The sequence below is a fragment of the Amborella trichopoda genome, chromosome 2 (assembly GCF_054954075.1).
Source record: "Amborella trichopoda isolate Santa Cruz 75 chromosome 2, AtrichopodaSantaCruz75HAP2 v2.0, whole genome shotgun sequence".
Classification (NCBI taxonomy): Eukaryota; Viridiplantae; Streptophyta; class Magnoliopsida; order Amborellales; family Amborellaceae; genus Amborella; species Amborella trichopoda.
In genome coordinates this window covers 9,083,127-9,227,305 of record NC_142337.1, presented here as the reverse complement: position 1 = coordinate 9,227,305, position 144,179 = coordinate 9,083,127, and the positions used below count along the sequence as shown (strand labels likewise).

The 144,179-nt window shown below is 35.0% G+C and overlaps 6 protein-coding genes, 2 long non-coding RNA genes and 1 pseudogene across 43 annotated transcripts in view; 5 read left to right on the top strand and 4 right to left on the bottom strand.

Moving 5' to 3' along the window:
- Positions 1 to 793, bottom strand: part of LOC148783084 (uncharacterized) — a 6,957-nt gene extending 6,164 nt beyond the window's left edge. The window contains exon 1 of the long non-coding RNA XR_016049077.1: positions 691 to 793. This is a non-coding gene — a long non-coding RNA (uncharacterized LOC148783084). The remainder of the gene's footprint in view (positions 1 to 690) is intronic.
- Positions 794 to 1,677: 884 nt separating this feature from the next.
- LOC148783083 (rac-like GTP-binding protein ARAC3 pseudogene) lies at positions 1,678 to 2,371 on the top strand (annotated as a pseudogene).
- Positions 2,372 to 13,313: 10,942 nt separating this feature from the next.
- Positions 13,314 to 30,992, top strand: LOC18443297 (Telomerase activating protein Est1). Of its 8 annotated transcripts, none has more exons than XM_088857876.1 (7): positions 13,314 to 13,456; positions 20,127 to 20,245; positions 24,934 to 25,020; positions 25,163 to 25,750; positions 25,964 to 26,024; positions 27,602 to 27,810; positions 28,572 to 30,992. In XM_088857876.1, exons 4-7 carry the CDS (start codon positions 25,650 to 25,652, stop codon positions 30,538 to 30,540), a joined length of 2,340 nt encoding a protein of 779 aa, XP_088714002.1. In that variant the 5' UTR covers positions 13,314 to 13,456; positions 20,127 to 20,245; positions 24,934 to 25,020; positions 25,163 to 25,649; the 3' UTR covers positions 30,541 to 30,992. The 8 variants fall into 8 exon arrangements, with proteins under 8 accessions (XP_088714002.1, XP_088713999.1, XP_088713996.1 ...); XM_088857873.1 differs by having other exon boundaries at positions 25,961 to 26,024; XM_088857870.1 differs by having other exon boundaries at positions 25,902 to 26,024.
- Positions 30,993 to 45,151: 14,159 nt separating this feature from the next.
- Positions 45,152 to 75,588, top strand: LOC18443294 (mitochondrial inner membrane protein OXA1). 6 transcript variants are annotated; one of them, XM_088857868.1, is made up of 10 exons: positions 45,152 to 45,384; positions 45,697 to 45,834; positions 53,410 to 53,500; positions 62,615 to 62,659; positions 62,783 to 62,841; positions 63,326 to 63,401; positions 63,564 to 63,695; positions 70,687 to 70,794; positions 72,456 to 72,510; positions 72,847 to 73,516. In XM_088857868.1, exons 2-10 carry the CDS (start codon positions 45,779 to 45,781, stop codon positions 73,095 to 73,097), a joined length of 873 nt encoding a protein of 290 aa, XP_088713994.1. In that variant the 5' UTR covers positions 45,152 to 45,384; positions 45,697 to 45,778; the 3' UTR covers positions 73,098 to 73,516. The 6 variants fall into 6 exon arrangements, 5 of the variants coding, with proteins under 5 accessions (XP_088713994.1, XP_088713993.1, XP_088713992.1 ...); XM_088857867.1 differs by having other exon boundaries at positions 45,230 to 45,597; XM_088857866.1 differs by lacking the exons at positions 45,152 to 45,384; positions 45,697 to 45,834 and adding exons at positions 47,192 to 47,796; positions 74,822 to 75,588 and having other exon boundaries at positions 72,847 to 73,129.
- On the bottom strand, positions 45,335 to 46,950 carry LOC110008002 (uncharacterized). Of its 2 annotated transcripts, XR_002282406.2 has the most exons (3): positions 46,725 to 46,948; positions 46,604 to 46,638; positions 45,335 to 45,855 (listed from the first exon to the last, which is right to left on the bottom strand). It is a non-coding gene; the product is annotated as an uncharacterized LOC110008002 (long non-coding RNA). The 2 variants fall into 2 exon arrangements; XR_002282407.2 differs by lacking the exon at positions 46,604 to 46,638 and having other exon boundaries at positions 46,725 to 46,950.
- A 3,129-nt stretch (positions 75,589 to 78,717) lies between the features above and the next one.
- LOC18443293 (serine/threonine-protein kinase AFC1) lies at positions 78,718 to 91,137 on the bottom strand. Of its 18 annotated transcripts, none has more exons than XM_088857856.1 (13): positions 90,980 to 91,137; positions 90,658 to 90,772; positions 86,360 to 90,426; positions 85,793 to 85,946; positions 85,591 to 85,642; positions 85,286 to 85,400; positions 84,998 to 85,086; positions 80,759 to 80,906; positions 80,545 to 80,609; positions 80,329 to 80,426; positions 80,092 to 80,197; positions 79,533 to 79,739; positions 78,718 to 79,260 (listed from the first exon to the last, which is right to left on the bottom strand). In XM_088857856.1, exons 4-12 carry the CDS (start codon positions 85,846 to 85,848, stop codon positions 79,608 to 79,610), a joined length of 861 nt encoding a protein of 286 aa, XP_088713982.1. In that variant the 5' UTR covers positions 85,849 to 85,946; positions 86,360 to 90,426; positions 90,658 to 90,772; positions 90,980 to 91,137; the 3' UTR covers positions 78,718 to 79,260; positions 79,533 to 79,607. The 18 variants fall into 18 exon arrangements, with proteins under 18 accessions (XP_088713982.1, XP_088713986.1, XP_088713985.1 ...); XM_088857860.1 differs by having other exon boundaries at positions 80,545 to 80,630; positions 80,759 to 80,948; positions 90,400 to 90,426; XM_088857859.1 differs by having other exon boundaries at positions 80,759 to 80,948; positions 90,400 to 90,426.
- A 7,710-nt stretch (positions 91,138 to 98,847) lies between these two features.
- On the bottom strand, positions 98,848 to 100,493 carry LOC18443292 (uncharacterized). Its single transcript, XM_020672932.2, has 2 exons — positions 99,907 to 100,493; positions 98,848 to 99,159 (listed from the first exon to the last, which is right to left on the bottom strand). Exon 1 carries the CDS (start codon positions 100,442 to 100,444, stop codon positions 99,908 to 99,910), a length of 537 nt encoding a protein of 178 aa, XP_020528591.2. The 5' UTR covers positions 100,445 to 100,493; the 3' UTR covers positions 98,848 to 99,159; position 99,907.
- A 27,250-nt stretch (positions 100,494 to 127,743) lies between these two features.
- Positions 127,744 to 130,037, top strand: LOC148783082 (uncharacterized). The gene is made up of 4 exons (XM_088857849.1): positions 127,744 to 128,710; positions 128,796 to 128,923; positions 129,010 to 129,085; positions 129,175 to 130,037. The coding sequence occupies exons 1-4, from the start codon at positions 128,134 to 128,136 to the stop codon at positions 129,915 to 129,917; spliced, it is 1,524 nt and encodes a 507-aa protein (XP_088713975.1). The 5' UTR covers positions 127,744 to 128,133; the 3' UTR covers positions 129,918 to 130,037.
- A 12,606-nt stretch (positions 130,038 to 142,643) lies between these two features.
- LOC18443291 (semialdehyde dehydrogenase family protein) overlaps positions 142,644 to 144,179 on the top strand; it is a 17,548-nt gene continuing 16,012 nt past the window's right edge. For all 6 annotated transcript variants that reach the window (XR_016049070.1, XR_016049069.1, XM_088857848.1 and 3 more), the window contains exons 1-2: positions 142,644 to 142,939; positions 143,066 to 143,151. Coding sequence is in view for 2 of the 6 variants with exons in the window: in XM_020672784.2 (XP_020528443.1) it covers positions 142,676 to 142,939; positions 143,066 to 143,151 (350 nt within the window). In the remaining 4 variants the exon portion in view is untranslated. The remainder of the gene's footprint in view (positions 142,940 to 143,065; positions 143,152 to 144,179) is intronic.

Genomic DNA, 144,179 nt, shown 5'->3' with positions numbered 1-144,179 from the left:
CTAGGTGCATCCAAACCCTAATCTAGACCTAAGAGAAAGCCTAAGTGAAATCTCTAGCAATTATCTTCAAAACTCTAATTTTATATTCGAATTTTATTCAAAATCTAAAACCCTAATATATAAATGCCCTAGGTACTTTCAAATTCAAAGAAAGCTTTAGGGTAGAAGATGAACGTACTTCAACTCCCATCCTAATCCGGGCCACCAACTCTAAGCGCTGGGGCAGAGGGCCTAAATTCAAGTAAGTCTTTCTTTTCTTTAATTTTGTTAAATTTATTGTCCTTTATTTATTTTTCCTGATTTTTTGGGTTTTTTTGTGGATTTTATGTGATTTCAAGCTGGATCTCTTAGCTCAAAGAATCCTGATCTTTTGAAATCAAGATTGTTACTGAATTGTAGTTTGAAGGACCTCATGAATCTCTATCGAATTTAATTTTAACAATTTTGAGCGTAAATTGGGGAGTTTTTATCTGATATCTCTTCATATTTGTGATGCAAATAGTGATTATTCTTTAAATAAAGATCCTAACCAACTATAAATTCGCAGAGACATCGTGGAAAAGAAATGGAATGACATTCAATGATAAATAATATAATATAATCAAAATAAAAAATAACACAAGATAAACACAAAAAAATATACATGATAAACACAATATAATGCTAATAAAAGACTTAAAATTAATATACCTTTTTATTCTCCTACAATGCCCTAACATATTTTGTCCTCCAATGTAGTTATGAAGCTTTCAAGTTCGTAAAACAAGATGCTCCTATTTTTCTCTAGTTTTCGAATTTATGCTAAAAAAATTAGTTGAAAATCCTGTAGAGAGATATGCTTAAAAGGCTTTTATAGAATAAGAAAATGAAAAAATAAAAACTTATCACAATACAAGTATGATATTCCAAAGTCTTGTCATATTAAAAGCATGTGATTCCAAATTAAGAGTCAAAGATGTGAAAATGTTTGTCAAGTTCATATGCTCTATGCACTAATAAATTTAAGTTGTGTGTTAGTATGATTGCTATTTGCATCATATTTTGCTAAAGTAAAAAATGTAAGTGCAGGGTGAAAACAAGGGAAAATATCTCCATGGACTCGATTTTCAACTTTCATTTCTCTATGGACCTAAAGTTGCAAAATCTATCTTACTACATAGAAGTTCACACTATTATATCTCCTAACCCCTCTAATCATATTTTATTAATTTTTTTGAACCAAACAAACCTAAAAAATATGTGGTTTCTAAACCCCTCTCTCTCTTAACGTGATTTCCTTTCTCTCTCCCCCATCAACCTCCCAAACCCCTCTCTCTCTCCATCTCCTTCCTCACCTGCTTGCCGAAAAACTTCACCTCCCCCAGTACCTACTCACCGGAAAACTATACCCTCCCTTGCTACTCTATCCCAAATTTTGGTCGGAAAACTCCTTGGTACTCTACCCCAAAAGAAAACTATACCCTCCCCTGCTTCCTCTCTCCTATACACTACTCTCTCTCTCTCTCTCTCTCTCTCTCTCTCGATTGGAGAGCCGCACGTCTGAAGCATCTTGCTCTTGCTCTGTTCCACAGGCCCTTCATCCCTTTAAATCTCTACCCCAAACTTCATCCCTTCAAATCGCTACCCCAAACTTCACCGGAAGCATTTTGGTCTGAATCTTGACCGGAATCGTGAATACCCACTGTTTTTTATAACTTTAGTGCGAATGTTGTTGTGGATGGGAACACTGTGAACCTTGGATTGTTGGATACGACTGGTCAGGAGGATTACAACAGGTTAAGACCTTTGAGCTATCGAGGAGCATATGTGTTTCTTATCAGCAAAGCTAGCTACTAAAATGTTGCAAAGAAGTGGATTCCTGAACTTAAGCATTATGCTCTTGATGTTCCGATAATTCTGGTTGGGACAAAGCTTGATCTTCGAGATGACAAGCAGTTCTTTATAGATCACCCAAGTACAGTGCCCAAAGAGTGGTGTTCCAAGACGCAACATAATATGATTGGAGCTCCTGCACACATAGAGTGCAGTTCCAAGACGCAACATAATGTGAAGGTAGTTTTCGATGCATCCATCAAGGTGGTTCTCCAGCCGCCAAAGCAGAAGAAGAAAAAGAAGAGCAAGGCACAAAAGGGTTGTTCCATCTTGTGATTCTAGCGAGAGAAAAGGGCCACCGATCCACAAAAAAAAAAAGAGTTTGAACCACGTAAGGTGAGAGAGTTAAAAAAAGATGTCTTTTATAATTTGTTTGGGCTAAACGTTGGGATAAAAATAAATAAAGTTATTTGGGGGTTAGAAGATAGGTTTTGAAATTTTGGATTTAAGAAGAAATGAAAGTTGAAAATGGGATCCATAGAGATATTTTTCCTAAAAACAATAGTCAAAATTAACAAGCCCTAACATTTTTTTTTAGGGTAGACGTTCCACCACACTGATCCAACTTTTAAAACATTGGTTACTAATATTCATCACTATGAAACTTATGATTTATTGCTACTGTAACCATGTCCTGTACAGCCTGCAACAACATTACATAACAATACCAAAAGATGCGAAACATTCAACTTCTGCACTATGTTACTACACTATAAACAATTGAAAATGATTGGATGTTACTATGTAATTGTAATATAGTGAAATCATATATAAGGTTAATTTGGTCTAAACCAAAATACACATTCTACATAAAACCTATTAGGTCAACCAAATGTGTCCTCTCATTCCTCTCTCTCTACATCTCTCTATACCATATCAAAGGAGATCCAACTCTTCTCCATCTCCAAGTCTACCTCTTGGAACTACGAATCATCAATTATCCTTTCTATGATTGTAGAGATTCATAGAAATTTGAAGGATTTTTTTTTTTTCGTTATCAACTTGATCTTGGGGCCCCTAGCAACACACATGCATGAACCATCTCGTAGAGTAAGTGTCTGGATAGCCCAAAGTCTTGATAGTTAGCTCTAGGTCTTCCGGTCGAAAAACATCGATGAAGACATATAGGTGCACTATTACATGGTGGAGATTGTAATTTTTCATAAATTTTCAATTTGTCACTCAATGATGGAATTTTGCTTATTTCTTTTTTTTAAAGATCGATGAATCAAATGAATATACAAATTATTGACGCGCACAATGAAAAGGAGACAAGATAGTGATATCCAATATTAAGAAGTTGTACTAAGTTTGATCGCACTTAGGAAAGAAGATATAATTTCTTTGAATATTTGATGGACGGTGAAAGGGCATGGAGAAAATAGAGATCCATTAATAAGAAATTTCATTATTATTTTCTAATATGTTGATTCATGCATACGTTATTAATAATGCTCACCAACACATGTCATGTGATTAGGGGACACCTTCCACTCATATGGAGATAAGAAGAAAGGAAGACGAAGACCTAGCCGACCCCATTGTAATTAGAAAGGTTTTCTACTCCTGCCGGAGTGGAATGTCCATTTATTCCTTCGGGTGAAATCTCATCTAGAAGTAGTATTAGGATGTTAATTTTTTGGGATATAATCTCTTCAATCAATAGATTAGCCTCAATAAAACAATTTCTAATTGTATCCTCTATGTACTTAAAAATAAGAATATTTCAAAATAGAACAGAGACCATTCAATTTTTAGATTGTGAGATCTGTGTTAAAAAACTTAAATTTCAAACTTCTTGTTTTTTTTTAGAATAGTCATCTAGCAACTCTTAAGTTGATCCCAAAATTTCAAATTATGAAAATACTCTTAAGTAGGTGTTCTGAACGAGGGAGTAGAAGTAAACTATGATGCTAAGGGAGCATAGTAGAAGTGCTCAAAGACGTATATTCTCCTCTATGTAATTATGGTATCAAATAAACTCCTAGGTTCATGAAAAGTCCATGAACCCCATCTAAGTTAAAAAAAAAAGGACATGTAGCCCTATTTATACTGTTTTTATTGTTCAAGTTATAGCATTTATCATTTTCATTTTTAATGATGCCCTCATGCAAACACCTAGAAAATCTCCCCCATGTTTCTTTCTCTTCCTTAGTTGTTAACCTTGTCAATAGGACATCCCAACCACCTAATTCTAGATCTAATGGCTACCTTCATTATTAATTTCTTGCACAAAGTAAACCGTTCATTGTAATACAATGACATTCATTTTGCATGCATCATCACATGATAAGGAGAATAATTTCATGTTATTGTGTCCTTGTAAATATGTCGATAGTAGGCAAGTATATTAGTTTAGGGATTCGGGTTACCCTTTTACCGTCTCTAGTTTTAGGGTGTGTTTGATTGGTGGAAGATGTGACTTCCAAAACCGCATCTTCTGCCAATTTTTGGTGTGGCAGCTTCTTTGGGGGCCAATGAGAACGACCACATCCGGGATATAACACTTCTTGCAGCTTGAAAAATTGCATAGCGCCTCCCATTTTCAAACACAAGTGGTACAGTTGGTGGAAGGCACAGCTTCCCAATCAAACACGCCCTTAATTACCGATGAAAGTTCCACTCCAGCGCCCCTCTTGGAGTGAATGTTTCCCTGTTGTCCCCTCAACTTAGTGTTTGAATTGTGAACTCGAGCCGAGCACACAGCCCAGTACCTCAGCTCTAGTCTGAGGAACTCGGCCAAGTGGGGCTAAGTTCTAGCCAAGCCAAGAAGTGCTATAAAAAAAAATCTAAAACAATGGAAAAAATATGTTTAAAGAAAAATTAAACAAAACACAGCTAAATGTGGTTTAAAAAGTTGTGAAAAAATCAATTTGTGACAAGCGATATTTTAGAAATAATTCAAAAAAAAAGGAAAAATGTAAAAATAAGTAGTCATTGCCAAATCACTTTCCAATCCAACACTACATCAAATTCTCTCTCACGCACATTTGATTGCAGGGATCCCAATTTCCCCTAGACTCATCTGGAATATTTCTTTTACAAGTTCTTGGCCATGAACTTTTGTCACCTTGAAGGCATATTGTAACAATTAGTAATGGCGATAGAGACAAATTTGTAGCAGGTGTGCATTTGATTTGACAGTAGGAGAGCGAGAGAGACAACAAAGGCATCAATTCTAACTCTGTGACAGTTTTGTGCTTGTGTGTAAAAAGATTGGAAGGGGATTTGTGTGTGGGAATCTTGTGCTAGTGTGTAGAGACTTAAATAAGCCAGTTTAGAGAGAGATAGGGGTGTTACAAAGAGAATCTTTTGCAAAGAAACTTAAATTTTGAGAACCCAAAAATTTATAGGCTCTAAAAAGGGCAACATGCACATTTGATCTATCAATGATTTTATGCAACTGTTGTATAGTAATATGATGTAATAATTTTTAAAAAAACATCTTATGACTATTTGTTTGATCCAAATTTTGAAATATACACTCTTTTCATCCTAATGAACAATCATAAAAAAAGAAAAAAATCGAAAACAAAACCTAAAAAGTATTTTTTTAGCCCAATTAACATAAGCTGTTCATTTTGATGAGATGTTTAGATCTAGGCCTTAGAAGGATTTTTTCATTTTCAATTTTTTTGGATGGCTTTATTACCAAAACAATGTTAAAAAAGAAAAAAAAGATTTTGAGTTTATAAAGGCTAAGATCTTAAAATTCACAAAATGAATGGTCTATATTCGTTTTTGGAAGGGACTCATTTTGACCATATCTAGAGTTTAAATTGAACTTTTTTTTTTTTTTGAGATTGATTATTGAGATGAAGAGTGTGTGTGAAAACTTTGGGATCATACAAATCCCAGTTTTTTAGAAATGTCGTTGCAATATACTATAATACAATCATTGCATTGGATCATTGCTGCTAAGTAAAACCCTAGCTAAGAGTACTTTAGGACCCTAAATTTTAAATATGTGACGTACTCGTCCTAACAACTAACCTAAAAGAGAAAGGAAAAATATTATTTTCGGTCCGTTATATGTCTTCAAGAATTATTGAAGGGGTTAAAGGATCCCAATCCTAGATTAGAGGGTTTACATTGTAATTTTTCATTTTTGCTTAAGTACTTATTCAAAAAAAATATTTAGAAATAATCAAATATACTCTGCATAGAGTTTGGAACCCTCAACAAAAATGCGAATTTCATTAATTTTACTCACCCTGAACAAGCACAGGTACTCCCATAATTTAATTGAGGCTTCTTAGGTGGGTAAAATTATTAAAATGCCCTTTGTTTATTTGAGAGCTCACAACCTTGAATGGGGTATTTGGGCATTCATAAACTTTTAAGGAGGTACATGAGGGAGATGAAAATTTAAAAATAAATCATTCAATGAATGTTTTGACCCCCAATGATTTTATATGTAGTTTTGACCCTTTAGATGTATTTATTTTTTCAAAGATATAAAAATATCAATAAAAAAGTAAAACCGATAAAAAGATTAATGAGGTTGTTAAATCAAGTGTTTCCCAAGGGGGTTATTTTACAAAAGTATTCCCACTTAAATGCATCCTCAGCCATTTTGTCAAAAATATCCAAAATACCTTATTTGATATTCAAAACCTAGAAGCAAGAGTATTTTTATCATTTGGCTTTACGACAACCAAACACTCCAGGTCGATATAGAACATGTTTTTCACATTGAGATTAATTATTTCGGATTTGAATGCAAAACAAGAGGCCATTTGGATCATTTAAGTTGAGTCAAATAACAACACTATTCTTACTTGTTTTAGGTTTCAAACCCAACCATATGATTTTTATCAAAATTTATTGTTTGGGCAGTGGAAGGTTCCCACTTGAGTGAAAGGATATTCATAACCAACTACTACCCATGTTAATTTAACTACCTCAATAAATTTTTTTTGGGGGGTACATTATTGATCTTTTCCAAAAAATATATTAAATGCACACTTTAAATATAACTGGAAAAAAAAATCATGCCTCAAAAACAAAATTCTTACCACTTTAATTTAAAGTGGAACCTGAAATACCCCCTCAACTCTGAATGTGACAAGGTGGAGAGAGACAGCACTATAGGATGCACTTATGAAGAGAATCTTTAGCCAATTAAATTCAAATCTAGAATTGACTAGTAAAGATAATATATTGTCTCATTGCTTTAATTAGGGTGGTCCATAAAGGAGGCTCAACTTTGAAAGTAGGTCACAAAAAGTATTACCATTAAATGAAATCAATGCAGCAGCCTATCCCCTAATCCAAACCTAGTTTGTACAAATTGAGATTCCACTAACAAAGACGGGTGAAGTTTTTGCTTTGGGACTTAGCTTTATGACTTTGGAAACAAAAAATGGTAGTCTATTGTACGCAATCTTAGAAAGATCAAATCCCTTTCTTGAGGGCGTCCACATTCCAAAATAATATGGTGTTTGAGAGGGCTTCCAAATTGACCGCTCGAGTTGTGTTGGTAGCACCCAAACATCCTAATCACTGTAATGTAGTATTCATTAAAAAAAAAAACCGTTTTTTTCTCTAAATTAAAAAAAAAAAAATGAAATTTAAAGGGAAAAAAATGGATCACTAACACTTTGAAAAAATAAAAATTCTCACTAAATTACAAAAAAAAACCTGTTTTTCTCACTAAATTACAAAAAAAAAAAAATGAAATTTAAAGGGAAAAAATAGATCACTGACACTTTGAAAAAATAAAAAAAAGGGTTGGGACCTGTTTTTCCCACTAAATTACACAAAAAAAAAAATGAAATTTAAAGGGAAAAAATGGATCATTGACCCTTTGAAAAAATAAAAAAACGAGTGGGGGTTTGTTTTTCCCACTAAATTACACACACAAAAAAAAAAAAAAAAAAATTAAAGGGAAAAAATGGATTCCGGACTAAAAAACCTTCGAAGTCCATTTTTTCCTTGAAAAAATGATTTGATCTAAGGACGGATCTAAGGCCGGTTAGTCCATATCAGATATTTTGATAGCACTCAAGATAGAGCATGAGCTTAAGATGAGAAATTTGATTTCTCAAATATCCATATTTTTTTTTAATATATATTTTGAGGAAAGCAAGAAATTAAGCTATGGCCAGGCCACACCAAACACTTATCCAAAAATAGATTTAGTGGTCAAGGTACATTTGACACCCGAACCAAAACACCATGTACGAGGGTTTATGGACAATCTCATTTAGGGTTTCAAGATATTAAAATCAATTTGTTTTTTATTTAAGAAATATCACAAGGCGAATCAAAGATGAGCTGAAAATTTTTAGATATAAAAGTCTCATTAAGGTATTTTGGGCAAGACCAAATATATAATTTGGTCCTGCTGAACCACTATATCAAACATCCCAGCAACATTTTTGTTGTTCTTTGGTGTCAAACTATTTTAGAGTACAGCTTATAGTAGGAAAAAATTTATGTGAGGTTGAAACCTTAAAATGTAGAATTAAGATCGCTCCTCAAAAATCCATCAAAAAAGGTTGTTTTGATGTATGAATATGAAAAAGAAAAGATTTCGAGATCCAAAAATAATGCATCTTGCAATACTTTATTTGAACCATCCATTTTCAAGATTTCCATATGTTTATGACCTACTTGATTTGAATTATTTTTTAAGCTTAAAATTCTATAATTAGTGTTAAAAATAGATTTTCATGCCATTTTTAAAAATAATTATACCAAAATTCCATCTAATGATATAATTTGGAGGTACGCCTTACTTTGATCCTTTAAAGTTGCAAACTTATGCAAACCACACCTTGTTTTTTTTTTTTTGGAACATCAACTGCGAACCACTCAATCCCAAGCCCGATTATTTGTCATGAAGACATATGGCCCATGCTCGGTATACCTTATACTAATGGTGGCATACTTAAACTTTCAAAAACAAAAAAGCAGACACTACTGGTTGCATACTGTACAATTTAATTTTTTGAAAAAATTGTTATTATCATCATAGTTTTTTTTCAACTATTTGGAATCAAGTTACACAAATCTTAATCGGCCATTATGTATTATCAAAAGCCATACAGGCACCATATCTTTTCTCTTTACTTCCAACCAATTTAATTTTTGAAAAAAAAAAGTCGACATAGAATACGGTCGGAGTCTTAAGGGCAATCCTGCTCCGCTTATAAACTTACGCACGCCACATGCAACTCGTGAAGACGAGCAAGAAATAAGTTTTTTTTTTTTTCTCTCTCGAACATGAAAAATAACACTTGAAAGGAACAGGACTCCTATGTAAACTGACGTGGATAAAAATAATGAAAAGGCATACTAATGTTGCTGATTAGACAGAATGAGAGACTCTTCCTCTTCATTGGAGTAAAATATACATCAGCCTGTCTTCAATGAAGGAAAAAGCATCTCTTTTAAGAAAACAAAGCCTCTTGTACATATGAGTCGGCCTATCGTTTCGGTCTAATATTTTGAGTTCCACTTTAGAATAATATTTTGAGATCCACTTTAGAATAATTAGACCTGTTTTTCAAAAATATCTGTATTTTAAAAATAATTAAATTTTAAAATTTCAAGTAATTAGACCTAATTCTCTATAAATCAAATTAATTATAGAGAAAGTATATAATGAGACCATTTACAAGGTGATCACAAATAATCTTGATCATTGAATGTGAAATTGAGTGGCTTTATTTATTTCATTGACCCAGCTCAAATTTCAAAAAAAATTGTTTCAAATTTTGTGACACACCCAAGCTATCAGATTTCATATCAGGTAGTTATAAGTAATGGTGACCTCCCTATACCAAGGTAAATGTTCTTATCGTATTCAATCCCTTATATATTCAATCTTATGGTGTTATTTTTTCTACAAACACATAAATTACGCATGAGATTCTTTGTCCTTTCTAAAATACTTCTAAATAGGCTTTTACCTAAGAGAGGAGCATATAATATTTCATGCTCGTTACTTATTTATTTGCACCCATATTAGTGAGTCCAAAACTCCCCTATCTTTTTGTCTCACTTGTGATCCCCTTTCACAAGAAGGACAAGGAGCTAAGAAATACGTCACTTTGTGATCCCCATCTCCTTTTCAATATCTTTTTTTTGGTTTTTTTACAAAGAGTACTCCTTTTCAATGTCTCTGTCACTGTAAACTACTCCCATTGCCATCGTCTATACGTGTTTCTATATCATGGTCCAGTGGTTCAAATCTGCTCTAAAATTTTCTTTTTTTAAAAAAAAATTATATACGGTTGCAACCTGTAGAAAAAAGATACACCTAAAAAAATCCGTCGCAAAAAGTTGTCCCGATGATAAAAAAAGGGTACAATTTATATGCTTTCCTTACCTTAAGGTATAGAAGTTCTATCTTCTTTTTACTATCCAGCTGTTCAATTTTGATCAAGAGAGCCACTCATCGTTTGATTTTAGATTCGACGTCTCAAAGTATTTTATTTTTAATTTTGTTTATAGAAATTGTATGAATATAAAATTTGGTACTTCTCATTGGGATGTATCTATAAAAAATATTAAAAATAATTTTTCGATAAAATATAATAACCAAAATACCCATTGAAACTTTTAGGGGTATTTTGATCATTTTATTTTATTGAAAATATTTTTTTATATTTTTCGCTGGTGTGAGTTTAATAGAGGAATAGACGTACAAAATGGTGTCAAAATAGTTTATAGAAAAATAAATAAAAATAAAATAGTGTAGAGATGTGATTTTATGATTGGGGCAATCATAGCCCTCCATTCAGAATAGACGGTTGGATAAGGGGGAGAATAGAACTTCTATACTATAGGGGAAGTATAGAAAGCTTTCCCTAAAAAAAACCCTCTAATTAGTTATCTAGATCTTGAGATGTAGAGATATGAAAAAGAATATTTTAAAGTAAAAAAAAAGTACATCTTGTAATGCATTATCCAAACCGTCAATTTTTAGTATTTGAATCTATCTGCATATCTTCTCAATCTGAATCATTTTTTTAGTTTTAAATTTCATAACTAAACATGTAGTAGTTTTTTAAGTTATAATTGAACTTTTTGACACCCAAATTACATTTTTTTATGAGCTTTGAGGGTGAGTGTTACTTAAATTATTAATTGTTTAAGGTTGGCACCTACTTAGGGGTGACAATGGATCCGAGGGGTAGACTCAATCCAGGCCCCGGATATAGGTCCAATTTGGATTGGGTCCCGGTTGGTAATATTTTTTGGGTCTCAATATATAAAATATATTTAAATACTGTTAAACACATAGATATTTTAATTTTTAGGTCGAATCTGATTCAGCCTGGGTTTGAGTTATCATTTTTTGGGGTCCTAAGGCGGACCCGGACCCACCCGATCCGACTGGTTGCCACCCCTACTCCTACTATGTACCACACCCATTTCAAAAAGAATCTTTCTATTTTTCTTTTCATTATTTACTTTACTAGTAACATCTACATTTCTCCCACTCAAATTTCTCAAAACTCCTTTCGAAAATATTATATGGGAAAAGTTTATATAGAGACGATGCTCTAAACAATAAACTTGGAGCCTACCTCAAAATTTTCATCATAAGATGTTGTTTTGATGCCCAAATATCCTCAAATTGATTATCTCGACATCAAGATGCATGGACATGATAAAAAAAATGGATTTCAAGTTTTGAAAATAGTGTATTGTAATACGTTTTTGGACCGTCAATTTTCAAGATTTTTAAGTTTCATAGATATGTCAATCTATATCATTTTTATAACTTTAAACTTTATAAATAAAGATGGAAATATATTTGAAAGTTCATAAAGATTTCCGGTATTGAAACCGCATTTCTCGACATCATTTGAAAGTAGGCTCTAATTTGATTGTTTAGAGCGAGCCTAGGCTCTATACAAACCGCATCCTATGCAATATATGTTATTACTTGCCCAAATTGAAGCGGTGGCGCAAGGGCATCCAAGTTTCACCGAAAATATGGACCGAAATTTGGGAATTTTGCCGAAACTTTGAAAACATTGGAAACGATTTAATGATGAGCGATGATGAGAATGCCGATAGCCTTTGTCTTCACTTCGACATGACGATTCACAATGGCCGCGTAAAAATCAATAGGCGGCAGTTCCTACTAAAATACCCCAAACTCATGAGGTAATAACGAAAATACCCCTTACTTATGTGGCATTTCTTGTCAACAAAATACGACCAACATCCCAACCATTTTGACATTTCCCAACTTTGTCCACTTTTGGCCCCATTCTTTTTCATTGTTTTTTAAGAGGGACAAATGACAGGTGGTGTAAAGTACTAACATACACAACCTTTCCCAACATAGTGTAAAGGCATGAACTACACATTTTGTGTTTGATGCATTTCCCCTATGGCACGAATGTGAAGTTTCACATGTGCAAACGCTTTAAAGAAACATGCCTTCTACATATCTTGGGTCATGAGCTCATTGCATTTTTTTTTGTTGGTAGTTTCTATAATCGAGATATTGTGTTTTAATCGTAGTTTTTATTATTGAGATATTCAATGAGACTGTTTACTTTTTATATATATGTAAAAAAAAATAAAAAATCAAAGTCGTCAACTGAGAAGCACGAAATCTTGTCCTCTGCATAAAGTCAGAAGAAAATTTCTCCTCAAATTTGAATGTAGTCAATGATAGGCCCTCCACTAGGGACAGATATTATATGAGATGATTTGGAGTGCATTTCAACTTATTATACGAGGGATAAACAATCTTGTTGCATACTTTTCTATAAATGTTTTGATTTTTCCAAATATTTGGCTTTCACAAAATCCAAAATACTTTTTGAAATCTATCAAAATGTTTGATTTTTAGCTACATACTAATGAAATTTCCCAAACATCTTAAGTTGTATTCAAGTAAAAAAAGCGTTTATACAAGCTATAGCTTTATTTCACTATTTTTTTAGTTAGACAATGCAGATTTCACATAGCTTTTAAGACAATATCAAATATGCATTGTCCAACTTAATAGACTTTAAAGAAGTCAAAATGACTTCTACATATAAATTTACCACTTTATATAAACGACACCCAAAAAATTTATTTGTCAACCTTCTTCAATGATGATTGTGTCAAAAGGTTATTTAAATTTCAAAAATTGCTCAAGCTTTTTCTACACAAAAAAAAACTTCTGAATGCATACTGCATGGTATACACACACTGTGGGAGCATCCATCATTGTTCTTACAACGATGAGTTCATACGTACATAAATAAAATGGAAGCTCGGGCCATATAGGACTTAACTGCCATTTAAGAAAAGTTTAAAATTTTTGATTGACCCTCCCCATTCGAGGGGCCTGTGGTAATTTTCCTATGAGTAAGATATTTCTGAATTTTAGAGAGAGAGAGACGATATTTCTAAAAATTTAGAGAGAGAGGCCATTTCTAAAATTTAGAGAGAGAAATTGAGAGTTCTGGCCTCAAGTCGTGCCTCATAAAGAGAGAGAGAGAGAGAGAGAGAGAGAGAGAGTTGCTCTTTTTTGTTCAGAAAACCATGAAGCTGGATTGTTTTGAGAAGAGGTGACATTTTAAAAAGGAATAGTAAGGGAAATTTGAGTTCTCTTTGGACGGTATGTTTTTTCTTGGGCTTATTGTAACTGTGTTTTTTTCTTTGCTCTGTTGTGCTTATTCTGTACTCTCCATCATCAAGGGGTTTGTGGGTTCATTTTTCTTTTCATGTTGGGGGGTTTGGGTTTTGCTAATCTATGTGATTTATGCCATTTCTCTTGATGGAATCTTCGGTTTTCTCATGTTTTACAGTTCAGTGGATGTTGCTGTAATAAATTGTCCAAATTTCTCTCTATCTCTCTCTCTCTCTCTCTCTCTCTCTCTCTTTTGGGTTGTTTCTCTTATTAGAGGTTGTTTTAGAATCAATATATGAAGGAGCTTAAATTACACAACTGTTTTAGTCCTGTTGTATTTGTGCCTCTGGATCCAGAACTATGCTTGATTTAGGAAATTCACATTCACCAGGTTTTCTATTGGCTTCCGTGATTATGAAAACCAGCATAGGAAATTCACATTCACCAGGTTTTCTATTGGTTTCTGTGATTATGAAACCACTTGTTAAAGTAGACATTACACACTTGTTGATAGGTTCTCTAAGTTCTAAGAGGCTGAATCCACCAAAGTTGTTCTTGTTAGGGTTTATGGACCACATTATGGCCATCAACTTAGTATAACTTGTGCATACTATTAAGGAGGTTGACACAAGTCTCAGTTCCTTAACTGCTTGTTGTTAAGTGTATCAGTTTTTTGTATTAGAATAAGCTTCATTTCTTTTCGATGTTTTCGTTGCTGATTGGAATCTTTTGTCGATATTAGCCTGGAATATGGCATTCATTTTCAAGCTTCCTTTGCTATGGTTATCATCTTTAAGTGCGTGTTTGTTTTGTGGAAAGGGGGCTGCCAAAGACTCCTCTTCCACACACTTTGGAAGCTCAGTGGCTTCCACAAAATACTTCAGATTGACGATGTTTCAGAAGCAGCTGGAAGCAGTGGCTTCGAAAAGAACTTTGTGGGAAGTGCTACAGGACGCTTCCACAAAACAAACACACCTTAAATGTTGTGGTTTAAGGCTCTGACATGTAAAACTGTGAGAATTTCTTGTCAGTCATGAACTCTTTTCATATGAAATCGAGCATATACCAAATGACTGAAAACTGTTCTAGCTTAAATTTGTGGGCTCAGCTAACAGATCTACATGACTACATCTTGTTTTAATTTTACTTATAGTTACAAAATCATTATTATTTTAGAAGCTTGAGCTTGCTTACGCCGACAGGCGAGAGCCTGCTAGCGCTTGGTAAATCGTTACTTCGCTATTGGTCACCCGGTGATAGCTAGCTTATGCCAAGCCGCCTTGCCTATAGGCGCAAGCAAGCTAACATAGATAGGCTAGCTACCTAATAGGATAGAAAGCATGCTGAGCCCCTCATCAAAAAGAAGGATGGAAAGATTGTGGTCTCCTTATCACTCTTCCGTCATTGATCCCAACCCTGTCGTGGAAGACTCTAGGGGCTTCTGTGTTCAATAGGTATACCCCTTCCTTCGGCTGCTGAAGCGGGAGTTTGGATTGGGTCGACTCGGAATGTGGGCACTGTAGGTGCTGCATGACTGGGATCTCTTGCGAGCTACTGATATTGGAACGGCAGTGACTCTGTGCCAGTCGCTCCGAATCCGGGTTCAACCAAGGAAGGAATGAGGCCATAATGACGACGTGGTACAGGAAGCGCTCCGAGCAAGTAATGGAAGGATCAAGACCCGGCAAATATTTTCAACTCTTCCTCTGACAAGAACCGCTTATGTGTTCCTCCCTCACAAGGCACGGGGAAAGTGTGAACCACAAGTCGATTCCTCTCCTTCCTTATACACCCGCTCCTTTATTCGTTTCCCCCAATCCAAAGAAGGCATGAGCAAAATTCACGGTCAAGACGAGCCATATCAAAGACAAGTTCTACCAAGGCCATCTCCCGCATGAACCCAAGCTTGAAAAGCTCCTAATGCTCTGTTTGCATTAGCTCCTCCCTTCTTGCTTATTCCATATCACTACTGCCTGCCCTTGAATCACCCAGGAAGAAAAGCCTCGTTATAAAAGCCCATACCATAAGTAGTACAGAAGTACCAAACAAAACAACTGAAGCCTGCATCCCTGGTTCCCAGTTCCTATCTTCAGGTTGAGGGTCTAACCTTGAGTCAATAGGGTCAACTACACAAAAGTCTCAGTGAACTCTATAGAAAGAAGGTGGAACGGGCATTTTGTTCAACAACTAAACCTCCTACAACAACTACACCAAAGACAAGGCCTTTAGTGAACAACAGTGGGCGGGGCCGCTTTCAATGAACTATAGAAGCTATCAATCAGTGGGCTGGTAGTTCATAAACTCCAACCACACCAAAGGCTTTAAGTGAACTATAGAAGCGAACAATGGGCCCATTCAAGTACCAAAGGCGACCAAGTGAACATGCTGTTTGCCTAACTAAGTAGCGCATACTGTTATACTGTGCCCGGCTGTTCAGCGAACATATAGGCGCCCTCCTTCTCTGTACGTTTCTTTGATTGACTAATCACGACCCGTAGTTCGATTTATACGATACGAACTCTTTGGTTGGATCGGACTGGAAACCTCCTAGAGTTCTGGGAAATATATTTTTCTCCATGGTATTGGATTTTGTAATTTTTAGAAAATTAAGATTATGCTTGAGTGGTACAACTTACAATAAAAATATAAGTTAATAAATTATAAAAAAGGTGACTTATAGAAAATAAGCTATTTAGAGCTGTAAATTCGGAAAATTAAGGTTTTTTTGTTCTTTTTTTTTCTTGCTTATCTGGATTTCTCTTTCTTTTAATTTTTTATTTTTTAAAAGCAATTCCTAAGAATTTCCTTATTAATAATAACTATGAAAAATTCTTGATAGATTACTTTCTCAAGATTCAAGAATTCACATATGATATTCCTCAATAATAAACTGACAGATGTAAAACTAATAATTTTATGGAAAATTGTTTCATGGGGGCTGGATTGCATTCTTACATATGCGGTCCAGAAAGTGTAAAGCATCCATCTTAAAGATGGATGCAAGTAGGTGTTCCATCTTAAAAACAATGGAAACTAACGGTCCAAATGTTTTCTTACTAGAAATATTATTTCTAGATTTTAAAATTTATTTATTTATTTTTCATATTCATGATCTCCATTTTAGAGATTACATGTCCTTAAAAATTAAGTATTAAAATCCATCTCGAAAATAGATTTATTCAGACGCCCGCATTTCTACATATGCAGGCTTGGCCGCATAGAAACTAGGTCCTAATTTTATGCACTAGCACAATTTCTTATAACATATTGGCAATCCACCTAATCTCGCTGGAACATGTGAGACATTTCTAGTGATATCATAAACTTGCAATTTTTCATGATGCATGTTGGTCTTCTAAATTAATAATGTCTAGTTTTGTGGTGGTCAAAGTTAGATTCTTTGCTAGAAAGTGTACATGTTTTGTCAAATTGGAGATGTGCTCCGCTATCGAAAAAAATGCATACGAGCTTACCATCTCCAGTAGAATGCTTCATATTTGAAACAAGAGTCGTATCAATTATCGATTGTCTTGAAAAGTGCCCCCACGAGTTGAATCCTCGTGGTGGTGCTGGAGACAAAGGTGAATCTCCTATTGAAATTTGGAAATGGTGTAATTGTAGGATTTTCAGCAACAAGTTTGTCTAGTTCTGAGTAGGTTACGAAATTGTTTAGATATTATGTGATTTAAAAATTTTCATGGTCTTCAATGGAACTAGGATGGATGATCTTATCATGCTATCAGATATCAGGGGATTTTAATAAGGCCTTTAGAGCCCCACGTTGTTCAACTATGGAATAAGCCATGAACTAGGTCTATCAAGCTCTTCTCAGAAAGAAATTGTTTCAGTAATGAAGGTCCAGCTGGTATATGAGATATTTGCAGTTTCAAGTTCAAGCTAGATGACATCCTAGGTGCCTTGAAACCTATTTAGAGTGTTACTCCGGTAGTGGAAGTTGGGCGTTATCTGTTAGGCTCAGGTGATTTTTAGATCTTGGGTTACTCCTTGATGCTTCTAGGGATCAATAGTGGCTGAAGGAGGCTCATTTAATAGTATTTGTTGGGCATTACGTGCTTGGAGGATTGCTTTTTTTTGCATTAGATCACTGAGATTTGTGAGTGTTTGGTGATTTCTTTCTTCAATGTCACTCATGAGTCCAATCATGAGGGGACTCTCGAACCAAGAATGGAGTTTCCCATGAAGATTTGATGTTGGCGAACTCCTCTCTCCTGTCTTTTTTTTTTTTTTTGGGGTTTGTTAGCAGTGTTTCAAAAAGCGGACCGCCCAGCGCTTGGGCGGCTGCTAGGCAAATCTAGGGGCTTGGGTACATTGCCCAGGCCTAGCCGCTCAAAAAAAGCGGAGGTTCTTGGGCGCCCCGTCTAGGCGCCCAGGAAATCGCCTAGGCGGCCGCCCAAAGGCGGAAAATGCTTTTGGTGGGGGCTATTGTTTTCCATTTTTTTTATACTAAGGGACCGAAAATGGGGGTTTGGGGTTCATTTGAAACCTAAAACTCGTTAGAGTCCATTTTAGAGAGAGAAATCCCCCATAAAACTAGTTTTGGTGATTTCTTTAGGATCGAAGGGTTTCTCAAAGTTATGAGAAATTGATCAAAACATCACCCATTGATATTAGATTTAATTTTTTATGTTTTATAAATCTGTTGAAGGGTTTTTTAGAAGATTTTGATTCTTTAGAAGCATCTATAAGGTGGAAGTTTGGAGAATGAGCAATCAAAGTAAGTGATTTTTTTTTTGCTTGTATAAGTTGTATTATTTTGAGATACTTTCTTTGGGATCTAATAGGAGTGGTGATCCCGTTTGGAAATATGGCTACAACCCAGATCCTAATGATAAAAATTGTGTAAGATGCAAGTTTCGTGAGATGGATACAAAAAGGGACATAAATCGATTCAAGAAACATCTTACCGGTATTGGGGGGGATGTTGTTCCATGTAAAAAGATTCCTGATATTGTTAAAGAGGAAATAACCAATTTTTTTAGTATGGTAAAAATGAAAAAAGATGAGAGATTTGCCTCCATATCAGAGATTAGGTCTGGGGTTCGGGTCAATTATGATGATGATGATAGTGATGAGGATGGGATTGGGGAGGGATGTCAAGAGGTAGAACAATCCATTATTAGGTGGAAGGAAGAGAGAGTTGTAATTGCTTCTGGTTCTGGGAGTAAGAAGCCTCGGGGCAGAGGCCGTATGGATAGTTTTTTGCCTTGGCCTGACCCTGAGGTTGCAGGAGAGAAAACAAAGAAGCAAACTGCCATTGAAAATAGAATGAAGAAGGAAGAGAGAGATAGAACTGCCTATTATGTTGCTACATGATTTTATGAGGCGGGCATTCCTTTCAATACCGCTTGCCTAAGCAGCTTCTATGTTGTGAGAGGCAATTGGCCAATTTGGGCCTGGCATGAAACCCCCAACCCCATATGAGCTTTCAGAGCCTCTTTTGAAAAAAGCGGTGAGTGTCACGAAGGAAGCTATAGAAGTTAAGAAGGATGCATGGGTTCAGTATGGGGTTTCTATTATGACTGATGCTTGGAGTGATAGGAAGAGAAGAAGTCAGATGAATTTGTTTGTGAATTGTCCTTTAGGGACTGTTTTTTTGAGGTCTATTGATGCTTCTGATCATATTCATGGTGCCCATTACATATTTCAAGTTATAGAGAAGGGAATCAAGGGGGTTGAGGAGCATCTTGTTATACTGGTTATCACAAACAATGTTACTCCTAATGTTGCTGTAGCTAATTTGTTGTGCATATCTTATCCTAGAATATTTTGGACACCATATGCACTACATTGTATAGACCTCATGCTTGAGGCTCTTGGTGGTTTGACTGAGATATCATGTGCAGTGAAGAAGGCAAAGTCAGTTACAAATTTCATTTATGGCCACCATCTCGCCCTCAGCATGATGCGTAAATTACAAAGAAGAAAGAGATTGTAAGGTCTGGGGTCACGAGATTTGTGACCTGGTACTTATGCCTAGATATATACATTCGAGGAGAGTGCAATTGAGGCAGATGTTTACCTCGGATAACTGAAGAGCATGCAAGTGGTCCAAGGATCAGGTTGGGAAGAAGGTGAGAGATATTATCCTTTTTAAGGCTTTTTGAAGAGGGGTGAAGGGCGCTCTTTAGGTATTTTTTCTTCTCGTCAAAGTCCTTCGGATGGTTGATAGTGACAAGGTTTCTATGGGCTACATATATGAGGCAATGGTGAAATGCAAAAGAGAGAGAGCTCAAAATTTTGATGATGATGAGAACCGCTACAAGCCTGTTTGGGAGATTATTGATGAGAAGTGGGATAGGTAGCTACATCGGCCATTGCATGCAGCTGGTTATTATTTGAACCCAATTTTTTTTAATGTTGACAAGGATATACACACAAATGACACAATTATGACTGGATTTAATAAGTGTGTAGATGTTCTAGTCCCTAATCCTGATATCCAGGATATTAAATACGCTTATGAGCTGATAAATTACAAGTACTTATTAAAGCCTTTTGGGAGTCCAATGGCGACGAGGCAAAGGAACAAAATTGATCCCGATAGTAATAATATTCTTAAGTTCATCAAGTTCAAGTAATCAAGTTTCATTTTTATAATTCTATTACTCATTTATGATTTTATTCTATATCTTTGCAGCCAATTGGTGGAGCCAACATGGGTGTAGTTCTCCAAATTTACAAAAGTTGGCCATTTGGATCTTAAACCTAACCACTTCCTCATCCGGTTGTGAGCGCAATTCGAGTACTTTTGAAGGGGTAAGGCCATAAGGGTAATTTGTATAATTATATTAATAATACATGAACCATAGATTTTAATTAGTTTTATTTGAATTTTGTTAGATTCATACAAAGAGAAAGAACATGATTGAATCAAAGAGGCTCAATGATCTAGTCTATGTCAAGTATAATCAATTCTTGAAGGACATGTTTGCTAAGAGAGATAAGAGAGACCCGATCAGATAAAAAAATATGGACAATGCTATGGAGTGGTTAGTTGATGATGATAAGGTCGAGGGGCATGAAAGATTGAAATGGGACATGGTCATGGATGCTTCAGGGACATCATCTAACCCTCTTAGGGCCACTAGATCTTCTGCATAGAGGACGAGGGTGGAGGAAGAAGAGGCAGATTCAGAAGAGGCAGAGGACGATGACCAATATGTCGAGGAGGGTGACGACTCCGATGGCGATGAATATGATGCAAATGCAACTGACCCTACTTTTTCTGATGATGAATGTTGAATAATGATTAAACTTTGAACATTGATTGAACTATTGAAGATTCTTTTGCTTCTTCAAGTATTAATTTCGTTTTTGTTTTCTTCCTCTTGGTTGTGTATTGTGGTCTTGTGGATAGTGGATTTGTAGTTTCACTGTTCTGGTATTTGGTAACTTTGGTTTGGTAATTTGGTTGGTAAATTTTAAGTTTTAGTTGGATATGGACGGACTTCTGGTTATGCTTATGGAGTGTGTGCTAATATGTAGTATACTTTGAATTCTGATGTGCCTTAAATACTTAATGTTTATATTTTATACAATATATAATTGTAGAATCTTTTTTGTATTCAACTGGGCCGCCCAGGTTTTGGGTGCCCACTTAGGCATTAGGCGGCCTAAACCCCCCAGGCCGCCTAGGACCCACCTAGCAATTCTGAAACTATGTTTGTTAGTTTTTTTGATAATTAAGGTTAATGATTGTTTCTCTAAAAACTTATACAAGCATCATCATCATCGTCAAAGCCTTTTCCCAAGCTACACGATTCTTGATCCGCCATTCTGCTCTACTAAGGGCCATAAGTCCCCATGTCTTTTCTCACTACTTCTAATCATATATCTTTTTGGGCCTACCTCATGTCCTTTTCTAGCCTTTCACTTGAACTAACTCGCATCTCCTAACAGGCGCTGTAATGAGTCTGTGCCACACTTGGCCAGCCCACCTAAGTCTACTTTTTCTCATCTTATCGCCTACTAGTGCCAGACCTAAATTTTTCCGAGTGTATTCATTTTGATTTCTATCCCTTCTTGTCTTGCCACTCATCCATCTCAACATCCTCATCTCCGCTACACTTATTTTATTAGTATATTGTTTTTTGACCGCCCAATATTCCACTCCATAAAGCAAAGTGGGCCTCACAACTGTCATATAAAACTTTCCCTTCAGCTTTATTAGTATGCGGCGATCAAATAAAATTTTGGTTGCACATCTCCACTTTGCCCACCTAGCTCTAATTCTATGTGTGATATCTTCCCCAATCTCTCCATTTTCCTAGATTATCGACCCAAAATATTGAAAGTACGCTCTTTTTAGTATTTTCTAACTGCCAATATTAACTACTTCCTCATCTCTACTCCTATTATTATTAAACTTACATCCTATATACCTTTCTCTTAGTTCGACTAATTTTAAAACCTTTAGACTCTAGAGCATCCCTTCAAAGTCTTAACTTTATGTTGACACCATTTGAGTCTCTTCGATCAAAACCATGTCAGCTGCGAACAACATGCACCACGGTACCTCATCTTGTAGGTGCTTAATTAAGTCGTTCATAACTAAGACAAAGAGCTGTGGGCTCAATCCTAACCCCTAATATAAACCTATTGTCACTAAAAACTCACTCGTCTCTCCAGTAGTTGTTCATATACTAGTTTGCGCTCCATCGTACTTATCTCTCACCAAGTCGATGTTTCCAACACCCATCAAATCAAATATCGAGGTACTCTATTATAAGCTTTCTCTAGATCAATAAAGACCATGTTGAGGTCTTTTCCCTTCGCCCTAAACTTCTTAATCAGATGCCTAAGTAGGAAAATAACCTCGCTTGTGGGCCTCTTTAGTATAAAACTGAATTTGTTTTTTGATAAACTCGTTTCATGCCTTAGTCTTTTACTCAATCACTCTCTCCCCGAGCTGCATAATGTGGCTCATAAGTTTGATCCCTCGATAGTTTGCACATTTCTGTTTGCCTCTTTTGTTTTTGCAAAAAGGTACCACAATACTTTTCATTCGTTCATCTGGCATTTTCTTTGTTCTCAACACCTTGTTGAACAGCTTGGTTAGCCAGTCATTGTCAATCTCCCCCATACACTTCCGAACCTCTATCGGGATAGCATCTGGTCCTAAAGCCTTTCCTATCTTCATCATTTGCAAAGCTTCTTTCACTTCCGATATCTTAATCTTACGAATGTATCTATGACATCCGCTCTCATTTATGCTAATGGTTCTTCTATTGCTACGTTCCCATTGTGTTTGCCATTTAATAATTTTTGAAAATAAACTCTCCACCTTTTGTTGACATCTTCATCCTTCACCTTGACCTTTTGATCCTCACTCTTAATTCATTTAATATGATCTAGATCGCTACATTTTTTCTCTCATTTTTTGCTAATTTGAAGACATTTTTTTTACCTTTTTTTGTTACTAGTTTACTTTATAGATTATCATATGCTTTAAATTTAGCTTTACTTACTATTTGTTTAGCTTTTTTCTTAGCATTTTTATATTTTTCTAAGTTTTGATCATTTCTATTACACTGCCAAGTTTTATAACATGATCGCTTTTTTGCTAATGGCCTTTTAAACCTCATTATTCCACGACCAAGTTTTCTTTTCAGAATTTCTTTTTCCTAGAGTCTCTTAAAACTTCTTTTGCCACTTTCTTAATACAATCAGCAATCTCATTCCACATAACATTGACCTCATGATCAGAGTTCCATGTTCCTTTTTTAATTAATTTATCCCTAAATAAGTCTATTTTTTCATTTTTTAAATTCCACCACCTAGTTCTTGGACACCTATTTATTTCATATGTTCTCTTCCATGTTTTTTTACAGATGTCCATAACCACGAGCGTATGTTGGGTAGTCAAACTCTCTCTTGGAATAACCTTGCAGTCTTTACTGAAAACTTATACAAACACTTAGCAAAAATAGCAGCCCACTTGTTGTGCACCTTCTACATCAAAAAATGTGGGCACACTAGCCTTGTACTTATCTAAAATGGGTTAGAAACCTCAATTATACAAAAGTACCAAAAAACAAAAAACACCACACGAACGGATTACACAGGTACAACAAAAACCAAAAACAGTGGCACCAATGCTCCCCTTTTCCATTTTATTAATCTATATCCATCTTGTTGGGTGGCATTCTATTTAAATTGATGCATGAATATTCAAAACCCGGTGTTGCATTAATACAAGTACATGTGTTAGTGTAAGACATATGTAGGGAGTGTCACATTCCTCATGCCATGAAGAAGAGAATTTGGTGACATGACTATATTATGAAGGGACAACCAAATCCACCAATATGTTACTAATTGCTTGTCATGATGAGTAGCGAAATAAAATTTATTGTACCATATTTGGATGAATCTGTAGATATATTCAGAGTTTCATAGATAATTTCAAGTTCACATGTGTATTTTCAAAATAAAAAAGATCATCTTCTGAAATGATGTCATAGATAATTTCAAGTTCACATGTGTATTTTCAAAATAAAAAAGATTATCTTCTGAAATGATGTAATCAATGGTTAGTAAATAAGAAGAATAATCCAGAGGAATTTGGGTGAGTAGGTGTGTCGACACATCCAACACCGGTACAGAATGCAAATAGAAGAATCCGTGTAAAATAGTATAAAATGTAACGAAACCTTTTTTAATAAAAAAAAGTTGCTTGTGAAATATGGTTTATCTCACATTATCATTGTGTTTGGATGTGAAGTATTGGTTAACTTTTGAAAATTAGTTGGGTTAATTACTAAACTCGGTGAGAGTCACGACATGGAGAAAGGGGCTGCTCCATCATCTTTTTATGAGGATCAGGAATTTTGTGCTATGATTTTGTGTTTTATCTCATGTACTTTGTAATGAGCGGTGATTGTAAACCTCTTTAATAGGACCATGCTCTGGAACTAATTCTAAGTTCATGTTATAGTAATAGATTCTGTGGTGTCCCCAACCCCCAAATAACTTGCCAAAATAAGTACTAATTAATTTATATCACTAAATAATTGAGTGTTTTATGTTAAGAAATATGGCTCATAATTTGGCTTGTTTTAAAATTGTTTGGTTGTGTTTTTCTACTTTATTCGTTACTGTTATCTTCAATTCTCTTGTGATACACATATTTTGGATATTTAGTTCTACTGAACCATCTAGTTATACTGAACCTGAGGTTTCTTGAAATAAATTTGGCTGGCAGTTCTTTACATGTTGAATTTTGTACTTTTGTCGAATCCACATCAGTTTCTCAATTTCTATTCTTGTCCATTTGCAAACTTTAAACATAACATTTTATCATTAAGAGTGACACACCTTAATGTCCAAATTTAAGTACATTGTACTATACTTGTGTATGTGTGGGTGTTTGTGTGTGTAAAGCTATCCTACTACATTAGAGAGTAATTGCTGATATGAAGTTGTCTTTAATGTCTTGGATATAGGGGTGACTTCCTGTGGACTAGATCATCAGCTCAAGGATGCAAAGCACTCAGATTGATAAGGCAGATGCCTACCGATGCTTTGCAGAGGTGGGTTTCACTTCCTTCAATAGTAGTACACACACTGGACAAAGGTTCCCTAATTATGTGGCTTCCATTAGGAATTGCTAGGACTAATCTCCATGGCTCTTAATAATTATTTCTCTTCCCTAACTATCCACCTTTCTTTTAGGCTGTCAAAGCAGAGAAAAAGTTGTGGACTATGATACACTTGAAGGGTCCGTTGGACCCTGAGCTTCAAGAACTGCACCGAAAGATACGTATCAGTTATGAGGGTACAATTCTCAAAGACCATGAATTTGCTGCCATTAAAGATGTTGAGCATGCCCTTTGGAGGCTGCACTATAAGCAAATAGAAGAAATTCGTAACAGAATCCAGGCAAGTACTTCTCATGCAGAGTGTATGAACCCTTTGAACTCCCAAGGTTCAACTGATGAGCTTCTGGATGGGTTCAAAAATTTCTTGTCAGAAGCCATGGAATCTTACGAGAAACTGATCCTGAAACTTGGGGAAAGTATTGGGTTCACAAAGAATTTTTTAATGTTTGGCAAGGCTAACTTTTACAGTCGGAAGGAGTCAGCTGATACTCAAAGGTATCGATTATCTTGTCATCGATGCTTGATTTATCTTGGTGATCTAGCTCGCTATAGAGAACTTTATGGAAATCCGGATATCCAAAATCACAACTGGTCGGTGGCAGCCTGCTACTATTCACGTGCTGCAGTTCTCTGGCCAGCTAGTGGAAACCCACATAATCAGGTAAAAAAAATTTCTTCCCTTATTTTTTGGGGAAATAATTTCTTTCCATTGTTATATTCCACTTTCTAAGTTCTTCAGATAAACGCACTTTCCTTCTTTTTTTTTCTTTTGATATGAAGGATTTTCAGTGTCCGATATTATTTCTTTACAGTTGGCTGTTTTAGCTACGTATGTCAGTGATGAGCTCCTAACCCTATATCACTGTGTCAGAAGTCTGGCAGTTGAATCACCTTTTCTTAATGCATGGGATAACCTCATGTTGTTGTTTGAGAAGGTATGGATTAGACTCTTGTTTTCTTTTTCTACTTCATTCACTGTGCATCTCTGTTATTAATCGTGTTGCCGTTCTCCACTTTTATTATTATTAGCTCGTTGCTATATGTCTTAACATTTCTCTTATTTCAATATCTGAAGGGAAAGTGTTCCATATGTAAATGGCCTATGGTACATTGTGCTCCAGGGCTACACCCTCCACCCATTCTTGCTGATGGATGGTTGGAGATTAATTGGAGTAGGGCCACTTGGAAATCCGCAGGGCCCTGGAATCCACCTAGGCCAGTTTATCATCAACCATCCTTTAGTGGGAATGAGTGGTGGTTATCACTTTGGCTTTCCATGTATCATAGTCTATTAATCAGTTGGACTAAGGTCTACTTTCCCATACTTGATGAATTAATGCTTTGCAGTGCTGTACTCAGCATGCTTATGCTACAGATAATCCATATTCCGAGATTGTAGAATAATATATCATATGCACAAGCGAGTTCATTAAGAAAAGAAAGTTCCTCTATGCACTATTCTTTTTTTGAAATGATGGTTAACTGTATTGTATTGAAACTAAAAAACAAGATTACAAAGGGAGTACTCACCCATGTACAGGGTACATGTACAGCTCACAAAAAATAGGATTATCCTAGTGCTATACAAAAAGGAGAATGGTCTTTACACTAAGCAGGCCACCAAATGATAATCCATAGCCCACAAAGCAAGAAAGGTGGGCAGCAAGCAAAAGACACACAATGAATCAAATAATTATGTTGTGCATATGACAGTTTTTTCATTAGTTGCAATAAATTTTCTGATGAGAAATAATATGAATATGCCATATTCATCACTTATATTTTTAATATCGTACTTTGTGGGATGAAGGGGGTGGGCAAATGTATATGGGGTGGGTGTAAAGCAACACAATGTGGAATAAGAAATGCTTACAAAGTACTTCTTAGGATTTGGATTTTGGTCTTGGGCTTATTGGTGTGTTGACAATTGCAACACCATGTCCCATGTTCAAATCCTATGGCTGAACCCCCACCCCGCCAAAAAAAAGGGGGGAAGAAAGGCTAACTATATGTGATCACATAAGCTAGCATTTTATATCATTCTTTCACGTACATCTATCTCAGGTTAAGATAAATCATTCAAGAATTTGACTTTCCGGGGTGCTTATATTCATACTGAGGAGAGCAGGTGATTGCATAAATAATAAATGACACCGTGGAACACGGTGATTGCTTTTAAGGCCAACTTAAGAATTTGATACATCAAACCAAAGTTAGTAAGGTTCTTACAAATGCTGAAAGTCTTGATTGATAAAATTAGTCCGGAATTTATTTGATTTCATCCAGTAGTCTACATATCAGAAAGGGGAAAAATATTGTATCCTCTGACCTCTATAATGGACTTGTTCTTTAAGCCTGATAGGCTCGCACTTTTTTCTCTGGCTAATTTTAAAGAGTATAACGCATCTCAGCAATGAGGTCTTGCTGTATCTTCTCTTTTTCTCAATATGGAAAGTAGGAACTAGGACCTGTAATTGTATTGACTCATGTTATTTCATTGATATTGTCACAGAATAGCCTACCACGTTCACAGGACTATACTGTCAAGGAGATAGCTCTCAGACACTTGAAATCATCTGAAATGGAGAAAGTATATGATAAATCACGAGGCAATATACTTGAAGCAGTTAGAGATAATTTGGAATTTAACAAATACAAGCCAAAGACTATTTTCTGGAGTCGTTTTGTTCTAATGACGAGCATAATCTTCACAAAAGCAGGGTAAATATCATTTGAGATTATTTAGTAGTTCTTTTGCATTGAAAGCTATTGACCTGACATGTATTTTTTCAGTTCGAGGTAGGACCTTGCAATCATAGTTGTTGTATTGAAAATCTTTAGCAGGATTACGTTGCAATTTCATACTATATCTATTCATTTATTGATCTTTCTGCAAAGAACAGAAAAACAAAACAATTATGTTTGCGTCTTCATCTATAGCTGCACTTAGTTGTGTGCATATGTATCCATTGTATTTTCATGCTTGGTTAATCTAGGTTTCGTTACTTTACTTTTTTTGTTGGCTTGCTTTTTTTTTTTTTTTTTGGGTTTGTCGACTCATAATTGGTATTTCTTCCTTGCCATGGCTGAATCAAAAATTTCTTAGTAAAAGTGCTACATAGGCTTTAGGTGCTATGCTGTATGAGGCTATCAATTTTTATTATGTTTCATCTTTTTGGTTCTTCTCATGCATGGTGTAATTGTGTGGTAGTCATTGAGGGTCGGTGGACATTACCAACTTCATCGCCCCTTCATCTATTAAAAAAAAAATGTTCTGGCAACTAGATCATCATTAAGGAATATTGCATTTCGTTACGTAAATATCTGGTAAAGTAACTGAGAAACCTCACATGACGAATATACAAATTCAAACATAACAAAAGTGGTGCTGAATTAGTTACTACAGCTGTTCTTGCTGATGGCTTGGTAATGAAATCTGCTAACCAATCTTCTGTCTTTGCATATCTGTCCATGTCTGACAGGTTGGAGGAATTTCACAATGTATGTGCCTCAACTCTAAGTGCATTGGAAAGTTTGCTCTCACTTAACGATGAACAGTTGACAGTGGCGCTTAAGTCAGAAGGCCATGTACAAATTGAAGCAGCTAAAAGCAGTTCTTTCCGACCTCTGCAGATTGTATGTGTACTCATCTTCACTTTGCATCACGTGGGTCAAAGTCCCAAATCACATGGACATGATGAAAACATACTTCAGCCAACTCTTATGACATCAGCATGTCATGCTGCTTTCGGATGCATGGCTCGCATCATCCATAGATGTGTGGCTTATGATGCCATGCACAAGAGCCCCCTGTTGCCTGCTATCTTGGTCTTCTTAGAGTGGTTAGTGTGCAAGCCCAACATGGAAACAATGAATGAGGCCGACCCGGAATGTTCAGGTGCAGTCCATTACTTCTTTTCATGCTTAGTGGCTCTTCTTAACAAGATTAGTTGCCCTAAAGATGGGGTTGAAGACCCTTTGGTTAACTCTCGAACTTCCAAGCGTGTTGCATTATGGGAAGACTGTGAGCTTTATGGCTTTTTGCCTCTTAAGCTTAATTTTGAGTCACTAGATTTCTCGAAATTTGTGTGGGTGGAAGTTGAGGGTCATGAAAATGAGGTTCTACTTACCCAAAAAAATGAAAATGAGGTTTGGAAGAGTCGTATTCTCACTGCTGCGTTAAAGATTGTTGATACAACAGATAGAAACCCAAAGTATATTCATTATGATGGGTCAAAAAATATTTTTTATACAGATGAATCAGTGAGAACAAACAGGGACGAGTTAGTGAGAGATACTAGAGATTTGGGTCCTCTTCACACATCAGAAAACAAAGTGAAGAAACATGAGAGTTATTCTGCAACTGGGAAAACCAATGCCCTCGAGAACTCTATCCACGGAGAAGAAGAGGATGAAGTGATAGTTTTCAAGCCTGCAGCAAGGAATGAGAACCCATCTTCATTGGGTGTTCCCTATCCTCCATGCTGGGACAATGAGGGGACAAATGAAGCTGATAACTACCTGGGTTCTTCTGATTTGGCTGATTCTAAGCAACACGAGTCTTTCAGGTTCGAAGTACTCGATGCCGAGGGTTCTGTTAGCTTACCATTTACTCACACTACTGTTCCTTTGTCCTCAGAAGAAGGGGAGTCACATGGACCACGGCTTGAACAAACAGAAACTTTGAGGCCATATGGATGTGGTGCCCCTTCTCTTCGCACTTGGGCTCTTCCAATAGACAAAAAGGGGGGCCCTTCAGGAGACCAAGCTGTACCAATTTCAAGTAAAAGTTGTTGGGTAAGTGAGGACATCTGTTCTACCAACTTAGCCAGGCTTTCGATGCATGAAGACCCTTGGACCTCACCATTTCTGGCCCACAAAACTGGTGCTGATGATTTCTATTGTTCATCTGAAGTTCTTAATTATCATCCATCTCCATACTCAGCTCCACTTCCTTCTGCGCCGATGTTACCAATGGCCGATACCAATGCTTCTATTAGTAGGGATTTTGATTCACCTTATGCCAGATATCAAGATAGTTTCCCTTTGGACCATAGGGAACCGATAACATTTCCAATGCTTTGGGACTCGAAATACCAGGGAGAAATGGCCAGATATGGCAATATACCAACAGTCAATCAACCATATGGTTATACCCCTTATTCAACCCCTTCTAATGAGACATTAGGGAATCTTCATGCTTCAAGGTTGGGTACTTACGATGTTTGGGTGAACCCTTCAGATTCTACAGAAGGTCGTTACCCTAATTCATTGTTTCCACATGGTAGGAGAGGGGGCTTTTTTGATGGGAATCAGGCATTGGACCCTTATCCATACGCCTATGGTGGTGGATTGGACCAAAGGTCTCAACATCAATTGGTATTACAGTACCTTAAAGAACAAGAATGGCACCAGTCACAACAGCCACCTCATTTGAGGGGTCACACTTAAGTGGGTCTTCACATTGTACATATGACTAAGCTTGTAAGATTTCCGGCTTTTTCATTGTATACATAGAGGTGCATCCTCTATTTGTTTAGGGAAAATATACCACAGCCAAGTGGACTATGATATATGGTACTCCAAGGCTTCATCTACCTTCTATTGCTGCTGATGGATGGTTGTAGATTATTAGAAGGGAACCCACCAATTTGGTTGCAGTCACCATCTCTCAGTCGGAATGGATGGTGAATACAGCCTTGGATGCCACATGCAATTTTAGTCCATGGGACCACGTTATGTTTTTCCTAGAGAATTGAAGATCTTTGTTGTTAGTTTTATGTGTATTTCCTGGGTCTATCTGTAAATTTGTAGATTGGAGTTCACTTTGTTTTAGCCAGAGCCTGGGCTGTAATATTCTATCATGAGCTTGCATGTAATGGAATGAGAATGTTGCCTTTAAATTAGTGTATACATACATGTGAATGTTTTAATTAGTTAGGATGTTGACACCATGGGATCGATCTACATTGTCATTGTAATATAAATATGCATTACAACAGTGTGGGTGGTGTTTGGATTGGGATAATGTTGTTAAAAAACTCCATTTCCTTCATGTTGGACAAGGATTATGTTAAAAGTTGGAGGGGCACAGAAAAGCTTGTACTGAATCAACTCTTTATTCCACGTCAAAAGGGATTCCCAAAAGAGAGTTATATTAGCCAAGGATTATCATATGGTCTATGCGATCTTGTATGAAACATATCATGTAGAGTGAAGCTTGCTTTGTACTTGTTTTGCCCAACCCAGTCTTGGTTTTGGTATGCAGTTTTGCACTTTTTAGTATTCATGATAAATTTTGAAGTTCTTGTTATCTGGTTTTGCTCTTTTTTTGGAGTTTAACACCATCGAGTTTTGGAAACAAACGTGCAGTTTCCTTCTTTGGCACGCCCCTTTTGCCACCTCTTTGATGGTTTCAGTGTGTTGAAAGCTACAAACTAGAGATTTCTCTGAAAACGCATTCACACAATAGGATGGGGTGCTTGATTGCTGCACAAAAGCATATTCACACATATTAGGATTAGGTGCGTGATTGTGGCATCAAGTTAACGGTGTAGGTTTTATTTGGTTTGGTTATAGATGCCCTGAACTTTGGGTTTTCTCTGGGATGGTACAATATCATCATCCGAGCTTTATCACAGATTATCACAACTATTTGGGGTTGATTATAAGAATCATGTTTCGTCATTTTGTACTATTAAGACCCATACTTTCAGTTAGACTGTAAGTCATTATATTTCTTCTCAACTAGTGTTGTATTAGGTTTACACCTTTATCTTATCACTTATTAGAGCAACCCATAAGCCCCTTAGGATTCATTTTAGATTCTATTTTTTTTTTACTTGTCCAATCATCCTTCTCAACATTCTCATATTAGCTACACTAATTTTATGATATGTTATTTCTTGACTGCCCAACATCCCATTCCCATAAATCATGGCTAGCTTCGTCCTGTAGAACTTCTTTTTTAGTTTCATTTGTATACAGTGATTATATAAAACTCTAGATGTATATCTCCACTTCGTCCATCTAGCTTTAATTTTATGTACAACATCTTTTTCAATATCTCCATTATTTTGGATTATCGACCCAAGATATAAAAAATAATATTTTTTAGGAATTTCTTGGCCATCAAAGTTTTCTAGTTCTTCATTTCTATAGCTATTATTGGTAAACTTGCGTTCCACATATTTTGCTTTAGTCTAGTTAATTTAAAACATTTAGATTCTAAAGCATCCCTCCAAAGTTCTAACTTTGTGTTGACAAAATCTCTAATCTCACTAATTAAAACTTTGTCATCCGCAAACGATGTACACCATGATACCTCATCCAAAACAAAGAGGTATGGGATTGTATACTATGCGACTGTTTATTTCAAGTATAAGGTGGTCACGATCAATCCTAGTAACTAAATGTTGAAATCAAGCAACTAGAGGAATAATGCTGAAAAAATGAAAAAAAAAAGAAAAAAATCTTTTCAAGTGTAGTTAGTAGCACACTCATGTTAGAATTCGTGGGAGCATAGAATAGAGAATGAAGAGAACTTAATGACCACGTAACTTGGTCTCTATCTTCTAGATACCTAACCTTATCAAGAAATATATACATCTATATCCATAATGATGGATATATCTCAACACTCCCCCTCAAACTCAAGATGTTTTGTGGTCGTCAAGAAACAACATTTCTTGGGCTCTCTACTTTCTTCTAAAGACTTTCTTTCTCTAAGATATTCCAAGAAACAACCTTTTTTTTTATCTCTACTTTCTTCTCTAAAGATCTCTTTCTTCATAGGCTTCTCTCTTTTCAGAGGTTTTTTTCTTTCTAGAGGCTTTCTCTCGCTAAAAGAAAATGATTTTCTTTCTCTCTCTTCGGAACATCAAAATGATTTTCTTTCTCTCTCTTCGGAACATCCGAATAACGAAAAACTCGACGATCATCACACATGATAGAGCAACGGAAAACTCCATCATCAAACAAGATCAAAGAACGGAAAACTTGATCATCAACCAGGATCGAGAAATTCGATCATCTTCATCTCTTCATCTGGAGACAAAACTCTTGATCATCGACTTCAATCGAGAAATTCGATCATCTTCATCTTCCTCCATACTCTGGAATCAATATGACCATAACTTCCCTTCCCTTTGCATAGTAGTTGGACTGAGCCAGAATCTCTGGATTTTTTTTAGCGGTTACATTAGAGATGTTGACTTCATCTCAACCCATACATTAAAACATCTCATCCAATCTCATCCATTAGAGATGTTGACTTCATCTTTTTTTTTTTTTTTTTGTTCTTCTCTACTTCATTTTTTTTTCGTTTTCTTTTTTTTACTTTCACCACCACCACTCATCATTTGCTTCTTCAGGCCACTCCTTGAAGGGGGGCCGCCATACTGCTCCCCATTTTTAGGGCCAACTCCACTCTTTCTGTATACTTTGCACAACGCATATGAATCCTGTGCTTTGTTACCCAATCAGTGCGCTCCCCTCTTGGTGATCTGCCCATGTGATATATCAATCTTTCTTCATGCCCAGAGTGCGGGAGTTTGAACAAATACACCGATCCTTTCCTGTTGCTTTCCAATACGCAGCTTGAGTTGCCCCCTTTGTTCGAACTCCTTTTGGGTATTTCCTAATCTTTTGGACTGAAGAAATACCACTCTCTATCTCTGCTCTGTAACAGAGATACATCAGGAAGATCCCATGGCTCGCATTTATAGAGATCAATATCTGCAATCACATCAAGTTGAACAGGGAGACCGCATAGTCTCCTGTTCAGACAGTAAAGGACAAGCTCCTCATCTATGGGGTGGAATTGAAAACCAAGTGGCAAAGAAACAGGACCCATCTCGAACTGATAAAAAATTCCGCCAATTTGAAGAATGATTCACGGACTAGAATAAATCGTAAACCCCAAAAAGCCATAAATCGCTAAGCGGGATCACAAGAAATATGCCCAAAAAGGAACCCCCCAAACAACCAATCAAATTGAGGAAAGAATCACGGACTAGAATATGTTTCTCTCTCCCCTAAAGGACCTCAGACACCATCGCCTTCTCGCTCTATGCTTTCTTGCTCTTCACCTCTAGGTTGTTTTACTTGATACCACGATTTGAGAAACCGGAATTAAAGACGGAATGTTTGAGAGAAGAAATACCAAAAGCTCGATGCTTGAGAGACAAAATACCAAATCGTGAACCTTGCACCATGTTAGAATTCGTGGGAGCATAGAATAAAGAATGGAGCGAACACAATATCGTGGGAGCGTATAATAGAGAATGGAGAGAACACAACATTCATCGTGGGAGCATAGAATAGAGAATGGAGAGAACACAACATAAACACAACATTTATGTGATTCAAACGGAAGTCTAACGTCTACGAATCCAAAACCCAACTGCCTACATATTTATTATTTTGGATAATTCTTTACATCAAGAAGTACCTCTATATATAGAAGACAATCACACAATTAAAAGATATAATTATATATAGAAGACATTCAGACAATTAGAAGATATAATTGTAATATGATAACTTGATGTCTAAATAACTTGGTCTCTATCTTCTAGATACCTAACCTTATCAAGAGATATATACATATACATCCATAATGATGTATATCAATATGAACCCAAAAAATCCATACAAATCATCCCATTTTACATCTAAGGTATTCTTAATGTAGGATTTTCTTTTTGGAGCCGATTTTTATGAGTCCCCCGACTCATACTATTTTCATGTGGTCTCCCTTGAACACTCATTATTTGTATTGATCTTGGATCCAAATTTGTAGTGATCCATGATCTACACTATGATGGTCATGGATACAAAAAATAAATATGTGAGAAACTGTATTTATGTATCTTTGGGACTTAAGCCCCCATATAATTTCCACAAACTATAATAAAATGAAAATTTAAAACATTTTTATTATAATATTTTCCTATCCATATAGGAATCTTTAGTTGTGAATGTTCATCTTAAAGATGGATGTTTGTGATTGTCGGGGCAAGTGAGTATGTCGACTCACAAAACACTTTTTTTTCTTTTTATTTTGAAATATTTCCATCTAGGATTTGTTTAGTTTGGGATTTGTTTAGGTATATTATCCTCTCAATATGGCAAAGCTCTCTTTGATTACAAATTATTATGTTTTGGTATGTGTGTGAGAGAGAGAGAGTGGAGAAAGAGAGCATACATAGAAGGGATTGCCTGTAAAGAGACCATTTATCTTTTATACATGGAGGTCACAATCATTCTTTATCTTTTAAATTTTAAAATAGTGGTTGTAAGAGTGTCATTGAATAGACAGATTGTCTCTAAAAAAATTTCTCGAACTTCATGACTCACTCCAAGCCATCCAATTTGACATCTAATGAGTGGGAATGCTTGTGACCTCATGTACAAAAGATAAATGGTCTATTTGTAGACAATCCCTACATAGAAATAAAAAATAAGACTCAGCCAGTGATTATTTACATGATGCTAGTTTAGTCTATACATTTTTTTAAAATTTCAATTCAAAATTTTATTGAATACATTTTAAAGGTTGGGAATTGAAAAAAGATCGTACTTATAAAACAGAGTCCAACTAAAAAATCTAGAGTAATTAACATAAAAATCTATTTTATTATGAGAATTAAAAATAATTTCAATATTTTCATATTTTACATCATGGTGCTTTTTTGAGAAGTCAGTCTAGCATTTGAAGTATTAAATTGATGAATCTATAATAATTTGTGCTTAGCACTAAAAGTGTTGGAGTAAGTTGTTTTGCCAAAAATTGGTCTACAATTTGGAGTTGGAGTGCCTAACCCCTTTCGGGGAGAAGGAGAGAGAAGGTGGTTTGACACTCCAAGAGCTTTACAGACATTATTATATAGAAGGCAATCTCGTCTTTCAAGCGCCTTCTCAAAAAAAAAATGGATGCAATTTGTACTTCATGTATCAAAACAAGGGTTATAAATACATGTAACTAACAAAAAAAAAAGGTCGCCAATGTAAAATATGAAGATATTGGGATTATTTTTAAGGGAAAATATCTCCATACCCCATATTTTTAGGTTTTATTTCACAATAGACCCAAGGTTTTAAAAGATATCTTAGAGCATAAAAATTATAGATTTCATTTCTTCTAACCCCCTGAGCTAATTTAAACCTGGTTAAACAAATCTAAAAGACATGCATTTTCTAAAAGCCATCCTCTCAAACTTCTATCTTTCTCTCTCTCCACACCCTTCTCTCTCTCTCCATCTTTCTCCTCACTCACTCTCTTCCCGTTCTCTCTCAATGTTTCCCATCTCTCTCCCTTCACTCTCTCTCCTCACATTCTCTCTGCATGTTTTCTATCTCTCCTTCCATTTTCTTTCTTCATGTTTTCCATCTCTCTCCTCCTATTTTCTCTCTCCATGTTTCCCATCTCTCTCTCCTCCCAAATACACAGTATACAGTCTCCCCTCTCTCTCCTCCCAAATACAATACACAATATAAATAGAGATGCCCCAGTCTTTTTCTCTCTCCTCCTGTTCTCTCTATGTTTCCCATCTCTCTCCTCCCAAATACACATTATACAGACAGATGCCCTAGTCCTTCTCTGTGGCGTGAAAAAAACCCAATTCCCACAATTCTTAGATGTGCCAATACCTCTCTCTTTAACCCAGTTCCTATTTGCCTGCAGAGAGGGATATTTTTCAAGATTCACCGCTCTTTCTCTGTCTTGTGGAAAAGGAGCCCAATTATCATTTGAATTAAGAGAAAAAGATTTCAACACCTCTCTCAAGTAGTAATTGGTAAATAATTAACTTATCTTAGGGTATATATGTGAAGAGAAAGAAATGATTGGATTGGATTTCAGAGAGGTGAGAAGTTATCGAAGGAGAAAGAGAGGTGTTTGGAAAAATATGGGAGGAGAGAGAAAGTAAGATATAGGAAGAGCGAGAAAGAGATAAGTTTTGGGTATATAAGTGAAGAGAGAGAAAGAGATAAGTTTTGGATATATAAGTGAAGAGAGAGAAAGAATTGGGTTTAGAAAGAGCATGTCTTTCTCATATTTGTTTAGGTTAAAATATATATTTAAAGTGGTCAAGGGGTTGGAAGATATCTTTTGAAACCTTGGGTTTATCAAGAAATGAAATGTAAAAGTAGGAATATGGAGATATTTTCCCTATTTTTAAATTTCAACCATAGAATAGGCCTTTTTTTGTTACTATGTTGAAGAATTCAAATTCTCAAATTGAATATTGCAATAATTTTTAGTAAAAATAAGGAAATAACTTTTTTTTAGCATTTAAGATTATTTGTTTTAATTTAAAATAAGTAAACTTAATGGAAAAATAATTTATAATTTGATTAGTTCCTTTTGTGCATCCCACAAGCCTACTATTGGATTTTACAAAGGACTTGTATATTATGACAATGATCGCACAATCACTTTTAGCCATTAGATTTAAACTCTAATAGACGAAAATGTGCCACAACATTCAAAAAATTTTATTTGGGACTTTGTACCCAAACAATGGCGCATCCTCAACCACCCGATCTCAAATCTAACCAGCAATGATGATTGTAACCTCTTTTTATAAAAAAAAAATAGTTTCATTGTATACATTTTTTTTACAATATAGTGAAGATCATTTAGATATCCAGGCTTTTATATTATGACTTTGGCCATCCATCATTAGAGGGGAAATGTTCCCCTTTTGTAATTAAAAAGGAAAATAGAAAGATACTGTATTGAGTATAATCTAATGGGCGCTAAATACCGATATGTTCTCCCCTGCTATCTTGTAATTTGTCTTTAAAATTGTGAAGTTTGAGACATTGGAATAAATGGAAACAACAGAGGTGATTCACAAAGCATGAAAACCAATTAAGAGAAAAAGAGAGATAAAAAGGTATGCCAAAAAACCAATAGAGAGAGGAAGAAGAGAGATAAAATACTATTTTTTGCTTATGCTTCAAGATTAAAAAAGTTGTTATATACCGTATCAACCTTATACTGTAGAAGTAAGGTGTACCTCAAAAATCCACCAAAACAGAATGTTCTGACACTGCAAAACTCTCTTATCAATCATTTTCATATCGAGATGTATAGATATGAAAAAAATTGATTTCAAGATTTGAAAATAATTCACCTTATAATGCATTATTTGGACGTTTCATTTCTCAAGATTTTCAAGTGTCTATAAATCTACTTGATCTGCACTATTATTAGACCTTTAAATTTCAAGATTAGGAAGGAAAATAGTTTCTTAGGCTATCATGAAATTTTTTGACTCGCCAGTTTTCCGAGTACAATGTGTAGACTCAATAAATGCATAAACACCCCAACTTGTTTAGATGATTAACCTTAAACAAAACTTTTCGTGTTATTTCGGGTTAAATTCCAAGGCTCCTCATGTCCCTTGTTGATTATATTCACACCTCAACTAATCGAGGGAAAAACATCTCTATTTAATTGATTACAAATGGCAAGAGTACTCTTCTTTAGTAATAATAATAGGGCTATAACTGCTTTAGAAAAGGGGCTAGGGTTGTGGTGGTATATCCCCACACCCAGTTACCACATTGTGGTATCCATTCCTGCAGTTGATACCCCCAAGTAACACTTTCAATATGTAACTCCCTAATCTATTGGAAAAAAACAGATAGGGCTTGTCTTCCCCACTGGATTACCCAAAAAAATAACATGTAGGGCCCATCTTCCCTACTAAATTACCCAAAAAAAGAACAGGTAGGGCATGTCTTCCCCACTGAATTACCTAAAAAAAGAATAGGTAGGGCATGTTTTTCCCATTGAATTACCCAAAAAAAGAACAGGTAGGGCCTGTTTGCCCCACTGAATTACCCAAAAAAATGACTATGACTGCTTTCAAGTAGGGCATGTCTTCCCCACTGAATTACCCGAAAAAAAGAATAGGTATGGCCTGTTTTTCCAACTGAATTACCCAAAAAAACAATAGGTAGGGCCTATTTTCTCCACTGAATTACCCAAAAAAAGGACTATGACTGCAATGGAATTTTGGCGATTTCGGAGAGAAGGGCAATTTGTCCGTAGGAAAACAAGCATATTATATATTTAATCCTTCATAAAATATACTAATAAAAAATTCCTGAAGAGTAATTTTGCTTTTCTAAATTAACTAAAAAATAATTATTATTTATATTTTATAAAATATTATTAAAAATAGTTATTATTTATAGCCCTTAAAGAGTTATGTTAGGGTGCTTACAATATGGAGTAATTTATCATTGCACTCAACAAAATTTGGACACTTATACCTTTGTTTTGTACAAAGAGCTTTTTCTTTGTAAGGATATTTTTAATCATTAGAGGGGTGTGATGTCATCTACATCGGGTGTGATGTCATCTACATAGGGTGTGATGTCACCCACATCGAGTATTAAATGCCACTATATACGAAAACGCAATGAATAATAGTTAAAACTTTCTTTTTAACAATGGAGTACTTTTGCTGAGCAGGACTCCAAGTTTTAGAAGTAAATCTAACTAGTTGTTCTTTGTCAAGGATTTTTATTTAAGGATCTTTTCTAATTCTTACTCAAAGGCATATGTTTCTTCTATTTTAAAAGCATCAGAATTGGATAAGGTTAAGCACGGTAATTCCTTACCTTTTAATTTTATTTTCCTAACAGCCTTTGTATGATCCTCCCTCCATTCATGAGGATTCTTTTTAAGTAGTTGAAATACAGGTTTTGCATCAAAGGCAAGATTTTTATAAAAAATCAGAGATGTAGTTTAAGCACCCTAAAAACCTTTGTAATTCTTTTTCATCTTTTAAAACATCGGGAAATTTTTCAGTAAATTGTATAGCTCTTTCAATTGGCATAATACTCCCTTTGTAGATATTATGACCAAAGAACCTATAATTGGTTTGAAAAGAGTAATCTTTCTTGCATAAACTACCAAACCTGAATTTTTCACCGTTTTACAAAGATATTTAAATGCTTCTAGTGTTGTTCTAAAGAGTTAAAAAAAATATGCACATTATCAATATAAACAATCAAGAATTTTGTGTAGGGATTAAAAATATCATTCATGATGTTCTGAAATTCAAAAGGGCATTTTTTAATCGAAATGGCATAATATTTCACTCGTAATGCCTTAAAATGACGTTAAAAACAATTTTATTCTTATCATTTTCAGTAATCTGGATTTACCAATACACAGATGTTAGATCAAATTTTGAAAATATACAAGCATAAGTCAATCTGTCGAGAATATCATTTTTGTTGAGGATATGATATGTAATCCATCTTAGAGCCTTATTTAAAAGCTTATAGTTTGTAACTAGTCTTGGTGCTCCTCTTTCAATTTTAGAGGCTTTCTCCATATAGAAAGTTGAGCGGCTCTAGGAGGAACAGCTTTTTCTTGTAAGCTTTTTATTAAGCAGATATTGAATCTTAGTCTTATGGATTTCAAGGAGTTTATTATTCATTGGAATGGGCCTAGATTTTGTGGGAATCAATCGCTCAAGGAGTCTACTATTTATTTGAATGGGCCTAGATTTTGTGGGAATCAACCGCTCATTGAAATCAGGTTCATGAGGTAGTTCGACAATATGTTGCTTCCTATTCTAGAAAGCATTAGGAATATCAAAACATATTTTTCTTTCTAAAGTATTTCTAAACACACTTATCTCCTGCTGAGTTTTAGGGGGATTGAATCGTTTCTTCGATCATCTTGTACTTAATCTCCTCTTTTAGAGAAAATATAAACTTTTCTTTAGTAATAATCTTATTTTTGATATTATTAATCTCATGTATCTTAGGCTTCTCAATAAAATTAAATCTAACTTGATGTCCTTTTATCTGGGATTCAATCTCAGTCTCATCCAGTTTAACAATCGGATACAACATATTTAAAAATGGTGATTCAAAAATCACAGGCTGACTTAAACCATAATAAATGATATAATAAAACATGCTATGTTATTGCAAACAGCAACATCAAACAACTTATAATTAATTAACATTTTGCTATTATCAATTGTATTTAGAACCTGAATAGTTTTGCTAAAGTATTTAGTAGGAACTAGATCCTCATTTATACAATTCAGATATGCACCAGAGTCTATGAGGGCAGTGGTTTGAAAACTATTTCTTTAATAACCGCTAGAAATAAATCATCTTTGCGTGATAACTTTGTCTACAAAGTTAACATATTTTAAATCTTTTAATTGAGTTTTTTCAACTGCATCCTCTTGTTGATAAAGCCTCTCCTTCTTCTTCTAAGTGAGGAAGAATATCATCTATTTGAGAAGCTTTAAGCTGTTGGCAATCGTTCATTAAGCTATCAAAATCATTTTCAACATCCAATTGTTCTTTTCCTTTGAAAGGAGAGGTAATAACTAATTTTAAGACTTGGAATTTGATTTTAAGAGTCATAAGTTCATTTTGAACATCATTCAACTCATGCTTTAGTTCTGGAATAGAGGGTTATCTTGTATCCTGATTTTTATCTTGGACCATTCTCATAATTTCTAGAAAACTATAATATTCTCTGATAGGAACAAGAGAAGGCTCAGGAGTAGATGCATTTTTTATTATATTAATATACTAACATTGGACTAAGGCTTCCTTCTTAACTTTAAAGTAACTGATTTTATCAATCAATTCAATAATTAATTTTTCTTCCTTTGAGAAAGTATTTACACTCAATCTATTCATATCAATGATGACTTACAATAGCAAGGATCATTTGAATATCACCATCATTTGAATCGGATTCCGAACTTGAAAGAATTAATTCTTCATTTTCAATCTCTCTTATTAGCATCTCCTTTTATATATATATATATATATATATATATATACTACAAAACACCTATAGGTGAAAATGAATACTGATTTCACCTACTCTCATCGCCATCCGAACTTCATCGCACGGTCACAATTGTTCGGTAGTATTTCAATTTTCATTTTTTTATTAATCGGAATGATCTAAAATTTGGAGCACGTGTACGAGCCGCACCTAATTAAAATATTCAAAAAATAATGCGTAAAATATAAATTGATCAAAATACCCCCGTAAATATTTGGAGGTATTTTGACCAATTTATATTTTACGAATTATTTTTTACATATTTTTATTAGATGCGTCTCACTAAGTTGTAAACACGCTCCAAATTTCAAGTAATTTGGATTTGTAGAAAAAAAATGAAAAATGAAATACTACTAGATAACCGAGACCGTGAGATGAAGTTTGGATGGTGATGAAAGTAGGCGAAATCATTGTTCATTTTTGCCTATAGGCGTTCGGAAGAGTTTTCCATATATATATATATATATATATATATATAAACCTTTCCGAACACTTGGTACCTATAATGAATAGTAATATAGGTAAAATCTCAATCGTCAGATCTTCATCATGTGGTTCAGAATGAATATCACTATATGAATTTTAATATTTTTTCTAGAAATCAGATCATAATGAAATTTTAGACGTGTATACTACTAAAAAAACATGGCGTACAATTTAAAAATATTTTCCAAAATATAAAATGACCGAAATACCTATAAAAAATGACGAGAGTAATTTGGTCATTTTAAATTATTGAAAATAATTTTTTATATTTTTAGATGGTGCGCAATAGTATTAGGTATATACATTCAAAATTTCATCTTCGTTAGATTTATAAAAAAAATTAAAATTAAAAGAGTGATATGTATTTTGAACTACTTGATAAAAATCCGACGGTTGAGATTCCACCTATAATATTATTCATTATAGCTGTCTCTAATTGATCATCTCGACATCGAGATGTATAAATATGGAAAAAAAATATTTTGAGTTCAAGAAATAGTACGTCTTGCAACACATTATCTAAATTGTTCATTTTCAAGATTTTCATATATTTATAAATCTACTTGATTTTAACCATTTTTAGAGTTTTAAATTTTATAATTAGATATAAAAATAGATTTTCATATAATCCTAAGAATTTTTTACATTAAAATTACATGTCATGATCAAATTTGGAGGTGCGCTTTAATTGGATTGTTTAAGGTTGCAACCTTATTGAAACTACACCATATATATATATATATATATATATACCATGTTTAGGTGGTTTTCCCTTTTTACTTTTGCTCCATCTTCCATTTTCCAGTAACAAAGCCAAGGTTTGAGAAAACAGAGCGGTGATCTAGATCAAGCACTTCAAAAGTCATGTGAGATATGTGGATCAATTATATCGGAAGGATTAATGCGTTTTGGCCCAAAAAAATGCAAAAAATATTAAAATATTTTTAAATAGTATTTTTTGAGTTTCTAAATTTTTTGGGAGTGATGCATTATGCATTTTTATTATTTTGTGAAAATACATGAATATTGAGTCATTGTTTTTCTGTCTGGATGTCCGTTAGTCATCCATTCATATTACCGAAAAAATAATTGAATACAAGATAAAAAATACTACAATATTAAAAGAAAAAAATAACATTATAAGAAAAAAGAATAAAATTCTAAAACCGACACTTTTCCCTTGAAATTTGTAAAGTCACGAGATAATTTTGAAGATAATTAAAAGTAGAAAAAAATACTTGTTCCCACACCATGTGTGTCTAGAGTCCATATTCATCAAAAGACCTAATTTTATTTATCAAAATAAGTTTTTTTTTTTAAAAAAATCTATTTCTCAAAAACCCCTAAATTTGAGTAACATTTCGAGCAAAAATCGACTAACAATCTTCTGTAGATCCAGAAAATCAACACACATATTACGTAAAAGCTTCAATTCACTTTCAAACGCAAAAAATTGCAGCAAAAATGATTCAATTTTGAATATTAAATTGATAAAATGATAGATGTTCATAACCCTAGACTTTTCATCACAAGCGAGCAAGAAAACATTTGTAGAAAGAAAACTAAATAATGCATAAATTTATCTAATTTATTTGAGAGAAGAAGCTTTGGTGATAAAAAACCACAACTCAATTTGATCCAAAACGAGCTTTAAATTTATTGGGATATTCAATTTTGGATCGAAGTCATGTTTTTCAGCAGCAATGTTTTGAGCAAAAATCAGTCTATAATCTTAGATAGATCGAACAAATCACCACACATATTAGGTAAAGGCTTTGATTCTCTTTCAAATACATCGTATTTCAACAAAAAAAAGGGTTGATATTAAAAATTAAAATCGATAAAATGACGGATTTTTTTAGAACCCTAAACTTTTCATCCCATGTGAGCAAGAAAATATTCATAGAAAAAATTACTAAATGATAAATAAATTTACCTAATTTATTTGAGAGAAGAAATCTTGATGATAAAAAACCACAACTCAATTTGATCCAAGACGAGCTATAAATCGATCGGAATCTTCAATTTTGAATAAGGGTCATGTTTTTTAGCAGTAACGTTTTAAGCAAAAATCGACCCACAATCTTCGGTAGATAGAACAAATCAACACGTATATTATGTAAAAGCTTCGGGTCTTTTTGAAGCACACCAAATTGCAAAAAAAATGATAGGATATTGATAATTAAATCGATAAAATGACAAATTTCAGAAGCCATGAAAAAACAGCACAATTGATTTAAATTTTTACTTCTTTTTTTTTTGTGAATGTTGGATTCCCAAAACCTGTTTTGTAGCTATATTATATTGATTTCAATCATTAATTTATCAAAAAATGCTAAAATATGCCAAAAAAGACTATAGAAAAGCCTGAAAAAAGCATCAACCCGTAACCCAAATGTGTATTATTGTCTCAACGTTTTGATTCGGCAGTTAGTAGAATCCACGATCTAGGTAGGGGATCGGGTGATTTCGGATATATTTGAAGATCCAAATCGTCTAGTTAAAAATTCGAGCTGGATGAAACGACTCTAATCCCGATCGTCGAATTTTTAAACCTTGGCCAAACGGGGAAGCATAAAAATGCTTCCCCTACATTATAGAAGTTCTATCTTTTCCCAACTTTTTAACCATCGATTTAAAATGGATGGTTGAAAATCATTCACCCAAGTTGTCGTACGAAACTCGGCACGGGCTCAATTGGTAACCCAAAGACCAATAGCCCGTAGTAGAGAGAGAAAGTTTAATGGAGAAGAGAGAAGACACGCGAAACAGATAAACCAATGAGAGAGAAAGAGAGTACGCATAGGTAAAAGTGGAAGAGAGGGGGCTTCTTGGAGGAGAGAGTGAGCATCCAATGCAGACAAATTAGTGATATAGAAAGAGAGAGCATGCAGTAGAGAAACCAAATTGAAAAAGCCTCGTTTGTTGATGAAGCAATAGAGAGGTCCTAGTCTCAGGTACCCTTTGTTTTTTTCAGTAGAAAACCAGGTCTAAAGAGAGAAAATTCACGGGAACAAAAAGCGTTAATAATGAAAATGGAGTTTCAAAGGGTGTCCCCCTCGTAATCACTTATTCAATCTCCATGAATGCAAGGGTCTTAGTTTGGGCTCTAGACCAGTTCTTGTTTGGGCCTAAAGACATCAGGATCATAACCCAAGCTTCTCTCTTAGGTCCGCTCCGTTATGGTTTTCTGGTCTTTTCCCCGCTTGAGGGGTCTTTTTCTCTCTTAACACACCCCTTTTTCTCATTACTTTTTTTTTTTTTTGCAGCTTTCGGGTGGTGCAAAGGAGCCTAACAGCAGGATAAAACTCCTTTGGCTTTACCACAAATGGCACCTTCTTATTTCTTACGATGGGACCACACGTAGCGAAGTCTTCATATTGTTTTGCTCAGCTTCGGGCTCTATTGTGGGAATTTCTACGTCGGACCTGCATAAGTTGCAAAATAGTGATTAGTTGATGTATTATTTCAAATTCACGAGATAATATGGAAGTATAACAATATTACATTATAATTGTAAGCATTGTTATAATTTTACTCTTGAGTTCGCAAAGAAGAGTTTGATTAAATAATTCATTGAGATAAACAACCATCATTCAATTAAAAAAAAAGCCAATTTAAAGGGGTGCCCTGTTTTTTCTTTATCTTTTCCTTTTTATTTTATAATTAGTATATAACCGGCATCATCAATAGCAATAGATGGAAAGGCTATCGATATGTGATCATTTATGCTACAAATCATGCACCATATTCTCCAATGCACAATTCCAAAAACAAAAATACTTTCATATTGTATAGATGATGGACATGGATAGTGCACAAGGAAACAGAGAGACAACTGAGCCAAAGTACAAAATATAAAGAAGAATTTAACAAATGAAAATATGATGGCACCAAGCTTTCAAAAGTTACAGTATACTTGGAACGCAAATAAATCATGAATGATGTGGGGGTACAATTACAGAAACAAAAACAATAAGCAAAAGTCCAGAAGCTTCTAGCAGGCTAGATTGAAGGCTGATTCGCAGTACTCAAGTAAGTATTTTGTTATCAATGAAGCAGGTCAAGTCTACAATTAAATCAGTTTGCTTGTCATGGTTCAGACTCAGTTCTGAATAATTTTTTGGTCTATATGATAAAAAATTGATGACGGAGGCATTTGGTGAAAAACAAAACCTGAGAGATAAATCTGAGGCTTGGGTATATGCAATCTACAAAGCAAAGACACTGGATATGATTAGGCAGTGAATTGAGCACTGAGCAAAGAAGAGAAAGGGTTTGAAGGGGACAACTGCACCTGAAACTGGGACCTCTGTATTACTTCATCAACAAACAAAGCTTCTTCAATCCGGTTTCTCTGCACTGTACACTGCATGCTCTCTCTTTCTATATCACTAATTTGTCTGCTCTGCGTGCTCTCTCTCTCCTCCAAGAAGCCCCCTCTCTCCCACTTTTACATTTGCGTACTCTTTTTCTCTCTCACTGGTTTATCTGCTGTGCGTGCCATCTCTCTCCTCCAAAAAACTCTCTCTCTCTCTCTACTACGGGCTATTGGTCTTTTGGGTTACCGGTTGAGCCCGTGCCGAGTTTCCTGTGACAACTGGGTGAACGAATCTCAACCATCCATACATTAAATCAACGGTTAAAAAAAAAAGTGGGGAGGATTGCACTTCTGTGCTGTAAGGGAAGCATAGACAAAAACCTGGCGCCCAAGTTTTTCCAAACGCAATATTAGAACCCTAAACCCCTTTGACAAGGGTGTTTCTGTCCACTTTCCCGCTTCGAATACAATCTTGATCCTCAAATGGAGAGACCCCATTCCTATGAGATTCAAATTTGAATAGAACCCTGATTCTCTCTATAGAGGAACCACCATTTCATCAGTGAAGATCCCCATTTCTTCACTTTGATTCCATAAAAAACCAGAAGAAACACACCATGAGTTACAGGCGTGTTTCTTCACGAATTAACCAACTTCTTCGCCTCACTTCGTCATCTTCTTCCATTGAAAGGTTCCAGAAATCATCTTCCCCTCCTTTTTCGATTAACAGAAGTTACTCACACATGAGCAATGGCTCCGGGCTTGGAAGTCTCTTTAGGCCCGAACCATGGCTTCTTCGTGGTCAATCAACTGCCTCTGCCTCTGGTTTAGTTTTTTTTCCTAGGTTTTCTAGCACAGTGGGTGGTGGCTCCAATAAGATTGAATACATGGAAGATGTTGCAGAGGTGTTTGTGGAGAGTACTATGGAAGCAGCTGCTCAAGCACCGGCTGTGAGTGAGGTTGCAGTGGCAGCTGCTGATTCGTATCTTCCTGTTGCGGCCTTGCAATATGTGATCGATTGGGTTCATACCTTTACTGGATTGAACTGGTAATCATGTAGCTGCATGTTTAAAATATAAATTTGGCCATTTCATGAACACATAATTTGATGTTGCTGTTGAGCATAATTCTTTGGGTGAGTGATATATGAGTGTCCGGAGTTTTTGTTTTTCCTAGCTATCCCTCAGATTATTATGTGGTTTTGCAATTCAGAATCTTTTTACTGAACTTATGGAGTTGTAGAGACTTGGGTTTTAGAGATTGTGGCACAGCTATCTTGTGGTTATAGAGTTTTTGTGGTTATATTTGAAAATCATTGGTCTTATGTATTTGGGGTTTTATTAAGAGATCCTGGGCTGTAGGGCAAGTTCTATAAGGCAGATGGGATAGAATTCAAAATGCTTCCATTTAGGAAAATTTAAGTGTGACACGAATAGGCGATAAGATGAGAGAGAGTAGAGTTATGTGGGACGGCCATGTGTGGCGTAGGCCCAATACAACACCGGTTAGGAGATGCGGGTTAGTTCTAGTTGAAGGGGGTAGGCCAAAAGGACATAGATGGAAGTAGTGAGAAAATATATGAAGACTTCGGGCCTTACTAAGGTATGACCCCTAATAGAGCAGAATGGCGGATCAGGATTCGTAGCTGACCCCAATTAATTGGGAAAAGGCTATGACGATGATGATGTGAAAATCATGAGTCTTTCTCTTTCATTTTGTGATTATATAAATTTGGGTTTTATTAAGAGATCTTGGGGCTTCCATTTTGCAAATTTTTCATTTAAAAATCGCTTGTAATTTTGTGGTTGTAGAATTACTACAACTCGGGGTTTTATCAAGATGTGTTGGAGCTTCCACTTTTGCAAACTGTTTGGTTTTTATGAGTGGAGTGACCAGCAAATGGACACAGTTTTGCAAAAGAAGAAAACAAAAAAAGAAAAGAAAAGAAATCACGATGTACATTTCTTTAGAAGTTTGAACCTCGTCCTTTGCTTTGAAACTCTCTTTTACTTCTTCTTGGTGCATCTATTTGTTTCTATCAGAGCTTCATGTTATCGTAATATTGCTAACATTAGTGACTGGACCATATTGGCCTTGTGATATATACTGCCTCAATAATCCTTATGAATCTTGTATCTGCTATTAAAACGAAATGCCAGACAAACAGACAGAATGATTCGTACCAAATTAGGTACATGAGATGACAAATTCCAAAACCGATTTTTTGCTTACTTAACTTTATCTATATACAGAAACTGTCACTAATACCTTTTATAATGAGGCACTGGAGTTGTTCATGTATACACAGGTGGTATCTTATTCTCCTGATTTCATTAGTGAAATCCATTGGCATAAGGAATTATATTCATCCATAGAATTCACTGGCACATGGGGTAGTTATGTGATCCAAACCTAGTTTCTGATCTCTTTGAAACCTAAGTTATGATATTTTCAATTGTTGTGCAAGTCCTTATGGCCTTGCTGACCATTCTGTCATCCTCATTTAGTTGTTCCAAAAGGATATAAATATAAACTGTTCAATTATATTCTTTTGGCTGGTTTTTTATTGTTTTAAACACCTTGCTTGTATTATTTATTCATAAGAGTGATAGTTAACATTTCATGTGTTGAAACGTATACATCTAGTTGCTCATATTGTGGACAAATAGAGATGTACAACTTAAAAGAACAAACCAACCAACAGACCACCAAGGAGAGATTAAAATAGCAGATGGAGTGGAAGAGGTGGCGGAAAGGGTAAAAAGGGAATAAATAGTGGGTGTGGCCTGACACTAGTCGAATGTTACCTTCATGACCAAGGATTCCCTTCTCACTCCCTCGCAAGCCATTTTGTCAGCAGTGGCAAAAGGAGATATTTTCTGTTCACCTATCCGCTAGCCTCCCAAGGGAAGGGATTTAGCTCACTTAATAACATTGGAAAGGCAACCCCTATCATTAACCGGATAATATTTGAGTAAAAAAATTCAAGTTATAAAAGAAGAGCTCAGGCCTTTGTGGACTTGCAAAAGCCTGCAAGGCCATAGAATGACCTAAGAACCGGCTAGTTATCAAAAAAATGACTTAAGAGCTGGCTCAGTTCAATCCCTAGGATACCTGTGAACTTCTAGGCACCTCTTCTTAGGGGGCAAATCAAATGAGTACAGGTTGGTGGAGGGATCAAATGGCTAAAGGGTTAGGCTCTTCATGGACTTGATAACTACCTTTGAGAAAGTAACTGTGTGGCTCTGAAATGTAACGAGATCCAGAGTTCGGATTAATAAATGTTTTTTCTTACTCCCTTTTGGAGATATATTCTCTACATTGGAAGGTGGTGCTGCACATGCGATAAGTTTTGTGAAATGTTCCAAGAAAGGAGAAAAGCTGGTGGTTTTGTGTTGGATTAGATGAGTAAGTTGATGAGTTCGAGTAAGTCGATGAGTTCAATGAGGTGCTCAATGGCATTCATGTTTGGAAGGTGATAGGGATGATTCCTTGATTTGGGTTTTTCAATTTTTTTTGGTATTTTCTCTATCTTCTTTAAAGTTTTTCTGGGTGGAACCAAAGGAGTAGTGTTCTTCCTAGACTTTCGGTTGGAAAAAGCGTGGGGATGGAGGCTTCCTCAAGAATATCAGCCTTTTACACGTGTAGGCTAAAGGGTGAAGTTTTGACTGTTGGTAACATTCTTTTTGGGAAAATTGGACTATCCTCTAGAAATTACTCCACAACAAACCCTTGACTGAATTGGCATCATCATCAAAAACCCAACTATTTCTCATGCAAATCACCATGGAGTATATAATAATATGTTGTGATCTTGATTTCAGCCCTTTGGGGATCTTGATCCCAACCTTAACAAGAATATATAATCTAAAATAATATGTACTCCGTAAAATAAAAATCTCTTTATTTATAACCAGCAAGTAATGTAATTATATGAAAGTGTATTCGCATTACTCGCTGACTATAAATAAATAAAATCATCAGTTTGGTCGTTATCTTGGCCTTTAAGGTGGGGATCAAGATCTTTAGTAGTGGAGATCGAGATCCCTAACAATGCAATTGATATCCCAAAATTTAAAAATAGATATCCCTTGAAGATTCCTTTTTTGTAGTCCTGGAACGAGATTGTCGCTCAGGTTAAGAGATTTCAGCAACTATGGCCCTCTTTTAAAAAAAATTTAATATTTTTGGGGAAGTCCTTTTCTAATTATAGAACATACTCATAAGAAGATCAAGCTTGCCTTGGGAAGACGAATTTCTTGTTCCACTAGGCATTGCTTGATAACACTTGTAACAACTACCTACCTCTAACCAACCCAACGAACTCATGACACACAAGTACTGTTATGCAAGGGCTCATGGCGTTTTTTCTGGAGAGAGAAGTTGAATTTATATATATATATATATATATACAAGGGGCTCATGATTGCCCCATAAAAGCTAGCCAAGAAGCAGATAGAGTTAGAAGCTTATATAGGATTGCAAGCATGTCCTTCAAGGACAAGTCAAATCCAGCCAACAACGTTCAAGAAGGCAGCTTATGTAGTCCATAAAAGCTTCTAGTGCCTCAGATTTGTTTCTAATAAGGTAGACTTGGCCGAAACATGAATGATCATCTATGAAAGTTACAAGGTACCTCTTGTGATTGCGAGTCGACATTCGTGGGACCACAAATATCATTGAGAATGACATCTAATACACCTTCAGCCTTTATGATTTTGAAAATGGTTCTTGTGAACTTTTCCTTGAACACATGGTTAACGACTTTTTGAAAAATCACCTTTTAAATTTGTAAAACCCATCTCTAGCTCTTCATTTCCTTAGGATGTATATGTCCTAAACTCATGTGCCACAAGTAAGCATTATCATCACATTCATCATGAGCCTTGATATACACAAAATTAGATTTCATTGAATCAAAAATGACTTCAAAGAATTCATTATAGAGACCACAAAACCACTGGAACTTGAAAAAGGTGAAAAACTTGGCACGTGAAAGCCTAGACGCAGAGATAAGATTCTTCCTCATTTTGGTAGCATACAAACTTTTTGAGGACCACCAATTTGCTGTGAGGAAGACAGAGAACAGGGTCGCTACTCCAAGCACTTTGGTCTTTTGGTTGGTCCCAATAAAAACATGTTGTTCCCCAGAGGAAATGGCCTTAAAAGAGTGGAAACCATCTTTGGAGTTCGACACAAGTGCTGTAGACCTAGAATCAATATACTAAGATGACTATTGACTCGAAAAACACACAAGCAAACTCCTTAATATCATGGTTTGACTTGGGTGTGTAGCAGTTTCTTGGCCCTACAGTTTCTATCAATGTGCCAGGTTTTCCTCACCTATAACATTTCACAACTGTGTTTTTATTTGACCTAGACCTAGTAGATTATCCTGATGCTGCTCCTTGTTTTTATCATCATTATCCCTAGGTCCTAGCTTTTTTTTTGGACCGACTACTATTTGCTGAGCAATGATTACATACCGCATGTACCTCATATCATGGATCCAAGCTTCCCGTGCCTGCCGTTGCATTCTGCCGCTCCTCTCGACTTTTAATTGGGTAATAAGGTCATCCAACCTCAAAGAGGTTCCTTTAGCTGAAAGAGATCCAATGTGGATGCCCCCTAAGTCCCTCAACAAGTTCATCTTGCATACGAGGATAGGTTCTTCTAGCTTTATGCCTGTCATTTCCAGGTCTCGAACGGTGGCCTGAGAGACTTGATCCTGATGTGCAATTTTTATGTCTTCTTGCATCTTTAGACCTGTAGACTTATATAGGGCTAAAGGTCTCGAGGTGCGGGGGGGGTGCCCCAAAGTATACTTCCAATTTCTGGGGTATCTCTCTTGTATTACCAATTAACTCCCATTCGCTTGCATATGTGTTGGCCATTAAAGCTAGCTAGAGATGCTTTGTTGAGAGATTATCTTTGACCCACTTATTAGATATTTCTCTTGTAGAATCAGTGATATTAATTCGAGCTTCTTGGGTTCACGAAGTTGTTAAGATGAAGCTAAATCTCATCCTCATGTAGGACATATGTAGCACATCTTCATGGAACATGTAGGACATATGTAGCACATCTTCCTCTTCCATGAAAAATAATTTGTTTCATCAATTTTTCCGCCTTCAACATCTCAGCCATAAAATTCTTGTTTTATGCGAGGGAAGTGGCATTCCCAACGTTTTGATTTCCAACCCTTTGTTACAGATGTCTACCTTTCTTCTTCTGCTGTCCCTTATGCAACTCCACACACACACACACACACACGCACACAGATGAAAAAGCAGAGAGAGATCGAGGAATGGAGGAAAGTGAGGCCATTGCTTTTGAAAATGGAGGAGAGAGGCAACGTATAGAGTAGAGAGTGGAAGATAAATGGGCAGCACGTGGCCCAAGAGCCAAAAGCTTGCATTTCCAAAACCTGATTACCGCAATGTCAACCTTTTTTCTTCATTTGAGATCCAAGTAGTTCTGTTTGGTGATTATTAGCTTTTTGGATCCCTATTTCTCATGGTTTAGGAAATTAATTTTTTTTATACCTTTATGTCCTTGTTTTCAACAAACTTGATCAATTTTTACTATTATAAGTTTATGCTAAGTGGGCCTGATTGGAATTTGGTTTGCTGATGCACCATAGATTCTGACTTTGTTCTAGGTGGGCAGCTATTGCTTTAACAACTCTTCTGATGCGTGGGGCTACAATTCCAATTTTAGTAAATCAGCTTAAGGCGACTTCAAAGCTTTCTGTAAGTTGTTTTATTTGCTCCTTGCATATATCCTTTTGAATTTTGTCTTCTCATATTGATTTGATGCATTGGTTGGCTATGATGTTATATCAGTTAATGATAGGCAAGTGAAACAAAGAAAAAGAAAAAAAAGTCCAACTTCGTACTCCCGATATTACATCAGATGTGATCATGATGAACTCAGATTGGTTATTGAGTTTCATCATCACTGCCAACTATGTCTCGCTGTCCACCACCACCACCACCAAAGCTGCCGTCATGATGATGATGCAAGCAAAGTTAGTGGGGGGGCTGCAATGCCCCCCTAAACCCTTTCCCTCGCTTTTTTATTTTTTGGGGGGCGGGGGGGAGGTGTGTGACACTTTTTGGCAGGAATGACACTGTTTGCCTTTGGCAGAGGGCATATTTCCTCCCTTCTGCTGAAGGTCACGGGGCGCCACCTTGGGCACCTAGGCATTGCGCCTGGGCTCTTATGCGGATGGGAAAGGCCTTTGGCTTCCGAGACAGCCAAGCAACAAACTTTTTAACACTGGATATGCTTAGAAATATCTCTAATGATCATGGAGGCTTATTGGAGTCCAATCTTATGATATATTTGCTTACTAAGGTGTTCATGGTCTTAATTTTTCCATGTGATCCATCGGCATCAATGCTGAGAAAGTCGGCTGCCCTGCTGCCCAGGTGGCTTGGCCTGACAATCTGCCTAGGCTTGGCATAGGCAGGAGGGTCTAGGCATACACCCGCTTAGTTGGGCTCAAGGCAGGGGCCTAGGGGGTTTGTGTGCCTGTCTAGTGCCACCCCCTTACAAAAATGTGAAGGCCTTATTTGAGGCCCTTTAACTCTCTCTCTCATGGGTCCATGTGCTCTCTCTAGATATAAGAAGAATAAGAAAATGGTCTCCAAGTGTTCGATGTGGGGCCTCTGTCTCTCACACTCACACACATACACAAAGAAAGACGCACATGGACCTATATGCTCTCTCTTTACATATAAGAAGAAGAAAAAAAGAAGAAGATGACCTCCGAGTATTCGATGCAAGGTCCCTCTCTCTCATAGTATCTCTCTCTCTCTCTCTTGCGACATATTTCAAGAAGAAAAACAAGAACGCCCTTGCAGTATTCAAGACCTCTCTCTCATAAACACGAATACATATGCTCTATAACTCTACTTACATATAAGAAATTTTTAAGCATTTCATGCCAGGACACACATGCACACGCGTACACAATATACACACACATGAAATATATACACACCCACACACAACATATCCTCCCCCCCGCCTTCCTTTCTTACGGCAGCTCAAGTATCTGGGTGACCGCTTAGCCACTTAGGCGGTTAGGGCCCTGGCTGCCTAGGCAGCCACCTCCTCTTTTGTTAACATTATCAGCATTCTTAACTGTTGAGGGAAATGTTTTTAGCTACCTTTGCTGCTATGTCTTTTCAAACTTTCTCTGTGTGTGTGTTTTGATTGGTAAGTTATATGATGTGTGTATGTATTTTCTTATTGGTAAGCTATATGATTTGTAGAGGGAATTCTTTAGTATGTTTAACTCGGTGTTTGCCTGCTCGAATTGGGCTGGTCAGTCGGCCATGGGCTGGTCCCGAGTAACTCGGAACCAGGTTGGTTAATCGGTCCGACTTGGGTAAGTGAAAATAATTTGGTTAAAATTGGTCAAGAACCCTAAATAGAAAAAGAAAAAAATCCAAAAAATATGGATTTTATGTATAGTTTGTTATTACTTACAATTATCTTGAATAAATAGAATTAATGAAAAATGACTATTGAAATGACATTTAATACAAATTTATTTATGAAGATTAGGTAGATATACAACAAGGTCTAAGAAGGGTGACGACCTTAAACTTTCCCTTAACCCATCCCATACCCGGGTAAAGGGGCTGGGTTGTGTTAGGTAGGCAGTCAACGTAAAATTTTGCTGAAATTTATCATTAATCCTGAAGGCGGATAAAGATTCATGTAGCCGACTCCAATTGATTGGGAAAAGGCTATGGTGATGATGATGAGGAGGTAGATATACAACACAGTTGAGAATTTGACATACATTAATTCAATGGAAGGAGTTACAAAGTGCAACTAATACTGACTAGTAGTAATAAGAGTGTTGATGGGGTTTGGGGTATTCTTGTGTCTCGTTATTAGGGTTCACTCTGTCAAAAATTTTAGTGAACCCTAGTGGAGTTTGTAGTTCCGCAACTGTGCCCCTTGCCAATTAAGAATATTTCCCATGGTACCCCTTTGGCCAAAGTTGCCAAACTAGTTCAGCCTTCGTACTCTCCCCAACCCTGACTTGCATTGTGGCCCTCGACAGCTTTATCATCGTTGTTGTTCTCAACAACTTGCTTACGGTGCTAGCTACAGTTACGTCTGTCCCTTAGCTAGTAGTTGTTATGCCTCGCTATTTGGTCTTCCTCCCAAACCCATCTCAATGCATTATCTACCTCTGTATCAGAAATCGTATCATGTTGTGGCCCCTCACAATCCTTCACAACTGGTTCTCACCAATAGTTTTCCATCGCCCCATCTGTTTCCTCGTTGCCTCGATCCTCATCTTCATTCTCGGCATAATCATCCTTGTCGGTGTCCATGTCCTCTATCACACTTCCTTCATTGGGTGTTGTGACGTCCGTGTCATCATCCATATAGGCAACTACTCCCCTAACATAACTATGATTTAATACTACAATGCTTTACAATACAATACTCATTGGTGAGGTCCCTTCGGAAGAGGGAATCTAGGTTTTGGCGTGTAGTTTGTGGGGGTCTTCTTTATTTTTCTCTCTCAATTTTAGGTTGTAGTGGATGTATACTAAGTTGTGCAGCATCTGAGTTTTTAACCTATTTCACCTAGGGGCGTGTATCCACTGGAATGTGCTCCAGTTTCTCTCACACCTTGAAGACGCGCAAGTTTAACTCAGTACTCTGAGTAAAATCTTTTGTAATTGCTTTGTTCAAATTCCATGTAGTGTCCACCGTTGTGCTACCATAGACAAACATGAAATATTTAATAGTAGAAAAAGAATGATTTTAAAAAAACCTACAAATAGTAGTTTACTAGATTATAATAAGTAACCTAGGTGCAATTTTGGAGCTGCTTTTTTGGCATTGTTATATGAAAATTCACTAGATTTTTTCATGTATATAATAAGCTACAAAGAATAAGATTCGCAAATTTAGTACAACGAAGTAATGCAATTCGTTATTCTAAATTAAAACTTTTATTATGGACATTTATTGCTAAAGGCTTACCCATTTAACCAAATTTTTTTTACATGCCTGAGTCAGATCGGTTAATCGGCTCGGTTTCGTGTTACTTGGAATTGGCACATGGCCGGTTGATTGTCCCAGTTCGAGCATGCGAACACTGCCTTTGATAGAGAGAGAAGGGGAGGGACCCTATTGCCCCTAAGAGAGAAAATTGGGAGGGAGGGGGGGGGAGAGGAGAGAGAGTTACACTTACTTGAGTCCTCCCAAGAGCAATGAAAGAGAGGTCACAACTCGCAAGCTAGTTGATAAATCTAGAGAGCGGCGAGGGTTTTTATAGACCCTCGCGGGCTCACACAACAGAGGATGTCTATTATTGGAGGCTCCAATAATGGAGCTTAGGGATTCCTTGTAAAAATGGCAGGGGAATCTCTACTAATGGTAGGCACGCATTGCTTTAATTCAAATCCCTTTAATTCAAAATTTGATTTACAAATTTGAATTTCAAATTTGAAAATCGTGCGAGTGTCATTAAAAAAAAAAAAAGGGGTGGAAACTGGCTGGTTTATGTTAAACCGGCCAATTATGATGTAAACCAACTGGTTTATTGACCACTCGGACGATTAAAAAACAAATAAAAGGACGGATTTGGTCTGGTCAGGTGGGGGTTCCACCCTTTAATCAGGCTCGGCCAGTGGATGAGTATGTGTAAATCGGCTGATTTCAGTTCAGACTGGCCGATTTGTCGAACACTGGTTTAACTTCAACAGGTTGTGTATACTTGAAATTGAAACCAGTGGTTTAAAAAATGGATCGGTACCCCACATCAGGCATCCCAAAAACTCATTCGGATCGGTGAATCGACCGAGTCGGTTGGATTCAGCCTTGAAAAAAATCCAAAAAAATTATTAAAAATCATTATAAATGTTGTTTTTTAGATAATCCAATAAGAAATGTGGGTACTACATTAATAACTTTTATTTTTTTGCATCAATATACGAATATTGAGATGTTCTTTTCCTGTATGAAGATTCTCATCAAACATTTATTAAAACCTAACTAAATACAATATTATACATTGTAATTAGAATTATTGGTTTGTATGTTATTATTTTATCATCATTTTACTATACAAATAAGAATAAATTTGAAATTTATCTTATAATATCAACTAATTTAAATATCTAATTTACAACTATAAAAATAATAATATATTGCATAATTTATAAAGTAAATAAATTAATAAATAAAATATAAGATTTGATTATCATTGTAATTAGTATAATTATTAATTACAATATTATAGTAAACGTGATTCAAAAAACAAGGGTATGACTGTCACAAATAAATAAATCTAATGTATAATAATTAGTGTTGATAGAAATATAGAATTGAATAACATAAATTTGCAATCATATTTTAATAAAATTAAGAAATTAAATAAAGAAATTCATATTTGCAATATGGGATAATTGATAAAGCAACTTGAAATAAATTCTGAAGTGGTATGAGCTAGTGTTATTTTTTTCTCTTAAAATGTCCTATAAACTAGTATTTTTTTAATGTTCAATAAACCAGTATTAGTATTATTTTTTGCTTTTTTTAATATCCTATAAGCTAGTACTAATTTTTTTAATCCCAATTAGGCTATAGCATAATAGTATTGGTCTTTTTTTTTTTTGGATAAGTAAATTTAAATTTTTTTGTTGAAGGATAAGGGTGGTGGGCCCTATCAACCAATTATTATTTTTAATAATTTTCCTCCTCTTTCTCTCTCTTAATTTTTTTCAAAAAATCACTATAAATCTCTAAAAATAGTGTTCTTTTAGATTCTAAAAGAAATTAAGAGTGATGCATTATGTACTTTCATTATTTTGTAAAAATAGGTGCATACCGAGATGTTGTTTTCCCGTCTAGATGTCTGTATAATTATTAATTGTAATATGGTATTATAATATTAGATCAAAACAATTTAAAAATATTAGAAAACACTTCCATATTATAAGATTAAAAAATTAATTTCCTACATAAATTAATATCACATCAAAGTATTAAACATTTATTAATTTGTTTTACTCATCCAAAATTATTACAACCTAACTAACTGTAATAATATATATTGAAATTGAAGTTGTTGGTTTATAACTTTATATTTTATAATTATTTTACTATACAAATAAAAATATAAAATGTCTTAGAACATCATCTAAATTAAAAAATCTTATTTACAATTATAAGAAAAAATAATATATTACAAAATTTATAATATAAATAAATTAATAAATAAAATACAAGATTTAGTTATTAATAAATTAAAGAAATTCATATTTGCAATGTGGGATAATGGATAAAGCAACTTGAAATAAATTCTAAAGTAGTAAGAGTTACTGTTATTTTTTTCTCTTAAAATATCCTCTAGACTAATATTTTTTTTAATACTCAATAAACTATTATTAGTATTATTTTTTTGCTTTTTTTAATATCCTATGAGCTAGTACTAATTTTTTAATCCCAATAACCTTATTGATTATATATTAACCATATAATGAAATAATCCCATGAGATAATAGCCTAAGTTTTTATGTTTTTTTTTGGTAAGTAAATTTAAATTTTTTTGGTGAAAGATAGGGGTGATGAGCACCCAATGATTATTTTTAATAATTTTTTTCCTTTTTTTATCGTATAATTTAATTGCCACCATCGAGTGTACACCCTTATTCATGACGCGCCCATCCCAACCTAATAGGACACCCACGTAAGTCATCTCTCTCTTCAATTTACTTTTTATTAGATATGAAGTTTATTAGATTGCAAAAGTGTATTAGAGAATTGTCCCACATCGAAGGGATGTGGGAAGAAAAGGTCATATAAAACAATCGAACCAACTAACAACAATAAATATTAATGTTGCGGGGCCACGTGTAAGTGGGCTTCATGCATTCTGACGCAAGGTGGGGGCATGGCGTTCCTTCATGCATGCTGATGCAAGCAGTTGAGGATTTCATGCATGCTGACGCAAGGTGGGGCATGGCGTTCCGACACAAGCAGTTGAGGATTTCATGCATGCTGACGCAAGGTGGGGCATGGCGTTCCGACACAAGCAGTTGTGGATTTCATGCATTCTGACGCAAGGTGGGGCATGGCGTTCCTTCATGCATGCTAACGCAAGCAGTTGAGGGTTTAATTCATACGCCAGGTGGGGCACGATAATCCATGACATCATCAGGGCAATTCTAGGCAGAGAATCGTCCAAATCTCCTTTTTCTACACAATCCGGGACTGGCTGGACGATACCCGATCCGGATCGTCGGATTTCGGGTCGGATCGTCGATTTTTAAAACACTGATTGAAACAATGCTCTAGAGTCTTGAAGCGCAAACTTTAGTGCCAAACTAATAATGGACAAAGTTTGGGCCACAATTGTGTTTTTCATAAAAAGAAAAGAGTATTAGAAAAAGACTGTCATGGGCTGGGGGGTTTACACCCGCTCTATGTAGTTTGGGCTGTTCCTTTAAAGGTTGTCTTGAGGAATTCTGTTTTAAGGTAATAGAGAGATTAGCAGGTTGGGAGAGTGATGTTCTTTCAGGGGCCTCATCACCCCCTGAGAATGTCCGCTGGTAAGTCTCCCTGTTTTCTACATTTGGGGTACATGGAAAATTAAATATAGAAAATATTCAAAACCACCTATATTAATCTGTCGAGACTGAGTTACGAGTTAGGGATTGTGTGATGTTGTGGGTTCTTTGATTCAAACAATTGTCTGAGTTGGTGCAGTGGACCTAATTGAGAATGGATGTTGCGAGCACCATTAGAGATTGACCTAGCTGTTGCAACCCAGGCTAACAAAACTCAATTTACCTCGTAGAATCTACTCATCCTCAAGTTTTTCTAGGATGGGCATCTTAATTGCAGACAGCCTGAGTAGGACTCTTGAGACCTTCAACTGGTCAGGTGCTTTATGATTTTGGAGGAACGTGGATTACCTCTCTCTAGATAAACATATACAAACAGCATATACGGGCCACTTTGTCATTGAATTTCTCCATTTTTTTTCAGGAAAATCAAAACAAAGTTCAGTATGTCTTTGCCATTATCACTTACAAACACGGTCATGAATGCACCCTTGTTTTTGTCAGAGTTCTAGATGGATGCATGTAGCGCTCAAAGGCCCAGTTTCGGTGTCCTATGAGTAAACCACTCAGTGCCTTCAATCCACCATGAGCGGCCCTGCATATTGTTAGTGGATTAGAAAGAGATGTGACCTAGTTCCAAGTCACAGAAATGCGCACTATTTCAGGCTACTCATTAATTTGCATAGGAAGCCAAATGTGCCTTGTTGCCCATAGATGAGAAAGCCTCTATATTGTATGCCACCCATAATATAGTCACATTAAAAAACAAGCTATTAGATTGAGTGTTGGTTTAAATTTTATTATAGTTTTATTTCGAAGTTCTTATATATCTTTTCTGACCTTTTTTTTTTTTTTTTTTTAAGTTACACATTGTATTAAGATCAATGAACGAAAAGTCGTCCACCCGACCACCTAGGCGGACTTTTGAAAAAAACGCCTAGGCATATTAAAGGTGGACACTATTAGGTGGGAGAAACTAGGCGCCTGCCTAGACGGTTGAAAAGGCGGGAAAAGGCAGCCGCCAAGGTGGCCTGTACGACTTTGGCAGAAAAAAAATTCGGGAGGGGGCAAAAAATGTCATTTTACTCCCTTAAAAAGGGGGATAAGGTTTTGGGGGGCCATTCTTGCCCCCAAAAACACTTTTAGTGAACCTTAGAGTGAGAAACAACTTGTAAAAAAAACTAGATTTGAAGATTTTTTGAGAGAATGAAATTTTTTTCGAAATCCTTGAATGCTCACGATATTAAAGGATATTCATCCCCGATCTTTTTTAGGCTTCTAGGGGTTGTAAAAGAGGAGATTTGGGGTTCCAACCATTTCGGTTTGGCCCGAAATCGAGTCCACTTCAAGAAGGTTGGTGTATTTCAACAGTTTTCATTAGGTTTTGTATTTCTTTTCCTTAATGTCTAATGATGTTATTATTTGCTATTTGTATTTTTTATTTGATACTTTGTGATATATATTTGATATGTTATTGTCTATTTAGATTATTATTTTATTAGTTAGTTTAATACTTGCTTAATTCTTAATTGCTCATTAAATAATTGCATGTGTAATGTGTTTTCTCGATTTATCATAAGCATAATTATTTTATTAGTTAGTTTAATATTTGCTTAATGCTTATTAAATAATTGCATGTGTGATAGTCTTTTTCGATTTTGTGTTATATCATTGCAATTTTTTATGTGTATGTTTTACCTAGATTTACTTTTGAAACTTTTGTAACTTGTGAGTAACTTGTGCTTTGTGAGATTTAAATGACATTTCTAGTTGATTTTATCTTTTAATGTTGCTTTTGAGTTATAATTCTTTCATTTACAGTCTAAAGTTGTAAATGTTTAGGTTTGATATGTACTTCCGGCTTCCGGCATCTTAACAATATATTATATACAAAACTTATTTATTAGATAATAAACAGACAATTCTATATACAATAACATGGGGGAGGTGCGAGGGATCCAAATTTTTTAAAACAAAAACACCGGCAGCCTCTGGGTCTAGGTACCCGCCTAGGTGGCCGCCTCCGACTTATTGAACATTGATTAAGATGAAGTATTCTTTAATTAAGATGAAGTAATCTTTTCTTTTCTTTTCTTACTAATTTTGTTGGTTCAGCTCTCTTTTTACATTGTTTGATTATTGAGTTCCTTCTATCATTATTAGACATTTCAAGAAAGTTTGGAATTTGGTTGCATTTTTAAATTATTTGTTACTGAAGTGATGTTGAGCTCTTGTGGTTTAAATGTGTATTTGCAGCTGATGAGGCCTCATATGGAAGAAATTAAAGAGCAGATGCAAAATGTATGAACGCGGTTTCTGCTATCTTTGGTATCGTTTGAAATTGATTAGACTATTAATGACTGTCCTACCTACTTGTTTCTTTTTTTATATGAATTAAGTCGATTGACTGTTGATCTGTTACAGACCTTGGATCCTAAAGTTACGGAGGAGGGGAGGCAGCGAATGAAGGACCTATTTAAGCAGTAAGCAACCCCTTAAGGTTATCTTTTCCTTTTCATTTGCTCAATATCTTGTCTGTGCCCATTCTCTGATAAATTACTATGTTACACACACTGGAACTAGTGATTGTTTAGTTTGGGTAGGTGAGCTTCTTTATAGAGTTCGAAACCCAAGTCCTTCTCCATGAACCAGGTGTTTCACTACTTGGCCAGAGGCTTGGTTGATCATACTGATTGTATGCCTTCACTTCTATCTTAACTCAGCTTTCTGGACATTGACTTTCCTTCTTTGTTACTAGTGTACTCTGTCAGTAATTATATTTTGTTGGCATAGACTAAAGTAGTATGATTTTGAATATTGACCCTTTGCTACGTGTGGAAGTTTTATAAATCGTTTATTGGATACTAACTTGCATTTGCCGTTTATTTAATCGCATGTGCCCTTTTTTTTTAAGTTGATAAAATATTTCTTCTTTTTTTTTCATTTCGTTTTAATTGATATTCATAGGTACGGAGTGACTCCCCTTACTCCATTTAAGGGAATTCTCATCCAAGGGCCCCTTTTCATCAGCTTTTACCTGGGTGTAAGATTTTAGTTTCCTAGTACCATCTCCTTTCGTTTTGTTTCTGAGTCGGTCTCAGTTTGACTAAGGCCTAAATTTTGATTTGTTCTTTTGGTCTTTCTTGTTTATATGCCGGCCCATCTTTGGTAATACAAAGTTGTGCTCTTTATGATTTTACTCCAGATTACAAATATGGTTGAGAAAGTACCATCTTTCAAAGAAGGCGGTGCTTTCTGGTTTGTTGATTTGACAACTCCTGACAATCTCTACATATTCCCAGTTTTGACTTCATTATCTTTCTTGGCAACTGTGGAGGTATGAGTCCTTTAATTTGATATTTATTTTTGCAAGCAAGTATGAAACACTATTGCATTGTATTAGGAAGTTGGTGTTACGTTTTGTGGGAAGTGGTACTTTGTGCACCTTTTTCTGTTCTTATGAAGCTATCATGGAAATTATTGATATCGCACTGCGGTATAATGCAATTTCTCCAAAAACACATGTCAAACATGTCAGAAAATTTTACCGCAATGTATATGAAATATTATAAAAAGAGAGTACCTTCCATTGCTAGAAAATAAACTGAAAGTTTGGATGGGGAACCAATGCTTTAAATTTGTATATTATGTGATGCATTATATTTTAGGAAAATGTTTACATATGGCTGGGCCCTAAACAATCAAATTAAGGCACACCTCAAAAAATCAGTAGAAGATAGTGCCCTAAACAATCAAATTAAGGCACATAAAAAAATGGACTTCAAGTCTAGAAAATTTGTTGAAAATAGTGCATCTTGGAATACATTATCTAGATCATCAATTTTCAAGATTTTCAAGTGTTCATAGATTTTCTTGAAATTTACTATTTTTGAAGCTAGAAATTTCATAATTAGAGATGAAAATAAATTTTTGATCCATCACAAAGACTTTCGGTGCTGAAACGACATCTTCACTACTATTTTAAGGTGTGCCTTACTATGATTGTTTAGGGCCTGAGCCTTCTACAAACTACACCCTACTTTTTATAGTTGCTCTGGTCTTGGACTTTAAAGATCTTCAATGGTAATTGCTGTGTTAAGTGGTCAACCATGGGGACTCTTTGTCACGTGTTTGAAACCCTGTTATGTGAGCAAATGTTTGGAGACGCTTGGTGCAGGTGCAAGAACTGTCCGTGCAGGAAAATTACGTACTTGCCAAAATAGATGAATTTCATCACAGAAAATTGATATTCAAGTAATATGTTCATTAGAATTGAGCTGCCAAAAATAAATCCAAGTATAACATGCGATATATGATAATATGATGGTATGTTTTCATGTTGTAGTAGTCAATCCTACCCAGAATATTTGGAAGTGGCCGGACTTTCCTAGTCCATCAAGTCAAAGATTACAATGACTTGTGACTCTTTAGAAGCTATCCTATATTGGCCTAACTTAGTTATGAAGGCGATGCATTATGTGGACCTGAATCAGCTGCTTACTATTTGAGTCCAGATGCCACAACTTGACTAATCACATTGGTGAGCATAGGTTTTAATTAGTTGATCCCAAATTCATGGAGTTACACTATCTCCTATCATGGAGAGAGGATTGAAGCATGCAAGATTATCAAATATGGCTAGGTTTTAATTGGGGGTTTGATTTGGCTAGCGTTACTTTTGATGTGGGCCATAAATATAAATTTAGGAAATTATAAAATTTATAAGGAAAAAAAAAAAACATGATACATGGTCTACACAATTGTAGGCATTTTAAATTTGAGTATTTGTCCCTTATATATGTTAAGTTGATGTTAGATAGTAGGAGACCTTTTCGGCCTCTATTCTCTAATATAGTTAACATGTAAAATAAAATGATCTAATTCATTCAAATATCAAAGAAAAAAACACAAAACAAATATGTACTATACAAAGCACTTAAAAAATAAATTAGCAGCTAAGTTTATTGTAGCATACAGCCAAATACTATATACTTCACAAGTCCATTCAAGACCAGAAGTTCATGATATAAAAATTAAAGATGCTACACTTAATCTAACTCCAAATCATATGCATGTGCATCTCTTATTCTCCCACATCTGAAGCTAAGGCATCATTATTTGTGTCATCGCGCTCATGCACTATTAATTCTTCCTCCATTTTCCATCAGCCTCCTTGATCTTTGCAACTGATGTGGATTAAGCTCGTTCCTCTTCTTTTGTAGTCTAGTGTTACACCTAGGGTATTCATCAACTTTTGAAGCTAGTTCAACATCCAACCAAGTCTTCACCCTCAAAGACCAGCTCCACTTGTGGGTCTGTGGTCCATTCAATTGTGCCATCAGGTCCATCCAAGACAATGGGGTCTACATCCTTGTGCTTTTGGTAGCTCTCCTTAAGGCTTTTGTTATACCAGACAGGTACTAGATCATTGATTTCTTTTGCTTTAGCCTGTTCCTTCTTCTGCTATGGAGCTTTGATAAAAGAAAAATAAAAAAAGGGTTGCTTGACCAATGGCTAGTAAATTTTCTACAAATTAGATTCTACAATACCAAGCAGCAAGAGAAATACATGCTCAAATGTGCTCCAGTTGTGCCGCAACCTGATGAACTGCAAGTGAGGCTCAACATTCAAACGGTAAGATGTTGTTGATGTGGTGTCTCACTTCCAGAAGAAATATAACCCCCACTTAGCTCCAAATGTAATAATTTATCACAAAAGAAATCGAACTGAACAAACTACTCAACAATTTTGGTTTCTTTGTAATTCAAAATATGAATATTCACAATTTACACAATTTTGATTACCTGATTGTGTGTTATCCCTGTCTGGACAATGTTATTAGATGTGGCTGTGTCAAAGGAATGCTGCCAAAGGCCACTAAGGCGAGCTTGCAGGCATATGTGGGTGCATCACACAATGTGTTGCCAGTGTACGGACCTTCCTTGTGGGCCGAAATAATGCCCACAAGCAGGGGTAAAAAAAAGTCATAGCCCCAGGGGATTGGAATGGTTTGGGGGATGTTATATGACCCCCCTTAGAACTCCTTAGAATCAATCTTTCTTGGTTCAAAGGGGATCAAAACCAATATTTTGGAATAAAATATTTTTCTATTTTGAACATTTGGGGAACCATCGTTGATTTTTCTGATAACAAATTGAGTTCTTGTATTATTATTTGAAGAGTTTTAGACAAATATTTATTAAGTTATCTAGGGTTAAACACTGTTTATAAATGTAGATGTGCCTTGGCTACTTAGGTGGATGCCTCATAGGGAATTGAGGGGGTTGGTAGTTGTGATTGGATTTGCGTTTGATATCAGCTCCCCCTAATTATGATCCTTTTTTTTTAAACAGTTCTTTTAGTGTGATTTGTGCCCTTTTGTTGTGCTTAGTTAATATGGAATGTACTAAGGTGTAACTAAGCTTCGGTGCGCCCACTGTAGTCTAGTGCAAAAAAGGAGATGGACCGGGCAAGGTCTTCTGCTTGGGCCCTAGGTCTGTCTGATAAAGTGAATCTTTTCTCTACTTATCACCTCTATTCAATTATTTGATGTTTTCTCTTTAAATTTGGACATTGGCATATGGCATTTGTGACTTCCATTAGATATGGACTTATGGCATATTGGCATTTGATGAGTAATGGCTGCAACTTTCTATGGATTTTGGGCAACTTTCAACGTTGTAGTTTTTAGCATTTCAAATTCAAGTTTCAATCCAACTCATGTATAAATTTGGAATGGCACACTACAATAACATACAGAAGCCCTGAAAACTGAAAGAAGGGGTTTCTTCCTTCCCAAACCAAGGCATCCTTTGGAAGAAGGCAGAGGAAACTCGTAACCTCTTGTTCATTCACTGCAAGGTAGCCTCTCTCCCCTGGACTAAACTGTTGCAAAATTTCAATTGGTCCTGGGTAACTCCAACCTCCATAGAACAATTCTTCTCAGATTTCTTCTCTCTCCTATGCTTGGCAGCCGAACTGCTGCTCTGGGGGGCCTCCATTCTTTGCACCACCCTTTGGGTTATTTGGGGTGAAAGAAACTCTAGAATCTTCTGGTACAGAGAGAACCTTAAGTGCTACTATTGAACTGATGAGAGACTTGAAAATTTTTTGGGCCACAAATTTCAAAAGATTTGGTTACTTAATCAAATCGAATTGGAGGGCTCTTTTTGTTTCAAACCCATATGGTCTAACTTATGGATACCACCTAGCCCTGTTAACATCAATGTTGATGGTTGTTTGTTGGGGAACTCTGACTGCCCTAGCGTCTCCGGAGGAATGTTCAGAAACTCAAAGAGTGACATCATTCTCTCTTTCTTCGGTTACTTTGGTGTTGTGGAATCATCTACCCTCTGTAAAGGCTGCAAAATGTTCAACCTTGCATTCGGAAAAAAAAATTAACTGTCGAGGGGATTCCGAAAATGTCATTTTATGGGTGTCGACAGCGACCAAGTACCCTCAAAGACTTCCTCAGATTATTAATCACATCTTTCACCTATGCAGGCCTTGTCACGTCACCTTGTGACATACCTAAAGGAGGCCAATTCAGCGGATGACACAGTGCTGCCAAGGGATTGTAGCCACCTCTTTGTTGGTGGTGTGTGCTAGGATTTATATTTCAAAAACTGAGCATCTTTTATTGATTTCCCCTACGACACAAACCTTACATTCGCAACCACTTATACAGAAAAAAGGGGAAAAAAACACCCTTAGGCTAGCTTGGCTGCCATGTTCAAGAATAACAATGAGAGTATACATATAGTCAATGCTACGCAAAGTAAAATTCAGTAGAAAACTGACATAGGATCCTTATTTCACAAACTGTCCATGGGATTTCTCTGAAATTTTACTGGAAGAAAGTAGACTAAAAAACAAAGAAAATAGGCATGCTTTGCACCAGGGAAAGTTGTTGTCACGTGAAGAACTAGGGGGTTGAAAACAACTGATTTCTGCAGTAAAATTCAACAAACGGGTTTGTTGCCTAAGATTGCCCCTTAGGACTTCTTATATCTCTTATTGTTTCCCTAGACTGATGGGGCACCCAGATCAGAGAATGATATTTGTTCAAGGTTTTTGATGTTGAGTTGCAGAGGCACATCTTGAGGGAAGAAAGAGTAACAAAAGATGTATTACATCTCTCTCAAAAGCATCACCATAGAAAACCACCCTTTCCTCTTTTGGAATTAATGTACTGCCTTTTACTAGAAGTGGGAAACCTAAGGGGTGAGAGAGATTAGCTCTTAGCCCTCAATCCTTTGATCAGCCATCATTATCCAAGGGCTGTAATCACACTATGATCCCTAGTAGGAACCTTCCCAGAAATCTTCCGATTTGATAAGGATTGCACCTTCCTAGAAACTCAGGTAACCTAGGAGTCCGAATCCAATTAGATCTTGTCCTAAATAATCAAACCCTTCTTAAAAAATATTTCACAATCTCCTAGAATCTATAGGATCCAAGAATATCTAATATCCACCGCAATCTGAAAATTGTTTCATTTTGATTTTGGTCTCAAATTAAAATTATGAGTTGGTCACAACCCCCCGGGGGCACACGTGGGCACTAGCATCCGCACACCTAGTCGTCTAGGACTAGGCACGAGTTGCCATGTGGCACCCACTAGATTGGGCCCCACATGACCTGTAATGGTCCACCATATGGCCTACATGTGGTCACCTGTTTACGATATTGCCCTACCTAATGGTCAAAAACCAAAACTGAATAAAGCAAATTCCATTTTTTCCAATAAATCCACTTGTTTTTATTTCTTTTAAAAACAAATGTATATTTGCAGAAAAGTCCTTTTCTAAATAACAATTCATAACACAAGGTGACAATACTTTTCTTTTTCTTCTACAACATGAAAGAAACACAAGACAGATCTCACTGGAAGATTGCGCATTCCTTGGGAAGAAAAACTCCTTTTCGACTAGGCACTCCTAGATAACTCTCATAATCATTGCCTACCCCGAAACTAACCCATGACCCAGAATTACTCTCATGACATGATTTACCAATCAAAGCCAGCCAAGAAGCAAATCATAACAATTTCACCTAGAATTTCAGGTGTGCCCTCCAAGCACAAGTGATATCCAGCCAATTAATTTTGGTGATGACTTTTGCTGACCTATCTCAGGTACCAATACAGGTAGCCAAGGGTGTCTCCCCAGCACACACACCATCCCAAATCCAGGATTTTGTCCAATACTAGGCCTATGTGGAAGTCATGCATGTATGCTGTGAAGAATGTAACTGTCAAGGTTAAGGCCCTTGTCCTTGCAAGCTACATTCTGAACACAGTGGCTTATACATACACTGGCTAATGAACTTTTAACCACCGTTGGGCACAAGAAGAATTTATGAGGGCATATCCTTGAACCCACTTTTGCAGATGTGTCTTGGGATGAAAACCTAAACCATTCCTATGGTGCAGATCAGACTATAAGCCTTGGCCATAGACCGCAATACTAAGGCTAGAGTCCCAGAGTGCACTAGCACACTCTACCAGCCACTCTAATTCTCATAGAGGTGCTGACTGAGCCTGCTTCAAAGATCCTGCTCATTATGATATGTCATAAATTGCTCTGACACAAAGAGCCCAATACTGCTACTAAACTGGGAATATTGCAAGAACATGAGTACTAAAAAATAATTGGGGTGCATGAAACAACCAAGAGCTGATGGCCTCTAAATGGCCACAAAACCAAGCACTCATCTTTTTTTTTTGCTTCCTTGATTCCACACCTCTCTCTCTCTCTCTCTCTCTCTCTCTCTCTCTCCCCAAGAGCTGATGGCCTCTAAATGGCCACAAAACCAAGCTCTCATCTTTTTTTTTTGCTTCCTTGATTCCATCCCTCTTTCTCTCTCTCTCTCTCTCTCTCTCCTGTTTTGTACTCAGTTTGAAGGGTCCCCTCACATTCTGTCAGAAGCTGGATCTGCTCCAATGTACTTTTTTGCTACACTTGAATGGTAACTAGCTTATAGGCTGCCTTTGAGAACCCATTTCTTGTGTTTAGTTTTGAGAAATCTATTGTAGAATAAGAAATCCTTCTCAGTAATTTGGAAGTGCATTTATGTACCTATCATAATGAAGAGGGATTTCCTTCTACTTAAAAAATCAAATGTTGCATCAATCAGATTTTGTTTTAATTTCTCAATAAAGTTTTCAACTATATGGGCATTTAGTGCCTCTTGATGATGTGATTATGGTAACCAGATTAGTTTTATGAGCATGCTTCATTGAAATGTTAAATGCCTTGACGAATTTGTATGCAGTGGTCATTATAATAAAATCAGTGACTAAATTGCTTGGATGTTTCGTATTTCAGCTTAATATGCAAGAGGGAATGGAAGGAAATCCTATCGCTGGAACCATGAAAAACTTTTCCAGATTTATTGCTTTTGCTACAGTTCCAATTACCATGAGCTTTCCAAAGGTAACTTCAACTCACTGAAGGGAAACTGGCTAGGTCCAGGCATCTCTCACATATGCCTCCTTTTACATCTTACCCATCTTGTAGTTGTATGGCAAGGCACAGCGTAAGGGATGTAGATCAATAATGTTAGTTGATTTCAGTGGATATGCTTTTATCCATGGTTGAAAATTTGTGTCTGGAGTTGGTCATGTCATGTTCCTAGTTGATACGATAAACACTTGGGAGATTTGACACAATAACACTTGGATAGTCTCAAAGAGACTCGGTCAAGTCTTAAGATGGCCTATCAAGACTCAATCAGGTTTACAGATTTTCAGGACGCTGATATTAATAACCAAATTTGACATAGAATTTAATTATTTAAATATGACATAGATAAACACAATCAAATATCCTGTTAGAACAAAAATATTCAATAATTCTGCCAAGTTTGAGATTTCTATACTTCTAGTTGATGGTGTGATGTGGGCTCTTGAAATGCAGTGTATTGCAATTATACCTTGTCAGCCTTCAAAAGCATGGTTAAAGCTAGAATTTGCCTGTTCCTTGTGAAATAACATTCATTTCATACTATGGTTAAGCAAGAAATCACATGGTAATGGTTACATTGTACAGATTGGAAACTGTACAGGTATTAGTGTCCAGGCCTGGCCTCTTTCTATGAACTTAGCATTTGGATACATGATTTATACTTTGGGTGAGGTTTTGGCGTGCCTGCCGATGCACCGGTTATGTGTGCCCCCCCCTAGAATATATCTTAGAGATGGATTTTGGATCTAAAATTTCTGGGCTTAGTATTCTCGACCATTGTGATTATGAATCTGGGAAACTAAATAAATTTTTTTTTCGTTTTTGGTAACTTCTCTTTTGTGCAATTCATTCAGCTATTTTTGGAGCTGCAAAAAGATGGATCTATGGAAAAATTGTATTTCTAGTGATATAAGATGCATTTTACTTCCTAAATCCATGGAAAACCTAGGTGTATTAATGAGTCCAGGGGCTCATGGGAGTCTCTTCCTATACTTTTGTTTTATGGTTTTCAACATGAATATGGAGTGTCAATAAAAAGAATAATTGAGTATTGTTATAGTGTTTTTTAGTCTGCATTGAAATTGTTTTGAGTTTTAAACATGAATGTCCGGATGGATCCACTGCCACCTACAATATGTAGTTATAGGTTGTGGTAACAGTAAAGTTAGAAAGGCCACCACCACCGTCCAATCTGTATTCGACAGTTATAGTGTTACGCATCAAACACTTGACTAAATCAGCTGTATCATCCACTCTCCTACAGGCATCCAACCCATTCGTTTGATGGTGATGCCCTTATGGCCATTGTGTTACCCTTATCATGTGTGTCTTTTTTGCTTTTGCTTTGGTTGATCGGGCTACGTCATTCTTTCATGTGGCTAGCCACATTGGAAAACCGTAACTTGGATAATTTTTATATGACTTATCATGTGATTCATATCAACATATAAAAGATAAAATGGTATTTCTTCCTTTTTTGTCCAAAGTAATGGAATTGCAAATGAAACTGCAAATTACAGAAATAACTGGATCACCCTTATGTGACTAATGAAAAAATGTATGCCATTGAACTTTGCGTTATGTCCAAGTAATGTTGGTTTATGCTGACTCGCCTATGCCACTGCCAACAGGCCATATTCTGCTATTGGGTCACCTCAAATCTCTTCTCGCTAGTCTATGGGTTAGGTTAGTATTCCTCAAAAAGCCACTTACCACAATTTGTATGCAACCCATTATGGTTGAATACATGTTCCGTATGATGTTTAGGGAGAGTATACCATAGTCTTAGTGGACTGAGGTATATGGCACTCCAAGCTACATCCACTCTCTGTTCCTGCCGACCAGATTGTTGGAGTTTATTGTCTGACGAATGTCCCTGCAGGGTATCGACAGTGGATGATGCCTTGGGTACAATATACCATACTTTCCCTGTGTTACAATGTTTTGATTCGTTTGTCTTTCTTGGGTTCTTGAGGCTTTGTTCTGGACTAACAATCTACCTTTTTAACTCTTTGAGAGCAGTAATTAAACGCCCTCCTGTGAAGAAGTTCCTTGGCCTGCCTGATATGGTACCTGATGCTGCTGCTTCTAGAATAAACTTTCCCTTTTTCCAGACTCCAAGTGGAGGGCCGTCACCACCTGGTCCAGCACCATTTGAGACACAACCTTTCCCAGAAAAAAGAGTATCTTCATCTTCTGTTATTAGTCAGAGGATTAGGAATCTTGAGAGAACAGTGAAAGGGCGGAAGAAAAACAAGAAGAGGGCCAATTAAATAAGCGCATGGTAATGAGCACAAAACCAAAGGTAGGAATTGCTAGGATGTTTTTAAATCCTTGTGCTATAAAGTTATAAGCAGTTTTTTTGTCCCCTATTGCGGGTGGAGTGTAGGCTATTTGTTTCTAAATCATTCTAGCTCCCAAGGATGGTTCAATAACAAATTGCCTACGGTTCAGTTACATCAATTTATTTCATGTACTAATAGAATACCTTGCAGTTTAACATTGGCTCCACAATTTTGCTTGCTGCTTGTGATTGCTGAATCTGAGAGGCATTTTCTTGTTCTTATTTTGAAATTTTGTTGTTGAAGATTTTTTGGAATTTGAGATTGTCGGAGAAACCATATGTTATGTGAAAGTGACAGAAATTGTGGAATTCTTCTTATAATAAAATCCATTTATTGCTCGACTAAAACTGTATAGAGCACTCTTTTCATTCCAATGAACAATTACAAAAAAAAAGAAATTTGTAAATGCAATAATATTTTTTAGCCCAATTAACATATGCTGACCATTTTGATCAATGGAATAATTGTAACCACCCAATTTCACATCCACTGGTTAAGATTAATGTGATAACATTGTATCAAAGGTAAATGGTCTCATTCCATACTTTCTCTCTATATATATATATATATATATATATATATATATATATATATATATCTAAGAGACTACAAAATGCCTATGGGAAAAAATGAACAGTATTTTTGTCCATTGGTTTGGTGCCGTATGATTTTTTCGAATGGTGTGGATTAAAGATGTCTGTCATGGGATTTTTGCATGCAAAATTGACGTAAAAAATATGTTATGTCCATGATGGGATTTTTGCATGCAAAATTGACATAAAAAATATATAAGGACCAGCATGGCTTCTGTAGGTTTATGGTGGTTTTTAGTCAAAATTGTTATGAATATAGCTTGTTTGTAATAGGTGTGAAATACTGTAGCAATTTGTTGATGGACTTTTTTCTTAAAATAGATACTTTGTACGCATAAAATATTAAGAAACGGTAGATATCCTCTTTTTTCTATTTTGCACGTACAAATTTTAAGAAATAGTTGGATAAAAACAATTCTCATGTTTCTCAATAAGATATAGAAACAATATCTCTTCTTAAAATCTATATTTTCTTTTTCTTTTTAAAATCTCTACTTTACACACAAAATTTTAGTCTCTTTTCCTCTAAACATGGGGTATATGTTCTACAGTTTCTCTGTAACATTAGGGTCTTTTTTAACTTTTACAACATGTGTCCATCCTTTAACTCTTGCTGTGTTGTGGCCATCCCTTAATTCTTGTTTAATAATGTAGTATAGTTATAGTTTATAGATTTATATGAATTTTTATGAGCTATAGTAAATTGTTAGATTTAATAAAAAAAATTAAAAAACGTTCATAAAAAGGAATTCTTATTAATATAATGTGAATTTTACAAAACTTTATATATAATTTATAAAAAAAATATTGAAATACATATGAGATCAATTATTTAACATTTTACCCTTTTTTCTATTTGACTTCGAAATACGCATCAAAATACACCACTATGAGTAGGAGTATTTTGATAAATTTGTTTAAAATTTATAGCTTTTGAAACAAGTATTAAAAAGTAACATGAATATAAGTTTTATTTAAGTTGAATATATTATATATATCATTGTAGAAATCAAAATATTTTTGATGGGGTACCCCTTGTTTGCGCGTATTTTTTAACAGGCGGCTGATCCGCGCCAAATGGCCCATTTGAAACCAAAGGGTGGGTGGTACTATGTCAATAGAAAAAGGTCCCCCCAGTCATGCATTCCGAGTCCGAGGAGCCTCATTTTGCAAGACAAATGACTAGCCAAATAAAAGCATGGGTCTCAGGTCCAGCACAAACAGGTTCAGGAGGGGTGGGCTGGAAATGGTCCTAATCTTTAATTTATGCACAAAGTGGATGCTTTCAGAACTCGGACCTGTGCTCTTGCGCTGGTTACCTTTGGAGTACATAATAAAGGACAATGATGAAAATGGTGAGAGCGGATGCAAATCAGCCCTAAATCAAGCCCCAAAATATCCCAAAAAGGAACCCCAAGTGAAGATACAGGCAAAACTATGTATAGACTACTATGCACAGTTTGTGGAGCACTGAAGCGAGGCCATAATTATAAATGACCTTTGAAAATCGGTCTCCGATGGGTCCAGGACCCTCAGATAAAATCAGGGGCCCTGAAATCCCTAACCGCAAAGCTCCACACTGATCCGAGATCCATTGGATCCATTTAGTAAAAGATCAAGTGTGTCACCTTCTGTAGAAGAGTTAATTCTCTTAATACACCAAAAATTGGGGCAAAAATAAACAGTAATTTTGGGTAATCTTTTACACTCGCCGTTGAGGATTCGGCAATGGGAATTTGTGAGTTAGAATTGTAGCTCAATGAGCTTTTCGATTGCGTATGGAATGCTCTGATGAAGGCACTAATTGAAGGCCGATTTCAAGCGAATTTACATCTAAAATCATAGCCATGGCTAATTTTGCAACTTTGATCCAATAAAAGGTCGTAACTCACCACATAAGGGGTGTTTCCAAGTGATTCTTCAGAAAAAATATTTGTAGGATCGGGCCACGTTCTTCGGTCATGAAGCACCAAGAAACTAGCAAAAACCTGCCAAAAATGAAGAACAATTGTATGGAAAATGGGTTTGGCTAAATTTTAAATTCAAGAACATAAATAGACCTGGAACTTTCTCGATTCTCGGAGTTCTCTGATGAAATTGTTGCAAATTAATTATAGAAGTCCGATCTGCAATTATTTGGCAACCAGTCATCCATTTCAACAAAAATGAGGAAATAAGACCATGATACCATAAGCATGGGATTGGGACGCTCTTGTGTTGTGGACTAGAGTGAAATTTTGCATTTTGTGGATCCTAAATTTTATCATTTTTGAGTTTAGACAGGACGCAGCTGATTATCCACTCACCTTTCTCTGAAAAAGTTAATAATCCGCCCTACATTAAAACCCCAACTATAACAGGAGAATCATTTGTGTAGTTTTACATCCTAAGAATTCTAAAGGAAGAGAAAAAAACTAGGTTGAGAAACCCTAACCCTATGTTTACCTTTGGTTAATCCTCTATAACCTTAATCCCTAATCAAGTAAATAAGCTAAACTACCCCTCAACAAGCAAACAAAGTACAAGATCATCCAACCTACAAACCCTTCAAGAGCCTTGGATACTAGGGTATCCCTCCCCACTCGAAAACAAATACCTTTGGGGCTAGTAGGGGTCCACCACCAAATGGTCCCCTTTAGGGAGAAATTAGGATACATCCCCAAGGCCCGCCATTCAACAAGAGTCCAGAAGAGTGTGGGCCTTCCATCGGTAATAAAAAAGAAAATTATTCTCTATTTTTAACTTCTATATCTCATCACACCGAATAATTGAAAATATTATTTGTACACAAAAAGACTCTATCTTTTTTACCTTCCAACCTTCTAAACCCTTTTGACCATCTATTATTGACCTCAACAACTTATGAAATGATTCTTATCTCTCTCTCTCTAAAACTACATCTCTATCTAAAACCCAAACTGCATCTCTCTCTTAAAAATTCCATCTCTCTCTCATACATAAGAAGGTGTGCTCATGTTCGAGCTCAAGCTAAACCCCTTGGCTAGTAAACTTACCAAGAAGCGAAAAGAGAGATGGAGTTTTAGAGAGAGAGATGGAGTTTGAATAAGGTGTCATTTTAGTGTTTGTTTGGATTAAAAATTTATGGTCAAAGGGGTCCAGGGGTTTGTAAGATAGAAAAGATGGAAACCTTTTTCTTACAAGTAATATTTTCAATTCTTGAGTCTCATGAGATATGAAAGTCATGAATAGAAGATATTTTCCCTGAAACAAACTGGGAGGTCCAAGAGGATCTCAAAACATCCCGGTGCGACCCGAACCTTTAAAGCCTAGAGGTATTTTTCTTGTGCATTTTGTACTCTATTACTGTGTATGTCATTTAATTTTTATCCATAAAATTTTTTAGTCAAGAATCACATATTTGCACACGCTAAACATAGGCATAACACTCCTTTTTAATAATTTACAAAATTTATGAAATATTTTATTAAAATTATAAAGGATTATATTGTCTTTTAGTGTAAATATTGTAATTATTTTATAAAAATAAAAATTTACTTTTTGTGACGTACCTTTTAGTATTTGAAAAGGTTTATAGAGCTGAGGCTTTAAATAATCAAATTAGAGCCTATCTCAAAAAATTTACTATAAGACGTTTTGATGCCCAAGTATCTTCAAATTGATCATCTTAACACCAAGATGCATGAACATGAGAAAATAAATAAATTTCAAGTTTTGAAAATAGTACATCTTATAACGCATTTTTGGACCATCAATTTTCAAGATTTTCAAGTTTTGATAGATCTGCTCAATCTACACTATTTTTTAAGCTTTAAAATTTATAATTAAAGATGAAATGTATTTTAAGACTATCACAAAGATTTCCAGTATTGAGACCATATTTCTCGACACTATTTGAAGGTGGACTTTAATTTGATTGCTTAGAGCCTCGACTCTATACAAACAGCACCCTTTAATAATTTCCATACACGTTCCATATTTTCAAGTTAGTTTATTGGCCTTTTGCAGACAAACTACGGGGTTGGCCTGTGTCTGTAGAGAGCGAGCAAGAGTTAGGTTTTTAGTGGGTCTCGGGGGAGAGGGATTGGAGTTGAGTTAGGTTTTTAGTGGGTCTCGGGGGAGAGGGATTGGAGTTTGGCTTTGTATTTACAAAGTGAGTTCGGATAGAGTACAGCATCACTTTAAAACCTAGTCCAAAAAGCATTTTATATGGTAGTTTTAAAATCAATTTCCATAGCCTGCTACAAAATTTATAGCTAAAAAAAATGATACAGATCTTATGAATATGAATATGTCAATACTTGAAAATGGACAGATATAATATACACTATTTTTAAAACTTGAAATCATTCTTTTTTAACATTAAAAAAAAACCTCATGTTTTTCACAGTCATAACAGTCAAGGTCTAGATGATGGATTTGAAGATATTTTTTATGCCAAAACTACAGTTTGTTGTGAGTTTTAAGATGAGGCTTATTTTGATAAAACCTCACGCCCTATCAATTAGTGTAAGCATGCAAGTATGATGGTTGATGTTAATCAAGTTCGAGTACCGCCCTACATTTCTGGATCTGCGAGAGCCAATTGCTGGACCCAGAAAGTAAATCTCTTTATAACCTATTAAGCATTTTAGCATCACCCCACCTCTATGAGGCTAACAAGTGATGACTGGGGTGTGTGATTTTTCCCCTCAAAAGACACTCAAAAATTTGATCTGCATTGAACAGTACTTTGATGGACTTCTACAAGAAACCGGAAGATATACAAATCTCAAGTCTTGGGACATCAAATCTTGGTGGTTTGGAACTAATACCCAGATGAGACACCACATTGCGCCTTCTCTTAAGTTCGATGTTGTGATTGCTAAATGAAATGATTTAGATTTTCGAACTTCCTTCCACAAAGATAATCACAAGGAAAACAGCACACTAAAGGTGTAAGACAAGAATGCATCTACAGCATGTACTCCCATGAATGCAGCAGTAAAATCTGAACCATTAGATTCAAGGGCCATGTAAGAAACCCCAGGTCCACAGCTGTCTTTCAATCTCATGGAACATTGATATTGGGCAATTTACATGTTAATTTTTGGTAGTTATTTGGAGCACTTCACCTATAAAAACAAGAAAGTAGCTAAAATACAAAGCAACATTACGCAAAAAATAGAACCAAAATACAAAAAGATTGTCCAAAAACAAGTCTCTTTTGGGATGAAATGCACATGGTCAAGCACTATACTTCATGAGAACTTGGATGACTGGTAGACCCTCAGGCAAGATCGTATTTACATATTTGACAGGAGATAATGTGCCTTCAGCCTGACTGAAAAGAAACAACCCAGTATATGAGAAGCCAAATGCAAATGGAATCTCTTACCAATCAACAAACCACCTGCTTCCTTGCTTCCACTTCTATTCTCGGAGATTTAGATTGCTGAGTGGCTTCGGTCTTATTAGCCCTTTCCAAGAGATGTCCTCCATACCAACAAAAGGTACAAAGAAGAACACCGTGTGCGCTCCTAGTATAATCAGCAGCTTCGGTGTCAGTAACACAGTCTCATCAATTAAATAGCAAGGAGTAATTAGAAACCAGGATTATATGGCTTCCTAAAAGCCAGGTACATCCAACCATCCACTCTTGTGGACAGCCCACTCAAGCCATGTGGATCCCCGGCCAATGTATTGTTTGATCAGACCATCCCTGACAACGAATGGTCCACATGAACAGTGGTATGGGAAACGACATAAGACTGGCCACATAACAATTTGCTCTTTACCAAATAACACTCACCAGCAATTTGCAGACATGAGTTAGCATGCACACGAAGGCCTACAGAGCCTAAAAACTGAATTTTCATCAGGCCGTTCATCTTTTGAGAAAAGGATGTAGTAAAGCTTCCTTGGCAGTCATACGTTGATCAGGATCGTAGTGAAACATTTGTCTGAGAAGGTCAATGAACTCCTCTTTGTCTTGATCCACATAATCCACGATGAGATCCTAGAGGGTGAAGCAATCATCATATTTCAATTCCCTCCTCCAATTTGGGAAAATATCTAGTCCAACAGAACATGGAAAACCATAGTCCATCGGGATCATGAATGTCTGATGAAAGTATGGCTCTGGAGAGTGGAACCCACCATCAAGTAATGTCACGGTATGGTAGGCCCCACTCTCCACCATCCATCATTCCATTGGATAGTCATGATACTGATGGAATATGGTCTTCCACAATCCTTTCGACCACAATGCACTTTACATTTCCATAATTTTCCATAACAATAAGACAAATATATTTGCCTTGTAAACCAGAAGACCTATTTTCCTTTCCTCTTTCACCAGACGAACTTACCGGAAGCCTAGGCAGCCGTCTCACAGCCTGTATGCTTTTTCTAGACACAGCTCCTTCAGGCCATCTCAATCCCTTGGCACTGTTGAAGTATCTCCCTGCAGTCCGGCTGTAAATTACAAATTAATTCCAATATAAGAATCAGAGAATTTAAATTATCCAGGAAAAAGGAGAAGCAGATAATGTTTTAAAATTTGTCTTTTCACATGCCTACTATTTTAAATCCTGAAGGAAATATACCAAGCTTTTTGAATTATATGAGAAGGAATTAGACCCAACACTTGCTCCATCATAGCGAGATGTTCCAGGTTTTCATGCGTCTGGAAAAGAACACCACCCTGCAAAATTAAACACCAGTTGAAGAAGTTTGTTATTAATCAAATTTCTCAAATCCTAAAAATGCATAAAGAATGCCAACAGTTATGGTTGCAGGTTAATGCCAAACAGAGAACATACCGTGCACAATTCCACTAGTACACAGCCAACACTCCACATATCACATGGATAACTCCATCCAAGACCTGAAAGGTGCACATAACACACTGATTCCCGCAATTAGAATGAGATACACTTATGAGCGTAGTGAGAATCTTTTAGTTTTTAATGCATGGAAAGATGAATATCCCAAGTGATCATTTCCATATACATTACAAAGTCATAAAATAAATACCCAAAATCACTTCTGGCGCTCTGTAGTGTCTGGTAGAAACAACTGAGGAGTGGCGCCGATCCTCAAATGTGGCACTTCCAAAATCTATAAGCTTGATGGCACTTGACTTGGGAATGCGGTTGTAATGCTTTGTAAGATTCAATGAATGCTTCAAAGATTCAATTCATCAGAGTCTTAGGAATGCATAGTTCTTCAAAAGCAGTTAGGGAAAACAGGTCTCAGGATCTATTTGTGACTCAAGCTAAGACAACTAATTATCATAGAAAAAAAGAGAAGGAAATAAGAGAATAGTTAGCTACATTTAACTTTCTTATCATCAATTTCTCTTCTTCTAAAGAAAAAGGTCAATAGCAGCAGAATATTAAGGGGAAATAGAGTTCCACATACTTGAACTCCCCTAAAATTCCCATTGGTCGCTACCACATCAACCACCTCAGTTTCCCTATGCATACTCTGAAACAAGACTCCCATGGCATTGGTATCTAAAATCATTTCTGTCACATCCGTAGAACAGTGGAAACCTTAGTTCCCAATCTAAACAGATTACGTAGATTCCCGTCTATAAGACTGGAATAAATGTTTAGAGATCATATATTAGTGCTGGTGGTTCCATCTCCTGGCATTCACCATGCCAACTGGATCTATGAAACTCTTTTAACTTCAAAACTATCCTTGATCTCATTTTAAAGTTAAATTAATACTTAACTGGCCCTAGATTCCCCCCTATAAGACTGGAATAAATGCTCAGAGATCATATATTAGTGCTTGCGGTTCCATCTCCTAGAATCCACCATGCCAACTGGATGCATGACACCATTTTAACTTCAAGGTTATCCTTGAATTCATTTTAAAGTGAAATTAATACTTAAATGATCCCCAAACTTTCCAGACTCTGACTAGTTGAATATCATAGTAGCAACTAGCAAGGGCATACCTATTTCTTTATCCTTCACAGTCTACCTCGTAACAACCAAAATAATCTACACCCTCACCAAATTCTTGACCCAAATACCCTCATATGAGCTTTGCTACCATCAATCTTCTCTCTCCTATAAATATGCACTCTCTCTTCAAGCATTCCAGAAAATTTCTAATGGACAGAACTTCAAAAGACTAAATGGCCATTTAGCATTGCTAGTTATTCTAGTGTTGATTAGGCAGGAGGAAAAGTAAGAAACAAAATGGAGCAGCTAGGTCTAATGCAAAGGCTTAATATAGAGCAATGGTTCACAAAATTAATGTGGCTGAAGACCTTGATGCAGGAGATGGGATCCACAATTGATGAACCGATGCAGATTTTTATTGATAATCAAGTTGCTGTCTATATACGCAGCAACCTAGTGTTCCATGCGAGAATGAAGCATATTGAAGTGAATTGTCATTTTATTCAAGAAAAAGTAACCAATAAACATACATCTACTCCATATGTGGAGTCAAAAGATCAGGTGGCCGATATATTCCCTAAAGCACTTGGTCGTAATCGAATTTAGGTGATTTGTTCCAAGTTGGGCATGGGTGACATTCACACTCCAGCTTGAGGGAGAGCGTTAACTGTATTGTTTCAGTGTAGTTCTTTTGTTATTTATCTTGTGTTTGTGCCTATAGGACCTTCTTCTCATTACTGCCATACCTTTTTCTTGGGTAATTCATTACTACCATATTGAAGGACATTCTTGTACTTTTCATTTTTTATCATTGAAAATAAGGATGATAGGGGCATGCCATAATAACCCTAACGTGATAGTCTTTTCTCTCCTCTTCACATTGTCTCATATTATCTCTCTAACTCTTCCCTATCTAAATATCTTTATATCTCTCCTGACTTTCTCTCCCTTTCTCATTCATTTTCTTTTTTTAGTTGTTTCTTGGACGCTCCGAAATGTGGATGCTTAAAAGTGGAATGTTCAGACAAACATCGGACTCCAAATAGAAAACCAAAGGACATCACATTCAGGGCCAAATTCACCCATGCACTTCATATCAGAAACACAGGCTTTATATTTATACTGGGCACTGAACAATTCCACAGGTTTAATCCTCGATTTACAATTTATATCGACTGAAGAAAAGAAAATAAGCTGAAAACCTTTGATTTTGGGCTTGAAACCTATACATTCATTTCTAACAGAAGAAAATACACAGACATATCAAAAGGGAAAAGATAACGTCGAGGGCATATCGGCCTATATACCTGTGGAATGTACACAGGGGTGTTATCCTTGGAGCTTGGTCTTCCCAAGAGAACGGGTCTCAAATGAATCATAGGAGACGATTGTCTCTCTCTTCGTATCTATAATATTCACTCTCTTTCCACTCTTAATTCTTACTAAGGAAGAACCTCGCAAGAACACTTATCTCTACTGAACTATGTCTATCAAAATGTGCGACAACTCTTTAATCAAGAAGTCCCCTTTTTATACTGCTAAATTATGGTTGTTCAAAGGATAACCATGCATTTCCCATCTTTGAAATCTTCACCCTCTATCTTCATCTTGGGTTTATCCATTCATTTTAATCACAGAGTTTGCAGAACGCAGTCCTTATCTTCATAATGTTGTTTATCTCTTATGTTTATCTTTTCACGCCGTTAATCTCACTGCTGGGTTGTTCACGCAGATACAATCGCTAGCGCTTGTCTTTGAATTTCAAACATTCGAACCTCATGATCTCGTGGGAGCAAAATCATGGATTCATTAGTATCATCATTGTTGTCAGTGGGCCTCAACCACTTCCGTTGTTCAACTCAATCCATGCTACACCTTTCAAAGGTGATAAAGCAGGGAGCCAAGAGTTCAACAGTGCTGATCTCATGAGAGAACTTCTTATATTGAGACTGAAATTTCCCCTTATAGTAACTGAATGTTGCGCGACACGTAAAGCTTTTAAGGCCTTAACTGTCGAACAATGATGATGATGGGTTAAGTCATCTTCAGACAGCTTAAGATTGTTATTGATACTGAGATGGGTTAAGCCATCCCTGGGCAGCTTTAGACTGTCGTTGAGACTAAGATGGGTTAAGTCATCCCTGGGCCGCTTTAAACTGCTATTGATACTGAGATGGGTTAAGCCATCCCTGGGCAGTTTTAGACTGTTATTGATACTGAGATGGGTTAAGCCATCCCTGGTCAGCTTTAGACTGCCGTTGAGACTGAAATGGGTTAAGCCATCCATGGGCAGCTTTAGACTGCCGTTGAGACTGAGATGGGTTAAGCCATCCCTTGGCAGCTTTAAACCATCGTTGAGACTGAGATGGGTTAAATCATCCCCAGGCAGCTTTAGACTGCTATTGATACTGAGATGGGTTATGCCATCCCTTATCAGCTTTAAACTACCGTCGAGGTGAGACCATTGTTAGAAAAACTAGGCAATAACCTCCCGATTAGATCGGAACCAGCCGGTTCCTATTTTAGGCGGTATTGGTGATCGACCGGTATTTACAAAAAAAATCACAAAAATGTATATAACTACTCAAAAATAAGGAATTTGGTTTGTAATGCATTTTAATATTCTTTACATTATGGTACAGATTAAAAATTGTTTTTGTCATTAATACTCACTTTAATTCAAAAATCAATTTGTTAAAATCTATTTTTTTCATTAATTTTTAACTTCATTTGAATGTGTTTGGTTTTAATCATTTTTTATATGTTTTTCAAATTTTAATAGATTTTTTTTTGGATTTTTTTTATTTTTTCAACACTTTTTTGACCGCCCGGGACTTTGCCCAATTAGAATGGTTGAATCAACCGGTTTACCAGTTAAGCCGATTAAACCGCTTAAGGGCCCATGTCCGGTTAACTGTTCCAGTTTGATTTTGTGAACACTGGGTGAGACTTAAAGGGGATGATTATAATGCCTCGAACACGAATCCTAGAGAGTCTTAGCTCACTCTCAAAACACTAAGGCATATTTCAGCTAACAGTGGATACAGACATAGTTAAGCCATGCCCAAAATATCGCCTAGGGTACACTTGAATGGTGCCATTAAAAACCATGTTTATTCCTGACCATTCGCAAAGGTCAGTCATCCATCGGACGTTCGCTATATGTCTTCAATCAAGCGTTTGATCCTAGGGATTAAATAATATACTTCCAGGGCTCAGTATATTAATAACTCATCCAGCAGTCATTCGCACCTTGACCTTTATTAAGTGCTCATTAGAATGTATCTGGTCCTTGTATAAGACAAAAGCACACCCAACATTTCTATATTGTTAACATAATGCAATCAGCGCGTACCTTATATGGCACTCTGACATAATCAGGAGATACTACCAAAATATTTTCAGGCTTCAAATCTGTGTGTGTAAGTGATAACCGATGCATATCTGTGAAGAGAAAAATATGTAGAGATATATAACGAGGTTAATTGCGAATCCCTTAAAATTGAGAATGGATGGAATGGTATCAAAAAAGAAAATGACAAAAAAAAAAGTTTGTGAAGGAAGAAAAAGAGTAGATTAATGATAATTTTATCCAGTGTTAAGAAACAACGAAATAAGGAAACTCCAAAGTAATTGCACATACAGGCAACAGCTTTCAAAATCTGGAGAGCAAATTCTCTGATAAGATCTATGGGAAAAGGCCGATGTGAATTCCTTCGCAAGAAGTCATAAAGACTGGGACCAAGCTTCTCCAATACCTGCTTAAATGGATTGAGCATTATAATGTAATATGCTTCAAATTTACAATCATGATGAACCCACATGCAGGAAGAGATCTATGTAGGAGAAAGCATGCCTGATATCACTATGAAGTTATTAGAAAAACAGGAAAATGGTTGATGTCATATAGAGGAGAAGTACTCGAATGAGTAAGCACTAATTACATACCATGCAAACATGATGACGATAATCAAACCACTCCTTCATCCGCAAACAGCACCTGCATGTATCATGAGAATAGGCACCAAATGCCAGAGAGACAATTCATTTCTTTTCCAAGGAAGAAAAGAAGAAACTAATTTAAATTAAAAATTGTTGCATATATTAATAGAAGAAAAAAAATAAAGGAAGGGAAACCATTTTAACAAACCTTGAACCAGCTGTGTCATGCTTCGCAAGTGTGCAAAGAACATCAATTTCTGTCATAGCTGCATGACGATATTTCGGTATGTTTCTTATGACCTTAATTGCCACATACTCCTTATTTACACGGTCCCAGCAATCCAATACTCTGCCAAATGTCCCTAATATAGCAAGTAAAATTGAGGTAATATAATATGCATTAAAGATAAAATCAGTAAATTTATTTTAGTGACCATTTTTTGCAAATCCGCAACTGGACAAGAACTAAAAGAATAATAAAGATACTTCACAGATTGAAACTGCAATCTTAACTCAGCATTGCAAAATAAAGAAAGACAGCATAAATGCAGTTACTTCTATTTATAGTACCCTATAATCTAATAATCACATCAAGAATGACAAAATTGCAAACAACTAAATCGTTCCTCAAGATGGTTACAGAAACCATGGTATCATATTAATTTAATTTGGAACATCAAACCCATCACCTCTAATACATGTGTAATGGCTAAGCAGTTCTAGTGTATTTCTGAGCATAATTGCCAGGAGAAGGTGCGGGAGTGGTGTCTCTTACCGCAAATGTACCTCCCAGTAAGTTGAATCCATACATGCGAAGGGACTCACTGCCCACAAATCAGATACAAGTACCCCATGGTTATTGTCCGAAGCCAAAATATACCTTGTTTTCATCTGATTCCCAATCTATTCACCCAGCCGCTTCATTTTTTCAAGTCATAATTGACTCATTAAAACATACGACCTCTACTTTCCCAGTTTATGGGTCTTGCTCATGGAGAAAGTCATTTTTTTCATGTAAAACACAGAATCTCCATCAGTCAGTTGATAATATTCCACCGACTGATCAATTAAAATCACATCATCATGGTTCCATTTTATTTCATGGTGCCTCATCAGGCACTAGGAAGTAAACTAAATAGTGACTACAACAGCATGGACTTAACGCTCACTTCTTTAATAAAGAGAATTCAATTTAGCACCATTGACAGTGTGGTAAAGTTGCTCTTCAGGGATGTCTTCAAGAGCTTCTCCTTGGACCCATCTTAACTATTTTCCTCGAGTGGAACACATCAAATATCACTGGATATGAATTGCTTTCTATAAGGAGCACCTAAAAGCCATATCCTCTAACAACCAGATATTTTTCTCTGTTACCACATAGAGGCTTGAAACATCTCTTTCACATCTCTTCCCCGCTTATGGAATCACAGATGTTTTGAATTGATTCAAGCCACTGTAATTGCTTTCAAATTCAAATAGAGGCAAATACTGCCGCTGAAAAGTTAGCCATCTTCTAAGATTGTCACTACAATGATTCTATATAGCAAAAGTTAGCCAACTTCTAAGATTGTCACTACGATGATTCTATATAGAAAAAGATTTACCAATGTTTTAAAATGCGGCCACATCAGGCGGTATGTGGTGGGGCACCGCATCGGAAAAGACCGTATATGCAGTTTGGAGGTATGCAGGCGCATATGCACCGCATCAGAGCCTCAGAGCGCATCTAGCAGCATACTGATCCGCGATGTTATTTAAGATTGTGCCCCTCGGGGATGGGCAAAATGGTCTTTTTAACCATCAAAAATTAGGGAAAATAGTTTGGGGGGTATTAAACCCCCTAAATTAGCATTTACAACCACTTTCGTGGCTTTTTGGGATCAAATCGAGCCAAAAAAAAAAAATAAGCGAAAATTGTTTTTCATTGAGATCTTGGATTTGGGGATTGTTTGATATTTGGATCTTGATTTGAACCTTTTGGTTGTTGATTTGGGGAAGTTCAGGTGAATTTGTGACAAGATATCGCGGGCTTCAAAGGTCGTAAAAAAATTGACTTCAAAATCGTCTCTCAAGATGACTTCTATGATGAATGGATGATTGTATTAACTATTAACTCTTCTTGAGCTTGACTTTAAAACTCTTTAATCTTCATGGAGATATGGACTTTTTGGTTTCTAGTATCACTATTTTGTAACTTTAAAGTTTGTGGTTGCGAATTTGTGCTTATGGTTGTTGATTGTTGAATGTTTTATGAAGCTAGTTTCAAGTTTCTAGTTTCTAAGAGGGGATAGTGGATACAAAATCTCCGTCAGCTAATATTTTTTGAGTTAATCATTAAACTAAAATGCTTATTATCACATATATCACCTCCATATTTTTTCTATGCATTAACCTACTTTTTTAGATTTTTTAAAAAAAATTTATATTTATTGACAGCATCATCGTGATGCACCCGCATCCGAACCGCATAGAGCCGCATTGCCTCATTGGCCCCCCTACTCTTTTGGCCACATTGCCACATTGGCCCCCCTACGCTTTTGGCCGCATTGCGGCATTGGCCCCCCTACGCTTTTGGCCGCATCCCCCATTTTAAAACACTGAGAGAAACTATAGAATCAAGGTGGAAATTTTCTTCATTGCATTGCTCGGAAGCAAGTAAACATGTTGATACACAATCAATTACTGCAAATATGTCTGAAGAAAATAAAAACAGATAAAAAAAACATCTTCCATGACTCACTTAGAAACATAGACATTATACTATTATAGTAAGTCATCCATGCATAGATATTAAAAACGTGTAATATTCAGCCAGGCCTTTACTGTTGATCTAACTTCAGCAGTCAATATATAAGATAGACCCTGAGTAAAACATATCATTATGGAGTATACAACAATTAGGAAGTTTAGAAATAATGTTCAGGTAGATCCATATTAACTCATCAAAGAGTATGGTTTTTACCAACAAAAGGTTGATTTGAAAGAAACCCAAGAGTTCATGGACACAGTGGAAAGAGACATGCAACTCATTGCAAGAAATTACACAATATATTCAAGGACCCTTTCTTTTCGAGTGTATCACATGAGATAATAAAATGTATCAGATATAAAATCCCTTCCATATCATCAAGAGTCAAGCTCCTTCCTGACCAGATTTGCTAGTCCATATGCACTTATCAAAAAACATTTCGGATGTATCACATTTTTTTAAGACATGAGATAATAAAGGGCATCAGATATAAAATCCCTTCCATATCATCAAGAATCAAGCAGCTTCGTGACCAGATTTGCTAGTCCATATGCACTTATCAAGAAACAATGACATACAGATTACTATTCCATATATCCTACTTCCCAGAAATCAATACGATTGATTAAATTGACTGGACTAAATCACCAAAGCTACATGACATTAGACAGAAGACCAAAAATTGGAATGCTTGAGTTGCATGTTTCCTCCTAGATAGTAATGGGGAAGTCAAGAAGTTTAGTACGTGAGTCCACCTACTGCAAGAGTGTCAAGGAGACATCTTTTTTATTTTTTTGGGTAAGTAGGAAGCGAAGAATAATTTGAAGGACCAATGGGGTGTTAGGGGCCATTTAGGGATACACTAGAGATAGAAAAAAGTTTGAGGCTTTAATACAACTTCAACTCCCTTGGTGATAGGAGAGATATGGAAGGCCCACGCCCCAAGGTAGAGGTCAGTGAGGGAAGCCACTGCAACTGAAATTACAAGCAGAGCATTGGCTTCAATTAAAGACATTCTTGACCTACAGATGTCAAAGAATCAACAAGAAGGATTGCTCTATAGATCATAGCAAGATCAGCTCCAAAATACGATACATACTCTTTGTATCCCTCAAGTAACTCAGGACTGTGAACAAAAGGAAATAGACAGTTTCTCCATTTCCTTATTTGTGATAAGACACTTTATCCAATTTTTATCGGGAGCTGGAAGTAAGTAACATGATAGCTGAGAGCAATAACGGATATAAATTGGTGTGTGAGGAATTTTGAATTGTTCATGTTTTGATTGTGAGAGAGTCCAAGGTAATAATAGATGCATTCATCTCCAAAGTGACAGTCAATCGGCCATGGTGCACTATCCCAATCCAAAGAATAAACAGTATGCATGGATATAAATTGGTTGTGTGAGGAATTTTGAATTGTTCATGTTTTGATTTTGAGAGAGTCCAAGGTAGTAATAGATGCATTCATCTCCTGAGTGAGTCAATTGGACATAGTGCACTTATCCTAACCTAAAGGATAAACAGTATGTACCAGATTGTTCATGAATAAAATAAAATTGTGGATGCCTTTCTCAATGCAGTTCCTTTTAGATTGAACCCCATTACAACAGATATACAAAGTTTCCCATTGGATGAGCAGCTAACAAACATCCACTACCCTTTTCTTAAAGAGGAATAGATTTCGTGTCACTTGATGGCTTACTTGGGATTAAATTCATGGGTCCCACGCATTCAAGCAAAAAATAATTTTATTGGGATGAACTATCTAGTGTACCAGGGCATCGCCTCAAATGATAATGCAATTTTATTTATCATTTTTCACATATAACCTAATTACCATGAAAACTGGAATGCACTAAACTCAAAAGCCTCAAACTAAGTTTCATGACACAAAGCAATGTAATTCCAAATATAACATGAAAATCCATTTAAATCAGTAGAAAGGTAATCATTTCATTCTCAGTAACATGGCAAGAAATTACAATCCTTAAAATTGCAATATACTGAAATTTGAACACACAAAGGAAAATGATAAGCTAAAATGAGAAAAGAAGGGAGCCAAACCTTCGCCTATCTTTCTTATAATCTTGTCTGATACACCCACCATATCCACAATCAAGAAAACACCCATTAGCATTACACCAAGAACGAAACAAAAGGCGAAGAAAGAACGATTCATAGAGAAGAGCATAAGGGAAAAAGAAGAGAGAAGGGAATTATCATCGGAATTCCACTTCAGCTAAAGATAATGGACAAAATATTGATTCAAGAGGGAGAGAGAAAAAGAGAAAGAAAGCAACGAGGAGAGAGAGAGAGGCATACAACGAGGAGTGAGATTTTCACCCCGTTCGAACACAAGATGGCCATCTTTGTCATCAGGGCGGTGAGGAGGGGATTCATGAACGCGCGGCGGAGGAGGGTCGCCACCAATTGCACCCTAAAAATATTAAATCAAGGGCATGAACTCTCTCTCTCTCTCTCTCTCTCTCTCTCTCTCTCTCTCTCTCTCTCTCTCTCTCTCTCTCTATCTCTCCTTTTAACTGGTAAAATAGGAGCTCAATTCCATTCATATTTATATGCGTTCTCTTCAAAGTAAGCCATGAAAGGTAGAGAGGGAAAGGAAAACAGGGGGTGGGTTTCAGACCTGTATGAGTCTGGCGCGCTTTCGAGACCTTGAAGGATTTGAGGAGCTCGCCATGGACACTACTAGACATGGAACCTGGAAATGGAAAAGCTCGTCGTATCTCTTCTCTCTCTCTCTCTAGATAGCTTCTTTCTCTCTCTAGGTTACCGACAGTGCTCACTCTCTGCTTGCGAATCGGAAAGGTTTAAAAGAGCGGGAGTTAAACTGAAGGAAAAAGTTTAGGACGGTTTCCATGCGGCCAGTACGCGTATTGTAGAAATGCGGGTTTCGAAATAAATATATTTTTTAAATATAATTTAATCCTAAGTTTTATAGAATATACGAATAACATGAATATTAAAAAAAAGTAAAAACTAAAAATAATAATTATATCAAAAAAACGTTTAGACCGTTAGTTACACTTTTTTTAGATGGGCCACATATTTGCATCCATCTCAACACTTTTTTTAAATGGACCACATATTTGCATCCATCTTTAAGATAGATGTTTTATACTTCTAGATCGTATACTATAGAAATGCGGCCTAGCCTGTATGAAATAATTTTCCATAAGTTTATATAAAGTGATTATAACTCATATCGCAGCATTAAGGTGCACGTAAAAAATTCACGAAGAAGGTTGTTTTGCCGTTATTAAACCATCTAATTGATCATCTCGACATCCATAGATACAAAAAAAAAAAAAAAAATTTAATTTTAAAAATAATATACCTTATAATGTATTATATTGACCATCTATTTTTAAAATTTTCATGCATTTATAGATGTTTAAATTATTATTTGAATTTAAAATTTTATAATTAGAATTTAAAGTAGATTCTGAGGCTTCCGATAAATTATCGACACCAAAATTTATCTTATGAGAAATTTTGGAGGTGTGCTTTACTTTGATTGTTTAAAGTTGCCACCTTATGTAACTATACCCTAAAATACAAAGGAAAAAGTTTAAATGAGGGTGAGGCTTAAACAATCAAATTGAGGTGCACTTTAAAAATTCATTAGGAGAGGTTGTTTCGATGTTAAAAAATCTTCAAATCAATCATCTCGACCTCAAGTTGTATGGACATGAAAAAAAAATGGATTTTAATTCGTAAAAATAATGTGTATTGTAATGCATTTTTTAGACCGCCAATTTTCAAGTGTTCATACATCTACTTGATCAATACTATTTTTGAAACTTGAAATTTTATAATTAGAGGTGAAATTGACTTTTCAGACCATCACAAAAAGTTTTCAATACTGAAACAACATCTTTCCATATTATTTGAAGGTGCGCCTTGCTTTGATTGTTTAAGGCATCAGCCTTATACAAACCACACCCAAATACAAAAGTCATTCCATCGCCATAATTTCCTGGTATGGACCACCTTTGCATTTAGATACAGTACATGAACCAGCCACCACCGTTAATTTTTAGTGATGGATGGTAAATAATTTCCCATTTTAAGATACATGTGATTCATGCGAAACCGGCTAATAGAAACAAAATTCCTAGAAAATAGGAAAATGTATTGCTCTTTCCTTTAAGAGGTGAATATAACGAAGGTGTATATTGCATGTAATAAGAGAAAAAAAATGTATATTACATCATTCTATTACCATTCTATATACAATGAAAGAACCACACAAAAAATGGGGCATAATTATTCTATCAAATAGTTCCTCTTTCTTTAAAAATTTCTTTACGATATAAGAGCAAATAGCGATCTTCTCAACCCTCCACCTTGAGGCCGTTCCTCCACCCTAAAGCCATTGCTTCTTGGGATGCAATCCGTAAAGCACAGTGTATTGAGGGTAAATTCAAAGGGATACCGATTGAAACAATCACCTTTGCCTTCATCTCTAAAGGTTTGTAGCTGCTCTCACCTTCTCTCATCTACTAATCCATTTCATTACCATCTCATATCATCCATCTCATTTAAACCTCTCATATCTGACCCATACTCTCTTATTTAATTCAAAACTCATCACCTTTTCTTTGTTTTTTTTGTGTTGTTTGCTAAGCCTTTTCTTCTCAAACCCCAATTTCTCCTTATTAACTCCATCTTTCATTAAACCTTCTTCAAACTCCATCTTAATACCCATCACGTAAGTTTTTCCTTTATCTTAACAACCCTTACATAGTCATACGGACTCCTCCAAACCTCTTGCAAAGTCTTTCTACGTTTCTCTCTTTTGCAACCTGTTGTCCTCCATCTCACTATCTTCAACTATTTAACCCTCACCTTGTCTTCGACAAGTAATCACGCCCTTGCACGTTCTTCCGATCAAGCACACTCTCTCAAAAAAAAAACAAATCATCCATATATCTCCAGATTCCACCTTTGCTCAAATGGATATCTCATCTTTAATATCCAAGTATCCCTATCCCTCCACTCTTAATGTAGGAAACTTTGTCTCTATTAAGTTGACACATACCAACTATTTATTATAGGAAACTCAAACGCTCTCTCTCATTGAGAGTCAATAACTTTTTAGATTCATTAATTATGATTACCCTACACAGAGTCAAAAGATTTACTCTCATCATGGTAAGAGTGAAATTGAAAACCTAGATTACAAATCATGACTAAAGTCTGACCCATTTTTTAAAGCCTGGATCATAGGGACATTATTAGAAGAATGTCTCAGCCTTGTTATTGGCCTTAAGACTTTTGCAGAAGTTTGGAAATACTTGAAGAACACCTATGTAGGCTTTTCTCAAGCTAAGGAATTCCAACTTACCCAACAACTCCAACTCTATAAGAAAGGGAATTCAACTATATCATAATATATACATAAATTCAAAAGTATTTGTGATGATTTGGCAGCTATTGGAATACTTGTACCAGATAAAAATGAGGTTTTTTGGCTTCTTAACGGACTTGGTCCAAAATATGAGAGTTTTTCTATTACTATTTTTAAGCCTATGATTCTTTCATATTCTAAAAATCATACATCTTATTCAAAGCCATGAGATTAGAAATTAGCCCTATATCTCTTAAGAACACTCATTCAAAATCAAAATATAGCCTTTGTTGTACAACAAAAAAATGTTAGACCCCAAAGAGGTAACCATAATTACAAAGGTAGAAGAACAACTTTGGTAGTCGACATGTCTTTAATTCTCGAGGATGTGGGTTTGTTCCTACTAGCCAGATCAGTAATGTGAGTTGTGGGGTACCCCAGAAAAATCAAAGGATGTGCGACATCAACGCCTTAGACATCGTCAAAATAGAGTTGTTCGTTACTTAATCTAAACAGTTGATTAATATTTATGCATAGAATAAATCTCATTCTGTCTGTGCTAATTGTCAGATGGGAAAAAGTTGAAAGCTTCATTTTAGTGGTGTTGATAAAACCTCTACTGAACATCTCTTTAAAATTCATTCAGACTTATGGGGCCCTGCTCCAATTTTATCTAATCAGAGTTATTTTGTTGATGATTATACTTGTTTACTTGGATTTATCATTTGAAATGGAAATATGAATTTTTCGCTGCATTGATGAAATTTCATCGTATGGTTGAAAAGAGGTTTGATAAAAGAATTCGAGTTTTTCAATGTGATGGAGGTGGTGAATTTGCTAAGAAAGAATTTAGTACTCATCTCAATGACAATGAAATTATGTGACAATTATCATGTCCGAGAACCCTTGGGCAAAATGAAATAGCTAAAAGGAAACCTAGAAATATTATAGAATTGAGTCGTACAATGACGTTTCATGCATGAATTCCTAATGTTTTTGGGTTGAAGACTTTCATACTATAGTATTTGTGATCAATAGAATTCCCTCTGCCAATTTGAAATGTGATTCTCCATACTCATTATTGTTTGAACGCTTACCAGACTACTCCTCACTTCGAGTATCTGGTTGTCGGCATTTACCATATCTTCGATACTATGCTACAAACAAATTTAGTCCCCGTTCACTTCCATGTAAATTCTACGACTATAGTATCCAGCATAAGGGTTACAAATGTTTACATCCACCCACAGGACGAGTCTATATTTCTAAACATGTTGTATTTGATGAAAATATATATCCTTATGCTAACCCCAACTCTTTGTTTGATAATACTCAAGTTCAGGGGGAAGTTGTCCACCTATGCAGACCTCTTCTGATTCATCACATTCATATGAACTACCCATATGGGATGCCCTTGATGTATCTGATCCCTTCTGTCCTTCTTTGCCTATCATCGATGATAGCTCCAACTTCTCTTATAGATGAAGATGTCACCACTGCAACATCAATTCAAGATGTCCAGGATGAAGCAACACACAATCATGGTGATGAAAATGTTGACATTCCAGAAACCAATCAATCTAATTTTTTACGAGCCTTTGAGCATCCTCACCATCACATGGTCACAAGATCTCAAGATGGCACTCGAAGACCTCGGGTTCTCCCATTCATGGCAGCAGTCTCAAGGGCTCATACTTTTGAAGCTATCCCTTCTAAACCTAAAACCATTAAGTCTGTCTTGGGTCATCCAAGTTGGCATCATGCGATGGAAGAAGAAATTGAAGCCCTACATGTTAACTCAACTTGTGAGCTAGTTCCACGTCTTCCAGGTATAGATATTGATGGTTGTCTTTGGGTATATAAGACTAAATTAAAGTCTGATGGTAGTCAAGAGAGACTTAAGGTCAAACTAGTTGCAAAATGATACAATTAAGTTGTTGAAATTGATTTCTCTGAAACATTCAGTCTTGTTGTTAAGGCATTCGGATTGTGCTCACCATAGCTATTGTGCGCCACTGGCTTATCAAACAGCTTGTTGTGAAAAATACTTTTCTGCATGGCTTTTTTAAGAAACATGTATTTATGGAACAACCTCCGGGATTTGTGAGCTCAAAAGATCCAAATCATATTTACAAATTAAAAAGAACTTTATATGGTCTCAAGCAAGCACCATAGACTTGGTTTGATAGATTTAGTGCCTATTTATTATCATTTGAGTTTTATTGTAACATAGCTGATTCATGTTTATTTGTTTCTCACACTACTCAAGGCATTATTATTCTTCTCCTTTATATTGATGATATTATTGTTATTGTTAATAATTCATATCTTTTAGAATGGTTCATTTCCTAACTTGGAAGGGAATTTACTATGAAAGATCTTGTACCTCTTCACTACTTTCTTGACATAGAGATATCTTATTTTTCTGGCTGAATTTTTCTATCACAAAGCAAATATGTCTGAGATCTTCTTGATCGTGCTCAGATGCTCGGTGCCAAACCTATTGCAATACCAATGGCAATGAAGAATAATATTCATGAGAATTCTAATCTATTTCCTGATCCATCCCTTTTTCAGAGTATTGTTGGTGCACTTCAATACATTACCATAACACGGCCAAAACTTTCTCATATTATTAATACAGTGTATCAGTTTATGCATGCCCCTACAATTGCACATTTTTAGACAATGAAGCGAATTCTTTGTTATCTCAGTGGTACACAGTCATGCGGTATATGAATCTCATCTGATAATTCCATTGAGTTATATGCTTTCTCTGATGCAGACTGGGCTATGTGTCCAAATACTCGCCGTTCAACTACCGATTTCTGCACTTATCTTGGTTCTAACTGCATATCTTGAATTGTTAAGAAACAATCGATTGTGGCTCGTTCAAGTGCAAAAGCGGAATACTGATCTCTGGCATCCACTGCTGCAGAATTGACGCAGCTTTCTTTTATTCTTCGGGATATTAGGTGCCTCTTTATGAGCCACCAATACTTTTTTGTGATAATATTAGTGCTATCTACATGACAGTTAATCATGTTTTTTATGCCTAGACAAAGCACATTGAGTTAGACTATCATTTTGTACGTGAAAATATTACTCTTGGATTGCTTATGACTTAATTTGTTTCCTCTCGCAATCAACTAGCTGATATCTTCACCAAGCCTTTGCTACGAGATGTTTTTCGAGGTCTTTGCTTCAAACTCGGGCTTCAAATGCTTCCTCGGTCGAGTTTGAGGAGTAGTAATAGAAACAAAATTCAAAAAAAATAGGAAAGTGTATTGCTCTTTCCTTTGAGAGGTGAATGTAACAACATAAGAAGGTGTATATTGCATATAACAAAGAAAGGAAAAATGTATATTACATCATTGTATTACCATTATATATACAATGAAAGAACCACCACAAGAAGTATGGGGCATAATTATTTTCTTAAAGAGTTCCTCTCTTTCTCTAGAAATTTCTTTAGACTGAGAGGGAGAGCAATTTGCATATTTAATCTTATTCTTATGTTTGGTAAATTGTCATCTAGGAATTTGGAATGAAACATGTTTTAAACCATTCACTTCAAAATTTGTTGATTAGATATTAATGTATTTTTTAAAATCATCCATTTATAATGTGACTAATAGAATTATAATTCAAATCGTGAAGGAAAATGGATTGATAGGGTTGCAGCCCTGTCAAAATAAGTAAAGCCGCACCTCATAACTCGTCCAAATTTACAATTCAAGTATTGAAAAACCTTTACATTGATCATCTCAGCTTGAACATTCTGGATGTGAAAAAATATAGGATTTCAAGCTCTAAAAATAGTGTATATTGCAACAAATTATCTAGACCATCCATTTCCCCTTAAAAATAAATTTTCATAGATTCGTAAGATTTGTACTATATTTTTAATTTCAAATTTTATTATCAATGTTGAAAATTGATTTTATAGCCATCATGGAGATTTCCCAAAAGTGTATTCCAGACAAGGATATGAGATGAGGCTTTATTTTGCTTTCATAAAGCCTAAGCCTTATAGAAACTTCATCCAATCATCAATCTACACCATAACTTGCATCCAACTATTTAACTATTTTGATCCCTCTTTCTCTATCTTGATCTCGCTCCCTCTCTCTCTCTCATTGCAAACCGATACCATGGCTTGCATGTAATTGACCATCACTTGTATCACTACAAATCGTTCAACCAGTATTCAAAAGCATGAATTGGGGATGGGACTCGGCCCCTGCCTTGGCTGGCCGAGTCCAAGTTATTCCGCCCAAATCCAAGTTTTAAAAACGAGGTGAGCTGTATTTTGCTAAGTATTTACTTTGTACAATAAACCACTAATTTCCAACTAACCTCAACTTTCTTTCGAGTACACGAGGAATCGGGCTTGGGCTTGGGCTTGGGTTTGGGCTTGAGTGGTTAGTAGCTTAGCAGTGCTACATCTCACCATCGATTTCTATAGCTAAACTACTAAAGAGAGAGAGAGAGAGATTGATTGATCGATTTAGCAATGCTACATCTCAACTTCGATTTCTAAAGCTAAACTACCAAAAAAAAAAAGGAGGGAGAGAAATTCATTCATTGATATGCAATTATTATAGGGAGAGTTTCTATACTTCCCCTACTGTATAAAAGATATATGATTCCCCGCATACTGTCGTTCAATTTAGATCAAGTGAGTCAATGACCATTCGATTTAGATTTGCTGCTTCATAGTATTTTATTTTTAGTTTTTTATATAAATTATATGAATATAAATTTTGGTAAATCTCATCTTCTCAATGGGGCACACCTAAAAAAAATATTAAAAAGAGTTTTTTATAAAATATAATGATCAAAATACCGCTTACCATTTCAGGGTTTTTTAATCATTTTATTTTATTGAAAATATTTTTACATATTTTTTATGGGTGAAGTTTAATAGAAAAGTGGATGCCAAAATTTAATATCAAATTAAAAATAAAATAATATAGAGATGTAACATTGTGATTGGGACCATGTCAATAGGGCCTTTAGTAGCGGAAGCATATAAAGCATGCCCATAAAGAAAACAAAAATGTAATCTCCGAAATTTCGGTTATCTCTTCTTCCTTTTCCCGATAGGTTTCTAATCATTATCAAGTTAGATAAAAGTATGGAGAAAAGTTCATGGGAGTTTCTCATTACAGGAAAGTATGGACCATCAATGACCTCACACTATTTATTTGTGACACACACATTGACACTTATGGACTTATAGTACTCAAGTCTGACATAGGCCCTCGTACATATCGATGAGCATGCGACCACCGGTTATGGTGCTTAATAGCTACCAAACATATAAACAAAACTTCAATAAAACACACAAATATGGAAAGCATAATAACCATGTAAACAATTACAATACTCTTCATTCTTCAATGACCATTTCTTGGCAAACGGTTGTGTCTCCGGTCCAAAACCATAACCTGCAAGTAAGTCCCAAGTAAGAGGGAGAGAGATAGAGGTTAACACTGTGCATGTTTGTTTCAGATGAAAATATTTTTGAAATAATTTTTTATTTGGTGTCGGAATATTTTTACATCAATTGGTTCTAATGCATTTTTTCACACCAATTGGCAGTTAATTAGTATGAAAATACTCTCACACCTAACCACACTGAAGAAATTTTTTCACGTAAAAATACTTCCTAAATAATATTTTCATGCGAATCAAACGTGTTGTGTGGCGAGAGAGAGGATGAGAGGTTTACATTATAAACTTTACACCCAGAGAGAGAGAGTGAGAGGTTCACTAAGTGAGGAATTTGTTAGTGTGGATGTTTGTTGAGAGACAGATAGGGAGGCTTTCTCAATAACAGGAGAATTTGCTGGTGCCTGCATGTTTCAGAAAGAAAGAGTGTGGGAGGGGTCATGTGTGTGTGCGTGTGTGTGTGAGAGAGAGGGTAGATTGTCCAAAGTGGAGATTTTGGTGGTTTATGCATGTGTGTGTGCGCGAACGTGCTCGTGTCTGTGAAAGAGAGTGGTTGAGAGAGTAGCTCATGCTAAGTTGAGCTTTTTGGTATGAAAAAAAAGTTTGTGAAAGAGAGTGGTTGAGAGAGTAGCTCATGCTAAGTTGAGCTTTTTGGTAAGAAAAAAAAGTTTATATAAGATGTCAAACTTATACTATAGTGTGTGTGAGAGAGAGAGGGAGATTCGAGGCTTAGAGCAACAGACCTCATGGACAATTGAACCCAGGGGGCACTGACTTCCCGCACCCAACCAGCACCTGAAGCGCGAGCGGCAGAACCACATTCAGGTTCAAAGCTTTTACCTTAATGGTGGTACAAAAGCACAAGGCTGCGTCCAAATCCGCAACCCCCTGCACAAGAGGGCAGCAATTCTTGTTCACCTGCTCGCCGATCACCAAATGAACAAGCCCACCAAGTAAATCAACACAGGCTCCAAGCTTTAAAGCATCAATGGGACAAGTCTCTGGTTTCTTTGGTGTTGGTGGAGGAAATGGCTTATATGTTGGTGGTGGTGGTGGACATGGTGTCTCCCCCTTTGGTGGTGGATTGGGCTTGACATAGGGTGGGGGCAAAATCTTAGGTGGGCGCTTAGGGGGTAGTTTGGGGACATGGGGTGGTTTGTAGCTCGGTGGTGTAGGACAAGTTGGGCAAGAGAGAGAAGGGAGGATGGCTCCTAGTTGAATTAAGAGCAAGAGGAAAGTTATTACACCACCCTTCTCCATTGCTCTACACATGAAGATCATAAGCCACCTTACAAGGCCTTTTATAGACCTCTTTCTAGGTTGTCAGACATCCTTCTCCCTCTCTACTTGCTTATCCTTTCCTTACATTGTGTGGGACATCCTTCTCTCTCTATATTTCTTTTTTACCATAAATTCTCTCTCTATATTTCCTATGTACGTTTAGGACTAGCAACAGGCTAGGCCAGCCTTGGCCCTTTCCCGCCTCCACTCCCCATAGGCTAGCTGAGGCCCAGCACGGCACTAATGGGCCCATCAGGGCCAGGTCGAGAAAAATAAATAAAATTAAAAAAAAAAAAAGAAAAAGAAAAGAGGGCGGGGCAAGTCGAGGCCTTTGCCCAACCCACTGTTATCCTCAAGCCGTGGTTGCCCCGCCCTCAGGCCACAATTTCAGTCTAGACCAGTGTTCACAAACTCGGCCAGTCCAACTCGGAACCAGACGGATATTTTAAAAAATTGGAAAAAAACATATAAAATCTAACTCGGAACTAGACGGGTATATATATATATATATATTTAATCTAAAAAAAAGGGATTTGTTTGTAATGTGTTTTTAATATTTTTTATCATTTTGGCAAAGATTAAAAAGTTTTTTTTGCTGTCAATACTTATTTTTACATTTTCCCATCTTTTTGGAAAAATTTTAAAAATAGCCTTGGACACAAATTGATTTTTTTAAATCTATTTTCTTAACTACTTTTCAACTATATTTAGATGTGTTTTATTTAACCATGCTTTAAATATACTTTTCATATTTTTTTAGATTTTTTTTATTTCTTAACACTTTTTAGACAGGACGGAACTTGTCCGATTAAGCCAGTTGAACCAGCCGATTTATCTGTTATGCAGACCCGCCCTTGGTTAGTTTCCAAAGCCCATTCGATTTTTCGAACATTGATCCATGCCCTACTTTTTAGGGCCAGGAATGCCGGTCGGGCCCATTGTGGGGAGACATCCTTGTCTCTCTACCTTTCTCCGTCTACATTGGGGAAAATATCCCACTTCAATTCACATTCTCTCACTATGTTCGACATGTCACCTTCACGTTATCTTAGCACTCGTCATTGACTTAAAATGAGGCCACCGCTTCCCGTAGTGGTGCAACTAGGGGCTCCCATTTTGTTTCTCTCTCTAATTTTCAACGACTTCTTTGCTTTGATTCACACTTTCTCTCTCTAACATCCAATTTTCGCAACTTTCTCTCTCTAAAAATTCCAGGCGCGGTGGGGTGCGGTGGACGCGGTGCTTATTTTAACTTGATGCGAAGACTTGCTCGTGTCGGCCTGGTGATGGATTGGCGATCTAGGTAAGAGAATCGACTGGTTTAGGTTTTAAAAAATTTTTAAAAAAATATTTTCATTTAAAAATTTAGGTTTTTAGGTATCTAAAATAAATAGCGACAATTGTATTAGGGTACGGTTTTTATAAGGTTGCAATCTTAAACAATCCAATTAAGGCACCCCTCTCAATTTTATCATGATATGTAATTTTGTTGTAAAAAATTATTAGAATTATCTTAAGATCTATTTTCATATATAATTACAAAATTTTAAATTCTAAAAATAGTTAAAATCAAGTAGATCTATAGACATATGAAAATCTTGAAAATCGGCGGTCTAAATAATGTGTTGCAAGATGCACTATTTTTGGGATTCAATTTTTTTTTTTTTCATATTCATGCATCTTGATATTCAAATGATCAATTATAGGGTTTTCAACATTAAAACAACCTTTCCGATTGATTTTTGAGGTGCATCTGTAATTTTACATTTTAAGGTTGCAACCTTATATAAACTTTTCCCATTGCATTATGATTTTTCGTTATTGTGTTAAAATATGTAAATACTGACAACATGTCTCATGTTGAGTGTTTGATGTTTATTAAATTCATTTTATAATCAAAATAAAGTTTGAAATGCAACATGACAATAACATGAATCACTCTAACTCAATTTATTTATTTTATTATTGTATTAACTTAGGAGTTTTGATTTTTGAAAGAAGCTATATAAAACAAATTTAATAGAAGAGTACTTAGTAGAAAGAGAGAGAATTTTAGTAGAATTATCACTTTTACAAACTTTGTGGAGAGGGTTTTAGTAGAGAGAGAGGTTAAAGTTTACGAACTTTATACCGAGAGGTTGTTAGTAGAGAGAAAGAGATTGTTAGTAAAGAGAGAGGGAGAGACCGAGACAATGGGGGGAGAGAGAATTATAGAGAGACGCCAAGGTTGATTTATGGTTTTATATTAAGGTTTATAGTTCAATAGTGCATTATGTAATAAGTAGAAAGCAAAAACAAAATTCCCACATCGGGGATTTCACAATTGGGCATACGTGTGGGGTGTAACTTGCTTAGTTTTTATCTCTTGTTGGGAGGTATCAAAGTGGGATGATGTTGGTGTGTAGATTTCAAAAAAAATTAGGGTGTACATGGGGTGATGTAACTATGTACGACTTCCAGAAACAAAAAAAAAAATGGGGTTGGACTGGGCTGCCACTTTTTTTTAAAAAAAAATTAAAATTACACAACTTTAAAAGAAAAAGAAAGTGTTTGTTAAGACCGTTGTGTTTTGACAGAATCAGAGCTGGCTGGCTCAAGGGGAAGTCGTTTGGATCCCAACATATTGAGAGATCCAAAACAATATGAATGATTCTTGATCTTAATAAGGTGATTTTGATCTCGATTGCCAAAATTTTAAACCTTGAGTACAACTCATACATCAAGGTTTGCATTGTTCACTTCCTTTTCTGTGCAGATCACATATTAAAATTAACGAATTTTAAATTCATTGGACATCAAAATCATGGTCTAATAATGTTCACCACGAGTAGTTCATCATAGATTGTGGCATGCAACCTGAAACTCACAATATTATGAATTGGATTTATCCAAATCCAAAATTCATGAAATTTTAATTGCACGTCCGAAAAGAATTCATGTCTAATTGGAAAAATGCATCTTAATTAAATGTTTTTCAACTATTTTAACTCGCTACGAACTCCATTTTAGCAGTTTGTTGCAAGTTGCAATAGATGAACATCTATTCGTATTAGATTTATGAGGAAATTACATAAATACCCATTATATTTTCTTTTATTATGAAAATATCTAAAATTTTTCGTTATTACATAGATATTCATTTTTTTCAAAAAAAAAAGAGAAAACTGTCTATTTCGAGTTTTTGAAAAATCGGAATTTTTTTATTTTTTTATTTTTCAAAATCCATGTTTTTTCAACTTCATAATATTTTAAAAAAAAACACAGATTTATTTTTTTTTTAGTTTTTCAAAAACCGAAATGTTCAAATAAACTGAAATGTTCAAATTTTGGGTTTTTTCAAAACCCGAAAATTAAATCACAGATAGTGTGAGTGTCTTTAGTAAAGAACAGGGAATGAGAGAGTTTATATGCGAACAGGGCTTAAGAGAGAGAAAGTTGAGAGAAGAGAGAGAGAGGGTCTTTTGTCAAGTACAGGTATGGTAGCGTAATGGATAGGAACAAATCCGAAGAAAGGCTGCTGTGTTGAGCCCGAACCCAGTAAAATGCCAGTAAGACCCGACTGGCATGGCTCATTTTTTAAACCATGAGCCCATTTTTTCTCTCTAATTTCTGATGCAAAAAATTCCATGGCTAAAAGTTTTAAAATCATAAACCTCTTTCTTTCTCATATTTCCCGTGAGACGGGCGAGTTTTCCCAGGAGAGAACAGCACCTAAAGCCCAATATTTTTCTCCCAGTTTTGAAACGGCAAAGTTTATCCGGTAACTATCGCCTCAGGAACTTGCCCTGGTTCTCTCTCCCACTTATCCTTAGATTCGGATTTTTAAAATTAAAAAAATATAAATTTGCATTTGGCTTAAAGTCAAGAAAATATATATAAATTCGATTTTTCAAAAACCAAAATTAAAAAAAATTGGTTTTTTAAAAACAAAAATGGGTAGTTTCGTTTTTTTTTTTTAAAATGTTTTGAATTTGAAAAAATGAATATCTATGTAATAACGGAAAGTTTCAGGTATTTTCATAATAACAAAAAATATAATAGAAATTTGCATAATTTTCCCTAGATTTATTTAACCACCTTAAAATAATCAAATTTATATGAAATTCTAAATTAAGGTTCCCAAGATAGTTTCCTACATGAGTGAGGTTTGTATAAGGTGTCAACCTTATACTATTGAAGTAAGGTGTACCTCAAAACCATATTGAAAATGCAGTTTCAATGTCGTAAAAGCCTTACAATAATATAGAAATCTATTGCTTCCTCCAGTCATGAAATTTGGAGCTTAAAAAATGGTGACAATCAAGCAGATCTATAAATACTTGAAAATCTTTAAAATGAACGGTCTAGATAATATGTTAAAAGATGACCTATTTTTAGGGTTAGCAATCCCTTCTTGTTTTTTTTATGTTTATGAATCTTGAGGTCGAAATGACATCTTACTTGTATAGTATAAGGATTGTTGGCAACCGAGGCTACCTCGATTACCCCTTGTTAGCAAATCGGGATAACACATATCCCTACTTGATATGGCGAGATACCCACAATAATGAATCCAACAACCCAAATAAAATCATCAAGAACAATAATGTGTGTGCAATATATTTTAAAAAATTATAGAATCAAGAAACAAGTAATATGAGAAATCATTATAATCACAACACAAGCAAAAAAGTTGAAGACACACAGATTAATGTGGTTCACCCAAAATGGGCTACATCCAGGGGTAAGAGCGTAATGATGCATTCATTATCTCAAGGAAGAAATTTTCAAGAGATTACCTTATATATGGAAAAGAAGCTCAATAGAAATTCCCTACCAAAATCTCACCATAATTCGAATCCTTGTTTTGTCTCCATCGGCTAACATTGTCGCCGCAAGGAAACCTTGATCAAATCCGACCCAATAAAAGAGTCACAATGGTGCTGGGTTTACACAAGAAACCCGTAATTTCTACCGCCCAAACCTCTTCTCTTCTTTCCTTATGTTTTCTCTTTCTAAAAATGTCTTTTATAGACCTCCATAAATAGCACATTTTTTATGACAAAAATGTTCTATAACAAATGAAAAATACTACAGGGGGTGATATTTGCATCACATCCTAATAATCTCCACCTTGATATAACATCACATACTTGCTTTGCCAAATTATATCTGGTTATTCCTTTTTTAAAGAACCTAGAGAACTTAGCCAATTCCACAAGCTCTCTAACCCAATAACCTATATGAGCATGTATTCGCTCATCTTCTTTCGTCTTTATTCTTCTTATGCAAACTCCACCTACTTCAATACTCTCATTCTTGAGTTCTTGAGGCCATCTTGACTTCACACATACTTTAGGTGAATCTACACACCTACAAGCACAACCGGTTTTTATCTCATATTACCAAGATCCCTTGCATAAGTCTCTCCCATGAAGTCTTCTTTATGTTCATAACCTTGGCAATGTTTGTCCATACTTCTCAAACTTTGAAATACTCATTTTACTATATTTCACTTTCTTCTTTTTTTTCTAGGCTAAACATAAGCCATTCAAAAAAACTACAAACAAGTGAAATAACAAATTTTATAGAAATTATGGCAATAGTCATAATAAATATTAGAGTAGTATGCAACACTCTAATCACATCAGCCTAAAGGAAATTCATGTGGTGTTTATGGCTTCACATCCCCTTGTGAAAGTCCCCTCTCTTCAATTTCTCCACCTTGCCGAATATCTTCATCAATGCCTTGCTTTATGCCATTAATATCTTCAATTGCCAAACCACATGCTCTCTTTTGAGCTTCATCTTTCTCTACAACCAAATTTACCCTTTCACTTACAATTGTTCTCCCTAACAAGGTATACAAGTTTTTTTCCCTTAACTCCCTTCATCATAACTAGAGCCCCATTTGAAACTTTGAGCACTCCAGCTTGCCCGGTAAATTTGTAGCCTTCAATATCTAGAAAAGATAGTGAAATCAAACTCTTTTTCAAATCCGGCATATGCCTCACCTTTTAAAGTGCCCGAACCATCCCATCATACATCCTTATATGAACCGAGCTCATACCAATTATCTTACTCATTGAGTTATTTCATTGATATTAAACTACCATCACATGGCCCATATGTATCAAACCACAATCTATGTGGGCACATATGATGTGTGGCTCCAGTATCAAATATCCAACTTCCATAATACATGAGATTACACCCTACCATCAATACCTCGTCTTCAATATAAGTGACTGTTGATTCTTCAACTTGGCAAGAGAATTTTCTTTACTACAACTCAACGTAGTAACAATGTTATCATATGATTCCAACAATGTACAAAGTAAGGTGACCGCCTTATCTTCATCTTACATTCTCACACCTATACTTTCAATTTGACAAATGATAGCATTGAATTCATTCAAGTGTTTCGACACTTTTGCACCATTTTCATTATGAAAGAATACAATTTTATTTTTAAGAAAATTTGATTTGTGAGAGATTTTGTTTGATACAAACTTTATAATTTCTCCCACAAATCTTTTGTTGTCTTTTCCCCAATAATATTAAACAACACTTCATTCGCTAAACACATGCGAATAGTGATCCATGCCTTCATATCAAGTTCCTCCCAATCATCATTGGTCATATTTATCGATTTCTAATCTTTTCCAAGTAGTACCGTGTGTTGCATTTGATGTACTAAATACATCTTGCATTTTTAATTCCCAAATTTTGAAATTATCTTTCCCATTAAATTTCTCCACCTCAAATTTATGAGATGCATTTTCCCAAATTACTACACCCATCCCTTGAGTTTTGATACCACTTGTTGGCAACCGAGGCTACCTCGATTACCCTTTGTTGGTAACATAAATCCATACTTAATGTGGTGAGATACGCACAACAATGAATCCAACAATTCAAATAAAATTTCCAAAACAATAATGTGTGTGCAATATATTTAGCAAAATTATAGAATTAAGAAACAAGTAATATGAGAAATCACTATAACCACATGTAGACACCCTTTCAAAATTCAGGCTAAGGGAACTCCTAAAAACCTTAATTCTAGGCATAAAGAGCCACAAAAACTTTAGTAGACCATAAGCAACCTAGACCCAATATAATTCTCCTAAAACTGCCCAAAACTATCCAAACTTGATGTAGAGTCTGAGAGCTTTCTAAAGGTCCAAAAATCGTCTGAATCGGACTTACGGATAAAAAGATATAACAAATAACAATTTAGTCCCTGTGAGACACAAGTGTCGGGCCGTGGGCCGGGCTGTAACACGGCCCGACAACCCAGGTGCAGCCTAGTGATGTAGTAAAGGCAGCTCAATGATGCAATAAGAGTGTTTTATGATGCAGTAAAGATATATTTTTTTAATTAGAAGAGGCGAAAGCTTCAAGATAAATCTAAAAAATTCTTAAACAATTCCAAATTAAAAAAAATCGTCAATTGAATCCTATAAATACCCCGCTTCATAACCCAAAAGGGAAGAGAAAAGAAAACAAAAAAAATCCCGAAATTAGAAAAAAATAACCCCAAAATAGAAAAAACCCCTAGAAAATTCCTAAAACATTTAGGAAAAATCCCCAAAAAAAACCTCAAAAATCACAGAAAATCCCATAATTCATATTTAACTTTTGGAGATCCCAAAACCTTTAGAAAACTAAAAAAATTCTCATCCAATACCAAAATATCTTAAGAAAAGCCTAGGTAGAACCTACCTAAAATTCTCAACATTTTCTCCCTGCCTTAAGAACCTTAGATCTAGGTCAAAGACCTATAAATCAACCAATTCCAACAAGCAAAGGTATCCAAAAAAAAGAAGATGGTGACGTAAATCGGAAGAGTGACCTGATCAAAGTTTGAAACTCTAGGTTTCAGGTCTTTAGAGGTAATTATTTATTTTTTTCCTTAATTTAGTTTGTTTTCTTTATTTAATTCTCTGCTTTATTCTGAAAATTAATTTATTATTAAATTTAATTAAATTTAAAAGCATTTTTTTTAATCAAAATATGGATTTGGAGCTGGTGTTGCCAGTAGACTCAAGAAAAGATCGGATTTGTATAGTTTTGGAATTTTTATGAGCCCATAATTCAAACGACTCCACTTTCTCTACCTTTTTAAAAAATAATGCAGTTTTGCTAAGATTTGAGCATATATCATCCCAGAGATCGACGTAGATTGTAGCGTAAACACCCCAACACAAGCAAAAAAATTGAAGATACACGGATTAACATGGTTCACTCAAAATGAGCTACGTCCACGGGCAAGAGGGCAATGATGCATTCATTATCTCACTGAAGAAATTTACAAGTTTAGGGTTTTGTATAGATTACATTATACATGAAAATGAAGCTTAATAGAAATTCCTTACCAAAATCCCGTTATCAATCGAATCATTGCTTTGTCTGCATCGACTAGCACTGTCGTCGCAAGGAAACCTCTAAATCCGGCCCAATACAAGAGCCACAAATAGTTCTAGGGTTTATATAATAAAAATCTCTACCTCCCAAAGCTTCTCTACATTTTTCTTTTCTCTTCTCTTCTTTCCTTGTGTTTTCTCTATTTAAAAATGTATTTTATAAACTTCCATAAATGACTCATTTTCTATGACAAAAATGTCTTTTAACAAAAGAGAAATACTATAGGGCGTGATATTCACATCACATCTGAACAAGGTTGACAACCTTATATAAACTTTTTCCTTCCTACATATATGAAATTTTTTGTTTTGATTGGAGATTAACCCCATGCTAACTCACAGTGATCTCCATGTCGGTTGTCTGCTGCATACTACATCTAATGAGCATTCGTTGCTACTTATTGTTTTTTTACCTCCTCAGTGATCTCCAAATTGAATGAAATATTAACTACATATTCTTCAAACAGTTCTCTATCAACTCTTAAAAATTCAGCTCGATATGTGGTGAGTAAGATGTGCTTTTAGATTGAACAAGCTATTGCATATCTAGGGCAGCTCAATGATACTATAGCTCCACGACTATACAATACCCTTTTACGAGTGTACCCAAAATTTCAACCTATTAAACACTAGAAAAACTTTATCTAGATGTGAGGCTCTAAACAGTCAAATTAGAGCCCACTTTAAAAATTTCACTAAAAGAGGTTGTTTTGATGCTCAAATATCTTCAAATTGATCATCTTGACATCAAGATATATGCACATGAGAAAAAAATGGATTTCAAGTTCTGAAATAGTGCATCTTGTAACACATTTTTGGATTGTCAATTTTCAAGATTTTCAAGTTTCCATAGATCTGCTCAATCTACACTATTTTTTAAGCTTTAAATTTATAATTAAAGGTAAAAATATATTAAAAGGCTATCACAAATATTTTGATTATTGAAACCATATTTCTTGACATTATTTGATGGTGGGCTTTATTTTGATTGTTTAGAACCTCGGCACTATACAAACCGCACCCTTAAAAAATTGTTGTCTTAGCTTGGTCACGTAATTGTTTGTTATATGTGGCGATCTAGATTTTTTTTACAAAACACATCCAACTAGTTATAATGTCAGAAAATGGGAGTTACTATTAGGATGAAGCCGCGATGCTTAGGGAACTTGAGTATTTAATTTCTCTAATTAATAATCTAAGGCATCACAATCCAAGAAGGGTGCTCAAAGGTCTCAATGATCTCACTTCTCGCATATAATTTGAAATGCTTCCCCAAGTTGCTTTGGAATCACCTTGGATTTACAAGTCTTTGCCTCCTATGAGGGCAAAGAATGGGTGGTCAAAGTCCTTCTGGTTTGCCAAGATTGGCATGACCAGTACAAGATAATACGTTGGATCATAAGCATCCATTTGACTTCTTGTGATTACATGCCATGAGTGCTCTTTTTTGGTTGCCACTTGATGCAAATAAAAATTAACATTGTTTAATTTTTTTTTAAAATTTTAAGAATAAGAATTGAGTTGGGATAAATTAGATAGAGAGAGAGAAAAAAAAATAAAATAAAAAGTGGTGCGTGACTTTTAGATAGAGAGACTATCTTAGATGATATGTTCTAATCTTTAAAAAGTCAAACTTTTAGTTGGAAAGTCAAATTTTTGATAAACATATAGTTAGAAAGGTTTTCTTTTTTAATTAAACAAATGATTTTTAAAAGGAGAGAGATACATTATTATTTTTTAATTTCTTGTAATTGTATTTAAAAAGTAGAAGTCCCTTAGTTATAAGTGCGGAGTGTATAAGCATGGAACGAGCCGAGGGAACCTGCAACTGAGTTTGAGACGAGCGCTGCAAGTGAATACATGAATGCAACGTTAAGTCACTCGCTTCTTTGGCTTGTTCCGTGTTTACGCACTCCACTCGTTGTGTTCATTTTGATATTCAATCGCAACGTTTGTAGCCTTCATTCACAAATATGGATTATATCTCGTTCGTAGACTCACTCACGCGGCTAGTCCATTCTGGCTCACTCATTCATTTATTCGCCCACTCATTATCAGTAGTCCTATTGCTTGCTCTTCTTGATTTAGCTCGTACAGTTAATGAAATGAGTTACATGTGGGCTCTTGCCGCTCTGGGCTCGATTGGAATTGAGTAAAGAATTTGGGTCTTGTGAAATATCTATTTAGAGTGGACTCTCTTGGGTATATTATCTTATCTTTTATTATTATTTTATTTTAATTATTTCTCCCAGCATTAGTTGATATCAGAGCTCTGAGACCGGTATAATATAGTTATAGAGCCTTTAGATTACAGATTTAAGAGTCTCAAAGAAGATCTGGTAGAGCGTATTAGACAATTTATAGCACAAAGTCTACTATATCTATTTCATAGCTAGCAATCTGATAAACAATAATATGAAGATGTAGATCTTGATGCAAAAGACGAGCCTAAAAGAGGAAGATCTTGATACAAAAGGCAATGCCAATAACTCAATTATATAGGAAATTTTGAAAATCAATTATAAAGAAGAAGATATGTGTGATAAAGTATTCAAAATCCAACCATGTGAGTATGAAGGAGAAATCAAGATTAAGCTCGAAATCCCAGTGTTCTACTTCGAGATAAGCACGAAGCATTTGATGAATCAATTTATTAAATAAATTGAAAAAAAAGTATTGAGGTGCCTGGTGGGACTACATCATCAATTAGTTGATTGGCCTCTGCCTGGCGTATGCTCGAGATCGATCTTCTCCCAACCGCAGGAGAATGATGCAAATAAAATTGGGGTTATTTATTTATTTTTTTTTGGAATTGCACTGGGATAAGTTAGAGAGAGAATGAAAAGTGATGCATGACTTTTAGATAGAGATAAATAGGAAGGACTTTCTTAGAAGATATATTCTAATCTTTAGAAAGTCAAACTTTTAATTAGAAAGCCAAACTTTTGATAAACATGTATTTTGAAAGGTTATCTTTTTTAGGAAACAAATGAGTTTTAAAAGGACAGAGATAAATGTGCTTATCTTGTAAGTGTATTTAAAGGGGAGATGTTCCTTAATTATAAGGAAGCAGATAATGAAATTGAGTAAAGTTGATCTTCTGATGCAGGAGCATGGATGAAATAAATAATTAAAATAAAAAATAATAATAACAAGTGAGAAAACATACTCTTTATAAGTATACAAAGAAGTCCACCCTAAAAAGATCTTCTTACTATATCAACTTTACTCAATTCCAATCTTTGTTTCGTTATAAGTAAAGACATCTCCCCTTTAAATACACTTACAATAAATAAATACATTTATCTGTCCTTTTAAAAATCATTTGTTCCCTAAAAAATATAACATTTCTAACTACATGTTTATCCAAAGTTTGACTTTCCAGCTAAAAGATTCATTTTCTAAAGATTAAAACATATCATCTAAGATAGTCCTTCCTATTTCTCTAAAAATCGTGCATCACTTTTCATTCCACCTTTCTCTCTCTCTCTCTCTCTCTCTCTCTCTCTCTCTCTCTCTCTCTCTAACTTATCCCAATATAATTCTTATTCCTAAAATTTTAAACATATATATATAAATTAAAGAACCCCAATTTTTATTTACATCATTCTCATCGGGTTAAGAGAAGCTCGACCTTGAGCTTACACCCTGTAGAGGCCAATCAACTGATTGGTGATGTAGTCCCACCATTCGCCTAGATGCTTTTTCTTCAATTTATTCCATAAACTGATTTATCAAATGCTTTATCTCAAAGTAGAACATTGGGATCTCGGGTTTAACCTTGATTTCTTCTTTAAACTTACAGGGTTGGATTTCGTATACTGCATCACACATATATTCTTCTTCATAATTGATTTTCAAAATTTCTTTCACATTTAGGTTATTGGTGTCGTCTTTTGCATCGAGATTTATCTCTTTTGGGTTATTTGCATCATCTTTTGTATCAAGATATACCTCTTTATATTCTTGTTCCTCAAATTGCTAGCTATGAAATAAATCTAGTAGATTTTATGCTATAAATTTGTTAATACGCTCTACCCACCTTTCTTTGAGTTTCTCAAATATTTGATCTAGAGGCTCCATAACTAGATCTTATGGATCTCAAGGCTCTGATACCAATGATGCATGGGGATGAAGGGAAGAAAAATATAAAATAAAAAAATCAAACCACCCCAATTTTTATTTGCATAACCACTTGAGGCAATTGATTCTAGCACCTTTGAAGACTTCCACTAAGGACTTCCACTATAGACTACCTACTTTGATATTTTGCTATAGTGTTGCTCACTTGGGTCAATTATTGGGAACAATCTAAAATAATGATGATGATGATATTGTCGCCATGCCTATCAATTCTATTGTTACCCACAGCACCCTTGTGGGTTCCCTTTTCATTTACCATTAGTCATTTATGAATTGGGTATAATTAGTAGAGAGGCATGTCATTTGTCTAGTCACTCATCTGCACTTTTTTTTTATTTTTTGGAAAATGTATATAATAAGATCATTTACTTCGGGGTACAAGAAAAGTCAAAATCATAATTTTGACGATTAGATATGAAATTGGATGGTTGGGGGTACGCCATTGACTGTAAATAAAATCCAGAATGAAATTTCATGAATTATATGACATACTTTAAGCTATCAAATTTTATATCCGATGTCCAAGGGTGATTGGGACCTCTTTGTACTAGGAGAAAATAATCTTATATATATATATATATATATATATGGTTTGTCTAGAGTTAACAACCCCTCAAATAAAAAGGTTCAAATTAGAAGTGATAGGTGTATTTATTAAAACAATCAATATTTTTTTATTAAAAACATATTTAAATAGGTAACTTTACTATCAAGCAAAAGCAAATTTGAAATTTTCACAAAAGTATAATAGCATTTTGGAAGCGAGCATGCTAGAACTTTATTTATAGAGTGCCATGGTCTTTTAGTTAAAATTTCAACTTTACCCCTTGTGGAGATGACAAAAGTACCTTTTGTCTTGTAGTAATATATACAAAATTGCCACACAAAAGTAATTTTTTTAAAAAATAGACTACAAATTAATAAATCCACCCTTCACAACTCTCTCTATCTTGAACCTTTGTAATTAGAATGGTTGTGAAGCTTAGATTATCCCATATATATATATATATATATATATATATATATATATATATATATATATATATATATATATATATATATATATATATATATATATATATATATATATATATATATATATATATATATATATACGGTAGTGATCTCATGCAATGGTTGCATCATAGTATAATGCAACAATCTTCAAAAACCATGTTATGACCATTTTTTAATCCAAATTTTAAAATATACACTCTTTTCACTCTAATTAACAATCACAAAAAAGAAAATTTTGAAAACACAACCTAGAAAATATCTTTTTAGCCCTACTAACATAGGTTGTCCATTTTGATAAGATGCATAGATCTAGGCCTTAGAATGATTTGTTATTTTTCAATGTTTTTAGATGGATTTATTATCATTAGATAAATAGTGTTAATAAAGAAAACAATGATTTTGAATATGTAAAGGCTAAGATATTGAAATTCACCAAATGAATGGTCGAGATTCGTTATTGGAGGGGAACTCATTTTGACCATATCTAGGGTTCAATTCGAACTTTTTTTTTGGAATTTTATTGAGATGAAGAGAGTGTGTATGCAAAATTTTAGGTTGTACAAATACCACAAATATGGTTTTTAATAAGTGTAGTTGTATTATACTATAATACAATCTTTGCATGAAATCACTATATATATATATATATATATATATATATATATATGAGCAATGATTTCATGCAACCGTTGTATAGTAATATGATAATATGATGCAACAACCTTAACAAAACCATCTTATGGCCATTTGTTTGATCCAAACTTTTAAATATGCACTCTTTTCATTCTAATGAACAATCACAAAAAAAGAAAAAAATTGAAAACACAACCTAGAAAATAATTTTTTTAGCCCAATTAATATAGGCCGTTCATTTTAGTGAGAAGCTTAGATCTAGGTCTTAGAAGGATTTTTTCATTTCCAAATTTTTTGATGACTTTATTATCATTAGATAAACAATGTTAGAAAATAAAAAAATGGTTTTGTGTTTATAAAAGCTAAGATCTTAAAATTCACAAAATGAATGGTATAGATTCATTTTTTGAGGGCGCTCATTTTGACTAAATTTATGGTTCAAATTGAATTTATTTTTTGGGAGGAATTGATTATTGAGATGAATAGAGTGTGTGTGCAAAGTTTGAGGTCATACAAATACCACAAACATGGTTTTTTAGAAGTGTCGTTTCATTATACTATGATACAATCGTTGCATTAGATCATTGTTATATATATATATATATATATATATATATATATATATATATATATATATATATATATATATATATATATAGAAAAGTTTATATAGAGCCGAGACTCTAAACAATCAAATTAGAGCCTACCTAAAAATTTCCACTAGAAAAGATTGTTTTGATGTCCAAATATCCTCAAATTGATCATCTCGACATTAAGATGCATGGACATGAGAAAAAAATGGATTTCAAGTTATGGAAATAGTGTATTTTGTAATGCATTTTTGGACCGTCAATTTTTAAAATTTTCAAGTTTTCATAGATTTGTCGATCTGCACTTATTTTTGAAGCTTTAAACTTTATAAATAAAGATGAAAATATATTTTAATGCTATCACAAATATTTTCAGTGTTGAAACCACATTTCTCGACACTATTTGAAGGTAAGCTCTGATTTGATTGCTTGGAGCCTAGGCTCTATACAAACAGCACCCATATATATATATATATATATATATATATATATATATATATATATATATATATATATATATATATATATATATATATATATATATATATATATATATATATATATATATGGGAGTGGATTCTGTACGCCTACTAGCTGACCGCTACAGTTGAATCTGGGCCGATCTGATGGTCATGATCTCTTTTCATATTTTAATTTTAATTTTTTTTTATAAATCCAAATCACTTGAAATTTTAAGTGTATATTCTTCTCATCAAAGTGCACCTAATAAAAATATAAAAAAAATAATCTGTAAAACAAATGACCAAAATACTCATGAAACTTTACAGCGGTATTTTGATCAATGTTTTTCATGTAAAATATTTTTTTATATTTTTCAAAAATTCATCTATTTTTTATGTACACACATTCTAAATTTCAAATCAATCCGATTGGTAGAAAAAAAAATTAAAATTCAAGCACTACTGGACATTCCGGATAATCAGATCGGTCCAGATTCAATCTCGATCGTTGATGTTTACTGTAGCAGTATGCCCTTGGGCTGACAAGATCTTTTCTCTATATATATATAGGGTTTATCTAGAGTTAACAACCCCTCAAAGTACAAAGGTTCAAGTTAGAAGGGGTTGTGATAGGTGTATTTATCAAAATAATCATTATTTTTTTATTAAAAAAATATTTAAATAAGTAACTTTACCATTAAGCACAGGCAAATTTAAACTTTTTTACAAAAGTACAATGACATTTTGGAAGTTAGTGTCATAGAACTTTATTTGTAAAGTGCCCTTGTTATTTAGTTAAAATTTCAATTTTACCACTTTTAGAGATGACAAAACTACCCTTTGTCTTGTAGTAATATTTACAAATTTGCCCCACGAAAGTAACCTTTTTAAAAAAATAGACAACAAAATTAATAAATCCACCCTTCACAACTCTCTCTATCTTGAACCTTTGTAATTTGAAGAATTGTAAAGCTTAGAATATCCCATATATATATATATATATATATATATATATATATATATATATATATATATATATAAGAAAAAGCTAACAATAGCTGGCCAGCTATAATGAATAGAATTATAGGTGCAATGAGAACCGTTAGATCTTCATCATACAGTTCAGAATATATATCACTGTTTTAACTTTAATTATTCATTCTATAAATCGGATCATAATGAAATGTTGGATATGTGTACTAAAAAATAGGGCGTACAAATAAAAAAAAATATTTCTTAAAATAAAAAATGATCAAAATACCTCTGAAAAATAATTTTCATTTTAAATTATTGAAAATATTTTTTTATATTTTTATATGGTGCGCAATATTGTTAATTATATACACCCAAAATTTCATATTAATTAGATTTATATAAAAAAAGGTAAAATTAAAATAGTGATATCCATTCTGAACCGCCTGATGAAGATCTGACGGCTCCCATTCCTCCTATATACTATTCATTATAGCTGGCTAGCTATTGTAAGGTTTATATATATATATATATATATATATATATATATATATATATATATATATATATATATATATATATATAAGGTAGTGATCTCATGCAATGGTTGTATCATGGTATAATGCAATAATCTTCAAAAACCATGTTAAGACCATTTTTTTTATTCAAATTTAAAACTATGCACTTTTTTCATTTTAATAAACAATCACAAAAAATAAAATTTTAAAAACACAACCTATAAAATATTTTTTTAGCCCAATTAACATAAGCCATCTATTTTGATAAGATGCATAGATCTAAGCCTTAGGAGGATTTTTTCTTTTCCAATTTTTTTAGATGGCTTTATTATCATTAGATGAATAGTATTAATGAAGAAAAAAATGATTTTGAGTATGTAAAGGCTAAGATCTTGAAATTCACCAAATGAATGGTCGAGATTCGTTGTTGGAGTGGGACTCATTTTGACCATATCTAGGTTCAAATCAAACTTTGCTTTTTGGGATTCATTATTGAATGAAGAGAGTGTGTGTGCAAAAGTTTGGGTTGTACAAATACCACAAACATGGTTTTTAAGAAGTGTGGTTGTATTATATTATGATACAACCGTTGCATGAAATCACTACATATATATATATATATATATATATATATATATATATATGAAAAATATGGGATTAACCCACTAGCTCATATGAACATATGAGCCCAACGTCCCAGATTGAATCTGGGCCGATCTGACGATCACGGATATCTGGTAGTGTTTGAATTTTAGTGTTTTTTCTACAAATCTAAATCACTTGAAATTTTAAGTGTGCGTTTATAAAAAATAGTTGAATCTTTGAAAAATATCAAAAAAATATTTTACATGAAATAAATTGACCAAAACAACCGTCAAACTTTTTGAGGGTATTTTGATGATTTTATTTTTTTACGAATAATTTTTTTTTATATTTTTATTAGGTGCACCTTGATGAGAAAAATACACATCCAAAATTTCAAGTGATTTAAATATGTAAAAAAAAAGCTAAAATTCAAGCACTACCGAACATTCATGATCGTCAAATCGGCCCAAATTCAATTTGAGACGTTGGGCTCATATGTTCATATGAGCTAGTGGGCTAATCCCATCTTTTCCCATATATATATATATATATATAAGGAATATTAGGGTATCAAAATACTAGGTATTGGTGTAGGAATACTGAGTTTTGGCGAATGAATTCCTTTGATATCTAATTGGGCTAATTTAGATATTAATTGGTTCATAAGTGTTTTATTATCTTCTCCTAAATGAAATTTTGTTTTATTGAGTTCTGGAGGAGGTTTGAATAAAACAGCTTTAGGAATAGAATGAGTTACTACCTTAGGTTGGGGAGTAACTAATCTTTCTATTCGTTCAGCTTGTTTGCCTAATGATTGCATATATAAGTTAGTATAATTATTTTGTTCCACAATGTGAGGAATTAATTCATGTTTCTTTTCTATTTCCTTGAGTACAACCTTATAAGGTGGTGTAATAACGTCATATAGGGATTGTGGTGGTTCACCTTTGACAAGTGGACTCTTTATACCTTTCAGAATAATACTTTTCTAAGGTGGATGTGTACTAGAAATACTAGTTCCATCTATACTGATATAAGTTTTCTCCTCTATTGTTTGAATAGTATTAAATTGAGGAATTTTGATGTTATATTGAGCACATGTTTCTTGTAACCAAATAAAGAATCCTTTTGTTTCTCTAAGAATCCTTTTGTTTCTCTTTCTTTTTTCAGAAAATTATTATATTTTTTATGGAATAGTTCTACTAATCTAGGTTGGAATGTTTTTAAATACCATTCTCTAATACCTTGGTTTTCTGGGGCTAAATAATCCTGTTTGATATATTCTATATCTACCTTTCTTTGTTTTCTTTGTAATTGATATGCTAGATATTCTTCTATGTCTATATCTTCTTCTACTTGCAGAGTTAATATTTGAAATTCTGTTATCGGGTTCAGATGTATAAGTGGGTATTACTACATGATCAGCTGTTCGTTTTACTCCTTGTAGTTGTAAGTCTGAAGATGTTGTAGGTATTGATGGAGAAGGAAGAATTATAACTTCTGGGGTTGTATGACAAGATTTTCTTGCAGGCAATAAGGGTTTTTTAATCCTTTTTCTATTTAATTCTAAATCATCTTGTGATTTGTTATTTTGAAATTTTATTTCAATATTTCCATCTTGATGTTCTATTATTTGGCTGGGTATGTTATTTTTAGGTATTTTTCTTGGTTGGTTTTCATTTTGAATAGGCCATGTTTGTGGGCGAATGATATCGGACCAAGTAATAGTTTTAGGAATAATAGTATTATATTTTTATATATCCCATAAAACTTGCTCCGTTATATCTTATAAACCATTTGAATCCAACCAATGGAGTAAAAACCCGTGAGTATTATGAAGCCATTCTTATGGAAACAGGATCTATCTCTGTTGTCCATTACTATCAACAAAATACCAAAGTGATTGCATATTCCAAAATGCAGATCAAGAGGTTGCTTCGTATGAGGAGTGGGGTTGCAATCTCGCTCAGGGCAAAAAACTAAACAATACTGAGTTTTCGTATAAATACTATAAATATGCTGAGTACCTAGAAGCCTGGCATAAAATATTTTATTATCAAAATCCAAATAATACCCATAGTTGGTATATTCAATTTCGATTACCAATTTTAGAAAGATTCCCAAATTGGTTTAAAAATTGGTTTTTAGTATGGGGATCAACTACTGCGATTTTGCCTCCTGCTTTTCAAAAAGTGCAGGAACAATTTGTTCTATTCAATAATAGTGATATCACTACAGACAATCACTACTTTGTTGCACTATACCAACTTCTATGTATTAGTGGGAATTTTCAATCTCTGTTAATAATAAAACTGATCATACCTATATTCCTCGCCTTGGAAAAACCATTTCAGTTAAATGGTGGGATATCTTCAATATGGATCCTACAACCATAGTGCCCAAACGAAAACCTCCACAAAAACCTATATATAATCCCAGTTCAAGTGGATATAATACTGCCAATACCTCCTTTGATTTCCCCACATACTTGAGAAATATGTTGCAAACAAACCCTAATGCCTCCAAAGAAACCCTTGAGCAACAAATGAGGGAGATTTTTGCAGAAGCAGGAAGAAAGCCGGTCTCATCAGATGAGACCGTACAGTCATCACCAGCTCTTACCAATAGATACTTTCCCCTTGAAGAAACTGATCCCGAAGAAGAAGAAGAAAATCCAGAAGAATGTAGCCAAAGACCATGACCCGTTGCTGCCAAGATTGTGACCCGTTACAATGCTCACTCACATATGACAACAAATACTGTTCCAGGATGCCATTACTGTTCCCACCGACATAAACGACAAGCCACCGGCACTGTAGCTACAAGAAGACAAAAGTTGCCAACACGTGACGACAAAATGACCATTATTCCTAGATACTCTTTTGTCCTTACCTCCGACCAAAGGAATCTGCTTTTCTTCTTTTTTCTTTTGTTTTTGTCTCATCATCCTACTTTAAGCCCCTTCTTGCTTTAAGTCGCTTTACCTTAGCAATGAAGGCATATCTTCTTTGCCTATAAAAGGCAGCCTCTTGCCTCATAATCCTAAGGTCACTCGGAGCCTCTCTTCTCTGTTCTTCGCTCTCTCCACTCTCTTCAGCTCTAAGCTCTCTCTCTACTCCCTCTCTCTCTGCTCTCTTATTCTGAGCTTCCAGCTCTCTCTCTCTTTCACCCTGTTCACTCTATGCTCCATCATTACAAGTTGGTGTTCCGACCTTAACAGCCCATGCTTTCCAGGTCTCTGCCTTAATCCTTACTTCATTAAGACCCAGGTTCTATCTTCTCCTTTATTCTTATTTCCAATATGTGCGATTGTAATTTTCATTCACTTCCGTCATACTGCCCTCAGCACTGGAAACTCTTTTCCAGTTATTGTATTCACACAAAAAACTCTTTTCTAGTTATTGTATTTGCACTTTGTTAGTGTGTTTTGTGCAAAAGAGTTTCCAGTGCTGAGGGCAGTATGACGGAAGTGAATGAAAATTACAATCGCACATATTGAAAATAAAAATAAAGGGGAAGATAGAACTTGGGTCTTAATGAAGTAAGGATTAAGGCAGAGATCTGGAAAGCATTGGATGTTAAGGTCGGAACACCAACTTGTAATGATGGAGCGTAGAGTGAACAGAGTGAAAGAGAGAGAGAGCTGGAAGCTCAGAATAAGAGAGCAGAGAGAGAGGGAGTAGAGAGAGAGCTTAGAGCTGAAGAGAGTGGAGAGAGCAAAGAACTGAGAAGAGAGGCTCCGAGTGAGCTTGGGATTATGAGGCAGGAGGCTGCCTTTTATAGGCAAAGAAGAGATGCCTTCGTTGCTAAGGTAAAGCGACTTAAAGTAAGAAGGGACTTCAAGTAGGATGATGAGACAAAAGCAAAAGAAAAAAGAAGAAAAGCAGATTCCTTTGGTCGGAGGTAAGGACAAAAGGGTATCTGGGAATAGTGGTCCTTTTGTCGTCACGTGTCGGCAACTTTTGTCTTCTTATAGCTACAGTGTCGGTGGCTTGTCGTTTATGTCGGTGGGAACAGTAATGGCATCTTGGAACAATATTTTTTGTCATATGTGAGTGAGCATTGTAAGGGGTCACAATCTTGGCAGCAACGGGTCATGGTCTTTGGCTGCATTCTTTTGGATCCTCTTCTTCTTCTTCGGGATCAGTTTCTTCAAGGGGAAAGTATCTATTGGTAAGAGCTGGTGATGACTGTACGGTCTCATCTGATGAGACCGGCTTTCTTCCTGCTTCTGCAAAAATCTCCCTCATTTGTTGTTCAAGGGTTTCTTTGGAGTCATTAGGGTTTGTTTGCAACATATTTCTCAAGTATGTGGGGAAATCAAAGGAGGTATTGGCAGTATTATATCCACTTGTACTGGGATTATATATAGGTTTTTGTGGAGGTATTCGTTTGGGCACTATGGTTGTAGGATCCATATTGAAGATATCCCACCATTTAACTGAAATGGTTTTTCCAAGACGAGGAATATAGGTATGATCAGTTGCATTATTAACAGAGATTGAATATTCCCACTTCATAATCCATGGAAGTTGGTATAGTGCAACAAAGTAAAGGTGATTATCTGTAGTGATATCACTATTATTGAATAGAACAAATTGTTCCTGCACTTTTTGAAAAGTAGGAGGTAAAATCGCAGTAGTTGATCCCCATACTAAAAACCAATTTTTAAACCAATTTGGGAATCTTTCTAAAATTGGTAACCGAAATTTAATATACCAGCTATGAGTATTATTTGGATTTTAATAATAAAATATTTTATGCCAGGCTTCTATGTACTCGGCATATTTATAGTATTTATACGAAAACTCAGGATTGTTTAGTTTTTTACCCTGAGCGATTGCAACCCCACTCTTCATACGAAAGCAACTTCTTGATCTGCATTTTGGAATATGCAATCACTTTGGTATTTTGTTGATAGTAATAGACAACAGAGATGGACCCTGTTTCCATAAGAATGACTTCATAGTACTCACGGGTTTTTACTCCATTGGTTGGATTCAAATGGTTTATAAGATATAACTGAGCAAGTTTGATGGGATCCATGCTAATACGGTGGTCATCTATTGTAATATCCATGAGATATACTCTTTCAATATATATATATATATATATATATATATATATATATATATATATATATATATATATATATATATATATATATATATATATATATATTGTGGTTTTTGTAAGGTTGCAACCTTAAACAATCCAATTAAAGCACACCTTCAAATTTTATCATAACATGCAATTTCGAAAAAAAAATAAATTAAGATTATCTCAAAATCTATTTTTATATATAATTATAAAACTTTGAACTCCAAAAATAGTTAAAATGAAGTAGATCTATAAACATATGAAAGTCTTTGAAATGGACGGTCTAGATAATGGATTGTGAGATGCACTATTTTTGGGACTCAAAATCTTATTTTTTTTTTCTCATATCCATATATCTCGATGAGAAGATGATCAATTAGAGCATTTTTCAACATTAAAACAACATTTTCTCATGGATTTTTGTGGTGCATCTGTAATTCCACACTTTAAGGTCGCAACTTTATTTATATATATATATATATATATATATATATATATATATATATGGAAAACGATTCAATACGTCCGCTCGCGTATATGCATTGTGCATGCCAACGGTTACGATTTGCCATTTTCCTTCGATGGAGATCTCGCGGTCCCCAACGTGAGCAGTAACCATCTGACATTTGCAGCAGGACTCGACGGCTCGCGTCTTTCACGACGACAACTATCTCGCCCCTCACTCAATCTCCCTCTTTGCTACCCCATTCCTGCTGCCCTCTCTCAATCTCTCTCGCGCTCTCGTTGTTGCCATTACTGCTACTCCATTGCTCGATTGGGCCAATCATCAGGATTTGAGGTGCATCCAATGTTTGCTTCTACAAAATTGATGCTGCTCCATTGCTCGATTGGGGCAAGCTTCGGGATTTGAGGTGCATCCAAGGTTTGCTGCTATGCCCTTGCTCGATTGGGGCAATCTTTGGGATTTGAGGTTTATCCAAGGTTCAGGTATGCATCTTTGTCCCATTTTGATTGAAATGGGACATTGTTTCATCCCTCGATTGGCATTCCACCACCACCTCGTGGATTAGTTTCTGGATCTAAGAGGATGTGAGATGTATCTTAGATGATGCAGGAACATGGAAAAATATGGGGTTGGGTTAATTTTATTGCTGGATATATTTGAAACCAAATGATCTTATTTGTGCCTAACTTGGAAAAACTCCATTAGTTAAGTATGTGTATAAGTGCTGTGTGTGCGTGTGTACTAGTTGGTGTGGGGTTCATATGGATGAATGTGCCCCCTGTTATATTATTTTTAGAAATGAAAATTCGTGAAAGATTTTAATTGCAGAGAGCATATGAATGCAGGTTCATGGGGTTATACTGAAATGCAATCTTGTTTGTTGCTTAAATATGAATGTATTTAATGTTGGGAATTAGAATACATCATACTTATAAAATAGCCTGTAATCAGACCAAAAATTCTGACTGCATTCCTCTTCTTTATTCCTTTTTCTAAAGATAACAAAATCGAGATTTTCAGGAAAAATAATATGATGAGAAGAGACAACAATACAAATTAGAGAACTAGGACCTGTATCTCTTTAAATTTTCTATAATTTAGGAAAAGAAATCTGATATAACTAGCAGACTGCTTAACTCCTAGGACGTGGGTGAGGGAAGGAAGGTAAAACATATGCCACTAAAGAAAGAGAAGAAATTGCAACCAATACCTCTACATACCAGACCCAAAAAAAAAAGGAAACCTGTTTGATCATATTGAGAACGAATCTTAGAGCAAAGCTTATGATAAGCACCGAGACAACCAAAACCCCCAAAACCTAAAACCAGCGTTTTAAAAAACACCGAGTCGAACCGGACTCGCCCCGTTCGACTCGGAAATCGCGAAAAGGGACCGGATCGGTTAAAAAATCGGAAATCGTCCGGTTCTAGAGAGAACCGGACGATTCCGCACAGTGACTCGCCGATTCACTGTGTGGAATCGGCGAGTCCGTGAAGAACACGGGTTGCACAGTGTTCTTCACGGTATTCTTTGAAATTTGTCATTTTTTGATCATTTTTCTTGTTTTTTTTGGCATGTGATCTGATTAGCAGGCTGTAAACAGCTTTATTCAGCTTTTTCAAGGATTAAATGGTGGAAAAATTTGTTGTTTTTGGATCACGAAAAATTTGGTGTTTAGGGTTTCCGCCTTTTCTGAAAGTTTCATGCCAAATAGGGCATGAATCTTTTAAAATTTGTAGGCATTTTGATCTTAAAGTTGTGAATCAAAACCTTTTGTTACTAATTTGTGATAATCGTTGAGAAAAACTGAGTTTTTTGGAGATTGAAGGCTTCGGTTCACAAAATCAGGTAAGAAGTTTGGGTTTTTTTTTTTTTCCGCCATTTGATTTATTTCACGGCATATTTTGAACATAATGAGTTCAATAATTAGGGTTTTTAATCTTTATTGTGTCTAGTATGATTTAAAATTTTCAATTTTACGTAATCTGGTCAATTACAGCAGGAAATTTGAGATGAACACTGAGATATCTGCGGAACCAAAATTCCGCTGTTTTTTTTTTTTTTTCCGCCTTTTGATTTTGTTTTCATGATATATTAGAAATAATGTGTTAAAAATTTAGGGTTTTAATTCCTTATATTGTTGTTTATCAGAAAATATACTAAATTGGATGTAACTTATTCACTTAGAGGTGAATTTTTGAGTTAAAATCGCTTATGTAAAACGACTCTGTGAAGAACAAAATTTTTTTTTTTTTTTTTTTGTAACCCATGATAGAATTTTTTGTAATCCATGATCGAATTTTTTGTAATCCATGATCGAAATGTTTGTTTTTTTTTCTTGTAATCCATGATCAAATTTTATTTTTTATTTTTTATTTTTGTAACCCATGATAGAATTTTTTGTAATCCATGATCGAATGTTTTGTAATCCATGATCGAAATGTTTGTTTTTTTTTGTAATCCATGATCGAATTTTTTGTTTTTTGTTTTTTATGTAACCCATGATAGAGTTTTTTGTAATCCATGATTGAATTTTTTGTTATCCATGATGTAATTGTTTTTTTCTTTTTTTGTAATCCACGATCGAATTTTTTGTTTTTTTTTGTTTTTTTTTTTTGTAATCCATGATTGAATTTTATGTAATCCATGATCGAATTTTTTGTAATCCATGATAGAATTTTCTGTAATCCATGATCGACTTTTTTGTAATCCATGATCGAAATGTTTGTTTTTTTTACTTGTAATCCATGATCGAATTTTTTGTTTTTTTTTTGTTTTTTGTAACCCATGATTGAATTTTTTGTAATCCATGATCAATTGTCTTTTTTCTGTTCTTGTAATCCACGATCGAATTTTTTGTTTTTTTATGTTTTTTTTTTTTATTAATCCATGATCGAATTTTATGTAATCCATGATCGAATTTTATGTAATCCATGATCGAATTTTTTGTAATCCATGATCGAATTTTTTGTAATCCATGATCGAATTTTTTGTAATCCATGATCGAATTTTTTGTAATCCATGATCGAATTTTTTGTAATCCATGATCGAATTTTTTGTAATCCATGATTGAATTTTTTGAAAATTTGTGATTTTTTTTTTTAATCCATGATCGAATTTTTTTTTGTAATCCATGATCGAATTTTTAGAAAATTTGTGATTTTTTTTTTTTAATCCATGATCGAACTTTTTGAAAATTTGTTAATTTTTTTTTTTAATCCATGATCGAATTTTTTGAAAATTTGCTGTAACTTTTTTTTTTAATTCTTTTTATCCATGATCGAATTTTTTGAAAAATGATGATTTTCCGAAAAGATGTGAAAATCGTGATCAAGTTTTGATTATCATGATGTATTAAACCCAATTTTTAATTTTTATTGTTTGAGTTTGCTGTAATTTTTTTTTTTTTTTTTTTTCCATGATCGAATTTTTTGAAAAATGATGATTTTTCGAAAAGATGTGAAAATCGTGACAAGGTTTTAATTATCATGAGGTATTAAACCATATTTTAAATTTTTATTGTTAAAGTTTTTGTTGAAAAAATTGTATGTTGATGGATTATTTATGCAAAAAAATGCATGTTATTATATTTTTAATGCAAAACTGTATTTTTTTTATCTGTTGTTCATGAATTTTTTAGTTGGAATTAGTGATGTTAGCCGGCTCTTTGAAGAATTGTTTTTATTATTAATTTTTTAATGCAAAAAATATATGTTCTTGATAATTGAGTTGTAGCCATGTTTGTATTATTCTAAATGTTTGTAATTGATATGTACGAAAATATTATTGTAACAAATAACAACGAATATGACTACATGAACTACCGCAACATATTATCACTACACATGGTGATTATTTTTCTTTTTGAACTGTCAGGTTAATTTAAACTTTTACATCTTAAAACAGTTGAATCATGTCAAGATCTACAGAAGACCCTGCATGGCAACATGGGGTCAGACTTGATCCCAACAAGAAAGACAAAATTATTTGTAATTACTGTCAAAGAGTGATAAGTAGTGGGGTACATAGGTTCAAGCAACACTTGGCAGGAGTTAAGGGAGAAGTTTCTGCACGCACTAGTGTCCCTAGTAGTGTAAAAAAACAGATGGTGGCAATTCTTAATGCTAGCAAAGGTAAAAAAATTGCCAAACATAGGATGAATGAGGAGATAGCTAGTTTATATACACCATCAAGCATGAATGATACAGAAGAGCAATATAATTATGACCTAGAAGAGCAATATAATAATGAGTTGGACATGGCCACAAGATTGAGTTTACATGAACATCATCAGAGGGAACGTGGGTTTAGAATGCCCGGTGGGTCTAGCTCAGACATGCATGGTGGGCCTAGCTCCGATATGCATGGTGGACCTAGTTCAGATATGCATAACGGGCCCAGCTCGAGCATGTATGGCGGGCCCAGCTCAAATATGTATGGAGGGGTTGGTGGCAATATGTATCAAGGAGAATCAGTTGTTGAAGAAATTGTTTCTAAGTTACCTAGCAGTGTCAGTATTGCAGGTCATGGTTGTAAAGACCCATTTCTCTCAAAGCCTAAGTCACAACAGATGACCCTAAAAAGCATGGTTAAAGGTACAAGAAACATGTTAGGGAGATATGTTGGTAAATGGTTCTACGATAAAGGGATTCCCTTTGATGCAGCCAATAGCCCATATTTTCCACCTATGATTAGTGCAATCCAGAGAGTCGGGCCCGGGGTAAAACCCCCGACTGCATATGAGCTCAGTGGGTCAATATTAGATGAAGAGGTAGAGGAAGTTAAAAAGTGGATTGATGGATAAGAGGAAGCATCTAGTATGGACCCCGTGTGCTGCACACAGCATCGATCTTATGTTAGAGGAAATCGGTGAGATCAAAATTGTGAAGGAGACTCTAGATGAAGCAAGGTTGGTGTCGAGATTTATATACAACCACTCTAAAATATTATTTCTGTTTAGAGAACACTCTAAGAAAAAAGAGATAATCAGGCCTGCCATAACCCTCTTTGCGACTGATTACTTAGCTGTGGACTCCATTCGACAATCTGAAGGTGCATTAAAGAGATTGTTTACTTGTGAAGAGTGGTTAAATGACCGCTTCTCGAAGTCCAGTACCGGTATAAAAGTGGACAACATAATCTCAAATAGGTTGTTCTGGTCTCGATGTTACAGTGTTGTAGAGGCCACTGCCCCTTTGGTCACGGTGTTAAGAATGGTGGATGCTGACAAGAAAGCTACCATGGGTATCCTTTATGAAGGTATTGAGAGGGCGAAATCAGCTATTGGGGAGAAGTGTAATTTTGCTAGCAAAGTGATCGAGATTATAGAAAAGAGGTGGAACACCAAATTTGGACGTCCAATTCATTATGCTGGTAAATATATATCATTACAATGTTTCAGTTTAAATCATTTTTTTATGAAATTGTAAATGACATTTTTCTACCTATATATTTTTAGGTTACTACTTCAACCCAAAATTTTTCTATTTGACACCTGAACAACCCTACAAGATTATGGAAGGGGTCAGATACATTATTGCAAGGTTGGAGAGAAGCCATCGAAACCAAGTAGCAGCAATACAAGAGGTATTATTTAATGTTTGGGTAAGAACTTCATTGAGTTGTTATATTTGTGAGGAATAATGTACTAAAACGTAATATATTTGTTTTAGCTTGCTATGTATAGGGATGCTATAGGATCCTTCGGAAGTAGACTTGCCAAAAATTTTCGAACTATGATGGATCCAGGTTATCCCCTCGCTAATATTTTGTTTATTCATATATTTAATCTTATGAATTGTTCTTGCCCTTACAATGCTTTTTACATTTTAATCCAGCTGAATGGTGGGAGATATATGGTACTGATGCACCTCACCTAAAGAAGATAGCAATCAAGGTGCTCTCCCAGACATGTTCTGCTACTGGCTGTGAGCGCAACTGGAGTACGTTCCAATGGTTGCACACTACTAGGAGGAATCGACTCGCTTTTGAGAAGCTTCATAAACTAATCTACGTTCATTATAATTTAAACCTCAGAGAGCGACAAATAAGAAGGAAGCTTGAAGACTATGGGCCGATAGACTTAGACGCAATATTTGTCACAGACACAGCAGACCAATGGGTAGTAGAAGAGGAGGAGCCAGTGTTGCACAAGAGAGCGTTCCTTGAGGCTATCGGTGATGAAGATATTGAAGAAAGTGATGAGCAGCATGAACGAGGAAGCAGCCAGCCAATGTATCCACAATATGTCGGTGATATTGCACCTAATGAGGGAGAGTGGGAAGGGGGTCTAAGAGAAAATGAGAGAGATCATGATTCTGAGGCCACCCTATCCCAGCCATATTATTCACATATCGAGTCCCAACAGCAACAGTGTATGGATGAGCACGACAGTGCAGGTGAGCATGAAGGATGGACAAGCTTCGGGGATTTTGGATTGGGAACACAACAAAACACTAACACTCAGGGATTTGGGAATAGTCAGACGCCCGCTAATATCGATGATTCGTTTTTAGATCGAATCAATGAATTGTCAAACGAATTCAATCAATGGCACCAGCGTGACCAAGAAGAACAATAACGTCGTCTATCATTTTATTTTTAGATCATATGTTACTAATTTTATGCTTTATTGTAGTCCATGTATATTGATATACTTATTCCATGATAATTCTATGTTTATCCTTTTGTGTGATGTAAATTAAATGCTGAATGGCGGTTCATGCAGGGAAAGAACATATCAATATTCGCATATTCATTCAAAAACATGAAAATTCTTAATGGAGTACCCTCATTTCTTATTGAATTCCTAAAAAACAATATTTATAATGAATTTTAATAATTTTTTCGGATTTTTTTGAAGCTTTATTCTGACCGATTCACCCGATTCCCGATCCGGATCGCCGATTCGCCGATCCGGATCGGTTTTTTGGGAGCCCGATCCGGGTCACCGATTCGTTTTTTAAACCATTGCTTTTAACATAGCATTGAGCGAAATTTTTCAACCATTTTTTGGTTTCTCAGTCACTTCGTGCCCTACTTGAGCCCGATCATATGCAAATACATACTTTTCGATATATATATATATATATATATATATATATATATATATATATATATATATATATATATATATATATATATATATATATATATATATATATATATATATATATATATATATATATATATATATATATATATATATATATATGAGCAATGATCTCTTGCAACAATTGTATGGTAGTATTATACAACTACACTAAAAAATCATGTTAAAAATATTTGTTTGACACGAAGCTTTAAAGGGTACGGTTTTTATAAGGTTGCAACCTTAAACAATCCAATTAAGGTGCTCCTACAAATTTTATCATAACATGTAATTTTGTTGTAAAAAATTCTTAAGATTATCTTAAAATCTATTTTCATATCTAATTGGAAAATTCTAAACTTAAAAAATAGTTAAAATCAAGGAGATCTATAAACATATGATCTTAAAAATGGACAGCCTAGATAATGTATTGGAAGATGCACTATTTATGAGACTCAAAAATGTTTTTTTTTTATATACTCATACATCTCGATGTCGAGATGATCAAATAGAGGGTTTTTCAACATTAAAACGACTTTTCTGTTAGATTTTTTGAGGTGCATATGTAATTCTACATTTTAAGGTTGCAACCTTATATAAACTTTTCCCATCTTTAAATGTGCACTCTTTTCATTCTAAAGAACAATCACAAAAATAAAAAATTTGAAAAAACACCGTAGAAATAGTTTTTCCAACCCAATTAATATAATATGTCCTTTTTAGAGAGATGGTTAGATATAGTCCTCAAAAGGAATTTTTTTTCCCAAAATTTTCATATAACGTTATCATCATTAAATTAACAATGCTAAAAAAGAAAAAAATTATTTTGAATTTGTCAAGGCCTAGATCTTGAAATTCACTAAATGGACAGTCGAGATTCATTGTTAGAGGGTACTAATTTTGACCATATGTATGGTGCAAATTGAAATTTTTTTTTTTAGGATTGACTATAAAGATGAAGAGAATGTGTGTACAAAATATAGGGTCATACAAATGCCAAAACCATGATTTTCTAGAAGTGCGGTTGTATTATACTATGATACAACCATTGCATGAAATGATTGCCATGTTATATATAGGGAAGAGTTTATAAAAGGTTGCAACCTTAAAATGTAGAATTAAATATGCACCTCAAAATCTATCGGAAAAGGTTGTTTTAATGTTGAAAAACCCATTAATTGATCATATCGACATAGAGATGTATGAATATGAAACAAAAAAAAGATTTTGAGTCCCATATATAGTGCATATTGCAACGCATTATCTAGATCGTCCATTTTCGAGATTTTCAAATGTTTATAGAACTACTTGATTTTAACCATTTTTTAAGTTTAAAATTAGATATAAAATAGATTTTCATTTAATCCTATGAATGTTTTACACCAAAATTACATGTTATGATAAAATTTGGAGGTACGCATTAATTGGATTGTTTAAGGTTACAACCTTATAGAAGTCGCACCCATATATATATAATTAGAAAAAGTCTTCCCAATGCCTATAGGCGAAAATAAACAGTGATTTCGCCTACCTTCATCACCGTCCAAAGTTCATCGCACGGTTATGATTGTCTGGTAATGTTTTATTTTTTATTTTTTTTCTACAAATTGAAATGATTTAAAATTTGGAATGTATGTACATCTTAATGAGGCTCACCTAATAAAAATATTAAAAAATAATAATTCTCAAAAAATAAATTGGAAAAAAACCCCCCAAAAGTTTCGGGGATATTTTGGTCAATTTTTTCATGTAAAATATTTTTTTGATATTTTTTCGTAGATTCTCTTATTTTTGATAAACACAGGCTCCAAATGTAAAACAAAATGAAAAATAAAACACTACTGGACAATCGTGACCGTGCGAAGAACTTTAGATGATGACGAAGGTAAGCAAAATCACTGTTCATTTTCGCCTATAAGAGTTATATATATATATATATATATATAGGATTTCATACACCCGCTCGCGTATATGTATTTCATATGCCAATGGCTTGGATCTGCTATTTTTTCTCGATGGAGATCTTGCGGTCCCCAACGCTCCTTCAATACCTCCCTCAAGCTACAGTAACCGCTGAAATTTGCAGGAGGGCTTCACGGCTTGCGTCTTTCATACTAGCAAAGCTCCCCCTCTCTCTCTCTCCTGTCTCTCACGATGGCAATTGTCTCTCTGCTCCATCTTCCACCCCTCTCTCTCTCTTCTGCTGCCACTCTCTCACCCTCTCTCTCTTCTCAATCTTCCAGTGAACTCTTCCTCTCCTATTGCCACTCTCCCACCCTCTCTCGCTCTTCTCCATCTTCCACCTCTCTCTCTCTCTCCTGCTACCACTCTCCCACCCTGTATCTCTCCTCCATCTTCTACCTCTCTCTCTCCTACTGTCATTCTCCTCTCTCTCTACAAATATAACCTAAAACACATAAATTTTTTGAAATTAAAAAAAAAACCATGTGCTCCATTGCTGCTGCAAAGATGATTGGGAATCTTCAGTAGATTTGAGGTTCACCCGAGGTTTATGTATGCTATCTTTGAATATTTTCCCATTGTTGTTTTAATTTGATTTCTGAAGGTAATTTCTTTATATTTTAGGATATCTTCGAATCTATTTTAGTGCTCTTTTTTTTAATCTTTTTTTTTTAGGATACTATGTTGGTGCGTTAGTTTGATTTTTACAGGTGATATCAATCTTTTGCTTTAGGCAATGGTTTAAAAAACGGATCGATGACCCGGATCGGGCTCCCAAAAAACCGATCCGGATCGGCGAATCGGCGATCCGGATCGAGAATCGGGTGAATCGGTCAGAATAAAGCTTCAAAAAAATCCGAAAAAATTATTAAAATTCATTATAAATATTGTTTTTTAGGAATTCAATAAGAAATGAGGGTACTCCATTAAGAATTTTCATGTTTTTGAATGAATATGCAAATATTGATATGTTCTTTCTCTGCATGAACCGCCATTCAGCATTTAATTTACATCACACAAAAGGATAAACATAGAATTATCATGGAATAAGTATATCAATATACATGGACTACAATAAAGCATAAAATTAGTAACATACGATCTAAAAATAAAATGATAGACGACGTTGTTGTTCTTCTTGGTCACGCTGGTGCCATTGATTGAATTCGTTTGACAATTCATTGATTCGATCTAAAAACGAATCATCGATATTAGCGGGCGTCTGACTATTCCCAAATCCCTGAGTGTTAGTGTTTTGTTGTGTTCCCAATCCAAAATCCCCGAAGCTTGTCCATCCTTCATGCTCACCTGCACTGTCGTGCTCATCCCTACACGGTTGCTGTTGGGACTCGATATGTGAATAATATGGGGGATAGGGTGGCCTCAGAATCATCATCTCTCTCATTTTCTCTTAGACCCCTTTCCCACTCTCCCTCATTAGGTGCAATATCACCGACATATTGTGGATACATTGGCTGGCTGCTTCTTCTTTTATGCTGCTCATCACTTTCTTCAATATCTTCATCACCGATAGCCTCAAGGAACGCTCTCTTGTGCAACATTGGCTCTTCCTCTTCTACTACCCATTGGTCTACTGTGTCTGTGACAAATATTGTGTCTAAGTCTATCGGCCCATAGTCTTCAAGCTTCCTTCTTATTTGTCGCTCTCTGAGGTTTAAATTATAATGAACGTAGACTAGTTTATGAAGCTTCTCAGAAGCGAGTCGATTCCTCCTAGCAGTGTGCAACCATTGGAACGTACTCCAGTTGCGCTCACAACCAGTAGCAGAACATGTCTGGGAGAGCACCTTGATTGCTATCTTCTTTAGGTGAGGTGCATCAGTACCATATATCTCCCACCATTCAGCTGGATTAAAATGTAAAAAGCATTGTAAAGGCAAGAACAATTCATAAGATTAAATATATGAATAAACAAAATATTAGCTAGGGGATAACCTGGATCCATCATAGTTCGAGAATTTTTGGCAAGTCTAATTCCGAAGGATCCTATAGCATCCCTATACATAGCAAGCTAAAACAAATATATTACGTTTTAGTGCATTATTCCTCACAAATATAACAACTCAATGAAGTTCTTACCCAAACATTAAATAATACCTCTTGTATTGCTGCTACTTGGTTTCGATGGCTTCTCTCCAACCTTGCAATAATGTATCTGACCCCTTCCATAATCTTGTGGGGTTGTTCAGGTGTCAAATAGAAAAATTTTGGGTTGAAGTAGTAACCTAAAAAATATATAGGTAGAAAAATGTCATTTATAATTTCATAAAAAAGTGATTTAAACTGAAACATTGTAATGATATAAATATATATTTACCAGCATAATGAATTGGACGTCCAAATTTGGTGTTCCACCTCTTTTCTATCATCTCGATCACTTTGCTAGCAAAATTACACTTCTCCCCAATAGCTGATTTCGCTCTCTCAATACCTTCATAAAGGATACCCATGGTAGCTTTCTTGTCAGCATCCACCATTATTAACACCGTGACCAAATGGGCAGTGGCTTCTACAACACTGGAACATCGAGACCAGAACAGCCAATTTGAGATTATGTTGTCCACTTTTTTACCGGTACTGGACTTCGAGAGGCGGTCATTTAACCACTCTTCACAAGTAAACAATCTCTTTAATGCACCTTCAGATTGTCGAATGGAGTCCACAGCTAAGTAATCAGTCGCAAAGCGGGATATGGCAGGCCTGATTATCTCTTTTTTCTTAGAGTGTTCTCTAAACAGAAATAATATTTTAGAGTGGTTGTATATAAATCTCGACACCAACCTTGCTTCATCTAGAGTCTCCTTCACAATTTTGATCTCACCGATTTCCTCTAACATAAGATCGATGCTGTGTGCAGCACACGGGGTCCATACTAGATGCTTCCTCTTATCCATCAATCCACTTTTTAACTTCCTCTACCTCTTCATCTAATATTGACCCACTGAGCTCATATGCCGTCGGGGGTTTTACCCCGCGCCCGACTCTCTGGATTGCACTAATCATAGGTGAAAAATATGGGCTATTGGCTGCATCAAAGGGAATCCCTTTATCGTAGAACCATTTACCTACATATCTCCCTAACATGTTTCTTGTACCTTTAACCATGCCTTTTAGGGTCATCTGTTGTGACTTAGGCTTTGAGAGAAATGGGTCTTTATGACCATGACCTGCAATACTGGCACTCCTAGGTAACTTAGAAACAATTTCTTCAACAACTGATTCTCCTTGATACATATTGCCACCAACCCCTCCATACATATTTGAGCTGGGCCCGCCATACATGCTCGAGCTGGTCCCGCCATGCATATCTGAACTAGGCCCACCATGCATATCGGAGCTAGGCCCACCATGCATGTCTGAGCTAGACCCACCGGGCATTCTAAACCCACGTTCCCTCTGATGATGTTCATGTAAACTCAATCTTGTGGCCATGTCCAGCTCATTATTATATTGCTCTTCTAGGTCATAATTATATTGCTCTTCTGTATCATTCCTGCTTGATGGTGTATATAAACTAGCTATCTCCTCATTCATCCTATGTTTGGCAATTTTTTTACCTTTGCTAGCATTAAGAATTGCCACCATCTGTTTTTTTACATTACTAGGGACACTAGTGCATGCAGAAACTTCTCCCTTAACCCCTGCCAAGTGTTGCTTGAACCTATGTACCCCACTACTTATCACTCTTTGACAGTAATTACAAATAATTTTGTCTTTCTTGTTGGGATCAAGTCTGACCCCATGTTGCCATGCAGGGTCTTCTGTAGATCTTGACATGATTCAACTGTTTTAAGATGTAAAAAGTTTAAATTAACCTGACAGTTCAAAAAGAAAAATAATCACCATGTGTAGTGATAATATGTAGCGGTAGTTCATGTAGTCATATTCGTTGTTATTTGTTATTGCAAAATACCTTTTTTGACAATAATATTTTCGTACATATCAATTACAAACATTTAGAATAATACAAAATGCAAGCTCCAAACATGGCTACAACTCAATTATCAAGAACATATATTTTTTGCATTAAAAAATTAATAATAAAAACAATTCTTCAAAGAGCCGGCTAACATCACTCATTCCAACTAAAAAATCCATGAACAACAGATAAAAAAAATACAGTTTTGCATTAAAAATATAATAACATGCATTTTTTTGCATAAATAATCCATCAACATACAATTTTTTCAACAAAAACTTTAACAATAAAAATTTAAAATATGGTTTAATACCTCATGATAATTAAAACCTTGTCACGATTTTCACATCTTTTCGGAAAATCATCATTTTTCAAAAAATTCGATCATGGAAAAAAAAAAAAAAAAATTACAGCAAACTTAAACAATAAAAATTAAAAATTGGGTTTAATACATCATGATAATCAAAACTTTATCACGATTTTCACATCTTTTCGGAAAATCATCATTTTTCAGAAAATTCGATCATGGATAAAAAGAAATAAAAAAAAAAAGTACAGCAAATTTTCAAAAAATTCGATCATGGATTAAAAAAAAAAATTAACAAATTTTCAAAAAGTTCGATCATGGATTAAAAAAAAAAAATCACAAATTTTCTAAAAATTCGATCATGGATTACAAAAAAAAAATCGATCATGGATTAAAAAAAAAATCACAAATTTTCAAAAAATTCAATCATGGATTACAAAAAATTCGATCATGGATTACAAAAAATTCGATCATGGATTACAAAAAATTTGATCATGGATTACAAAAACTTCGATCATGGATTACAAAAAATTCGATCATGGATTACATAAAATTCGATCATGGATTACAAAAAAAAAAAAAACATAAAAAAACAAAAAATTCGATCATGGATTACAAGAACAGAAAAAAACAATTCGATCATGGATTACAAAAAATTCAATCATGGGTTACAAAAAACAAAAACAAAACAAAAAATTCGATCATGGATTACAAGTAAAAAAAACAAACATTTCGATCATGGATTACAAAAAAGTCGATCATGGATTACAGAAAATTCTATCATGGATTACAAAAAATTCGATCATGGATTACATAAAATTCGATCATGGATTACAAAAAAAAAAAACAAAAAAAAACAAAAAATTCGATCGTGGATTACAAAAAAAGAAAAAAACAATTACATCATGGATAACAAAAAATTCAATCATGGATTACAAAAAACTCTATCATGGGTTACATAAAAAACAAAAAACAAAAAATTCGATCATGGATTACAAAAAAAAACAAACATTTCGATCATGGATTACAAAACATTCGATCATGGATTACAAAAAATTCTATCATGGGTTACAAAAATAAAAAATAAAAAATAAAATTCGATCATGGATTACAAGAAAAAAAAACAAACATTTCGATCATGGATTACAAAAAATTCTATCATGGGTTACAAAAAAAAAAAAAAAAAAAATTATGTTCTTCACAGAGTCGTTTTACATAAGCGATTTTAACTCAAGAATTCACCTCTAAGTGAATAAATTACATCCAATTGAGTATATTTTCTGATAAACAACAATATAAGGAATCAAAACCCTAAATTTTTAACACATTATTTCTAATATATCATGAAAACAAAATCAAAAGGCGGAAAAAAAAAAAAAAAAAATAGCGGAATTTTGGTTCCGCAGACATCTCAGTGTTCATCTCAAATTTCTTGCTGTAATTGACCAGATTACGTAAAATTGAAAATTTTAAATCATACTAGACACAATAAAGATTAAAAACCCTAATTATTGAACTCATTATGTTCAAAATATGCCGTGAAATAAATCAAATTGCGGAAAAAAAAAAAAACCCAAACTTCTTACCTGATTTTGTGAACCGAAGCCTTCAATCTCCAAAAAACTCAGTTTTTCTTAACGATTATCACAAATTAGTAACAAAAGGTTTTGATTCACAGCTTTAAGATCAAAATGCCTACAAATTTTGAAAGATTCATGCCCGATTTGGCATGAAACTTTCAGAAAAGGCGGAAACCCTAAACACCAAATTTTTCGTGATCTAAAAACAACAAATTTTTCCACCATTTAATCCTTGAAAAAGCTGTATAAAGCTGTTTACAGCCTGCTAATCAGATCACATGCAAAAAAAAACAAGAAAAATGATAAAAAAATGACAAATTTCAAAGAATCCCGTGAAGAACACTGTGCAACCCGTGTTCTTCACGGACTCGCCGATTCCGCACAGTGAATCGGCGAGTCACTGTGCGGAATCGTCTGGTTCTCTCTAGAACCGGACGATTTCCGATTTTTTAACCGATCCGGTCCCTTTTCGCGATTTTCGAGTCGAACCGGTTCGACTCGGCGTTTTTTAAAACGCTGGTTAAAAGCATTGAAAGAAAAATCAAGCGATCTAACCAGTAACCGCCTGGTTAGATTGAAACCAGCCACTTGCGGGTTTGGATTTCGGCCTGTCTCAGTGATTGGCCAGGTATTTTTTTTAAAAAATAAAAGATTATATAAAATCTAAAAAAATAAGTGATTTTATTTGCAATGTATTTTTTAATATTTTTCATCATTATGGAAAATATTATAAATGAAAAAAGTTTATATAGAGCCAAGGCTCTAAACAATCAAATTAGAGCCCACCTAAAAACTTTTACTACAAGAGTTTGTTTTGATGCCCAAATATCCTCAAATCGATCATGTCGACATCAAGATGTATCTACATGAGAAAAAAATGGATTTCAAGTTTTGAAAATAATGCATTTTGTAATGCATTTTTAGACTGTCGATTTTTAGGTTTTTATAGATCTGCTCGATCTATACTTTTTTGAATTTTTACATTTTATATTAAAATGGGAATATATTTTAAAGCTATCACAAAGATTTCAAGTATTGAAATAACATTTCTTGATACTATTTAAAGGTGAGCTTTATTTTGATTGTTTACAGCTTCGGCTCTATACAAACCATACCCATTACAAATTGTTTTGGCCATTAATACTTATTTTTTACATTTTCCCATCTTTTTTTAAAAAAATTCTAAAATACTCTTGGGCAAATTATTATTTAAATATACTTAGCATATATTTGTTAGATTTTTTTTGTATTTTTTAAATTTTTAATACTTTTTTGACTGCCTGGGATTTGCCCGATTAGGACAGTTGAAACGGCTAATTTAACGTTTAGGCCCGTTGAATTGCTTTTGAGCCCATGTCTAGTTGGATTTTTCCTACACTGGTTGTAAGTCGACACAATGGGTCGGATTAAGGCTCATAGAACTAACAAAACTATTTAGTCAAGAGCCAATTTTTAGTCACGCAACTTCATGATAATTCTATAAAGCTTTCGCATAATTTCTTTGGGATTGAGCTAACATCTGTTATAGTTGTTCATTCCATTTAAAGGATCTCCATTCTATAACAACCCGTGAGATTTCCGGAAGCACGTCACCAAAGGGGTGAAGGGTCATTTCCAGTCAAAATTTATCAGATCAGGGATCAAACCACCTAGAATGTTTAGTTTTTAGTTTTTTTGTTTTTCGAATAATAAAACAGAATATTAGCTTTGAAATACGAAATATGTAATACAAAAAGATTTCCTAATGCTATTAAGTTAATCTAATAAGTTAGGACCAAACATTAGATCCAACCATGTTTTAATAATACACCAGCGCTCAATGGTGGTCTGGTCTTGATAGCATTAATAGTCTCCATTTAGTAACCTGATTAGATCGACTCCACAGTTGGTCTTGGGAATATTATTAAGGTAGGCATCAACGGTCCACATTCCACCCATACCCACATTATTGCTGCAGTTCCCTCACGTGGGTGGCTCTTACATAATCAACAAAAGTGACCTTCCAAAAATTAAAGGTTTTTTTTTAAAGACCCTCACATTTGTCTTTTTGTTTCTGTTTCACTTAAAAAAGCCCTAATCCCAATCAATATTAGTCTCTTTTTTTTTTTGTTTTAATGTTCATGCTTACTTTCATTAATAAAAAGAGGCGGTTAGCATGCGGCCAGTTTGCATATTATAGAAATACGAGCTTGACAATAATTATATTTTTTAAATATAATGTTATCTTTATTTTTAGAGAATATATAATTTTTAACATGAATATGAACAAAATTTCAAAATTAGAAAAAATAATTATATTAAGTAAATATTTTAACAGTTAATTTCAATTATTTTTAAACTTTCCATCGACCTTTAAGAATGATGATTTATACCTTTGGATCACATATTATAAAAATACGACCCCAGCCGGCTACCAAACAATTGTTCTTAATTAAAAAAAGTAAAGCTCCAAAATTACCATAAAAATAACTGAACGAAACCCTCTTTCTCACTCTTTGTTTCTTCCAAGACACGTAGCAAGATGCATTAATGCATGAGCCAAGTCACAGCTTAAATTTGTATTTATTTTTTATAAATTAGTTTCATATGCACAGTCAATAAAAAGTGCACTTGAGACTAATTTATCTAAACATTGGTGGAAGATATACTTTTGGTGTTGAAAACTCTATTAATGGATTCTTAAAAAAAAAAAAAAAAACTCCTACAATGACCTGAAATCTATTTCCATCTTAAAATTAAAAGCTTTAAAATTATACAGATTGAACAGATCTAGAAGTGCTAGAAAATTTTGAAAATGAAATGTTCAAATAATGCGTTACAAGATGCATAAATTTTAGGAGTTTATATCATTTTTTTTTTATGTCAATATATATTAAGGTTGAGATGATCAATTGAAAGATTTTCCAATGATAAAAGTCAAGACAACATTTTTTTATAAGTTTTTGAGGTTCATCCTACTAATACGGACCTCGTATAAAATTTTTCCAATAATTTATATTTTTTTTTGGGTAAGTATTAATTTTTGTTTTATCCCGATAAAAATTTATTGCTAATAATATTCTCATTCCAACGAATGTACCATGATATTTTAGGACATCTCATTACTATCGCAATAAAATTTTTTTTTATGACAACATTCATGTAGTTTGAAATAAGAGTTTGAGAGTAAGGCTTCATTTACCTAAACCTTAAAATTAATTCTTAAAAAGTGAATAAGGCAAATTAGAAAACATCTACAAGGAGTTTATAATGAGTATGTAAGCTAAGGGAAAGTATATAAAAAGATTATTTACCTTTGGTACAAGGTTGTCACAATAAATCTTGACCATTGGATGTAACCAAGCTCAACATTAAAAAAAAAAATTCACGCGCTTGGTGATATATCTAAGCTTTCAAATTTCAAATCGAATAGTTGTAAGTAATTGTGACATCTCTATAATAAAGATAAAGATAAATGGTCTCATTGTTACAGTCCATTAGTTAAAGCTATTTAACATAATAGGTTTCAATATTCTAATTTTGGAAAAATTATAAAAATCTCTCAAAATCATACTTTATTGACAACTTCTCCCAACCAAGTTTTTTTTTTAGCATTTTTTACCTCAAATTTAACTTTCCTAACAAATTTCTTCAAGTAAAAAAAACAGAGTAAATGAAGACAAAAAAAAAGAGTAAATTGAAGACCAAAATACCCTCTAGAAAGCAGGCGGTGCAGCACAAAATGGGAGCTGTCTGATATTTTGCTTCTGGAAAGTATGCAGTCCCAAACAAAATAGGGGTAGTTCGTCACTTTGAGCATGCGGTCTCGTACAAAATGGAGGCAGTCCGACACTTTGAGCTTCTAGAAAGCATGCGGTCTGACACAAAATAGGGGCAGTCCGACACTTTGGGCATGTGGTTTGATACAAAATGGGCACTATGGCATTTTCAACAAAAAAAAAAAAAAATTTTTCTTTTTTGACTTAGGTATTTGCTACAAATTTTCAATTTTGGATAAAAATGGCTTAAAAAAAAAAATTGGTGGGAGAAGGTTATATAAAAAAAAAAACTCTTCTCATTCATAAACTTTCTATTTAATTTATATTATTTATAATTATTTCGTATTAATATCAACGGACGTTTATTCTATTTAATTTATATTATTTATAATTATTTCGTATTAATATCAACGGACGTTTATTTCGTAATAAATATTATCAATTTAATAGGGGCGTGGTAGAACAGTAATTTTGGTGTAAAAATTCTCATGATTATCTTAAAATCTATTTTCATATCTATCAAAATCCCACTCTCAACGGTCAAAATCCAAAAACTTAATTCCACTCATTAGGTACTTGGAACTAAGACAAAAACCCTAATCACAAACAAGCAGCTTTGAGCTAAACGACCAAAACTCTTTAACTTGCGTCTGCTCTCTCTCTCTAAACAGAGCAAAACAGAGAGAGAATAGCGGGTCGCCATGGCCACTCTGCAGCTTTTGCAGTCATCTGTTTTAGCAAAGGGCGGCCATTTCTCCTTCAGTGCAAGGAAGCAGCCTCCTTGGCCATGGCGAGGAGGCGTGCGCATGGGTTTGAGAGAAGATGGACCCTCCGTTGCAGTAGTTGGAGTTACAGGCGCTGTGGGCCAAGAGTTTCTTCGCGTTCTATCTGATCGTGATTTCCCTTATCACTCAATCAAAATGCTCGCTAGTGCTCGCTCTGCTGGAAAGCCCCTGTCTTTTGAGGTCTCTCTTATTGCACTCTTTGCCCTTTTGTTTATATGATGGTTGACTGTTTACATTTTGATATTTCGTCCTGTTTCTTTTTCTTTCTCATGGTGATTACTGCTTCATTTTGGGGTTTTTTCACAGGGGAGAGAATACCTCATTGAGGAGCTCAAAGAATCTAGCTTCGAAGGTGTAGACATTGCTCTCTTTAGTGCTGGTGGATCCATAAGGTTAATTCATTTATGACTTAATCTGTGAGTTTATTCATATCCAGTGTTCCAAAAAACTCCCAGCTGCCCCTAGGCGCTGGCCAAAAAACTTCACCTGCGCCTAGGCACTGGCCAAAAAACTCCCATCTGCCCCTAGGCGCTCGGCAGATGCCCAGGCTGCCCAGAGCCTAGGTTAAAGAAGAGAGGAGTAGGGGAAGAAGAATAGCAGGGGAAAGGGGAATATGAGTATACATCATAAAATATTAAAAATCTCATAATCGAAAAGTTCCAAACCCTTGTATATTCTTAATATCCCGTAATCTTTCACACCAATAAATTAGTAATACAGTAACAATCCATAATAGTCCACATACCTTACTTTATGCTTCATAGTTCAATTATTCCATAATCCATGTTTCCATACAATGATACAACCATACAATCATACACATAGTAGTAGTACATAGTAGAAACTAGAAAAAAAAAAAAAAAAATACAGTCTAGGACTCTACACCAAAGTCAAGTGTCTTCAGCCATCATTAGAAAAAAAATAGGGTAAGCTTTATCATATACATCGGATTTGAGGCCATCATCATCAGAACAATTTCTTCTGAATCTGCCTCTTCTTTCTCTTCTTCTACCCCCTCTTACTTTGGGTAGATGAGGCCCTAGGAGTCTTGGCTGCTCTACCTGATGCCTTTTCACCATTTTCTTGGTTTTTGTATTTTGTTGAACTCAAATATTGCTTAATCTCCTCACTGGTAGCCTCATGAACATTTTTACACGGGGCAACATCTCCCTTAATACCGGCAATGTGTTTCTTGAACCGATAAATAGCCTAGTTAGTATCCTTTCCACAATAATTACATCATATATAATTTTTGTCATTCGGATTCGGATTATGACCATACTTCCAACTTAGATCATCACTTCTAGAAGAATTTGGAGAAGATATTTCCATATAACAAAGCTCATTTTCTTCCTTTACTTGTTTTACTAAATTCAAATATTCCTTTTCTAGTTTTACTAAATTAAAATATTGTCTAATT

Coding starts and splice junctions, on each gene's coding strand:
- LOC18443297 (XM_088857869.1), top strand. CDS start 24,970: ATGCAAAGCACTCAGATTGATAAGGCAGATGCCTACCGATGCTTTGCA. Junction 25,021..25,162: donor CCTACCGATGCTTTGCAGAG/GTGGGTTTCACT, acceptor CCTTTCTTTTAG/GCTGTCAAAGCAGAGAAAAA. Junction 25,751..25,901: donor GTGGAAACCCACATAATCAG/GTAAAAAAAATT, acceptor ATTTCTTTACAG/TTGGCTGTTTTAGCTACGTA.
- LOC18443294 (XM_088857866.1), top strand. CDS start 47,366: ATGAGTTACAGGCGTGTTTCTTCACGAATTAACCAACTTCTTCGCCTC. Junction 47,797..53,409: donor ACCTTTACTGGATTGAACTG/GTAATCATGTAG, acceptor ACTTTGTTCTAG/GTGGGCAGCTATTGCTTTAA. Junction 70,795..72,455: donor TTACCATGAGCTTTCCAAAG/GTAACTTCAACT, acceptor CACTGCCAACAG/GCCATATTCTGCTATTGGGT.
- LOC18443293 (XM_020672715.2), bottom strand. CDS start 91,033: ATGGCGAGCTCCTCAAATCCTTCAAGGTCTCGAAAGCGCGCCAGACTC. Junction 85,643..85,792: donor CATGACACAGCTGGTTCAAG/GTTTGTTAAAAT, acceptor TGATACATGCAG/GTGCTGTTTGCGGATGAAGG. Junction 85,087..85,285: donor GATTTTGAAAGCTGTTGCCT/GTATGTGCAATT, acceptor TTCTCTTCACAG/ATATGCATCGGTTATCACTT.
- LOC18443292 (XM_020672932.2), bottom strand. CDS start 100,444: ATGATCTTCATGTGTAGAGCAATGGAGAAGGGTGGTGTAATAACTTTC.
- LOC148783082 (XM_088857849.1), top strand. CDS start 128,134: ATGGATAAGAGGAAGCATCTAGTATGGACCCCGTGTGCTGCACACAGC. Junction 128,711..128,795: donor ACGTCCAATTCATTATGCTG/GTAAATATATAT, acceptor ATATATTTTTAG/GTTACTACTTCAACCCAAAA. Junction 128,924..129,009: donor AAGTAGCAGCAATACAAGAG/GTATTATTTAAT, acceptor TATTTGTTTTAG/CTTGCTATGTATAGGGATGC.